Consider the following 123,848-nt stretch of genomic DNA (forward strand, 5'->3'; position numbering starts at 1 on the left):
GACCCTTTAATTGGGTCATAGTTGGATTTGCCAGAAGTTTGTGATTCCTTTTAATTTTTACCCACATCCAATGATCAAAAACTGTCATATATGTCTTCATTTTGACAGCTTATATCTGATAGTTTTCACTCGAAACAATAGGTGGTAAAGGCAAAAAACAACTACTTGAAACCATTTGGTGCAAACAAATGTTAGCTAACATCTAACACAACTTTTTAAAGATTTTTAGGCCCTTTAAAGATCAAATAAGTCTCTTGTTATCAAATTGTTGGGAGGGAAAGAAGAAAGAAGAAAGAAATTTTGAGAGAAGTGTAAGAACAAGCTTTGTTTGTTGCTTATTTGAATGCTTAAACAAAATAAGAAAATCTTATTTAAACCATATCATAAGCATCAATCATTTGATTCCATATCACTATTCTTATTCAAAACAATAATTGTTATCCTAAAGCTTATCCAATATCTACTACAAGGATAATGATGAGTTATTAAAAGATAACGAATCTAGTTAAAATAAAATAATATTAACAATATTTTAATCATTAAGTTCATATGGTAATAGATTAATTCAGATTCTCTTCTATGGGAGAAATGTAGGCATTAGTGGTTCGTTATGGGATTATCCCCTTTTTTTGCAGTAATAAAAGAGAAGAGTATCGAGTAAATATGTTCAAATGTCACACGCTTTCAAAGCAAAATATTGAATTTTGAAAGTCTAAAAGTCTAAACATACAGAATAATCATGGCTTCCCAAGAACAGATACAAGGATGGTAGTATGTATGATTTATGGCGTGAAAAATGAAATGCTAACCTGGTAAAACGTATCTGCATGTATCATTAGTAGTCTTTCCCAGCCATATGCTTTACTAATTACTGTTGCATATGTTGTTCAGATGACAGCGTCATTCTTCTGTGGAGCGCAGAGCAACGGTGCCTGGAGAGTTGTTTATGCGGAAAAGTTCACTTGATGAAATCAATAAATCAGTAAAAGTTTGCACCCTCTCATTTCTCTTTATTGGACTGAGAAAAGAGTTGTAGACAGACTTGGTTCCAAGAATAACTAGTTATAGCCCCCAACGTTAATTGCTTTTGGCAGTACAACTTATGCCATGTCTGCAGTATTTTAAGTTTAATATATATATATTAACTTGTTATTAATGCTTTTTTCCCCCCTTGAACTAATCCTACATCGGATGGAAATTTGAGTTTCTCATGGAGATGTCCCAACTCCCAAGCTTCCTCAGTGCCAGAGCGTAGTAGTTGAGAAGCCATGGTGCTGAGAAGGGTGTTGAAAGTTTCAATTGTGAGAAATGCAGACTCAACTTCATATCATCAAACTTCAACTGGTTTCCTTTTCTTTCAGTATCTAGCAATATTTTTCGTTTCTCTTCTTGCTGTAATTCTATAAATATGGTTTGGTAAAAGTTTCCCTTTTGTATGTAATGTTAGCAAAATAAAAAATATAAATTTAAAAACTAAAAAAAGAAAAAAAGAAAAAAAAAAGAGTGAGTATGGCTTTTATTATTTAATTTAATTGGCGGTCTTTGCTGAAACTGAGTGGGATTACAACTTTGGATCTCGTGCAATCCATTGCCATTCTTTGCTTACAATAGCTATCTAACGATGCGATAATGAAATAGAGATGAAAATAGTAAGAAGCTTCCTTCCTTGGGTTTTCTTCAATCAATCTCCAGAATCCAACCAACGGAAGTACCAACCTTGATGAACCTTCTTACCTACAAAAAGAAAACCCAAGTCCCCCATCCAAAGCCTCAACCTTTTTAATTAAAAACAAACAAACAAATAAAGCCTAAACCTTTCAGCTCTTTTCATCCGAAATTGCAATCATCTAGGAAGGAGGAAATGAGCGCTAAGAAAGTGTTAGTAGTGGGCGGCACCGGCTATTTGGGGCAACATCTCTTGCAAGGCTTTTCAGAGATCCAAGCAACTACCCCGTTTGCCTTGGCATTCACCTACAACTCCTTTCCTCCTCGGCCTCTGCTCCTTGCCTTTCCCACCTCTTTCGCTTTCCACGTTGATTTGAAAACTGGACTGGGTTTCGATTCCATTTCTCAACAATTTGGCCAGGTGATTCTTTCAAACCCACTCATTCTTTCAACTAAGCGCAAAATCCTAACCTGTTAAAAGCTTGCAATGGCAGCCTGATGTGGTTGTTAACTGCGCTGCCCTGTCGGTGCCTCGCGCTTGCGAGAATGACCCTGATGCCGCTATATCTATCAATGTGCCTAGTTCTCTTGTAAATTGGTTGTCAAGCTTTGCCCACAGTGACAATACTCTTCTTATTCATCTCTCGACAGATCAAGGTCAGGGATATTGTTGTTGATTTTAATGAATTCTAATTGATTGGTATAAGGTCTGAAATGCTTTAGTGTTTTTGAATTTGTGGGTTTTACTCATTAGTGTATGAAGGAGTAAAATCTTTTTACAAGGAGGAAGATGAAGCTCTTCCCGTTAATGTTTATGGAAAATCGAAAGTAGCAGCTGAGCAGTTCATCTCTGAGAAGTGGTCAAATTTTGCTATTCTAAGAAGTAGTATTATATTTGGGCCTCAAACTGTCTCACCTGTTCCTAAATCTCTTCCTATTCAGGTGCCAAAGCTGAATTCCATTTTGTTATATTTCTCTCTTTTCCACTTTTTTTTTTTTTTTTGGATAGAAACATAATTTCTCATTGTTTAGCATATGATGCTAATCGAAAATGCTGTAGAAAATAACAGGGCATTTGAGTCTTCCATTTTCCATCCAAATAAATTTAGGGGTTAAGTAGACATTGATTGGAAGGAAGAACATCCATTCTTATTTGCATAACAGTTGGCTTCATTTTGCTTCTTGTATGATGGAAATTCTTAGAAATTCTTATGAGTAGTTAAGCACGCAGATTGCGGTAGCAGTATATTATATAAGTTACCATTCAAGATTGTATTTTTACCGAACATGATGCAGTGGATTGATGGTGTCCTTTCTAAAGGAGATAAAGTGGAGTCCTTTTATGATGAGTACCGTTGTCCAATATATGTCAAGGATGTTGTGGCTATCATCCGGACTTCGATTGAAAAATGGCTATCAGGTATGAACCTATTATCGGTGCATCTTAGATAATTTTGATACTAGATTGTGAGATGCTCCTTTAGTCCTTTCGTGTCTCCTGTTTCAGAGTTTCAATTCTAAAGGAAGATTTTAATATGATAAAATCATTTACCATTGCTTTGTTTTCTTTTGGTGCATCTATTGTCTATTTTCCCGTTTTTAACTGGGGTTGCTCCCTTTTCCAAGTCATTGTGGTGCTTTTACTTCTGCAAAGAAATTTTCATCTGTACTTCTTTTTCTTATACATATGACTTAATTATTGTGATCTTATGTTGCTTGTCCAAGAGGGTAAGAAAATGCAGTTGCTACTGAATGTTGGTGGACCAGACAGGGTTTCCCGTGTTCAAATGGCTGAAGCTGTGGCACAAATTAGAGGATATGATTCCTCATTAATTAAACCAGTGTCTGCATCATCTGTAAGTATACATTACGAAAGCCGTAGAAAATAAAAATGTTATTCTACAGAAATTTGTTGAACTCTATAGTTTAATCCCTAATTTAAGGTCCGGTGATTCATCCTTCCTGCAAGGCTATCTAATTCTAGAGAGGTTTTCTCTGTACTCAATAGCAGACATCAGCGTGGTTCTGAAATCCTCACCATGCTCATTATACTCCATTAGAATGTTGGTTGATAAAAATATGCTCTCGTAATGGAGAAAACCTTTCCAGTTCCAAAATTCTACTCTCTTTTAATTTGGATGGATTTTCTTAGCCGGGTTGCAGTAACTGAAGTGCTGGTTTCTCAGGTTGACCGTGGTGTTAAGTCCCCAGCTGATATATCTATGGATATCACCAAGCTGGTTCAGAAGCTAAATATTTGTCCTACTCCATTTAAAGATGGTGTTAAACTGACACTTGCAGCTGAAGCAAGTTTGTGAGTTTAGTAAGATCGATAGTTTCCCCTTTTCTTGAACTACTCGGCATCTAAAAGTAGTATAAAATTGTGTCATGCTGGTATTTGTTGTTGATAATTAAAGAACACCAGTATAGCTGTCTTGAGGAACAAGTTTAAGCAAAAAACTTGTACCCAGAATGCCATACCGGTGGTAAGATAAGGTGGCTGTTGCACCTCAATTCATCCTCTCTCTATTTCTCTCTGTTCTAAAGCCAAAGAGCTCTTCATTTGTTCAGATACCTTCAAAGCTGTAATAAGAATTGAGGATGTTTACAGAGTTACATTTCTAACTATAGATATTTGTATTTGGAATTCATAGTTTAGCCGGTTGGTTCATTTGAGAGGTAGCATCTAACATGTTTAGCCAATTGGTTCGTGCCACCATTACCAAGCAAGAGGAACATCTAGCAGAGATCTAAAGTCGAATATACAATCTTTCTTCTATCTGTAGATTACAACCTCCTTTGTACCCAAAAATAGATGTTTGTATTCCTTGGTTAATAGATGTTTCATTGGAATAGAGATAGATACTCTTTCTTGTTTGATTTATTTTTAGCAAATGGATTATTTTCAATAAAAATATAATTTTGACATATACGATAATTTAGTTTTTGCTTCCAAAATTAGATAAATTGATCAATTTCAAAAGTAAACAAATAAAAGACAATTACTTAAAATTCAAATTATATAAGAAATTCATGTGTCAAATTTATACCCTAATTTCCACTTTAAAAAAATAAAAATAAAGAAATTAACTTAATTTAATAACAATATTTGTAATGACTTTTCCAAACAATATAAATCGTAATTCTATTTTGTGGCTTGACGCCATGAAAGATGCAATTAATTCTATGGTGGAAAATCAAGTTGGAGGCTTTGTAGACTTACCTACTAGTGCCAAGCCTATTGGCTGTAAATTAGTCTTTTTAAGGCTAAAAAATATTCATCGCCTAATATTGTTACTGCTCTTGTTTTAGTTAAATTTAAAAATAATTTTCTAGTTAAATTTTATTTATTTATTTTAATCAAACGCTGATTAGTTTAGATTATTTTATTATTATTTTACCTATAAATTTAGCTTATAAATAGGTTCTTTTACAACTTTAGAAAATAAACTCATCCATTAGATACATTTTGAGGGTTCTTTATTTTCGGGTTTTCGAGATTTAGTTTTTATTTCTATCTTTTGTACTCTTTGTTTTTTTGCCATTATAGTAAAATTATCTTTGTCCGTAGTTTTTTTATCTCTTAGGAAAGGATTTTTCCATGTTAAAATTGTGTGTTCAATTTCTTTTTATTTGTTGCTTAATCGAGTCGATCCTAACAAATACTGTCAAAGGATTTACTCATAGGGAAGTAATAGATTATAGGGAGTTTTTTTTTTCTTTTTCTATAGAAGATTCTTTCTCAATCATCACTACATTGCACATTTTGCTTTTGTATTACATTAAATAGATGCGAAAACAATCTTTCTCAATAAAAAAATGTGTTTATCTCAAATGCAAAGAATCATTAAGTTCACAAGTTTAAGAAGTCTATTTATGTACTTGTTGAAAACATTGTTAACTGACGTATATACTATAAGGTTAATAGGAGCAAGTTTATCTTTTCAATTTTATATGTAGATAACATTTTACTTACAGCTAATGATATGTGATCGTTAAATGATGTGAAACGATTTTTCTTTCCACATTTTGATATGGAAGATATAAGTGAGGCATTTTATGTCATTGACATAAAAATTTATAGAAATGTATTTAAAAAAATTATGTTTATCTTAATAAGCCTACATTAATAAGATTTTAGATGAAAAACAATATTAAAGGAACACATATTTAAAATTTTCCTCGTGCTTCAGTTGCTAGAAACTTAATGTATGCTCAGGTTTTTATAAGACTTGACATTATTTTGCGGTTGGAATATTGAGAGGATATCGAAGTGGCACTAGTTAATAACATTCAAGAGCTGTAAAAAATGGTCTAAAGATACCTGCAATGAAAGAGCTGTATCTACCATGGGAGCTGAGTCAGTTTCTTGTTCTATGTCTAACATCATAAGGTATTTGGTTGAAGAATGCCATCTGTGGGATAGGACTTAGGAGTGGTGGATTCTATCTCCTTATTGTGATAATTTCATCACAGGGTATTTATTGTAATAATATAAGAATTTCATCACAAGGTATTTACCATGGTAGATAATTGTTTTGGGGGAATAGTAACCCAAAAGGGTGTTGATTTTCCACATGGAAAAAAATCTCCTATTGAATTGGTCATCCCTTTTAGTAGAACTGTCCAAACATTTCAGTAGAACATAATCTATCAAAATTATTGAGATTACAAATCAATGATAAAATATTAGGTATTTAACGTTACTTGATTTATTTTTAATATAATTAATTTTTTTAATCTGAATTCATTTCCTTTGTAGTTCGGATGGTGTTAAATATTTTACGAATAAGGAATTTAAATATTTAAATTTATAATTTTTGTTTAAAAAATGATTTAATTAACTTGGAATAAATAAAACAAATTCAAGCTCAGGTATTCATATTCCAAATAAATGAGCTTTGGCTGTCCTACTCCTACCTAACCGCATTCTCTCCCAAACGCTCTCTCTTTTCCAACATTTCCGCTTCCACGTATTCTCTTGCGTCGCGGATAGAAGTATTGAGTGTATTGAGAAGATATTATTGAGAGAAATATAAAAAATAAATAAAATGTAGAAAATTATAGAAATCGATAAATCTTTATTAAAATTATATATTTAACTCAACACACGCTAAATACGAAACCACCCTTGTTTCATCTATTCTTTTTATCAGTGAGCTGTTTTTTTCTCCCTTTTTTGGTGAATTTGGATATTGAAATTGGAATGTGGAGTCTGACAAAGTTTGTGGCGTCGAGACTGAGCCGATCGAGGCGTTTCTTCTCGTCGGTGATTCCTCGTCCTTGTATAATTCAAAAGCGTGGAGCTGATATTCTTCATGATCCTTGGATCAATAAGGTTACTATAGCAATTTGTTTTTTCCTTTTTTTGCTATGGTCTCTGATGAAATTGTTATGTTCGCACTCGTTAAGTGTTTTTTTTTTCCTTTGCTTCTTGAAAGTGAACATTGCCTTTTGTTTTCTTATTGCTCTCGTTTTCTTGTTTAAGTTCAGGACACTGGCTTTCCATTGACGGAAAGGAACCGACTTGGGCTTCGTGGTCTCCTTCCGCCACGTGTGATATCATTTGAGCAGCAATATGCTCGTTTCAGTAAGTGTGATACCTAACCTTCTGATATGTTTAAATTTAATATTTGCAGAACATTCTTAGATATAAATTTGCAAGTGTTAATGTTTTCGAGTAAGTTTACCAAATGAAAGGCTAATATATGTTCTTATTTAGCTGGTTAATATTTATTTAGCTTTCGAAATTCATTTTTTTTGTATATTTTTCTTTTAGGAATTATTTTTCCCGCCTGCTTGATCTTGTCCACATTTCTAACAATGCCTTAATTTTGACGTTGTTTTTATTCGGTAGTGGAATCATACCGCTCCTTAGAGAAAAATACTGTGAGTGAATCAGATACTAGCCATGTTGCATTAGCAAAATGGAGGATCTTAAACAGATTGCATGACAGGAATGAGACACTGTATTTTAGAGTAAGTCTATTCCTCGTTCAGTTTGTAATATATTGATACAAACATTTAAGTTCTGAATATCATCTGAATATCATTTGAATATTGCTCCAGGTCCTTATTGACAACATCAAAGATTTTGCTCCAATAATTTACACCCCAACTGTTGGACTGGTATGCCAAAATTATTCTGGATTATTTAGACGCCCACGTGGAATGTATTTCAGTGCAAAGGATAAAGGAGAGATGATGTCTATGATATATAATTGGCCTGCTCAAAAGGTAAGTTTGTGCATGTTATGAATTATTGCTTACTGCACGAGGATCTAATATTTTTTTCAATTTGCTTTTGTTTTACAGGTTGATATGATAGTCTTGACAGATGGCAGTCGAATTCTTGGCCTTGGTGACCTTGGAGTTCACGGGATCGGAATACCAATAGGAAAACTTGATATGTATGTTGCAGCTGCTGGTCTCAACCCACAAAGAGTATGGTCTATCTTTGTTTTTCCTTTTGTGTTTTTGCATGCATGTGCATGCCTGCCACTTATAATTTTTCTTATACTTTTTTATTTGTACTTACACCAATTAGTTAGGCCTGTATCAACCATTTGCCACCATTTTCATACATGTGTTTTGGTGTTGACTGTATTTGACATATTTAACCATCAGTTGTAGTTCTCTCTTATATGCATGTGAACTTATATTTGTGGCTGAGTGGACAATTGTTATGAACTTGCACCTATATATGTGGAAGCACGGCGTTAAGGTAAGAGCTTAGGCCTTAAAGCTAGCTGCTCTGATGATGTTATAATTTCGGAGTTGATGATGCTTGAGCAAGAGAGAGGATCATAGGTGGCTATTATAGGTTTTATTAATTTAGGTGGTTTTTGGTGTTCTGGCGAAATTGATTTTAATAGATGGTATGCCTGAAGGGTTGGGGTTGGAGGCAGTTCTATTTATTTTAAGAATCTGGAGATGTTTAAAGGAGTTGATATGTTGTTGTTGCATGGATCAAAATCTTAGAATGTCGATAGCCATATGGTCTGAATTTTTTGGGTCAATGCTGATTCTTTTCCTTTGTTTTGCTGCATTGAATGTCTGATCAGGTGGTTTTTGCGAGCTTGAATATGAAGTTTTGTTTTGCATGATCATGTTATCTATCAGAGTGGTGGTGTTTAGGCATATGGCTGTATTATGTTTATTAATGCTCCATAGCTATAAAGTATGCTGCGAAGGCATGCTGGTTTGAGATTCTAGGTATTATTTGTAATCACTAATCTTTGTTGATGATATCAAGTTGAAGTCTTTGAGATGCTGATGGAGGATCTTGATTTTGATACCAACAGAATAGCTAATGCCAAGGCGATTTTTGGGATTTGATCTTGTTTGTATGTTTTATGCGTGGTGGTGATCTTTTGCTTGGTTCGCCTTTAGAGTTGTTGGTTTACTGGTGTTTTCCTATTTTTATAAGGGTGTTTTTGTTTTTTGTTGGTGTTTTATGTTGTTGTTTTGATGATGTAATCCCACTATTCTAGTGGTGGACTTAATTTTATTAAAATAATTTTTATGGCTGAGCAAAATGTGTGTATGTGTGTGGATTATATCTTGCTGAAAAAGTTTGCTCCATGTTATTATCGTATTTTACATTTTCAACATTTTCTTGTGATGGCACCTCTCTTGTCTTGTGTTAGAACTTTAATTATTAAATCAATATCTGTCTCTGACAGATACTCCCAGTTATGCTAGATGTTGGTACTAACAATCTAAAGCTAATTGAAGACCCACTTTGTGAGTAAAATATGTGCTTATTTACTTTTTTGTTCATAGAATGGAACATATGAAAGGCTTGGTGTTTCTTTGTTTTATTTACCGATTGTGGAGATTTCTTTTGACATGTTTTTCTTTTTTGGGGGTTTGGACAGATTTAGGACTAAGACAACCTAGGTTAGAAGGGGAAGAATATTTATCAATTATTGATGAGTTCATCGAAGCGGTTTTAACACGTTGGCCTAAGGCTATTGTACAGGTTTCTCTCTTTCAGAAGTGAGACTTTTGTTTTATGCTCATACCATGATGTTTATTTGATGGTTACCCCCTTCAGTTTGAGGATTTTCAAATGAAGTGGGCCTTTGAAACTCTGAAACGCTATCGGGAAAGGTTTTGCATGTTTAATGATGACATACAGGTGAGCACTTGGCCCAGCAAGTTGCTACTTTTATGGATAGGATTAGTTTCTAGTGTAACTTAGATTGCTGCAGCATCACTATGAATGCCACCAATATTAGAAAGTTGTGCTTACTTAATTCTCTTAGGGAACTGCTGGAGTTGCACTTGCTGGATTGTTAGGAACTGTAAGAGCACAAGGTCGATCTTTGGATGATTTTCCAAACCAAAAGATTGTTGTGGTGGGAGCTGGAAGGTATTTAGCTAACTTATAGATAAAGCTTGATCTTTCAATCTTTCACCATAATTTTTCTACGGCTCCTTGCATCCATTCCTTCACAGCTTTATTTCTCATAAAAACTTTTCTTTCTGGCTTCCAGTGCAGGGCTTGGTGTTCTTAGCATGGCTGTTCAAGCTGTTGTAAGGATGACAGGAAATGCAGAAACAGCTGCACAGAAATTCTTCCTACTTGATAAAGATGTACAATTTTGTACCTCCTTCCTAGGTTTTTTCATCCTATTTGTGCAAAGCCTTTTATGTTCTTTTAGATATGTAATGTCCTTTATGTTCTTTTAGATATGTAATGTCCTTTCTCTTGTGTAATGCAGATGTGGATTTTATGAACTAATCATGTAAAAATGTTTACTAGAAAAATCATCTGCGGATTTCTTTTTATGATATCTACTTCATTCATAGTTTTCTTTTTCTCTTTAGTTTCTTACTTCTACGAGAAAATCATTATGGTTTGACTCTAGGAATCTAAATTTTCTAATTTTTTCCATGTCAATTGACCCTTTGGTAAATTTTTATTGCATTCTTCATGTGGTGGGTACATACTTACTTGTCTATTGTTTGTTGTTGGTTAAGGGTCTCATCACTAAAGAAAGGAAAAACCTTGATCCAGCAGCAGTACCATTTGCAAAAGATCCTGGACTGATAGCGGGACTTAGAGATGGGGATTCTCTACTTGAAGTGGTAAGTTCAATGTTAGTGCTTGAGCAGCAGCAGCAGCAGCATGTATAATTGCGAGGCTGGTGTTATATGAACTTGTGTGTGAAGAAGAAAAGCAGACAGTGCTGAATTTGGAGTGATTGTGACAAAAAGTTGATTTATGCTACAGTTTTTATAAGTACAGTCTTCAACAAGTTATGGATGCTCTTTACCTATATGTATATATAATAACCTAATTGTCGTGAGCCAAATTTTATTCAGGTTAAAAAGGTCAAACCTGATGTGCTTCTTGGTTTGTCTGGAGTTGGTGGTGTGTTCAATGAAGAGGTGGAAATTCCTATTTTTCTATATTTCTCTTTTATATATAATCTTTATTTTGTTATTCGCATGTAATTTATGTTTATTTTCTTATAATTACTGCTTACGTTCTGCACTGTGTCGAGTTCCTCACCACTGTGTTGGCACAAAAACAGGTGCTTAAGGCTTTGCGTGAATCTGGTTCAAATAGACCTGCTATATTTGCTATGTCAAATCCCACAATGAACGGTTTGTTTTTCTTGTCCTGCCATGCAGTTTAGTTTTCCTTATAAAACTAGATATTTTGTCTTGACATCTATTTGCATTTCCATTGAATAGCTGAATGCACTGCTGTTGAAGCTTTTAAGCATGCTGGAGAAAACATAGTCTTTGCCAGTGGAAGCCCTTTTGAAAATGTCCAGCTTGGTATCTTTCATATCTTGTCTAAAAGATATACAAATTTACAAGCTTCTGGTGCTTTTTTCCTTAATAAGGGAGCATTTATTGGCTATGTTGTGGACATGATTCTGGTTTTTCCAGTAGTGGTTATTATTACATCTTAATTAGTCATTTGCTTGTTGGCAGGTAATGGCAAAGTGGGTTATGTAAATCAAGCAAATAACATGTACTTGTTCCCAGGGTAGGTGTTATCTTCTGCTTTATAGTTGTTTTATTCACCATACGATCTTAACTTTGGTTTCAAAATTGTTGCATTTGATCCAGGATCGGTTTGGGAGCTTTGCTCTCAGGTGCTTGTATTATAACCGATGATATGTTGCAAGCGGCTGCTGAATGGTATTGTATATGATTAATATGATATAGTTACTTCCATTCTTGTTCTTACACTCTCTTTTGATAATTGTTGAAGTCTAGAATTCATAATAATTAATGCTTGGATAACTATCCAATTTATCATTTGTAATATCACTTTGGCTGTTGTAGAACTTTTGCTAACTGCATGGGGACTTTAGTTTCTTAGTGATGCAAAATTAAAGCCCCCCAAAAACTGTCGGTATAGGCTTGTCTCTCCCCATGTCATTCTACATTCTTCAGATCTCTGTTTTATAAACTCTATTAGACAATACACTGATTAGACTAACCCTCTTGTACTTCAGCATGCGCAAACAGGTCATATTTCTTGATTTTAATAACTAAAAGCAGTGTCGGTGTGAACTTAACCACTCACCAGTGTAGGTTTTAAAATGTTCATTGATTACATAAGTCTACTATTCAGTTCTGCTTTTATCAAAATGAACTTTTTCTTTCTTTATTATGATTAAAAGACAGTCTTGTTCTGGAAGTAGTGAATAAGATGCTATCCTTGCAACGCAGCCTTGCATCTTATATGACCGACCAAGACATCGAAAAGGGCATCTTGTATCCATCTATCAATAGGTAACGTTTACTTGCTTTCACTGGTAATTTTTCCTTGTCGTTTAAGGTGGTAGAAATTATTTGTTATGTTCTTGGTTCATACACCCAAAATTTCAATGGACACCCGGTTTTTAAATGCTTAAGCTTTTATGATTTAGCAAGGTGAATGGTTTTGGGGTCCTTGTTTTGAAAATAACCCATACTAGCAGTTCTTTCTAATACATAGCTTCTCCATCGAGTTCATTCTACTCGTGTATAATTGCAGTATTCGAGATATCACAGCTAAGGTTGGGGCATCAGTTGTGCGAGCTGCTATTGCAGAGGAAGTGGCGGAAGGATATGGAAAGGTTGATCCTGAGGAACTGGCCTACATGTCAAAAGTACGGAATTTCTTTCTCCTTTTTACTTCGGTTCACCCCCCCGACCCCCAAGTAAACTTCTACTAGATTTTCATGGTAAAATAGCAAATATACGAAACTCAATGCCTTAAGAAGAATTATTCACTAAGCCTGGATTTGGGTTTCAGTATTTATAATTTATTCTTCAATATTAAGCTGCTATTTAAAAAAAGAAAAGAAGAGAAAATCAGCAAATTTACTGAACATGCACACTGATTTCAAGTCTATTCACAGTTGCACTAAGTTGTTTTTGGAAGATAGAAACAGAAATAATAGGTTTTTGTTATGTAATTTTATTTGTTTTTGCATTTTCACTCTGAATGGGTGCAGGAGGAGACGGTGGAATACGTACGTCGAAACATGTGGTACCCTAATTATAGCCCGCTCGTTCAAAAGAAGTAGTCTTTATTCCTTTTTGTCACAATTTTGATTTGGAGTTTTCGGGTTATTTCTTTGTGGACTCCGACCCCAAGTTCTGCGGCAGAAAAATATAATCATAAATCCACTTTATTTTTCTTTTATAAATTTGCATCATTTTTGAGAGTATTAAAAGCTTTAACCTTATTTCCAAAAAAAATTATTATCTTTAATTTATCTTTCTCTTTTAAAAACTTTAGTCTAATTCTGAATTTTGTTTTATAAAACTTAGATGGATTATATTATTAGATCTCATCATTAAATAATTAATCTAAAATTAGTATTTTAGTAATTTTATTTACCCATGAAATGATTTGATGGTTAAAGATATTTATTATCTTAGGTATAATCTGAATTTGAGTTGTACTAATCGCGTTAATTGTTCAAACTTTGTTCTATTATTATAATTCATCAAAATAATAAATTAAAATTTAATTAGCTTTTCAAATTTTATAAAATAGAACAATAAAATTCATAATTAAATCATCTTAAAAAATTGCTAGTGTGGTAATAAATATCTCAATTGGATATTATTGCCTCCTTCGATCAAGTTTTCTATTTAATGTGAGCAACTATGCTGTTATTAAATACTAATTTAATTAAAGAAGTGATAAAATTAAGTTAGTGTTGCCATAAATAAATATTTTTAAAAATATTCTCCCGTTTAGGTTGTCCATTCAAACACTATTTTTTAGATTTACAAATACCAAAAATCTTTGTACTCTTTCATACTTTAATTTTAACACATTGAGTTTTATACTTTTTATTTATTTAAAATTTCAATCCTTCCATCAGTTTTGTGATTAGAATTGTTGTAATTGTTATAAAATAAAATAAAATAAATCTTTTAAATCTCATGATTTATAGGTCAATTGGTCCAAACCCTTTAAAAGTACATAAATAATTACAAAAAATATTTTGAAAATTAATTTTTTAAATTTTCAATAAAAATAATAAAAATTGGAAATTGGAAAACTTTTTATAATTAAAAAATATTTTTAAAAATCATTTTAAATAACTTAAAAATATAAAATTTTCAAAAATTCAAAAGAAATGTTATTTACTAATTTACTCTATGAATGATAATAAGTTCTCTCCCAGCTTTGATTAATTTTAACTTTCTGTAATTCCTAGAATGATTTTTGCTTTCAAACTGGCATAAGTTTGATTATTAATTTTTATTTTTTTATGGATTGATTTTAAAATCTTTGAAGATATGAATATGATTTAGCCTGAAAAGAAATTGTTTTCAAGGAGATGCAAAGAGAAATACTCAATCCCATTTATCTTCTATTTATTGCATAGTATGCGAGGGTAAATCCAGAACAGGGGAAAGAGAGTTCAAGTTTCAACTTGAAATCTAATGCAATGCAATTTTTTATTGCTACACCAATGATTAGTTGAGTTGAATATAGTTTATATGACACAAATATAAATAAAATAATTAAAATATAATACTACATAAAATTAAAATAAATATTAACAGTCAAACTTTTTTAATGTCAATGTAGTGTTGAGATGAAAATGAAAATTTTAAGCTCATAAGTAGATGAATTAATTATGGTTTTAAGATAATTGTTTTTACTTTGGAATACCAGCTCCAACCTTGAACCTGCAAGTCAAATGCCAAATCACTTAACATTCAAGGACAAGAAAGACAGTTAACTATCTACCTAATTTTTTCCTAATATCAAAACTCATTCTAAACTAACCCATCAAGCTCTCACATTTCTGGTTTTCGAATAAGAATGGCAGAAGCCTCAACCTTTCTTGCTGCCAAAAGGTATCCTTCCCTTTCATGGTTTTTTCTTTCTCTATATGTATTTTTTGTCCTATTAATCTTTTACCTCCATCAAAAAAAATCTACCTCTTAGGGTAGCAGTTGTAACAGGAGCAAACAAGGGAATCGGTTTTGAACTATGCAGGAACCTCGCTTCAAAAGGGATCATGGTTGTTTTGACTTCTAGAGATGAGAAAAGGGGACTTGAAGCTTTTGCAAAATTGAAAGATTCTGGTTTGTCTCATCATTTAGTTTTCCATCAACTTGATGTGACGGTCCCTTCTAGCATTGCCTCCCTTGTTGATTATGTCAAATCTAAATTTGGAAAACTTGATCTCTTGGTAAATCAATGCCCACCCATTTCTTCAAAATGTCTGCTCTCCATTTAGATATGAAAAAAAAAAAAAAACTCTTGAAATTTGTATTCTCTCATATTTTCTACCAAGATGTTTAGTTTGGAACCACGTGCAGGTTAATAATGCTGGAACTTTTGGAGCTATTCTACATCAACAAGCTTTTGTCAAAGCTACTGAACTTGCTGGATACTTTGTAAGTATTCTGCATTTATGTTAATAATAATTAATTGATTGTCACTTTGATCTGGAATTAGCATATTCATTAGTGGTCTCTTATGATGCAGCCAAGTGAAGAGCAAGCCAGTGAGTATGAGATTGCAACTCAAACTTTTGAGTTGGCGCAAGAATGCTTAGAAACCAACTACTATGGTGCAAAAAGAATGGTTGAAGCATTTGTTCCCCTGCTTCACTTATCTGATTCCCCCAGGATTGTCAATGTTTCCTCCATTATGGGGTTATTGAAGGTACACTACAGAATCCTGGTTCCAGATAAATAACTCTAGTTTTTCAACTAACTGATGTACAAATTACTTTAAAGATGAAATGAATTGTTTTTTCCTAGTAAATCCTCTCAAGCTCCTATACAAAATTATGGTAATATTTTCATGTTGAAAATCAGCATGTGGCCGACAGCTCACTTTTCTTTTGGACCCATAGTATCATAAGCAGTAGTTGATAAAGTAAATAATTCTGTAAGGTATGCAAGCAGTTTTAACTATCATCTGTCATGTTTGTTCAGAATATACCCAGTCAATGGGCCAAGGAAGTGTTGAGTGATGCTGAAAGTGTTACAGAAGAGCAAGTGGATGAAGTCCTAAAACAGTTTCTTAAAGATTTTAAAGAGGGGTCACTAAAAGATCAAGGTTGGCCTATTTATTTCTCAGCATATACACTCTCCAAAGCAGCAATGAATGCCTACACAAGGATTGTAGCTAACAAGTACCCAAGTTTCCTTGTCAATTCCATTGGTCCAGGCTTTGTGAAAACTGATATAACTTGCAACACTGGGGTGTTAACTGCCGCTGAAGGTGCTGAAAATGTTGCAAGGCTAGCACTGCTGTCAAATGATGGCCCTTCAGGTCATTTTTTCCTTAGGAAGGAAGTCTCATCTTTTTGATCGAAGATTTTATCAACGAGTGTGTCATAAGATTAATTCTCAATGTTGAGTGATCTTAGAATCAATGATTAAAATTCCACTGGCAATGCAAATTTCCCACGATACTATTTTCTTCTTGCGGTGCAAAGCAAGGTTGCACTTGATATATTCAGTAAGAAGAATTGCCAAGCCGATGCTGGCTCATATATTTGTTTTATATGAATGATTGTGAAAGAAACTAATAATGGTTAGAGGGTTAATTTTAATGATTTCAATCAGCTAATAAAACAACAAGGAGAAGCCAATTAATAAAATGAGACCAAAACTTCTCGTAGAACCCTCAAAACTTCTTTTAAAAGGCGAAAGTGATTATCAATTTATCATGGTCCTGCTTAACAACTAACAAGACTTTGGACTTGGGTCTTTCCCTCTTTTGCCCAAATTACGCTTCATACAATTTACCCTGTAAACCTTACACCGATACCCATTCTTTCAATCCCAAGTTAATGGAGCCATCAATGGATGGTGAGGTAGAACCCCAAAAGCCTGGGTTTTTTGTAGCCGTCCATGTCGGCGCCGGATACCACGCCCCTTCCAATGAAAAAGCTTTAAGGTCGGCTATGAAACGCGCTTGCCTGGCTGCTGCTTCCGTTCTCCGTAAAGGTCCTGGTGGATCTGTTGATGCTGTTGCAGCGGCTATTCAAGTGCTGGAGGTAGAAACCCAATTTTTCTCTTTCTTTTTCGTTTTCATTTTTATAACTGTATGTTGGTCGTTGGGTAGGATCCTTTGAATTAAAAAGATGTTTTTTTGTTAAAAGGATGATCCCATCACAAATGCTGGCAGAGGCTCTAATTTAACTGAAGATGGTAATGTTGAATGTGATGCAAGTCTTATGGATGGTCAATCTGGAGCTTTTGGGGCTGTTGGAGCTGTGCCTGGTAAATTTTTATATTCCCTTGGATCAAGTTTTGTATTTTTCTTGAAGTTACTTAGTATCCATTTTGTTAAGTTTTAGACCAGGTGTTCCAAATGCTATTCAGATTGCCGCTTTGTTAGTGAAGGAACAAACGAAAGGGTCTTCTTTGTTGGGTCGAATACCCCCCATGTAATAAACAACTGTTTTCCTTGCTTTTATTTGCTATTTTTGAATGACTATAACATTTCTCTTTGTCAAGTTTTTATTTTTATTGTTGCTGCTATTTTTTCCCCCTAACTCTGGCCTTGTATATGATTTTCCAAGGTTCTTGGTTGGTGAAGGTGCACGCCTATGGGCAAAATCTAATGGTATTGCCTTACCTGCATCTATGGTTAAGGCCGATCAGGTTTGGGGTTCTTCTGCAGTGTTCTGTTCATTTTTCCATTTCAAAATAGTTCTTATTCAGTGTAAGATTTCTAATAGGTCATTCTTATCATTAGTAAAATTTTATTGTTTCTATTTCAAAATAGTGGTTGGTGACACCGAAGGCAAAAGCACAATGGAAACACTACAAAGCAATGCTTCTTGATGCCAAAGCTGAGATTGATATTTCTTCTGAAGGAAATTCTTGTAATGCGCAGCACAATGCATCAATACAAGTTATTTGATTGCATTCAGATATTAAAATTGATTCATTTTGTTCTTGTTTTTGCACCCATTTATATATTTTAAAAATTTTATTAAATCAATTCACAAATCTCAAACTAGTGTTATTTAATGGGTTATTTGATTGCTTAGTGTTTCAACAATCTTGGCTTCTGTACCAGCATTCATGATTTTCTCTTAGCAGTGAGGACTCTGTATATGTTTCTTTGAGTCTCTTCTGCATGTACTTATATTTGATCATTTTCATTTAAGATTTGCCCCCCCCCCCCAACATAATTTTGGAGATATATTTCATATCAATAAGCTTGGACAATATTTTTAACCGAAAGTATGCATCTGTATGTCAGGCTCGCATGCTCAAACTTGTGATACTTTGGAGGACAACAGTGGTGGTCAATCATGTATGCTCAGCCCATCAGCAGAGGACAATATCATGGACACTGTGGGAGTCATTTGTGTTGACACTGAAGGAAATATAGCATCAGGAGCCTCCAGCGGTGGTATTGCACTGAAGGTGATAATTACTGGATGAAACTGTATTTCTTAGTTCATTCCTCTCTGAGGCTATATAATTTATGAGACACTTTTTCCCACAATTGTGACAGGTCTCTGGTCGTGTGGGATTAGCAGCAATGTATGGTGCAGGCTGTTGGGCATCCTCAAAAGGACCCTTTGGGGCTCCTTTCATAGTTGGTTGTTGTGTTAGCGGTGCTGGAGAACACCTAATGAAAGGATTTGCAGCTCGGGAGTGCTGTGTCTCATCTTCACTGTAAGATTCTTTCGGATTTATATGCCTAACGGGAATTTGTTCCATTTACATAAAGAAAGTTTCAGTTATCCTAAATGGACCTTGTTGAGTTAGGTTGTCTCTGCTTGTATCTCTTTCTATTAATACAAAAGTAGTATAATAGGATACAATCTTTTGAAACATTAATTGTCTACTTGATTCCAAGCATGGGTGTTGAAATCGGTAACGGTCTATGCTTGGTGAGAACTAGAAGTGATGAATCATATAATAGAAGTTGAATTTGTTCGATCTTAAATTATTTGCTTAAATTCGAAGATTTATCATCTTTGATCCCATTTAGAATATTTAAGGTAAGCTAAAAAGAGAAATGAAGGACACAAGTAAATAATTTTGGCTGCCTTTGAAACATACATTAGATTCATTGCAATTTGCAATACTTGGGGTACTAATAAGGTCATTTTCATGCTTAGTTCACAGGCAGGTCCTGCCTCTGCTTGCATGAAAGTTCTTCGCTCTGTTGCTCAAGATAGTAATCAAGCTGATACTGATAAAAGTGCTGGGATTGTAATCGTGCAAGCGGATGCTCCTATCAGGGTGAGATCTCGATTAAACCACAATATATCTTTCGAAAAAAAAATTACATTTATTGGATTAGTTTTTATATGTGAATTTATTGGTTTAGGTTCCAGGAAATCCTCCAAAACTGAAAGCTATAGAAATTGCAGCTGCGTACTCATCTTTGTCTTTTGGGATAGGATATTTTGGAAGTGGCATGGAAAGGCCTAAGGTATGATGCTTGCAATTAAAACATGTTTTTGGAGTAGATGGTATATTCATTGATGTAGCAAATTATAAGGTGTGGTTAAGATACTGCATTATTAATGTATGGTTATGAAGTTCGATTTATTTCTGGCAATGCTTTGACAGCCATTAGAGATGAAAAGATTTATGTACTCTCCATCTGTTGTTTATGCTTGGTTTTTTTTTTTCTTGATTCAGGTTTCTATTCTTAGGAGAAGTAAACAGCAGAATAGAAGTGGAATCGATCATTTTGAAGCTCGAGTTGATGTTTCTACATGACTGATTTTTGTTTAACCTGTTTTTTCAAGGATAAATTATCATATCAAATCAAATCTCTCCAATTTACTTAGCTTCTTTGGGACTCTATGTAGTACTATAAAAGAAAGTAACCTGTCCCCCTTAGAGATTGCCATTTAATGGTTACTATTGATGAATAAAAGTTAAAGTGATCAATTCGATATGATCTTAACCTCACCAGTTCCATGGTATTACTATTGAGCCAGAGTCTATAAAATTTATTTTTATTACAGCAAAAGAAACAAGCAACCTTTATGATAGAAAACATATGATAATTATCTTAACACAGCAATATCTCACCCCTAAATGCTTCCCCAATCTGAATGGTTCCTCCAAAACGATAGTTAGCTCAACCAATACAAAGCTTTCATCATCATTATTGACGGTGAAATTAAATGCATTGTCTCTAATGTTTATGCCTTTTTCCAATGTAATGAATGGTGTTGATTAGTCACCCAACAATAAAGCTCCTATTGGGAACCAAGTTGAAAATTATTTTTTCTTTTCTAGAATATTTCAGTGTTTATTATTGGTCTTCTTTGAACACAAAATAACTAATCCCTAGAGTCAACCATATGCACTTCGATAATTAGGGCAAGTAATGATGGTTCTACATCATATCATTCCGAGCCAAGTTCAGGCTCAAACTCTGTCTCGCTTAGTCCTTCAACCAAGTCAAACGCATATACTGTATCATTACATAAAATCGCACTACAAAGAGAAATCCACTCATCTTGCATATAGTCATAATTGGTCCATTGTTTATGGTTGGAACAACAAAACATAACATGAGATTCCCTCATTAAAGATTTGCTTTTGAAAAACATTTTTCGTGTCAAAAGCATTTTTAGAGTCAATAATATTCTCGAATTGTATTTATATAGGTTTTAATGTTGAATAAAATAATAGAGATATTTTAAAAGTAATTTTTATTAAAAACTAAATCTCTTAAAGAAATTTAATAAATTGATGCTAAAAATTATTTTAGATATACACGATTTTTTTTTTTAGTGAGTTACAATTGACATTACATCTTAAAAGTACAAATGACATTAAAAAACACCAACTCGATTAAAAAATACCAAATCGAGTCACACAATCTTCAAACTTAAATTCCCACTTGTCTTTAGAAATTTCATAAAATGCAAAATTACAATTCATAACTCAGTCTTAATCAAACTTTTACTACTAGTCAATACAATATTGCACTAATCCCAATCACACAACAACAAAACCACAACCCACTTTGTAATAATTCCTAACAATCGACTATACCAAAAACAAGGTAAAAATCATAATAGAAAAGCACCAATATATCAATCATCAAGTAACATGTGTAATGAGATTTTCAACAATCAAAATCTTACCTCATATCACCAATACAGAAGTAGTCCTCTTGCCTGTCAAAAACCAAAGTTAAAGCAAGGAAAGAAAATGAAGTAAAACAAAAGAAACAAAATTAGAATAAGAGATAAAAGGAAATCACTATTTCCACCGTACCTTTTAACTAATCGGTCAAGTCGAAGTTTAACTTCCTCCACCTCCTCCTTTTGTTCTTCTTTTTCCCCGTAAAGTTGAATAAGCTCAAGAAAATGTCTAGTTTTCTCTTATATACAACACTAACCGCAATTAATTGCTCATGTAGTTTAAATTCTTAGCTAATGGATAATAGACTGCTAGTTGGATTTAAAAAAAAAAAAATCAATTAAATATTTTGTTGAGCATTTTTCTTTATCTCTCTTATATGATGGTGTTTGTCTATTTATATGATGTGGATATTGTTCATTAACATGACGTATTGGGTAGGTTCTATGTACATCAACACGTATCTTACCCTCTAACATGTGTTTATGCAGTCTCATGCGTGACTTTGTAGGAGAACATAGGTATCTATAAGGTTGATGTTCGAGCTCGGTTTGCAAACTCAGTCTACAAACTCGATTTGCAAGATCAATCTGTGAGGTCGATGTGTGAGTTTGATGGAAACCAGCCTATCCGACTCGAACACATTCGAATCTTGAGTTAATGATAACAAATATTATAACATATTTCTTTCAACTGAGAAGACATAATATAAAATTAAATAAATTTTAGGTTCATTGCTATTATTAATCAATCAAGAAGAGACTACTATAATACGCATTTACATTTCATTTGAATGGTACGAATCCTAAAAATTTAGAATCCAATGAAATATGAATTGTTGGTAACATTAGCACCACTGAGTCCAATAACCAAATAAAAATTAGGGTGGCTCTCATTTGAAGAGGTCAAAAGCTAAAAACCTTGTTTCTCTCCTGTCCAATGATATAGCATCCAAATTTAGTACATTTAACCTTCCAAAGTTTGAGGAGATCCAATCACGTGGGTGTCCAAGTCAAGTACATTATAAGTTGATATATAATAGTTTTTTATAAGATAGAGCAAAGAAATTGTTTTATTATCAGCTCTCATTTGTCAGACGTAAAACCCAGAAAAAGGGCAAGTTGCTTCTTTTTTCTTGTCCAATAGTTCCTTTGTTTGTTCAAAAACATATTCTTTTTTAAGGTTCAAACAAGTTTAAGCTTAAGGGAAAATGGCATTCACGGGAACTTTGGACAAATGCAAGGCTTGTGATAAGACTGTCCATGTGGTTGATATGATGACTCTTGAAGGAGTTCCTTACCATAAAACTTGTTTCAAATGCAGCCATTGCAAGGGAAACCTTGTGGTATGCTTCAATCTTTTTTCCTTACAAAACTTGCTTTTATTTTTTGACTTGTTAACAAATCCAACATCTTTCATTTGTACCTTTATAGATGAACACCTACTCCTCCATGGATGGAGTCCTGTATTGCAAGCCTCATTTTGAGCAACTATTTAAGGAATCTGGCAATTTCAGCAAGAATTTTCAAACAGGTGACATTTATAGGCATTTCTTTTGAATATATGAAATTTATTCATATCCCTTTTCATCTTTATCCTACATGGATGAGGCTAACAATTGGTGATGAATTTTGCAGCGAAGACCGAGAAGCAAAATGACACGGTATGTCCCCTTAAATTTTACTAGTGTTAAAATGGGAAAATATAAATGCTTAAGCTTTCTTTGGTATGTCACAGTCGAGGACTCCCAACAAACTCTCATCCTTATTCTCTGGAACCCAAGATAAATGTGCTGCTTGCGAGAAAACAGTGTACCCATTAGAAAAGGTTGAGCAATATTTATTAAACTTTACTGATTACCTTTTTTAAATTTGTGAGTAATTCAAGATCTGGTTAAAACAGATTACAATGGAAGGGGAATGCTTTCATAAAACATGCTTTAGATGCGCTCATGGAGGGTGCCCTTTGACACACTCATCCTATGCGGCTTTGAATGGTATCCTCTACTGCAAGCATCATTTCGCTCAACTTTTCATGGTGAAAGGGAACTACAACCATGTCCTCCAGGCTGCTACACATAGGAGGAACACCTCCACTGCATCATCCACGGACTTTGCTGAAAACCAAGCTGACCTCGAAACTGCAGCGGCTAATCAAGATGACAATGAAGAACAGTCATAATTTTAAAGAATATTGAAAACAATAAACTTTAGCAATTATCGATCCATTGGATGATTCACTGACTGGTTCTTCATAAAATTCCCTTATATGATCTCTTCTTAGAGCTTTTGCAATTGTACCAGTTTGATTGGCTTGCAGATCATGTCGAAATTAACATTAAATTCTTGTCTGATTGCTCACATTTGATTTTGTATTCGATAATTCATACAAATTGCATGCTTCATATAGACGTTGTATAACTCTTTCCAACTTTCTTTTCCCCAACCTATGTTCCTCAATTTTATGTTGTATTTAATGAATGTCATCCATTATAAATAAATAAAAATGGTTTAAAATATTTAATGCCTATATTACCATAAAATTTCTGTATCATGAAATAATTTTTTAAAATAAAATATAAAAAGCCATTTTTCTTTTGTTTTTTAAACTACAATTTCCTTTTAAAATCTACCATCCATTTATAATTTTTTTTTACATTCTTTTTGTAAATATATAATTTTAAATATTTTCCCTTTCACTGAGGTGCTATATAAAAGACAAATAATATTAGAGAGAAAGGATACACTTACATAAACATATTTTAAGATATATTTTCATAATTTTTCTATAATTATTATTCTAATAAAATAACAATAGGGTTTAGTCATAAAACTGTTACTTGTGGTACTGGTAAAATTTTGAACTCATCTAGTGTTTTTATTATATTAATTTAGGATATTGTTTTTAAAATATGTATTTAATAGTTAAATTTTTATTTTAAAATAAATTAATTTTTTAAATTTATTCCAACCTTACACAAATAAACATGAAAGATTTACAACAAACTTCAAATATCTATTCACAAATACAAACTAATTTAAATGTAATTTCTAATCCAAGATTTATCTGAATAAATTCTAATGATATATCATATTATATAAGGGAGGGTGTTCATAGTTTGGTTAAAATCGAATTAATCGACCGAACCAATTTAATTCTGTTAATTGGCCTATGGTCGAATTTAGTTAGATTGGAAGTCAATTAATGATTTTTAGAATTTTGGTTATCGATTAATTAACCGAATTAATCAATTAACTGTAATAAATAATATATATTATATATAATTGTTAACTTTTATTTGATTGTTAACTTTCAAGATTTATGTAGTGTTTCTAATGTTTTATTTATTATTTTTACCTCCATTTAAAAAATTTTAAACTATTAAAAAAGAAAGAAAATGAACATTAACAATGTATTTTTATATGTTTTATACTAATTTTAATTAAAAGATAAAAAACATAAATTTCAGTTAATTTTGTTAATAGATCGAATTAACCGAAATATTTCGATTCGATTAATATATTTTAAAAAAATTCAATTCGATAAATAATTAAAGATATTTACGTTTTAAATAATTCAGTTGGACTACAGCACTAATATTATACCTATATATGATGTTATTGATGAAGAGTTACAAAAATTATGAATTAGAATTGCATTATCGGTTATCTAGTTCTTTGTTCTCTCTTTTCAAAGAGTATGATTCTCTTAATGTTTCTTTGTTCATCCACCATATCTAGTGGCTCTTCCTGAATTTTCTTGGCTTTGCTTTAGAGATTTGACTCATCCAATTCTTCTCCAATGATTTGGCCAGTCAATTCTATCTCATTCTTGGGTTTCTCTTTTCTCCCATTTTTTTTTAATGATTCTAAGGTTTGCTTTTCCCATCCCATGCCATCTTGGTTTTTTTGTTGTTCTCTAGCTGCTGTTGGAGTGTGTGGGCATGAAGGAAGTTGCATTGTTTTCGCTCCAACTAGAAGTTTCGGCGAGGGACACTCTTTTGAGATCAAAGGTTTTTTCTTTCGCATCTGATTGGTATCTTTCTTCCACTATCATAGACTCCTTTTAGTTTTGACAAGGCAGTGTTAGTCTTTTTATCATTCATCATTGAACCACTCATTAGTGTCGGAAAAAGATCTCATTTGTTGATAATGGTAAGGATCAAAAAGAAATTAGTCCTAAGCCTCCTTTATCAATATAATCAATACTTGAATTTTAGGGTTACATCAAATAATCTTGTTATGTCATTACGAACACATCGAAAAATAAGTATTAGTAGATGAAGCCTTTTACAAATTTTGACAGAGGACATGGCTTAATCCTAAGATAAAGGAATTTTCTTTATTTGGTTCTCTCAACAACTATTGAGCCTTGATGAGTGAAATTTGATCTTCTGTTGATGCTTTCTTTTTTCTACTTCATGTAAGCCCACCATCGTTGTGTAATGATTTTGAAATTAAATGGAACTCTCTTTGGTCAAAATATATACATATAAAGGTAGTGATAACACAGTTTTTTTTTTTATTACTAGAATTGAGATGTGCAAGGGACCGTATGTTTCCTTATACTATTTTGGATTTATCAATATTTTGAAAATATTAAATATATTTATACAAAAATATTTAAAATATCATATGAATGATTAAATAATTTTAAATATAAAATGTTTATCAATTTTGTAAAATATTCGTAAATAAAATGTATAAATAAAAATTCTATCATTCAATAAATCCAAAATAAACAAAGAATAAGAGATCCTTCCATACATTAAACGACAATATTATTGACAACAAATCATCCTATACTAAGGGTGTGTTTACCATTGAGGTTGAAAAACACTTTTCAACCAAAATCATGGTTTCAAACTAAAAAAATTGGTAAATAGACATCTTTTCGAACCAAAATTTGATTTTAAATTTGAATTTTAAACCAATCTAATAAGTCATTAAGCTTTTGGCTTTTGCAAAAATTGATTTTCAATAAAATTATTTTTTTTATCCTCTCATTAAACCTTCTGTTTTACAGTATCGTGTCTAAAATAGACATTTTATCTTTCCATAAACACTTATGAACAGTAATAGTAAACACTATTAAATTTTCTTCACAACACTTTTCTGTTATACTTTTTCACATCACTTTTCAACATCAATTTTAAATTGGCCCTAAATGTATGTAATGAAAGTTACATAAAAACATACACATGAAGTTGAGTGAGAGTTTGTTGACCGTCTTCGAGTTGCATATCTAGTTGCAACCTACTTTACTAACATTGTAAGAGTAAAAGATGGACACATAAGTTTTGTTATACAATTCAGAAACTTCTTAAGCATGTAAAGGAGAGCTTTACCTAGAAAGTAATTCACTATAAATTTTCATATACAATGCATGATTTATGTACTATAATATGAAATATAAATATAATTTATATATTCAAATTAAACTTTACAAATAATTTAATTTTTATTTAAAAAGTATTTGAAATTTATATTTCAAATATCACAATATTAACAATGGGTTACCATAAATTGTTTTATTATATTTGTACTATAATATAAATTGAATATTTGTTAATATCAAAATAGTAATAAATTGGCCTTGTGGTAATAATAACACGTGAAAATAATGATACATAACATTTGAGTCAATTATAATTTAAGTTTATATATTGTATATATCATGATAGTAACTAATTTTAGTTTATATATTCCATAACATAATAGAAATTCAATTCCATCATTATTTGATTAATTCATACGATTCGATGAAGAATGAGAAAAGAATGGAATTTTTTTGAGAAATGGGAATTCAAAATGCTCGAGGATGAAAATGGGGAAATGTCTACAATACCTGGATTGAATCAGATACAATTTGAAGGATTTTGTAGGTTCATGGATCAGAACTTAACAGAAGAACTTTATAAATTTCCAAAAATTGAAGATACAGAGCAAGAAATTGAGTTTCAATTATTCTCATAATATTAACAAATTTAAATATCATTTAATATTAACAAACTTGTTATATTATTTTTAATACCTTTATTATAATTTAGGTTTATATATTCTATATATTTTAATATTAAAAATTTAAATATCAATTAAATACATATTTTTTTTACTTTATAACATAATGTCTAAAATAAACATTTTATTTTTTCAAAAGTTTTTTTGACAACAATAGTAAACATTGTTAATTAAAAAAAAAGTGATTTTCAACACTTTTTATTACAGTGATAAACTAGTTCTAAGACTTTCCCCTTAAAAGTTATGTCGCGATATAAATAATAAGAACAATTTGCATACAACAAGTATGCACTCAAATAAGTTCTTTATACAAACATGATAAGTGCTTTCACTCTCGTATATAAAAAAGATAACAAGTTTCTTTAAATAAACATACGCTAGCTTACAAAATCACAATAAATGTAAATTTCTATCTCCTTGAATTCAACTCAATAAAGCCTTCAACATGGAATAGAATTAACAAAGATTTTCTAGATGTAATCTTTTTGGAAATCAAATCTTTAAAAAAAAACTTTGATAAGTTAAGTTGTATTTTGATAATAATTAAAGTTTATTAAATTTTTTATTATTTATTACTATAAATGATAGATTTTTATTATATATTTTAATTTTATTCATGTACTGAACGTTATATTCGAAGGAGTTGATGTCAGGCCCAACCCTGGAGTCATCTGGAGGTGCGGCTGCCCATTGCCTAAGGCTAAAAGAAGTCCAAAATATTTGGTTTCTAGTTTTTAAGGGCCCAAAATTTTTTTTACCAACTTTTAAGGGACCTAAAATTTTTTCTCTAACTTTTAAAAAATCTGCCCCATTTTATTATTTTATCTAGATTCCAAAAATATAAAAAAGGGGGCATAATTGATGCAACAGCTCAATTTTTAGTGGTGTCGAAAATAGTGATTCGAGATCACTAAATCCGACGAGTGAGTTTGAAAATTTTATTATTTATTATTTATGAGTTAAATGTAATTTTAGAAAAAATTATAAATTAGTGAATTTTGCTTTAGAAAAATTTATTAGGTTAAGTGGTTCCGAAAACGAGGTATCAAGACCTCGATTTCATAAATCAAGTCGTAAATATTTTTAAATCTTGAAATTGGATGATTTGGGGGCAAAATGATCATTTGGGAAATTAATGTAAAAATAAAAACAATGACTAAATTGAAATTTAGCCATTTCTTCATCAATCTTCAGCCAAAAACACCATAGGAGAGTCTTTAAAGATGGTTTTTCATAGCTTTACTCCATGTGTGTTCAATTCTTGTTTATTTCTTGTAAATTTTATGTTTTTGAGACTTTTACAATTTAGTCCAACTATCTGTTTCATTAGTTTTTGATTTTATGGGTGGTTTTGAAAGTTACCATTGATAAGTGCTGAATGTTTATGATGAATTAACATGGAATCAAATATCTTAAGATTTAATCTCTTTCACAATTTGGTCCTAAAATCAAATTTTATTGAAATTACTTGATAAAATCATCATACAACAAAATTAAAGCTTCAATTCCATGTTAATTCATCATAAAAATCCAGCACTCATCAATTGTAACTTTCAAAACCACCCATAAAATCAAAAACTAATGAAATAGATAGTTGGACTAAATTGTAAAAGTCTCAAAAACATAAAATTTACTAGAAATAAACAAGAATTGAACTCACATGGAGTAAAACTATGAAAAACCAGCTTTAAAGACTCTCCCATGGTGTTTTTGGCTAAGGATTGATGAAGAAATGTCTAGATTTCAATTTAGTCATTGTTTTTATTTTTACTTTAATTTCCTAAATTACCATTTTGTCCCTAAATCATCAAATTTCAAGTTTTTTTTTTCCTCCACAGGCAGTTTCAGCCTTTTAATAAGTGTCTAATTTTCTTTTTGGTCCTCTATTATTCACCACTTAAGCTATTTAATCACTATTACTTTAATTAGCTAATTTTGCATCTTTTTCAAATTAGTCCTTTTTAATTAATTAACTATCAAAACGTTAAAATTTTCTAACGAAACTTTAATACTAACTCAATGACACTCCTTAAATATTTATAAAAATATTTATGGCTCGGTTTATAAAATCGAGGTCTCGATACCTCATTTTTTAAACCACTTAACCTAATAAAATTTTCTAAAACACAATTCACTAATTCCAAAATTTTCCTAAAATCACATTTAGCTCTTAAACACTAAAAATAACATATACGAGCTCACTTGTCAGTTTTGGTGGTCTCGAATCACTGTTTTCGACATCACTGAAAATTGGTTGTTACAACTTACAAAAGGTAATGAAATATTTGTAATTAGTCCATAAAGTCCGGTAATGCTCTATAACCCTATTTAGGTGATGGATAAAGGTTAGAGGTGTTATAATTGATATAATGGTTACATGAGAATTGACCATTTCAAATTTCTACATGTTGATATATATATCCAAAGCAAAATAAAGGAGAAAAAGTTTGTAGAATATATAAAAAGGGGATAACAATATGATATTCAATGGGCCTACAATGACAACTACCATTCCAGCAAAAGGCCTTCAATCATAAATGTTATAATTACTGGAAACTCCCTTAGGTTTTGATAAATAATGAATTAATAATTTCCCAAAAGAATAGATAATGCTGCTTTATGCTTTGAATTGAGCTCGCCAACGTTGCCCTGACCCACTCACTCCTGACTCACCAAGCACCTTCTCTCCTAAGTATTCTTATTTATTTATATAAAATCTATATGGATTATTAATTTATGTTACTTAATTCGCTTAATTTATGATTTCATCATTAAAATATATTTGTTTTTTCATTTTTTTTATTTCAATTTAGTACGTAGAGTACAATTAAAATTTTAATTTTGTATTTAAAATATACTTTCGTTATATTTTTAACCTACTTTCGAAAGACGTTACAAAAAATTATAGCCAATTACAAAGCGCCATATGACTTTTTTACGTAAAAAATAAATATTTTCTTTTTTGGTCAAAATTGGGGTGTCCATTACAAGTAATAGTGATAAATCCGTCATCATGGATACTCTCCAGAGAGGTAAATGGCTAGTTATGAAATGTGATTTATTTTGTTAGGTGAAATCGAACTCCCAACTTTATGGTTACAAATAATTTATTTTTATTAAATGTATATACACATTAAAAAGTATAATTTTTTTAAAAATACAGAGAAAAAAATTATAAAATAAAATTCACAAAAATATAATAAATTGAAAAGAAATTAGTTGAAATTAATAATATTATTACAATGAATATCAAAATGTAAAAATTAAAGATAAATCTTTTATAAAATTCTAAAATTCTAAGAAGATATTTAAATTTCTAAATTTTTAAATTTTATAATATTTTATTTTGACTTTTAAAATTTAAAATTATATATTTTAGAATTTTATAAAAAATATTTTAAATATTATACATGATTTTTTTTTATTTTTGAATCAATATAATATATATTAGTAAAAATAAAAGGACAAATGGCGTGTTTTAATAGCGCCATGTAAACGGTCAACACCGTCAGTCAATTTGATCAACGATCGATCAACACCGATCAATAGTTGGTTAATGATTGATCAAAATCAAAAGTGTTTTTTAATATTTAATATTTAATTTTTTATTTTAAATTTAGTATTTTTATTTTAAATAAACTTAATTGCCACGTAACACTTTTTCATTGGTCAAAATTGGCTAGAAATTTTTTCAACATACTTTACAAAATGGGCCGAAAATAGAAGAAATTGATACTTTAGATACCAGCTTAAGACAAAGAAAAATTCAAATACCAAAGTGAAAAAATAGATATTCTTTGATAACTAAATAGTAAGTTAAGCATATTTAATTTAAGTCCTTTTGTGTCCCGCTTTGGTGGGGGAATACTTGCAAGCCTCGTTAGATTGTCTTTATCTCTTCTAAAACATAAATAAAAAGAATTAATCGCATTTTTATTTTATTCAAATAAATATTGATAAAATTAAATTTAAATAATACTAATTTATAATAGTTTTTTCAGAGATTTTAGATTAAAATTTAATTATTTTATTAGCAAAATTAGTTTTATTTATTAAAATAAAATATAAAAAAATCTGTTTCATATCTTAATAAAAAAATTAAGATTCTCTTACAAAGTTAATTAGAAAAAAAGAAGTGGGTTAGTTGCTATGGGCAATATATGTAAATATAAAAACCAAGCGGGTTCATACATCAAAATCTAGAAAAGGACAAAAATGAATTATCCATCTGGATGCCCTAATTTTATTTTCATTGATTTTCGTCGCAGGCTCGGCTCAGGAACGACTGTGAACCAACCCGTTCTGTTTTCATTCTAAAATCTAACATCTTTTTTCTTTGCCACCAAAAACAAGCCATTTATAAAAACCTTTGCGCTCCCAAAACCCAAATCTTTTGATTTCTTCTCATTGAACAAAAAAAAAAAAAGTCATTTGATTTCTTGTCCAGGAATCGTTCATTTTTTTGAAAAAAAAACCCAGATCTGTGTAATAGCACCCTCGGTTTTCTCTCAAATTTATGATCTAACCTTCTTTTTTTTTTTCCCCTTGAGCTACCAGAGACTAGTTTCTTTCTTTTTGTTAGGACGACCCTAGGTTTTGCCACTATTTACGGCGTTACCCCTTTGTAAGAGACCCTAGCTTGCTTTTTTTTTTTTGTAGTTGTGTACAGATTTCGGTTTTCTAGGGTTTCGAATCTGGTTTTTCGGAGTTTAGGGTTGTGATATGAATAGTAGAGGGAGGTATCCACCGGGAATCGGTGTTGGCCGAGGGGGCGGAGTGAACGCGAACCCTAGCTTTCAGTCGAGGCCTTCGCAACAACACTACGTGCAGAGGAATTTGTTGCAGAATCACCAGCACTTTCAACAACAACAACAACAACAACACCAGCAACAACAACAGCATCAGCAACAGCTGTGGCTCAGACGAGACCAGTTGCCCGGCGGCAATGACTCCAGTGTGGTCGATGAGGTCGAGAAGACCGTACAATCTGAAGCCGTCGACTCTAGGTCCCTTTCGATTTCTTCTCCTTTTTTATTGTTATTTGTATTTACGAAGAATCTCCTTTTCCATTGTATTTTGTTGCATTGTCTCTCTATGGAAGACGATTTAACAGGTTTCGAGTATTCTAATCACCTTAAGTAGTCAATTTAGGGTTTGATTTGGTCGCGAGGAGGAACTCGATTGTACAGAGAAAGGACTTGATGAGGGATGGGCAATTTTAATTTATTTATTGCTTTTTTGGTTACCCTTTACTTTGCTTTTTAACTGTTAAAGTTTTATCTATGAGTTGTGTTCTCTCTTGTATATGCTATAGAGTGAAACTTAATATTTAGGTGATTTTATCAAATTGAATTTTCTGTTTGCTTTATTGTCTATGGTTTCAGTCTTATTTACCTCTTTCCTTACCTCCTCTTTTAGTTCGCAAGATTGGAAGGCAAGGCTGAACGTTCCGCCACCTGATACACGCTACAAAACAGAGGTATTTTTGTAAATGATATTTGGTTCTGGTGTTGAATTTACCATTTCTTTGCTAAGGAGATTGCACGCAAGAGAACTGTCATTTTAAAAATTGCTTGAAAGATTTTATATGTTTTACCATGATAATCATCATTTCATACCTTCATAAAATAAAATAAAAAAATTGGTTAAATTCTGTTATTAGTCCTTGTACTTTATGAAAGTTGTGGATTTAATCCCTGTACTTTAATTTGGTCATTTTTTAGTCCTTGTGCTTTTCAAAATTTAAAATTGCAGTCCTCACCGAACTGTAACTGTTATATTCATTAAATTAAGTTATGGTATTTCCAAAATTTTATGCATTAAACATATTATCATATATGTAATGTCATGGGGCAGCTTGTTATTTCCACATATTACTCACCAAAAATCCTGTTAATGGATTAATGACGGTCATTTGCATCAAAAATGAAATTTCAAAATTTGAAAAATTTAGGGACTTAGAATGATCCAATTGGAGAATATGGCCAAATCTACAATTGTACCATGGTACAGAACTCGTAATTGAATTTAACCAAATAGATTAACTGTCACTGTTTGTATCAGGGCTAAAATTTCAGATGTCGAAAAATACAGGGGCTAAACTTGACCAATTTGAAAAGTATAGGGACTAAAATTGATCAAATTAAAGTAAAAGGATTAAATTCACAACTTCTGCAAAGTATAGGGAGAATTGCAAAATTTAACCTAAAAAATTCTTCCCAGCTCTTTAGAATGGTATAGGACAAATTGCTGTCTTATGTTATTCTGGTGTTGCAAGTGATTATTCTTCTTTAATTCCTATTATCCTATGATATAAACTATAAATGCACTTTATAAAGTTTTTAACTTGGGACACTGATAACCTAGGGTTTTGATGTTGACCTGGTAGTGAAATTTTAGGCTTGTATTATTTCATCCTTGGTAGCATATCATTTTATTTTTGTGACATATATCTCATTACAAGACATGAGGGTAGTTCTTTGTACTTTGAGATATTTGAAAAAGTTTAATTGCATTTTTATGCACCGATCTGCCATTGAATTGCTGCCAGGATGTGACAGCTACCAAAGGAAATGAATTTGAGGACTATTTTCTGAAACGTGAACTTCTTATGGGAATATATGAGAAGGGTTTTGAAAGACCATCTCCTATTCAGGAAGAGAGTATTCCTATTGCTTTAACCGGAAGTGATATTCTTGCTAGAGCCAAAAATGGCACTGGGAAGACAGCAGCATTTTGTATTCCTGCCTTGGAAAAAATTGACCAAGATAACAATGTTATTCAAGGTTAGATAACTATCTACTTCTTCTTTTTTCAATTTTTTTGTTTACCTGTGTATCAGTTATAGGTCCAGTTAATTGGCAATTGGTACTTCATAGCTCTCTCATTTCTATTCTTCATTCTTCCTCTAGTTGCTTGATTTGCTTGTCAATCAGATATTGGCGAAGATGCATGAGTGCTGTTTGCTGCATTTACTATTAACTGAAATCTGAATAATGGGCATTTATATGTATCGGCATAGTCGAGTGAGGGTCAAACTTCTGTACCAGTTTGTGAAATGAGTGCATCAAGACTTCTTGCAAATAGGTGCAACTTTTTGCGTCAGTCCAGGCATAGATTTTGATTCTTCTTACTGAAACTTGCACAAATGAAGTTCTTCATTTGAAACTTTTTTGGCTTAAAATGAAATACCTATCAGTTCCCTCTCTGTTGTGTTACTTTTGGCACAAGAAAGTTATCATTGCCACTCTTGGGCTTTTTATTTTTCAATATCTGTTCAATTACTTCTTTTTACTGATGATGCATTTTTTTTTTCGCAGTTGTCATACTTGTTCCAACACGAGAACTGGCTCTTCAGACATCACAAGTGTGCAAGGAGCTCGGGAAGCATTTACAAATTCAAGTCATGGTCACAACTGGAGGTACGAGTCTCAAGGATGATATCATGCGACTGTATCAGCCAGTTCATTTGCTGGTTGGAACTCCTGGCAGAATTCTTGACCTTGCTAAAAAGGGTGTTTGCATTTTGAAAGATTGTTCAATGCTTATTATGGACGAGGTAATAATTTGGTAGTTTCTCTGTATTTTTCTTTCAGTTTGATTTTCTTTTTGCCTTTCAAGTTTAACATGAGAGAATTTGATGAAGTTATCTGGGAATCTTGGCAAACGGTGTTTTATGGGTTTATGCCTTTTTGATTGGGTGGGATGAGGATAGGTTTTGGTCGCCTCATGTTTACAGCTTGGAAATATTTGTGGCAATTGAATTGGCAGAGACAATATGAATTCTCTTCATTTTGTTCTTACAGATTCTTGAAACTATTTTGGCTGCATCATTTGTTCGATTTTCTGCTTAAAGATTTTAAACGTAATTACAAGTACTTACTGTAAGTTGAGGCTGTAGCTAGCTGCATTCTCTTTGTGCTTACTCTCTTCATTAGGTCCATGAGTCCCGATATCTGTTGTCTGTAAAGATTGAGATCTTCTTTCCTCATTTACCACTGATTTTTTTTTTCAATTTCTTATCTTTATATAATTGCTTGGTTGGAGCTAGATCTCAAGTGTGAGTCAATAATGCATTATAAGTTTCTGTAAAAAGGAAGCAATACAGTTTTTGGATGGAGAAAATATTTGATTATTTTCCTTACCTTGTTTATGCCCGACTTTTTTTAACATTGTACATGCACAATACCATGTTCTCCTTTTTGGTTTCTTTCAGGCAGATAAACTTCTGTCTCCAGAGTTTCAACCTTCTATAGAGCAGTTGATACGATTTCTTCCAGCAAATCGTCAAATTTTGATGTTTTCAGCCACATTTCCTGTTACTGTTAAGGACTTCAAAGACAGATACCTAAAAAAACCTTATATTATTAATCTAATGGATGAGCTTACTCTGAAGGGTATTACACAATATTATGCTTTTGTGGAAGAAAGACAGAAAGTCCATTGCCTGAATACCCTTTTCTCTAAGGTTTGATGTTATAAAAAACTTTATTTAGTTTTCTCTCTTTACCTTTGTTTGGATGAGTGATGGTATTTATTTATCTCCAGCTGCAAATAAACCAATCAATCATTTTCTGCAACTCGGTCAATCGGGTGGAGCTGTTGGCCAAGAAAATTACGGAACTTGGCTATTCTTGCTTTTATATTCATGCGAAAATGCTTCAAGACCATCGTAACAGAGTATTTCATGATTTCCGCAACGGTGCATGCAGGAACCTTGTTTGTACTGGTATGTTATGCCATGGGAGATGAGCTAATCTTCATCTGCAGTTTGATTCTTTACAAGTAAATCAGTGTTGTATAGCTAATAGTTCAAAGTACTTTCTTTTACTGTGTTTTCTGTATCAGGCTATTGTTTTCTTTTCATCTTCTATTGCTTTTTCTTTTGTTTTGCTAGAAAATAACTACTTATTTGAACTCATGGCTGCTGGCTTTAATTATTTATTTCAAGCAATGTACTTCACATGTTAGTTTCGTTAGAATTGAATTGTGATGCATGTGCAGAAAAAGGTTTTATTCTTCATAAGCATTCTATGATAGTCATCATGTAAACAATAATCTCCTAATGATGCATTTATATATTCTGCAGATCTTTTTACAAGGGGTATAGATATCCAAGCTGTGAATGTTGTTATTAACTTCGACTTCCCCAAGAACTCAGAAACATACCTTCATAGAGTATGTTGGTTAAGATATTTTCTCTTGCAAATTGCAACATTTGTACCATTTATTTTGTAATCCTCATGGAATTTTTTTTAATGAGCAGGTTGGTCGATCAGGAAGGTTTGGTCATCTTGGATTGGCTGTGAATTTGATCACTTATGAGGACCGCTTTAACTTGTAAATCATGACTGTTAACCTTTCTGAAGCTATAGTAATATATGCGTTGAGTTTCTCCTGATTCATTGAAAATTTACCTGGTCTTTTGTAACAGGTATAGGATTGAACAAGAACTTGGGACTGAAATTAAGCAAATTCCTCCACACATCGATCAGGCAATTTACTGCCGATGATATATGCAGGATATTTCCTGCTTTGCCTATGGTGGTGAACAACGGTGAGCAACCATCCTTGTCTCCAGTCTTAGATTACATGCATGGAGTAATTTCTTTGTTGTTTGTACTCGCGATTTACATGCTACAAATATTGATGATGTACAATGGTTTGCATGTTTATTAGGGTCAGTGGAGCTGATCTATCAAGGTGTTTGCCCTGGCAAATGGGTGTGCGTTCAAAAAAGTTTGGTGGTGTTGGTGCTGTATGCACGTGTAAGCCCTCAATGCTACTAGCAATTTCTCAAAATTCAGTAGTCCTGAAACGTTGACAGGATAGTAGGAGAGAATATAGAAAGTTGTGCTTTTGATTTTGTTAACATATGGTTTGGTACTTCCTACTCTTATGCTAGTCGGATCATGATGGAACTGTTTCAAGGGTTGTAGCTTTGTGCAAGAAATTTATTTTTTGATTATGCTGGCTCATCTTTTGTCATATGAATAAATAAAGGCATCTGACATTTAAAAAGAAATGACTTGTGTATGCTTGCCATCCATTTTAAATTTGTTTAAGACATTGCTAGTTGCTACTCTTGTAATTCATTTGGAGTGTGCAGAAGAACCAATATTCAGACTTTGAGATCCGTCCCTGCGATTGCTGATCAAAGTTTGGCTGGATTTGTGTTGTAAAATTCAGTTATCATCAATGTAACGCCAGGAAACTTGCTAATGGCACATCCAAACCCTGGTCTTGGTTGGATTGGAAATTAATTGTATGCTTCAATGATTAGCCCAACTTGAATAATATTAGGAACGTGATCTACCGAATTACAGCACTTATCTTTTATTCCACTTTTCTTCAAGAAAAAGCATTTCCAAATAAGCTAAGAGGGAAACAGAGAACGAAGCATTCAATAATTTTGCATGTTGATGAACTGAAAGCTCCTCCCCACCGCCGAAAGCCAACAGTGTATTTCTTTCCTTAAAGAGAATCCAAGCACGGGCATGAATGGAATCAGCCTTTCTTTCTTCTCCATAACAGATAAACGATACATCTTAAAGCAAAGTGAAAGGTGTATATGCTTTAATCAATTTTGAAAGGTGTATATGCTTTAATCAATTTAATAAGTCCAGATGGAAAACCTCCCAACTTGTGTCTAAAAGAACCAAAACGAAAACTATATCAATCGACAAATACGATGGTAGATTAAATATTTGTGATGTTACTGTTTACACACAAAACAAACATAGAAACCAAGAGATATACAGATGAAAAACGGGAAGCTTCAAACAACACCAGTCAAAATTCACATTTGCTTCAACCTCAGACCCCAAGCTTTTGAACTTCAGAAACACCCAAGGACCTTTTTTGGAGTTTGTCCGGTTGCACGGTATTTTGCAGCCATTTCCTCCGCCTTGAGAACCTCTTCTCCTTGTTTGGCTTCAACCATTGCCCTCTTTTCTTCTGCTTCCTTGTGAAGCAAAGCTACCTTGTTTTTCATTTTCTCTGCATATTCTGCTTTCTTCTTTTCCAATTGTTCCTACCAATATTTGCAGCTCGTTAGAATTAAAACCAATTGATAACAGATCCCCTAAGTAAAATTGATTTAAATCATAAAATGCAAAGCATGGATGCACACACACACACACAAAAAAAAAAAAAAAAGGCAATAGAGAGCCAGTTACCTCAATTTTTTTCAGTTTTGCTTCCAGAGATGCTTTCTTGCTGTTTTCCCATGCTACAATAGCAGAGAGCTTTTTCTGGGACCTGCTCATCGATTTTAAGTCAATAGATTATTTAACAGTTAAAATCCTCATAGATGGTCATGAGAACCATAAAGATAACTTTCATAGTGATAGAATACTTAGCAATAAATCTCCTCATAGAAGATCATGGAAATTGTAAACTATAAAGAAAATTTTGTATATAGCTACAACGAGTGGAGAACACAACTATTTCATAAGCTTCAGTCTTTTGCGAAAAGATGGCAGAGGGTTTTTGGCCTTACTTATTCTCTGCTTTGGTCTTTTCACTTTCTTCCCATGCCTTGATGAATGACAACCTTTTTGCCTTTTCAACCTCTGCAAGGGCAATATCTGAAAAAATAGAAGCAGTAGATCTTAAACCTCCTCCTTTCATGGATCTTAAATACATTCATCAAATCACCAAGTAGTATCTAATGATAATAAAGCGATAGTATCACTTCATACTTACCTCTATCATGTGATCCACCTGAGATTTTCTTTGGTTCAGGCTCTGGAGCCTCTGTCAAAATGAAAATAATGTTAAAACCACCAGAATAATTTTTAGCAATGACTAATGATGACAAACGTCATTAGCCCATGTAAAATATTAAAGTTACTACATAAACAAATAAAATTACGCAAATGGATTCTTTAAGTACATTGATAAGATTCAGGGGTAGTAAGACTTGCTCAAAAACTAGCACCGAATTGAGGATTACCTGGAATTTCTATCAATACAGAAGAATATGACACTAATTCTTCATAAAAAAAGATATACCATAATTGAAGCTTCTTTTTCATTCTTAAAAGCTAGTTAATAAGACAAGATATAGCAACAGTACAAGTCCTGTTGTCAAAGCAACTTTAATCTTTCACCTAAAAATAATGAAAAAAAAGGGGTCCATAATCATATTATTAGATGCCCACGACAATAATTGATGGGCAATATCTACAAATAGTGTTAAGCTAATCGACAATAGGACCTTCAAAAAAAAAAAAAAAGAAATCACCAATAGCAACTTGCCAACCTAACCATATTCTTGTAGAATCTTCAGTGTCAAATCGGATAATATATTCGTCACAATATAAAACGTATCATCACATCAGAGTAAAGCTATGTTTCAAATTTGATAAACAGAGAAAAGTATAGGAATGGTATGGCTCAGAAAGGAAAAAGGTCCCACGGAAAACCAGTACAGTTTAACTCTTTATTTTCCTGTAATTTTCCGTGTTTAACATATATTTTCAGATACGAAAAAGAAATTAAAATACATCAGCATAGACATATGGTCATTTTTAAAGAGAGTTCAATTATTTCATTCAAAAAGTTTAGTCTTTCTCAATAGGGTTCGGAGTTGAAACTCTACTCAGTCCAACAAAGCGATCAAGTAAGTGTTCAGTGTTCATTTAATAAAGGGTAAACAAAAGAAAGACATAGAAAACTCGCACAGAGAAATCTTGAAATGGAAATTTAACTGTTCTTTTTATTTATCTTCCCACTTTTGTGTTAAATTTGATCGTATTCTAAAAGAACATAGCACTAAAACAGCAATTAAAGGTAAAGTTTTATACTAATTGTCTTGAGCTCTGTTTTCCTTAGATCAGTTGATTTAAGAGATTCTAGAAACTAGCTTTATATGAATTTTAACTGAAAAAAAGGATGGAAACTCGAAATCGAAGTTTTGATTATATGAAACTTATCAATATTTTCTTATACAAATTTGAGAGAGAATTTCAGCAAACCATAAATGACAAGTTACTTCACCGAAGAACAAAAAAGAGAGAGATAAATCCATCTGGAGTGAGGAAAAAAATCTGAACAAAATGATTAATCGAAAAAATTTATTCTCAGACTAGTGTTAATTTCCAGTAAATGCTTAAAGCATATAAATTTTCATGATTTAAATGTTGAAAGTTGAGACTATATATGTAAAACAAGCGCGAAATGAGGTAACAGCCAAGCTTACTCTCAACTACAACAAGAGCTTTGGACTCTTCAGGTTTCTCCTCTGCTGGCGGTGGAGATACAGTTTTTTCCTCAGATTCAGCTTTTGGGACCTCCACTGCCGGCGGTGGAGCCGCCGTCGTTTCAGCTTCAGCCTGCTTCTTCACTTCCTCCGCCATAACTTAGATAATTTTATGGGTTTGTGAAAAAAAACTCGATAATTTCGTTAGGAATTAACTGATACTCAAGGTTTTGCTGAAATCAAATTATATAGCCAGACAATCAGAATAAATCCACTCTGGATTTTGATATCCTACGCTAAGTTCACGCGTAAACACTGTTGATTTTGGATATTATTTTATTATCGTTTGATCCAACGGTTCCCATCTTTTAAACTAGACGATTGAGAGTAGGATGCGGACTCTTTCATGCCGACAGGTAAAACGGTTAAAATGTGTGTGACGTATATCGGCTAGTACGAAACGACGACGTACAGTAGTTAAAACATATGATTATTGCACCACTTGATTGCTTTGACTAATTGATGTGAAAGTAAAAACTGGGGAAAAAGCAAAGGAAATGGGAAATGACAAATAAGATGAGGGTAGGTCTAGGCTGGTGGCCAACTAAGCTAAGCATACAATTAGGGATTGCATTTCAGTTATTTGTGTGAATGATTTGGTACACCGCTGTGCTGCGCTGTTGGTGATTTGAGTGGCCGAATTGCCTTTTGATTATAAACTACTAAACTTTTAATTAAAGTCATGGACTTTAGACATTGCAAGCTTTTTAATCAACATAATTTAATATGAAATGAAAATACAGCATGGGTCGGGGGGGGGGGGATGCTTCAATTAATACAAGGATGGGCCTGGTCCGTCAGCCTAATATATCCGGATTGTGATCCAATGGCCTTGTTATATGTAAGGCACCTTCTTGCTAACAGGCTTTTCTAAATTCTCAAATTTCCTACTACTACAAACCATATTTCACATCTCTTCTTAATCAGAGCCCATTAGACTGCCTGCCGGTAAATTCATATTTACGCTTGAAAAATGGGCTTAGGCATAAAAATAAGATATATTTAGAAAATAGGTCGAGCCTTGAGTAAGATTTTTTTTAGCTTGAGCCTAGCCCAAATATGTAAAAAAAAAAACGTCGCTTTGTTGTTGTTTTTATTGTTTTGTTGCTATTTTCTTGTTTTTTTTCAATATTTTGTTACTATTTCACTATTATATTGTAATTATTTTGTTGTTATTGTTTGAATATTATATAACTCTTGTTTATTGTTAATTTTGTTACTATTTTAGAAGCATTAGTGTTATATATATATATATATATATATATATTAATTTACTTTAAATTTGTTGAGAGATATTTATTTTAATATTTTTAGTATTTTTGATGTATTATATATATTTTAAAAATTATATAAAAATTAATACAAGTGGGCCGAGTTTTAGCATTTTTATCCAGACCGGGCTTAGGAAAAATTCTATACTATTTTTCGAGCTGGGCTTAACAAACGGGTCTAAACTTTTGGTTGGACCCGACCTGGCCAATGAACACCTTTAATCTAGAGGCAATCATGGACTGGACCAGGTTCAACAGAATTTTAGGTCTATTTTCTAGGTTCAAGTCTAACCCGAATAAATGGGCCTAAAATTTTGTCTAAGCTTGGTTTCGACCCATCTGTATTACAAATTTTTATATTATTATTTTTATATAAAAATAAATTTAAAATATATAATACATTAAATACACTAAAAACATTAAAATAAATGTTTCCCAACAAATTAAAAATAAATAAAAAAATATTTCTATTTAAATAACACTAAGATATATGTAACTTAACAGCAAATACCTTTAAAATAATAGTAAAATTAACAATAAAACAAACGTTATACAATATCCAAATAATAACAATAAAACAGTAATAAATAGTGAAATAATAGCAAAACAACAACAGATTTATTTTTTTGCAAATTCGGATTGGCCAAGCTCGGGCAAAAAAAAACTTACCTGGGGCCCTACCCTTTTAGAAAACGAGCCTTATTTTTTTGTCTAAGCCTATTTTTCGGACCTATATTTTTTACCTAAACCCTCCCACTTTTCAGGTAGGTCGAACAGTTCAGCCATGATCAAGTCTAACACCGTCATAATATGAATGAAAAAAAATTATACCAGAATATATTTTCTAAAAATTATTTTCAATTAAATCAAGTGAGGCTTTGTTTGGTTGAAATAGCAAAATTAAAGCTATAGCTTTTTCGATATTTTAGGTTCAATTCTTACCATCTGTGGATTTATTTTGACTTTATAGATTTAATAAAGTAAAACTGAAGATGAGGAGAATAATAAAATTTATGTAAAAGTTTTGAAATTCTCAAAATTAAGATTTTAAAATATTCATTTTACTTAAAATTTCAATTTAAATTATACAATATAAAATTTAATGTGTTATTTAACAATTAAATTAATGATTTTAATAACATAAAGACGCAATTATTTCCTTAATAGTTTGGGGGTGTTTAACAACTAAATTAATGATATAACCTTAATAGTTTGGGGATGTTAAGGATTTAAAGTTTAAAGATTAATTTAGAATGAGGGTCATAATCTGGGGATGTTTACTACAATTAACTCATTATTTTACTCTCTCAAATTTTTTTTCCTATAATTATCTTTTCCTTGTCCCCTCTCTTTTCTTCTTTCTTTGCTTTCTTCTTTCTCATCAACTCCAGATGAAGATTCTATGGTTATTTGGTTAATAGGAATTAATATTGACTTCATTTTTTTATGTTGGGGAGAAAGTTTTTAAGTTGCAGTAATCATTTTGTCATTCATCAAGCTTCTGCCTTATGCACCCTAATATCCAGAAATGGCTCCTTTGATTTCCAAATATTGCTAGCAATACAGCTTCTAGGAAGTTAAAAAGTAGCTTGTGCGATCTTGTTATTTGGCAGTTGTTATGTTTATATTGTTTTGATTTTGGATTCTGTATTGTGTTATTTCGCTAAACATACTTCACTTTGTTTCACACTGATGTGGCTCTCTTTCTCTTCATTTCCATCTATTTACTTTCTTTTTTCCAGAATGTTTATGCATTAAGCATTAGAAGAATCTTACTTTGTTTGAGGCAGCAAAATGGAATTCACATGTTATATGCTCTTTCTTAGTCTAGAAATATTAAAATTCTATTTCATAATTGTATTATTGTTGATCCTTGAAGTGCTGATGGTAGCCATAATTGATTCCAGTACAAGATAATTGTAAACTAAAGATGGAATCTGTATTCGTAGTTGTTTGCTTTACCTATGGTGGTAGAGTATCTCAAGTGGTCAAGACTAAGAACGTCAATCAAACCAGTGATTGAGAATTCTCTTCCACAATTAATGGAGAAGAAGAAAGAAAGGAGAGAAGAATAGAGGGGGGAAAAAGGGAAAAAAATGTAAAAACACGAAAATGAAATGTGAAAATAAATATTTTAAAGTTTATATAGTCAAAATTTCTTTCAACAAATATAACGCTTGGCTACCAATTCTAATAAAAAAAAAAAATTAAGTACCAATAATAAATTACTATTATCATAATGAAACTCTGTGATTGGCCTGGCCATGTCTCGTAGTCATGCAACGATGCAATCCCTTCAAAAAGCCGTCTTGTGAGATTTTTTCAATAAAAACTTCGATTAATGAAGCTATACAAATTACGGAATTTCATAAGTGTTAACATTAATGGAAGACAATTAATAATGGTTGCCATTAACATTAATGGGAGACAATAAAAAATGACAACCACCAACTTTGGAAAAGTGGCATGGGATAATTTTTTTTGGTCCTTGAGATAATGGGCTATTTATAGTTTGGTCCTTGAACCTCAACTATAAATAGGCCTTCTCATTTCTCATTTCATCATCCCAACCAATCTTTCTCTCTTAGTTTTCTCTCTTCTCCCATTTGAGAATTCTTAAGGAATTCTATTTGTTTGTAATATTTTGAAGATAGTAAAGTTATCATCTGGTGTTAGTGCCCGAGGACGTAGGTATAATTTACTGAACCTCGTTAAAACTCTTGTGTTCTTTTTGTCCTATTTTTCTTTCAATATTTAAGGGTATAATAGTAGTATTTAATTGTGCTATTAAATTACGTTAGAAGGAATATTCTGACTAAGGAAAGACTTGGTATTTAAGAGATCCTTGTGATCCACCTCTCTTCCCTGGGAATTGAACTTTGTGTGATTTTTTAGTACAATAATTTACACGCTTCCGACCCTATTGGAACAACAATAAGTTCATTCGGGATACAATATTGTCATGAAAGGAGGCAACAGCCACTGATACTTTTCTTTGCTATTCAATCAATAACTTTTTTCTCGGTGCCAGCAACATGTTGGAAACAACTAGAACCAATGTTAGACGTATGGAAAACAATGTCCCTAATGATAGTTGAGACCTCCCACAATATTCTCATCTTTTCGCGGATCATTTTAATGGTTTTGAAGCTGTCAGATTCGATAATGACATTTTGCCATCTGTTGCGATATATCAACAAGAAACCTGACCTTATTGCCAAGGTTTCAGTCACAAACACATTTAACGACCTCGCTTGTGCTTTGGTTCCATCGATAACATCACCGTTGCTACTCCTCGCAATAGCCACATTGGAAACACCCATAAAGGAGGCATCACAATTGATCTTAATAGTGTTAAAAGGAGGAGGAGGAGACCAAAAAACATATTGGTTCCTAGTCCTAATATCAGTCCGGTTAAAGGAATTAGCAGCCTTCGAAAACTCAAGAAAGCTGTCCATGGGTTCATTTCATAACTGACTCGGGTTGACAGATATAGTTGGCATGCCATAGGATTGGAAGTGTTCAGGGATACTTCGACTTCGAGTCGATGAGACACTGGGTGTCAAACTATTACTTCGAATAATTTCCATGAGGTACTGGATACCAACTTACTTCGGCATGGCCGATAAGACACCGTGTGTCAATCTATTACTTCGAATTATCCGATGAGGCACTGGGTGCCAAACTGGTGTGTTTTGGTTGGATCCGTGTATCCGCTAAAGTCCGAGTCGTGTTAGTAGGGGTATATAATAAATTGGCAAATTGATCGATACTGAATGATATTGTTAGTGAATTGGAATTGAAATTGAATAGTGAAATTGTAATAACCCGAAATTCACGGGCACCGAAAAAGTGAGTTATAGGGCCTCCGTCTCAGTGAAATAAGTTGGAAAATAATTATTAAAAATATTTATGAGCCTAGTGGTGTGTCTAATTAGGATCTAATTAGGTGAATTTAGTTTAATTTAGAGTAAGTAATAAAAGGATTAAATTGAATAAAGGGTAAAAGTTTAATTATAAAGCAATAGAAAATAAAAGGATTAAAATGGCAATTAAGCCATTGACTACAAATGAGGCGGCATATTGGTGAAATAAAATCAAAGATTTTTTTAGGTTTTATATATTATAATGATTATTATTATGGTTTTATATTAAATTATTATAATTATTAATTAACATTATGGTTTTATATTAGATTATTATTATTAGCATTATTATTAAATAAATTAAATAGTGGATAATTGTATGGTAATAAAAATATAAATGTGTAAAATTATATTGGTACATTTGTAATTTAAATACTTAATTACTTATAATTTAAGTAAAAGATATTTGTTAATTAAATAATTAAATTATTAAATTATGAGATTTTTGTTTGAGAAACAAATTAAATATTGACAAATGTAATAAAATTATTGGTAAAATGTAGAATTAAATATGTGTACAATTGTAAAATATGTAAATGATGTTAAAATAGATATTTAAAATAAATATATTATAATATATGCTAATTAAATAAGTAAAACAAATAAATATAAAAGAGAAATAAAGAAACAAAAGGGAATAGAAACAGAATTGAAAACGGGAAGCAGGGGAGAAAAAGAGAAAGAAAAAGGGAAAGAAAAATAAAAGAGAAAACTAAGGATTTGAAGCTTGGAGTTAATTTAGTAAGTCAATTAAGTCCTTTTTAGTTAATTTTGATGTTTTAGAAGCTTTAAAACAAGATTTTGATGAAATTAAGTTGATAGTTCAAGAGTTCATATGTTTCCAAATATGGTTCATGTTGGATAAATTATGGAATTAGGGATTTAATTGAATGAATTCTAAGTTAGAATTGATTAAGGGATTAAATTGTAAACTAGGCTATAAGTTTTATGTTGAAGGGACTAAATTGAAGAAATTTCGAAATTAGGGAAATATGATGGAAATTTTATAGTTAAATATAAGTTTAGACAAAATTTGAATAGAAAAGAGAGTGAATTGGATTAAGAAAATAATTAAGTTTAGTTAGGATTAAATTGGGAATAAGGTAAGAATTGTTTAGAAATTTAATTATTTATTATAATTAATGCTGTAAATAATAATATAAATTACTATTATTTTCAGAGCCAACAAAGAACCTGAAACGTCAGCATCGAAAGGAAAGGAGAAAGTCATCGAGGACTAAAACGGGAGAATTACGGTGTGTATTACTATAATTCAAATTTTAATTATTATTGATTGCTGAAATTTTAATTGTTATGTATGGTAAGTAAGACTTGAGGTAAGTATGTGATTATTTGAAAAGTGTATTGATTGAAAAATACATAAATGGTGACAATTGTATGGTGTTGATGGTATACACTTGTGTGAAAATTAATTTGTATATGAATTAAGATAATAGATATTTGAATTGAATGAGTATTGAAAATTTTTGTGTAAATGAAATTGAAATTAGAAAAAGTAAAATAATACCCTATTAACTTGTCGGACTAGATTTGATACAAATGGCATGCCATTGGATTTGTGATGTGATGAGGAGATTGTAGTTCGGCCGAGAAGATGTTTCTGTTATTATATACTTCGATTTATCCGAAGAGGCACTTAATGCCTTACTGGTGTGTTATGGAGGATTTAAAATATTCTGGGTGTGTTTGGGTTGGACATTCTGGTGTGTTTGGGTGAAAATCCGCGTATCTGTCATAGTCCGAGTTTTGTTAATAGGGTAAATAATTGAAATGAAATTTTGAAAATGAGATTATTTGTTTTAGCACTATTGAAAAGTATGAGAAAGAATGTATGAACTAAATTATGAATTGAGTTAGTATGAGAAAAATGAATTATGAATTTAAGATTTATGAAGTAAAATAATTATATATAAAAGTAGTTTAAATAATTATAAAATTTATGGTTGATGTTTGTAATTTATTAATGTTAAATAGTCTTGATTTATAGTAATACCACTGAGTATATCCATACTCAACGTCATTGTTGTTTCCGTGCAGTTAGTAGAAGTCAAGTGTCCGGCTCAAGATCCGAACAATCCCGACTCAACACAAACTTGATGATGTATATTTTTCTTTTGGGTAAAGGTGGCATGTACATAGGTGTTGTTTAATCACTTGAATATGTATTTTACTTTGAGTAATGAATGATGAATTATAAGATTTAGATGGTTAAATGAAATGGTAAGGAAAGTACATGATATTTTGATACATGAACATTAAGTTGTTAAATGAATGAAGTTTATAATCAATTTTGAATGATGCTATGATAGTTATTAAGTTAAAATTATGTTAATGATATAAATATTAGTTATATGAATGTGAAACATTGGTGTTGGTGATTTTGGTTTGAATTTGCAGGAGGTTTAGGTAAAAATAAGCAGAAATGCTACCGAAATTTTTTATTAAAAAAAAATTTGGAATACTCGAACAAGTCCCGTTCTACTTTTAATACGTGTTTGAGCTTCGAGAGTCCAAGATAGGGACTTAATTATTATATTATACTATGAAAGTTATATTAATTGTAAATTATTCGTAAGTTGTCTGATATGTCCGGTAATGCCTCATAACCTCATTCCGACGACGGTTTGGGGTTAGGGAGTGTTACAGAAATGATTTATGCAAATGATATACATGAACCATGGGTTCATGAATGGAAATTCTTATAGTTGAATAATGTATGACCATAAGGAGAAAAGCTATTTTAGATAGATATTGATGTGAAATAAGTTGTATAAATGATTTATTGAATGATTAATGCTTATGTTAAGTTAAATATGCATGTTATATTATGATATTTTCTTTAAAGTATTTGGATTATAGAAATACCACTGAGTTTATACTTAGTGTACGGCTTGTTTTCCGTGCGCAGGTTAGGTTAAAGTCGAATTGCCGAATCAGCATTTAAAACCGATCCCGAACTCAAAACATAGTGATGTATGTTTCTTTTTGGTGATGGCATGTACCTAGGATGTTATGCATGTTATTTTGGAAAAGTAAGTGTAATAATGTTAAATGATGATAATGGTTCCTTTTATATACAATTATATGTGTTATGATGTCGTTTAATGTGGTAAGTTAAAGTTAATGCATAAATAGTTATGAAATGGGCAAAATTAGGGTTAAATGGTATGAAAATTTGAATTAGTTTAAAAGGTGTTTTAATGAATTATTTGGACAATATATGTGAAACACTTATGAGAGTATATTAGTTAGGTCCTTAGATTAATAGTTTTGACATGTTTTAAAGGTGTTTGATTGTGTTTTGGATTGGTTGAGCAATTATTTATTGAGTTGCTCGTGGTTTAAGTTTGCAGGGTTCGTAAACTTGTTGTTTAAGGTTCATTTTGATTCCACAAGGCTAGATGCACGGGCGTGTGACTGGACCATGTGAGACACACGGCTATCACATGGGCGTGTGGTTAGACCGTGTGTCCCTTGCAACTTTAAATTTTCAAAACAGGATGCTCAGGTATTACCACACGGGCAAAGACATAAGCGTATGTCTCAGTCGTATGAGGAACACGGCCTAGTACACGGGCATGTGCCCTGGCCATGTGAAAACTGCACCTAATTTTTTAAAAATAAATTTACCACACGACCTAGCACACGGGCGTGTAACTTGGCCGTGTGAGATAAGTCAGGGAGTTACACAGGGTAGAACACGGTTTGAAACACGGATATGTCACATAGGCGTGTCCCTTGGTCACATGGGCGTGTGTGTCTGCACTTAAAAAAAATTAAAATTAAAAAAAAATCTCAGAGAACTCGAATTAATCCCGATTTGTTTTAAATTCGTATTTAGGGTCTCGAAGGACTATAAAAGGGACAATAATATTAATTTATGATGCGTATGTTTATTGAATTGTTTAATATTGTAATTGTTCTGAAAAGTCTGGTAATGCTCTGTAACCTTGTTTCGACGATGGATAAAGGTTAGGGGGTGTTACATGGTGTCTTTGAACTAAGTTTTCATTGGAGGCTAAGGCATTGTGACGAGTCATCCAAATCAATGTTTTTATCTTTTGTGGAGTCTTGAGATTCCAAATAGTCCTCCAATCGAATCCCTGAAAATGATGGCTCGAACTAGAGCCAATTGGTGGAGGATTTCCAACATTGTATATTCCATGAGAAGAATGGTGCCAAATAAGTTAATCTTCTTGATCAACTCCTCCAATCAGGATCATGGAAATGGCCTTTCGTTCATCTTTGTTGAAACAAGCTCGAAGTAATTGAAAGTTCCATTGTTTACCATAAGGTGAAACAAAATGTTTAACAAGCATGGGTCCCTCTCCCTCTGATTGTGGTGTGGAAAGCATGAAGTTTGTTGTTGTTGGGATCCATTTCTCCTCCCAAATTAGAATACTTTCCCCATTGCCAATATTCCACCTCAACCCTTTTTCAAGAAAAACCAACCCTTTGTAAATGCTATTCCACGTCCATGAGTAGCCTCTACCTTTTCAAGTTTTAGCATACGATAAATTCAAAAAATAAACGGCTTTAAGAATCTCAGTCCATCTAGCCTTTGGTTCTTGTAACATTCTCCAAGCTTGTTTTGCAATAAGTATTGCATTAAAGGCTTGGAAATCTCTAAACCCATCTCGCCTTTCTTCTTTTGAGTTACAAGTTTGTCCTATGACATCCACCGTATTGAGTTTTTCATGGCATCTAATCCAATCCACCAAAATTTATTAAGCAATACGTTCAGTTCATTACAAAGTAACGGGGACTTTGAAACATTGCATTATGTACATAGCTGACACCACCGATTTGATGAGAACTTGGTATCTCTTTCCTACTACCAATTTTCCTAAAGGGAAGTGAGAGCCTCTTCCCCCCCTCCCCAAATGGAAGGCAAACCTAATTAATTGGAATCTTCTAACATTCGATACATATTTTGAGTTCCACAGGTTGAACCGATAGTATCCGAATAAGTGTTAGGGGAGAAGAAAAATGGATGATTTGTCCTGACTCACCATTTGCCCCGTGGCATTTTGGAAAAGAGAAACAATCATGTATGGTTACAACATTGGTACAATTTGCCTTGCAGAATAATAAACAATCATCCGCAAAGAGGAGATGAGTAATTGGCAGACATCAGGGTGTGATTTGTAGCTTTAGTAATTATAGTTGAGAATCAGTTTGCAATTAAATTGAATAAGCTTGGCAATAGCGAATCTCCCTGGCATATTCCTCTCCTTGGAATAAAAGCTCCAATTTCCTCTCCATCAACCTTAATCGAAAAGGATGTAAATATGACACACATCATAACTCTCTATATCCAAAAGTTACAGAATCGGTTTTAATCTAGTTGCGAGGATGTGAGCAATGATCTTGTAAATTAAGTTGTAACAACCTATAGGTCGGAAATCACTAACATATTCTAGGTTTGTAACTTTCGAAACTAAAACGAGATTGGTAGCATTAACACCTTGTGGAACAGTGTTATGAATAAAGAAATCTCGAACCAAAATACAAACCTCAACTTTGATAACATCTCAATATCATTAAAAAAATATATTGGTAAATTTAAGGGTGTTCAAATTTCGGTTAAAACCAAATTAACCGATCGAATCGACCTAATTCGGTTAATCGGTTGTGGCCAAACTTAGTTCCAGAGGCGAATTTAGGGGGGTGGCATGGCCTCAACCCCCCTAAAATAGAAAATTATTATTTTGGCCCTCTAAGTTTTTTAAAATTTTAAATTAATAAAGGTAAAATTGCACTTTAGCCCCCCTAAAATTATAAAAATTCGATTTAATTCTTTAAAAATTATAAAGATATAGACTATAAAAAATAAAAATTTCATTCAGCCCCCTAAAAAATTGTTCTGGCTTCGCCCCTACTTAGTTCGGTCGGAGGTAAGTTAATAATTTTTTAAAATTTTAATTATCTATTAATTGGGTTCGAAATCGGATAAACAATCGAATTAACTAAACTTAATAATTAATATTATGTGTTAATTTCAAAATTTATGTAGTATTTTAATATATAAATTTTCGATTAATTCAATCAACTTTCAAGAAAAAATATATATTAGTGAAAGCTTGATTTCCTTTTCAGTCACGTTGCCCTGTAGATTTTCATTCATTTCACTCGTGACTACAGTATCTATTCGCAAGTAACTCTTCCACTGTAGATTTTCATTCATTTAACTCGTGAATATAGTATCTATTCAAAATAGTAAGAAATGGCATGTTTGGTTTGGTTTACAACTGGTAAATGGAAATTGGAAATAACTTTATGATAGAATGGGAATCCCTATCACAAAGCAGCCACAAAGGCTTCTTTTCCTTTTTGAAATTAAAGCTTATTCAATGGGGGCGGGGCCCTTGTGCAAAGCCGCCAAGTGTGAAATCCTTGTTCAACGCGGCTAGTGGTAATTGAGCCTATGTCCCTTGTTTGCGGAAATTTTTAGATTCCATTATAATAAAGAGTATGACAAATTGTTATCTTCATAAGGGCAAAAGTTTTCACCACTAAAAACTATCACATATGACTTACAACTAGCACTTTTTGGGGTGTATTTGTATTTTCTCTCATGATGTCAAAATTGTTTTAGCACTCATTTTGACTAAATTGAAATTATTTAGATTGTAATAACAAACTGAAATACACAAAAATTTTGGATCAGGATGCATAAACTTAGTCTCGTCTATTGATTGATTATGTAAAACTAAATTTAGGGTGTATTTAGATTTAAATTTATTTTTAATACAGTGTGTTTAATTTTTTTTTTACACTATAGTATCATTATAATATTTAATTTTATTATTATCATTTTTTTACACTAATTTTAAACACACACCGTCGATTCAAAAAGTTCTTAATTTTAAGATAATATCCCTATCCTTAAGCGATATATATATATTTATATATAACATCCTATTTCGTTATTCTCTTGATAGGCCTAAAAATTAATAATTTGAGATAGACCCATATATATATATATATATTCTTCAAGTTGCCCCTCCATATGTTTTCAAAGAAAAGTCTTGGTTACTAATTCATCATCATCTTTTTCCCCTATTCGAGAAAAACAAAAAACTTATGGGTTGCTTCAGTGATAAAAATCAAATCTTAACAAACTCAACTCAAGTTGAACCAAAAAAAAAAAAAAAATCTCAAGTAAAGAATCAATTTAGTAGTTTCTAAAATGATAAAAAAAAATTAACCCCATATTTTCTTCTCAAACGCACGACTTAATGACTATTTCTTGACCCAAAATCCATTTAGCTTAAAATCTCTTCCTTTCCACAATATCAACAACACTTCTGCTTAATTTTGATCTTTGTTTTTCCAAGTTTTTACCAGCTACTCTTCATCTCAGTTTTGCAGCTCCATCTCCAGGAATCCGACGCCCCCACTTTATACGCCTCAATTACTGTACTTTGTGCGTGAGCTCGCGAATACATTTTCCATGGCGGAGCATGTTAAACATGTTCTTGGTGATCAAATAATTCATGGTTGCTTCCCAAAGGTTGGTGTTGCACGCCTCAAGGGATTCGTCTCTACAACTACTATCTTCATATTCTGCTTCTTCCTCCTTGCTATTGCAGCTCTGCTTAATTGGATGGATATTGTAAGTCTCCCTCCAAACCTGTTGCTTACTCCCTCATGTTTAGTGAATTTATATATATTTATATCAAAGGCATTAGATTTCCATATCTTAATAGAAGATTTTTTTTTCCCTTTTTGGTATACTTGCTTCTCAGCCTATCATACAGGGTCTTCCACTTGGGCAGGCACGAAGTTCTGAAATTCATCATGAGAGCGTTGAATTTCCTTTCAACTGCTCTAATTTAGTTAATTATCCGTCGGTGTTTGAGCCCAAAGAATCATCGACTAATGGAACTTGCCCAGACTACTTCCGGTGGATCCACCAAGATTTAAAGCAATGGAAGAGTACGGGGATTACAGAAGACATGATTGAAAGGGGAAAACCCAGTGCGGATTTCAGGCTCGTCATTGTCAACGGAACGGCTTATGTGGAGAGGTACAGAATGTCATATCAAACCAGAGATGTATTTACAATATGGGGCATTTTGCAGCTTCTAAGGTTGTACCCTGGAAAAGTACCCGACTTGGACCTTTTGTTCTTTTGTGGAGACGATACTGTGATCAAGAAAAGAAACTACAAAGGACGCTATGCTGTATTAGCACCGCCGGTGTTTCATTATTGTGGAGAGAAGGCAGCACTGGACATTGTGTTCCCTGACTGGACCTTCTGGGGATGGTATAGTATTACTGTTAGATTCTTTGCCCATTTTATTTACATACCCTGTTCATGTTTCTAACTCGTATTACCACAACAGATTTCTAATGCAGAAAAAAAAAAGGGCAAATGTTTAATTTTTTTCACCTGCAATTAGCTAGCTAATCATATTTGCTTTGCTTTGTTGTGGCAGGGGAGAGGTTAATATAAAGCCATGGGAGGAGACGTTGAGAGCAATAAAGAAAGGGAATGAGAGGATCAAGTGGGAAAAGAGGGAGCCTTATGCCTACTGGAAGGGTAATCCACTAGTTTCTAGAGATAGGAGGCTAAGTTTTATGAAATGCAACCTTTCAGCTAAACACGACTGGAATGTTCGGCTTTATAAGCAGGTTCTTCCTGAAATATTATGTTTGTTTTTTTTTTCTTATGCCAAGACAAATGGTTAGCTCTGTAACTGACTTGTTAATTCAGGATTGGGGTCAAGAAATCCAAGGAGGTTTCAAGCATTCTAAATTGGAAGATCAATGCACCCATAGGTATATAAGAAACCCTTTTTTCTTCTCATTTCAGTTTTAAACAACTTTGACTCTAATGAGATTTTGAACTTTGCTGTGTGCAATCGATATCAAGATATAAAATTTATATAGAAGGAGTGACATGGTCTGTAAGTGAGAAGTACATACTGGCATGCGACAGCATGACCTTGATGATACAGCCTAAATACTATGATTTCTTCTCGAGAAGCATGGTGCCGATGCAGCATTTCTGGCCTATTCGTCGCAAAAACAGATGCAAACATCTTAAGTTTGCAGTTGAATGGGGCAATAATCACCCTCACGAGGTACTATATGATTCCCAGCAAATGAAAACTTGGATTCCAATGAATTCAATCATTTAGTTCTCATAAGAAATATAGACCCTTGCCTTGATTTCATTCCATAAATTTGCAGGCAGAGGCCATAGGGAAAGCAGGAAGCAAATTTATCGAAGAGGCTTTGACAATGCGAAACGTGTATGATTACATGTTCCATTTGTTGAACGAATACTCTAAACTCTTGAAGTTTAAACCAACAACACCTCCAAATGCCCAAAAGCTCTGCTCCGAAACCACGGAGCAAGGTTTATGGAAGGAATTCATGGTGCAGTCAATTGTGAAGTCTCCTAGTGATAAACCTCCATGTGCATTGCCTCCCCCATTTGAACCTCAAGCCATTCAAGCTTCTCTGGACGTAAAAGAGAATAAAACTAGGCAAACGGAGACGTGGGAAACCGAGTATTGGAAAAAACTAAAACATAAGAAGCATTAGATGGTTAGAAACCAAACCTCTTTAATTAGTTTAGCCAATTAAGAAAATATCAGTATATTCCAGGCTACAGCAGCTAAAACTTGGTGTTTATATGTTACACATAACAGTCTCAAAGTTCGAAGAGCTATGGGATCATATTAGTGAGTTGAAATCTAGTAGCGAGAGGAGAGGACGGGCAGTTCATAGTTTAATTCTGGAACCTCTGATTTTAATGATTGTATTGATCACTGTGAACCGTTGGATTGGGCAAAAGATTCTCCTGATTTGGTGGATGGCGTCAACCATTTGGAGTGTATGATTAACGAGAAATAAAGCTTTGGAAGGTAGAAGAAATTATTCATTTGGCAATACGTAGAGCTTTCCACTGGATGGGGTGATCTTAGCTGGAACTTGGTGGTGGCAGAGTGTGTAAGGGTTAACTCGATGGGGAGGAGCTCCTCAGTTTGGCTGCTAGAAATTTAAGGTGGATGCGTCGGAGTCATGGAACTAGTTTGTGCAAGGGTAAAAGGTGTACTCCGTCCGTGATCATGTTGTGTGGTTGGCACACTAGAATTTTTTGGTGATTAGCTCCATGTTTATGGTATTTTTCACTGTTTCTTATCTCTTGTTCAGTTTTCATTTTGCTTGTATAGTTAATAGGTATTCTTTTCAAAGGTTAAAATATAAAATTTTATTGTTTAGTTTACAGAACGTAAAAGGAATGAAAAAAAGTTGTTAAATTTTACTGAGTTAACTATAGAAAAATAATTAAGAAAAATAATAATATATTAAGTATTAAATTTTGTGAACTAATAAATAGTTAATAATTAAAATTCACTTATAATAATTAATTAGATAAATCGATATGTTTTAAATTATGTTTTTGTCAATAAACTCTAAAATATTATGATATGGTCACAAACATTATCAATTTGTTATATTTTAAGCATTGAATTATATTAGTGTAACGGAAGGTTGACATGATACATCACCATTTTATACGAAAATTTTAAGTTAAATTGCACAATTAGTCTCTACTTTTAATTTTTAAAAATATTCATATTTGATAATAATAATTGTGACATATATTTGGGTATAAGAAATTAGTAAAAATATTTTGAAAGCATATTTGTACTCTCATGTAACATAAATTATTATTTTTCACTAAAGTTACTGCGTATTATAATTTTCTAGTAATGGAAAAAAGAGAAGAGGAAAACTTCATTTAAGAAAGCCAAGCACCATAGCAAACTCCTCTTAACCCACACCATCTTACGTTAACTACATTTTCTGTGAATACAAGATGCCTGTTTCATACAATATAACCAGCGATGGAAGTCTATATTAGTAGGTCATGTCGAGGTCCACTGGAAACTCGCACCTGTTCTTGCAGACATTATGAAACTGAGTACATCACTAAATATTTCTATTGAGCAACCTTCACACCACCTCACTCATACAGTACACAGATGATGAGGCAAGTGATCACAGCCACGGGACAACTTGCTAAGGATTGGGAAGCCTAATTACCTAATGTACTACTGTTTGCTAAATTTGCTTCTACCAGAAAAAAAGGAAAGAAGGCCAAGCACCATGCGTTACATATATAAATAAACTCTATCTAATAATAATAATTGTTATATGATTATTATAAAAATAACTTAATTCAAAATTCAACCTTTATTATATAATAAAATTCTACAAATATCTTAAAAGAAGATCGAATTTTTCTTCTTTATTACTAGACCAAAATTTCTTCTATCACGATTATATAATAAGATTTTATAGACATCTCAAAAGGAATTAATTTTTTCTTCTTTATTACTAGATGAGAATCTCCTCTACTACGATTCATTGATACAATGTATTAACAATAATAATAATAATATAGAAGAGAAAAAAGGGACAACAAAAACGATAGTAGAGCATGAGTCATCATCACCACGAAAAGAAAAGTCCTACATGGTCTAGTACTTACGGGGGAAAATTAACATGAGAAAATGGTAATTAATTAATTGATTGGGGACAAATGGCTTGTTATTGGTGATTAAACAAAAATGCAGTTTTCGTCATCCTTCTTCTAGCAGTCTAATCAACGAATAAAAAAAAAGTGCAGTCATATCCTCTGCTTTTTTATAAAAATGTTCTAAAACTTTTATTATTTATAAAAATAATTTATTTTAAAAATTATGTAAGTAAATGACTCATTTTGAATAGTAAATATTGGTAATATCATTTTTATTCGCGTCACCACCTCAAACTTAGAAAAACAACAATTTTTTTGGATGATGCCATTGCCATTGACCATACCGAAGTGAAGTATAATTTTAAAAAAAATTAGGCGCGTGATGAGATAATATGAAAATACAGTGGCTCCATCCTCAAAATTAAATTAAATTAAAATAACCTTTAAAAATATAAAATAATAAAAATAAACTCTTTTTTAAATTTTATTATTTTTACAAACAATAATCTTAAAAATTATATAAAATTAAATTACCTAAATATATCCTAAAAATTTTCTAAAAAAAGAAAAGAATTTAAAGCTTGAGAAAGATATATTTAGGTAATTTAAATAAAAATTTTATATAATTTTTAAGTTTATTGTTGTTTCTTTTCTTCCTCACATGTCTCTGCTTTTTCGTCTAACCAAATCCTTTGACTTTTCCCTTCTAAGAAAAGCTTATTCAACTGTGCAAGTGGCGGTGAGAGTTGTAATTGTAGGTTCACAAAATTTGGGATGAGGATGCATAGTCCCTTCTCGTCCAGTGATTATGCAAAACCAAGTTTGACTGTTAGATAATATCCTATCTCAATTTTCTCTTCATAGGCCTAAAATTAATAATAGCTGAAATTTTAGGTTCATAAAAATTGGGATCATTATGCATAGTCCCTTCTTGTCCAGTGGTTATATGAAAACCAAATTTGACTATTAGATAATATCCTATCTCAATCTTCTCCTCATAGGCCTAAAATTAATAATTGAGACTCCAAAACTATAATAAAATAATTACAAAAGTTTTATAATTAAGTAATATTTTATATAATTTGTATTACATAAAATATGAGACATTTATTTTTTAATTTAATATTATTACGAATATTATAATAATTTATATAATTGAGTAACGTTTTATCTAATTTTTATTCAATAATATTTTTACAATTAAATAATGTCTTGTGTAAGTACTAAAGAATTATAATAATTTGTATAATTGGACCTCCTAAAATCTCACCCTCTAAATTTTCTTCCTTATAATTAAAAACTCGACCTAAAAAGCCAACCCTCTAATTCATCATCCTCATTGCCCTTAAAAAATATAAAATTTAGATTTTTTAAGAAATAAAATTTAGATTTAAATATGATAAAAATGTTTAAAATTATAATTTTTAATTTTGAAATATCTAAGTCTCTATTCTTGTAATGATTTATTAATCTTGATCTAATTATTGATGACACCATCTAAATTTGTAGTTAATAACACTAAAACAGTAACTATAGAAAAGACAAAATAATCTTTTTAGTCTTCAGCATTTCAATTTTTTTAAAATTTGTTTCTTACATTTTAATATAAGAAATTAAAACTAAAAAGTTTTAAAAGTTCCATTTTAAAAAAATTATATTTTATAATTTTTTAATTTTTAAAAAATTCATGATTTTGGAGATATAAAAAATTATGGAAGATTCTTTTAAAAATTAAAGATTTAAAAACAAGAATTTTCAACAAGTTTTCCATATTTTAAAAATCCTTAAAAAGTATAATTTTCCAAAACTTATGAAAAATTTTAAAATATAAATAAAATATAAATACATATATTTTTTAAAAATCAAGAAATTAAAAATATATAATAAATTTAAAAATATTTTTAAAATTTTAATTTTAAGATAAAAATTGAGTGCCAAGAAGTTATTTTTACTTTTTATAATTGCCACATGGATAATGAAGTTTTTGGTTGGTGTATTAATGAGACCAAAATTATTAAATCGTTAAAATAATTAAACATTTTAAAATTTTATAAATTATATATTTTATAAAAAATAAAAATAAAATAAAAATAATTAAACATTTTAGAAATTTAAAATATATAAATTTTAAAAATAAAAATTATAAAAAATAGTTAATCTTTTAGAAAAGTTGGTTAAACTTTAGAAAATTCAAAAACATTGAAAAGACCACATATATATTCTAAAAAATTTAAAAATAAATTAAAAATAACTGAGATTGAAAGTTATTCAACATTGACTCATATTGACTAAATGTTGATCGACAATAAATGGTTGTCGATCAAAGTCTAGTAAATATTCAATCAACATCAATCAATTGGTCAAATGCTCGATAAAATTTTAATTTATTTTAAATTTTAATTTATTTTGAATGTATTAGATTTTTAGAATTTATATATCTATTTTTGTAATTTTCTAAAATTATTAGTACTTTTGAAGTATATATATATATAGGATTTTAGAATTTTTATTAATATTTAAAAAATTACATTTTAAATCATTCTCAAAATTATAATTTTTATTTATGTGTATATATATCAAATTATAGAATTTTTTTAAAAAACACACATTTTGAAGTATTTTAGTCCATGTGGATGTGATGTACTGATGTTATTATGTTGACATAGACCCCCCCAAAAAAAAAACACACGGCATGCTTTGATAGGCGGGCATGACCTTTGAGGGTTTTTTAATAACGCCGTTAACTGGAGGAATGAAAGAAGTGTAGTTGGAAGGCGAAATCATGGGGAAGACCTAAAAATAAAGCAAAAAAAAAAAAATGTTAAATGTGATTAGATTAGAAGCATATTTAAACCTTGTTAAAGTCTCTGTCAATGTTTCATCAAACTTCCAGACACCTCAAAAAGTCATTAGTTATGTCTTCGGAATAGAATTTTCATGTTAACCATCACAAGTCATGAATTACATCTAATATTTTTCAAATGAATTTAAGCCCATATTTTCCCCTCAAGGCACGTTGTAATGGAAACCTTCCCTTTCTACAATATCAAAAACACTGCTGCTTTGCCTACTTTTGACCTTGTGTTCTTTTTTTCCCCAAGTTTTTACCAGCTGATCATCTACCCCAGTTTTTGAGCTCCATCTCAAGGAATCCAACAGTTTCCATGGCGGAGTATGTTCATGCTGATCATGCGATTCATGGTTGTTTCTCCAAGGTTGATGTTGGACGCCTCAAGGGATTCGTCTCTACAACTACCATCTTCGTCTTCTTCTTCTTCCTCCTTGCTATTGCTGCTCTGCTTAATTGGATGAATTTTGTAAGTCTCCCCTAAAACTGTTGCGTACTCCATTACTTTAATCATTTTTAATGAATATAATCCCAGGAAAAACAATCAAGCATTATCATAGACTTTTTTTTTTTTTTTGGTACATGTATATAATTATAATTAAACAGATTATTTCTAAAATTTATAATATGACCAATTTTTTTATAATTTATAAAAAGCCTAATTTGATAATTAAATTGAACTTTAAGAATTCAAATTACAATTTACATCCATCCATCGTCTTTCTCGACATGTGTATTAGACGTATGTTTAACGTAATTTGTTCGTATAATTATTTTTAGAAATACCATAAAAAATATTTACTATACATATTTATAGTTAAGAAAATGATTTGATCTACTGAATGATGTTTTGTGATTTCACAAATAAGGTATATCCCTTTAGAGTGGAACAAAAAATAAGAATAAAATTTTTAACCGAAACTGAAATTTTACAATATCAGACTATCAAATACTAAGCAGCATCAAATTTTCATGAAAATTAATTCAAAGATTTTCTTTTTTTTTTTTGGGGGGGGCTGGGATCAACTTGTTTCTCAGCCTATCATTGGGGGCACTCCACCACCACCACCACCACCACCACTAAGCTCTGAAATTCGTCATGAGAGGGCTGAATTTCCTCTCAACTGTTCTAATTTAGTTAACCATACGTTGGTGTTTGAGCCCAAAGAATCATCCACTAATAAAACTTGCCCAGACTATTTCCGGTGGATCCACCGAGACTTAAAGCAATGGAAAAGTTCGGGAATTACAAAAGACATGATTGAAAGGGGAAAACCCATTGCGGATTTCAGACTCGTCATTGTCAATGGAGAGGCTTATGTGGAGAGGTACATCAGGTCATTTCAAACCAGGGATCTGTTTACAATATGGGGTATTTTGCAGCTTCTAAGGTTGTACCCTGGAAAAATACCAGATTTAGACCTTCTCTTTTATTGTGGGGACAACACTGTAATCATGAAAAGTGACTACAAAGGACGCTATGCTGCATTAGCACCGCCGGTGTTTCATTACTGTGGAGAGGAGGCAGCACTGGATATTGTGTTCCCTGATTGGTCCTTTTGGGGATGGTAATTTCTGCTACATCATTAACGACTTACACTATAGTATTAGAGTTGGATTGATCTACAAACCCTGTTATTCGATAATAATAAAAAGATTCACATGCCCCAACTTATAGTAATGATATTTAGTTTGCTTTGTTGTGGCAGGGTAGAGGTTAATATAAAGCCATGGGAGGAGCAATTGAGGGCAATAAAGAAAGAGAGGGAGAGGATCAAGTGGGAAAAGAGGGAACCTTATGCCTACTGGAAGGGTAACCCAACTTCTCCAGATAGGGGAGATCTTTTGAACTGCAACGTTTCAGATAAACACGACTGGAATGCTCGGCTTTATGTGCAGGTAATTCCTCAAAAATTATGTTTCTTCTTTGATGGGGGCAGAGCCAAGCCAAATGGGTAACTCTTGTTATTAATTCAGGATTGGGCTAAAGAAATCCAAGAAGGTTTCAAGCATTCTAAATTGGAAGATCAATGCACCCATAGGTATATACGATCACCTTTTTCTTCCCATTCTTATGGAAGTAAATTTCGACTTTAAACAACTTTCACCCTAATGACATTTTTAACTTTGTTGCGGTACAATCAATATCAAAGATATAAAATTTATATAGAAGGAAGGACGTGGTCCGTAAGTGAGAAATACATACTGGCATGCGATAGCATGACCTTGCTGGTAAACCCTAAATACTATGATTTCTTCTCGAGAAGCATGATGCCGATGCAGCATTTCTGGCCTATCCGCAACGAAAACAAATGCAGAGATCTTAAGTTTGCAGTTGAATGGGGCAATAATCACACTCAAAAGGTGCTAATTCTCAGCAAATGAAAACATGGATTGCAACGAATTCAATCATTTAGTTATCATAAGAAATATATATACTCTTGCCTGAATTTCATTCCATAAATTTGCAGGCAGAGGCCATAGGGAAAGCAGGAAGCAAATTTATTGAAGAGGCTTTGACAATGCAAAACGTGTATGATTACATGTTCCATTTGTTGAACGAATACTCTAAACTCTTGAAGTTTAAACCGACAATACCTCCAAATGCCCGAAGGCTCTGTTCCGAAACCACAGAGCAAGGCCTATTGAAGGAGTTCATGGTGCAGTCGATGGTGAAGTCTCCTAGTGATAAACTTCCATGTGCATTGCGTCCCCCATTTAAACCTCAAGCCATTAAAGCTTCTGTCAAGGCAAAAGAAAAAATAGCTAGACAAGTGGAGACGTGGGAGACTGAATATTGGAAAAAACTAAAAGCATAAGCAGCATTAGATAGCTAGAAACCAAACCTCTCTTCCTCGTTTAGTTTTCATAAACTTCTTCAATTAGTTTAGCCAATTAAAAAAATATTCTTGTATTCCACACTACAGTTTGGTGCTTGTTAGCCAAAGTAACTTCCACCTTTTTCTTTTTAAAACTACAAGCAGTTAGTCTACATAAATACCTATTTTTTGAATAGTTTTTACTTAGGGATAAAATTCCCATAAACTTTGAATATTATTTTAAAATATCTGTTAAGGTAGAGCTCACGTAAATTTTGAACTCACCTATTTGTTTGTATTTATATTTGAGGTTGCATGTATTTATAACATAGAATCAAATCTTATTATTATTTTCATTATGTGTATATAATTTTCTATTTTTATCAAATTATAGATAGATATAAACACTTTCAAAATAATATTTATGTAATTGTAAACAAAATTAAAATTTAATTGACGGATCATATTAACTCAATCTTACACATAATTTAATATGAAATGGAAGTAGAATGCTTCGGTGGGGGGAATACTTCAATTTGATACAAGGATGGGCCTGATCCGTCAGCCCAATACATATTTCTGGAATGTGATCCAATGACTTTATTTTATATATAAGGCCTTTGTTTGTATGACTTCTTAATCAAGGACATTGTGCCATTGTGGTGTTGGGCACTACAGAAAACAGCAAGTGTTGCGGTGGAATTGGGTAACCCACCCTTATCCCACTAACAAGTTTGGTTTTCTAAATTCTCAAATTTAGATAGCATTTTCCATCACCAGCCACAGGAATGGCTGTCCGCAAATTCATACAAAAGCGATCTATTAATGTAATGTATATGATTACATGTGATCCGCTTATCAAATGAGGAGTAATGGCATGCTCGCAACCTTGTAAATGGAAAAAGAAATTATGATACATGTCCCGTGGTGATTGGACTTTCCATTATTAATCTAAATTTTAAACTCCAAAAACAAATACAAAAAAAAGTACTACATGTTGATTGAATTTCAGCCTGGTTGATATGGGTTTGAATGCACTGAAGCGCATTATCTTCCATTTTATGAGTTGGGGGAGGCTATGGGTAGTTATATGTATTGTGTCAAAAAGAGCAGATATGATTAAAACTTATACTGAGATTATTCAAAAAAATAATAATAAAATAAAAGTACAACATATGCCATAAATAGAGGTTGGCCCGAGTTTAAGTTTAGCCTATGCAAGGTATTTAGATCAAATTTTCAAGTCTGAGTTTAACTCTTGAAAAATGGGCTTTTTTTTTTGCCCAAGTCCAACCTAATTTAAGAAAGGTAAACTTAAGTCTGGCCCAATCTACTCATATTTGATTTTTAGATTAGTTTTTATTTAAAAGTAATTTTTTAAATATATATATATAATGCACTAAAAAAAGGCTAAAATAATTTTTTTACACATTAAAAATTTTTTATATTAAAAGACACTACCATAAATATAATAAATATTTTATTGTATTAGATATAAAATTTAAAACTTTATATTTTGGATTGGGTTATTTAGTTGGATAAATTTTATTTTTTAGGTTTTGGACAATGAATTTAATTGCTATTAGGTTAATAATTTAATATAAATATAAAATATATATAATTATTATTTAATATATATAATTAATATAATATTTTTATAACATAATATATTCGGATCGGGTAAGACTCAAGTTAAAAAAATAAGTGCCCAAGGGTTGACCTTTTACAAAAAAAATGGACCTTAGATTTTACCAAAATCTATTTTTTGGGCATCATATTTTGTTTAAACTATTTTTTTTTCTGACGGACCTTCAAGTTTAGACGGGTGATCCGACTTATATACAAGTCTAATCACAAATAGTTTACTTTATTTAAATTTTTAATTATAGCAAATAATTTCCATTTGGATAATATAATCTCTTAATTTTTTTTATTGATAGACTTAAAAATTAGGATAATTATTTAATACTGGACCTATTTATTTTTAATGCTTAAATATAGCTGACAAAAACTCAAACCCTTCCAGGGGCGAAGATAGGGGGCTGGCATGGGCCCCGGCCCCACTAAAATATAAAATTATTTTTTAAACCTTTAAATTTCTTTTAAAATTTTTAAATTAATAAATGTAAAATTATATTTTGACCCTCCTAAAACTATAAAAATTTGATTTAAACTTTTATAAATTATAAAGATATAAACTAGAAAAAATTAAAATTTCATCCAGCCCCTAAAATTTTTTTTTGACATCACCCCTAACCCCTTCTAAAATTACAAAATTCCATCGCACAAAATAATTATTCAAAAAAGTTAAATCAGTATTTCATTATCTTTGTCCCCTCCTCTTGCCTGAGAAAATCAATAGCTTATGGTTTACGGAATTTAATTTGAGCGATGAAAGTCAAATCGTAACACTGCTGCTTGATTTTGACCTTGTTTATTTTTCCAAGCTTTCACTACCTGATCATCTCAGTTTTGCAGCTCCATCTCCACTTTATACGCTTGACTTACAGGTATATTATGATCTTCGTTTTTTTTTTTCTATTTCTGTATATGATTAATGATTACTGTCATACAACAAGATCAGACTATGTTTTACATGCACGATCAAGATTTTCAATTCTTTATGAATTTAGAGATTGTTCTTTGATTTGTTTTCCTTGTGAATATGTATGATAAAAGTCTCCTTCCAAACGTGTTGAATCATAAATATTTCTTAAGTCTTTTAATAACGTTAACATATATTGGTTTTGCAGAAACATTAATTTCTATGGTTTAATAATAGTAGTGGTTTCAAATATAATAAAAAAGCTAGGACTGTATCCACGTCAACTGAAGTCTCTCCAAGCAAAAGTTAACCCTCCAAATTGAATCGGGTTGAATATGTATGCCAACTTATTAATTAGTCAAAATAAATATTTAAGGCAATTTATAATGTCTTGCCTTATAGGGAGGATATGCATTTATATATATACACCAAGGCATTGAAGCAGGAATAGGGCTGTGCGGGAGCTTGGGAAATACTGTTTCTATGGCGGAGCATGTTAAAATATTTCAAGGGATTAGGGCTTACGGTGATGAAGTCATTCATGGCTGCTTTTCAAAGGTTGGTGTTGGACGCCTCAAGGGATTGGTCTCAACAACTACTACCTTCATATTCTTCTTCTTCCTCCTCCTTATTGCTGCTCTGCTTAACTGGATGGATATTGTAAGTCTCCCTCAAAACCTGTTGCTTTCCTTTCATCTTTTCACATTTTTTTTAAATCATTTTTTAATAGGATGAAAATACTAAAAAAACCTATCAACCTTTAATCCAAAAATAATAATCAATTGGGCTCTTTGAATTGTCATTTTTGTTGAGCCCACGACAAATCGACATGGTGGGTGATGTGATGGCTAAACTTGGAAGGCTTAATTTTTTTTAGGAGAGTTTAATTGATTTTTAATTATTTTAAGAGGGTTTAATTGATTTTAGGAATTATATAAAAAATTTCAACAAATTATATTTAAATATTTAAATATTATAGAATTATAGAAAATTATATAAATATAATTAAAATGATAAAAATATATATGAAATAAATAAAAACTTATTGAAAGTATAAAAATTGTAAAAAATAAAAAATATATATGTATAAGAAAATTATAGTTTTTTTAAAGGTTTGGATTAGATTTTAATGGAAGAGCTTGAAGTGTAATGATAATTTGATTTGGATGGGGTCTAAGTAAAGGATCTTAGAAATAATGGATTTAGTATTTGGTGGTTTAAAGTGAGTGATGAGTTTTGGTTGAGGATAGGTGATCAATGCACCTTGATAAGGATGGGGTAGCATGTGTGAAAAAAAACAAAAAATGAGTAGTAATTTTTATTAAAAAGTTTTAAAAATTAGTAGAAATTACTAAAAAAATCAATTAAGCTCTCAATGTTATTGTTTTTCCATGTAATCCGCCATGCCAGCACTTAGTGGTCTGTCAGGGGTCTTAATAGAAATGACAATTCAGAGGACCCAATTGATTGTTATTTTTGAATTAATATTCTAATTGATTACACTTTTCAACTAGGGGTCCAATTGATTTTCGAGGAGTTTTTTCAGTACTTTAACTTTTCAATAAATAAAATTTTGAGGAAAAAACGAACTTAATAATTAAATTAATTGTCAATTGATAAATTTCATCTTTTAATTTTACTGAAATAAAGAAATTAAACTCTTTAGTTTTTTATTTTAAATTGTCAAATTTCCATCTTTTACTTTATGAAAATTAAAATTTGAGCTATTTATTAATAAACATGTGAACTTGATTGGCTGATTTTTAATTAAGAGTTGAATGTTTTGTGTTTTTTTTTTACATAAAATTGTTTCAACTACTAATTTTAAGTTAACAACAATGTTTAATTTTTAATTAGGATAAGGTCTCACTTTTTATAAAGTATTAAGGATCAAATTTTCACCAATTATACTAAAAGAATTAACTTATTTATTTTTATAAAATAAAGGGTAAAATTCATAATTAAATTTTAAAACACAAATTTGCAATGATAATTAGTAGGGTAGAGTAATCGATTTAATCGGTTGGTTCGATCAATTTTTTCGAATCGACTTAACTAATTTTAATATGAGATAATTGATCCGATCAACTTTAATTGAGCAAACCAGTCAAACCAAACCAACATTGATTTGGTCAGTTCAGTCGAATTTTTAGTTAACAAATTCAATTTTTTTTAATTGGGTTTAAAATTATTGAGTTGAGTTTATATGATAAAATATTTATTATATATTACATAAAATAAATATAGTTTAAATAATTAGAAAATAATATAAAATAAGTCCCTACCCAACCAAATCAAAATAAAAATAATTTGTTGTGTTAATTTTTCGATTTTTCAATTAAAACTGAGTATTACTCCCTAGTAATTACCACATATATATTTATTGAAATAATTAATTTTTAAAAAGTTACATATTTGAATTTTCAGAAAATATATTCATTAGTAAATTTTGTAGAATATATTAAGTGACTAATTGAGTTAGGTCTCAGTTATAAAATTATCAAATTAACTAATAATTTTACAAAGTAATAAATGTGGTGTGAGGGCTTTTTTTTCCTTTTTTTTTTGTGATAAATAAGATAATAAAGAAACAAAATTACATAACACAATTCAAACCCTCTAGCAGGGAAATTTCAAAAATTTGCAACCCTTGCTTATTTATGTGAGTCAACTTTGTCAGTCCGTCAACTTTTTGATTCTTTTCTCTTGGGCCAATACTGAGTCTATGATAGCAACAGAAGAATTCTCCTAATCAAAGTCGTAGTGAATCCATTTGATGTAGTCTTTTTTATGACACTAACTACTTCAATAAAAAACATTTTACATAAAATTCATAATTTTTCATTTTAGTGAATTATTTTATATAAGGTTTTAGCAAATATATTTATTAAATAAATTTTTGACGGTATATATTGTAATTATGTTGTACAACTTTACAAATAAAATTGAGTTTGTACCATGGGTCTATAACTCGTATTTAAAATTTTAAAAATAAATAAATTTAATGTGTAGCAAAATCTCACTGAGTTCAAAATATGTATACTATTATATTTCCATATTTCGAATTTTGTTAATAAAAGATTAATGCAGATTTTTTGATCTACTTGTTTCTCAGCGGGGCACTTCAATTGGGCAGTCGATTTTTTACTCACGAACTTCTAAAACTTATCATGAGAGGATTGAATTTCCTCTAAATTGCTCTAATTCAGTTAATTTACCCCAAACATGCCCGGAAAATTACCCGTCGGTGTTCCAGCCCCAAGAATCATCGGCTAGAACTTGCCCAGATTACTTCCGGTGGATCCACCAAGATTTAAAGCAATGGAAGAGTTCGGGGATTACAGAAGACATGATCGAAAGGGGAAAACCCAGTGCGGATTTCAGGCTCGTCATTGTCAACGGAAAGGCCTATGTGGAGAAGTACAAGAAGCCATATCAAACCAGAGATGTATTTACAATATGGGGCATTTTGCAGCTTCTAAGGTTGTACCCTGGAAAGGTACCAGACTTGGACCTTTTGTTCTATAGTGGAGACAAGACTATGATCATGAAAAGAGACTACAAAGGACTCAATGCTACATCACCACCGCCGGTTTTTCATTACTGTGGAGAGAAAGCAGCACTGGACATTGTGTTCCCTGATTGGACCTTCTGGGGATGGTAAATTCTGCAACATATTGCCTAAATTCACACGTTGGTAACGGAGAAAAAAATGCCAAGTGTTTATAAAACTTTTTACTGCAATTAGCTAGTTAATCATATTTAGTTTGCTTTGTCCTGGCAGGGCGGAGGTGAATATAAAGCCATGGGAGGAGACGTTGAGGGCAATAAAGAAAGGGAGGGAGAGGATAAAGTGGGAAAAGAGAGAACCTTATGCCTACTGGAAGGGTAACCCATACGTTGCTAAAGATCGGGTAGAACTTTTGAAATGCAACCTTTCAGATAAAAACGACTGGAATGTTCGGCTTTATAAGCAGGTACTTCCTGAATTATTATGTTTCTTCTTTGTGTCATTGATGGGCAGGGCTTTTATAAATTGATTGAAATCATAAGAAACTTAGGCAACGCCAAGCCAACTGGGTAATTCTGTGTTTGTAACCCTAATTGGTTATTAATTCAGGATTGGGGCAAAGAAAGTCAACAAGGGTTCAAGCATTCGAAATTGGAAGATCAATGTAGCCATAGGTATATATATGCAAAACCCTTTTTTTCTCCTCCTTATGGAAGGTTTTTAAAATTTCAATTTTAAACAGCTTTCAGTCTAATGAGATTTTTCAACTTTGCTGCGGTACAATCTATATAAAGATATAAAATCTATATAGAGGGAGCAACTTGGTCTGTAAGTGAGAAATACATACTGGCATGTGATAGCATGACGTTGTTGATAAAGCCTAAATACTATGATTTCTTCTCGAGAAGTATGGTGTCGATGCAGCATTACTGGCCTATCCGTCGCAAAAACAAATGCAGGGATCTTAAGTTTGCAGTTGAATGGGGCAATAATCACCCTCAAGAGGTACATATCCTCAACAAATGAAAACATGGATTGCAATGAATTCAATCATGTATATCTATATCTTAAGAAAATATATAATGTACCTTTAATTTCGCTTTATAAACTTGCAGGCACAGGCCATGGGGAAAGCAGGAAGCAAATTTATCGAAGAGATTCTGACAATGCGAAATGTGTATGACTACATGTTTCATTTGTTGAACGAATACTCCAAACTCTTGAAGTTTAAACCAACAATACCTTCAAAAGCCCACAGGGTCTGCGCCGAATCCGTAGCATGCTTGCAGAAAGGTTTATGGAAGGATTTCATGGTGCAGTCAATGGTGAAGTCTCCTAGTCATAAACTTCCATGTGCATTGCCTCCCCCATTTGAACCTCAAGCCATTCAAGCTTCTCTCGACAGAGAAGACAAAATAACAAGGCAAGTGGAGACGTGGGAGACAGAATATTGGAAAAAAACTAAACCATAAGAATCAGTAGAAAGCTAGAAACCTCTCTTTCTCCTTTTTTTCTTTCATCAACATCTGTAATTAGTGTTGCCAAATTAAGAAAAGCTTAGTCTATTTCAGATCATTCTTGCACTGATCATATGGAAGAATTTGTAATTGTAATCAAATACAGGACTGATTTCAAAATAGCATTAAGAAACAGAGGAATTCCTAACTTTATATCACCATTTAGACTACAAGGGGTTACTTGGGATATTAGAGGTTATGATGTTTTCAGAGGAAATACCCCATTTATGTTAAGTACCTTCTTTATGTTAAAATTCTGCTCTAGAATATATATTATATGATTTAGTATAATTACCAAAAGTTATGTGAAAACTTTGCTATAGAATATATATTATATTATATGATTTTACATCAATAAATATTATTAGGGAACATATCAGTCCACTGAAACAGTGGTAATAATACAAAAGACCTTAAGACCACAGCAGCACAGACAAATAGAATATCTAAAACATCTTCAAAGTAAGCTCCAGAAAACAAAAGCTACAGCAACATAATTCCATAGTCAGCTCCAAAGACAGTGCAGAAAATGCCAAAGCCAATGAGCTAAACTCCCTTGATACATGTCACCGCAGCTCTTAAATGGAGACACAACGTGTTGAAAAATATTATATGATTTAGTAGGTAAAAAAAATCACTCTACTCCCCCTTAAATTTGAAATTGAGTAAATTTATCCCTCTCAAAATTGAGCAAGTGAGAACAATAAATAACAACAATGACATTTTCCGTCCAAAAATCCTATGCGACAAAAAGTAAAGATAAAGTTTTATTTCCAGGTGTTGAGTTCTTATTCGACCATGTAATTTAAATTGAACACTTCATTTCCAATCTAAGAACAAAAAATTAAATTTCTAACCCAGTGCCAGTAGCCCATTTACCCACCACCCAATCCTATTTAATCAAAACCTCAACAAAAGAAATGGTAGAAAGTAAAACTCAATCTTAGGCGATTGCCTAACATTTTCGAAACATGTTTTTTGGATTGCATTATTTATTATTGTTATTTGTTGATTTTCGAAATTAACAAAAATGAATTTATCCTTAATTTTTGAGAGGAATTACTTTCTTCAATTTCGAATTTAAGATGGAAAGACCTTTTTTACTAATTTAGCATAATTATCATAAGTAAACAATTATTAAATATCGTAGTTAATATTAATGTCGTAAAATAAGTCAAATTTTGATTTACTCGCAGTAAAAGTTAAAGTAAGATATTAGGTAATTAAATAATTATAATTATTGTCAACTGTAATTTTATTCAATGTTTCCGTAAATTTAATTTATTAGGAGAAAATAATTAATATATTATATTATATTTGCAATAACAATATTTTAATTATTAAAATTAGATTTACTTGACAATAATATAAACGTAGAAGTATACAATATAATAAAATGTTTAAGTAATTATAATTATAATACTATATTATATTTAAAATAATATTTAAAATTACTTAGTTATTCATAAATTTAATTCTAAATTTTATAATATATGTAATTAAAATTAAAGTATGTAATTAAACTTAAAGTTAACTTTTATAAATTAAAATTCTTTTAACATTTAAGATTGTTTTAATTAAAGTTAAAAAAATTGCATGTTAAAGTATGTATATTAAAAAATGTACACTTGGCACAATAAAAAAACTAAGCAAATTAAGTAAACTTTTCTTATTTGCGAGAATACCTTGCCATATAAATGTATGGCAGATTTGGTTTTAAATCAGGAATAGAGTTGTGGGAAATACGGTTTCCATGGCGGAGCATGTTAAAGTACTTCAAGAGGATAGGGCTTACGGTGATGAAGTGATTCATGGTTGCTTTTCAAAGGTTTGGTGTTGGACGCCTCAAGGGATTGGTCTCAACAACTAACATCTTCATATTCTTCTTCTTCCTCTTTCTTCTTCTAGCTCTCCTAAATTAGATGGATATTGTAAGAGTTTATTTTGCAGTACTTAAAAAAAATACTTCTGATTTAAAAAGTACTTTTGGAAGAAAAACTATATGAAATAAGTTGTTTTTGACTGAAATTTTTAGTTATTCTGAAAAGGAGAAACAAAAATTTTTAGCTTTTCCTCTCCTAAAAGCACTTTTAGTGCTTAATTATTTTTTCACCCTTTCAATAACATAGTACTTTCCTTTTTTTCTTGGTGTTTAATTACAAATATGTTAAAATCATTACTTAAAAATAAAAAAGTTTTTAAATTTTTTAAAATACTAATTACAAATATTTAATAGTTATATTTAAATATTTAAAATATAGTTTATATATTCTAATTAAATTTTATAAATAATTAATATTTATTGCTTAAAATATTTAAAATTTATATTTCATATATTAAAATATTAACAACAAGTTATAATAAAATTTTTATATTCTTACTAAAATATAATAATATTAACTAATTTAAATATTAATTAAATACATATTTATTACTTGATAATAATATGTCTAAAATAGACATTTTATGTACTTTTTGACAAAGAATGGTAATCACTCAAATTTTAAACCAAACTTTTCAAAAGCATTTCTCAAAAATACTTTTTTCACATCACTTTTCAAAAGCATTTCTCAAAAGTATTACTAAATTAGCCCTAAGTCTCCCCCAAATCGAAACTTGTTGCTTTCCTTCATCTTTATACATTTTTAATCATTTTTAATAAATAAATTTTCAGAAAAAAACAATATCTGATTTTTATTATGTCCACTTATATTATGATAATAATAATTGAGAATAAATTATATTAAGATTTTCCTAAAAATATTTTTTAAGCACAAATAAAATAGTATCACGTCATTAAATTTTAAAGATAACAAAATATTATTATACACTCATCTATATCTAATATATTCTCCAACTTAATTTAACTTTAATTAAATTACTTAAAATAATTAATTTTTTAATTATAATTTTTTCTTCTTTTACAATTTTAATCATTTTTTCATAAGTTAATATTTTTATTTTTGTGCAACCAATTTGAAAAAAAGTAGTAATTTTTGTGCAATTTTTTTCATGTCATTAATATATAATTTTGGTACCCTAAACCCTGAACCTTAAACTTTAACCCCGAGATTCAAAGTTTGATTTCAATATTTAAGGTTCAATGTTCAAGTTTAAGGGTTTGAAGTTATGGGTTACAAGTTCAAGGTTCTAAGTTTGGGGTTTTAAGTTTTGGGTTTAGAGTAAAAAAAAAAATATCAAAATTATATATCAATAACATAGAAAAAAATTGTTGAAATGTATTAAATAATTGAAAATTGACCATGAATAATGTTGTGGGAATGGTTCATAAAATAATTTCTCTATGGATTGAGTGTATAATAATAATTTCATGTTTTTAAAATTTGATGATGCGGCAAAAATTTATTGATGGTTAAAACCTTAGTTTTAGGATCATCCTAATACAAGTTATTACCGTAATAATTATAAAAACAATAATAAAAATGTTTTTTTTAATTTTAAAAGATTAATTCATTCAATCTTTTGCTTTTTATGAAAATTAAAAATTAATCTATTTATTAATAAACATGTGAACTTTATATGAAAATTAAAAATTTAATCTATTTACTAGTAAACATGTTAATTTAAATTGTTGGTTTTAATTAAGTGTTGCTTATTCCTTATATAAAATTGCTTGAATTACTTATTATAGGTTAATGTTTTAACAACAATGTTTAATTGTTAATTGGGCTAATCTCTCAGCTTTCTATAAAGTACGGTTGATCAAAATTTTATCTATACCAATAAGTGGTTGGATATAATGGTAAGATACATTGCACTCTTAAAAAGAGGATTCAAGTTTGAACCTTGGGATGACATTGTTGGGAGGGGTAGTCACGAATCCATGACTGTAAAATGAATATGAAGTATATAAAAAAAAATCACCAATTATAATTTGAGAAAATTGACCTGACTAACATTAATTGAGAAAATCAACCAAACTAAACCAACTTTGACTTGATTGGTTCAGTTAATTTTTTTAATTGACTTTTTTTTTAAATTGGGTTATGATTATTAAATTGAGTTTATATGATAATATATTTATTATATATTATATAAAATAAATATATTTGAAATAACTAGAAAATAATATAAAATAACTCTAAACTGAAATTGAAATAACTATTGTGTTAAAATTTTCAGTTAAAATCAAGTATATATTTGTTCAAATAATTAGTTTTTAGAAAGTTATTTAAGTGTTAGATTTTAAGTGGTTGAGTGAATTTGTATTATTCGTCACTTAAATTTCGATTTAATTATAAAAGTATCAAATACTTAATTATTTTACATAATAACAAATATACTATTAGAGTTTCTGTTTTTTATATTTTTACATAAAATTTACAAAACATAATTATGATAGGACTTTATCAAAATTTTATTTTTGTCCTTTTAACCAATGCTTTATTTGTTTTATTTAAATTTTTAATAAATATATTTATTGGATAAAAATTTTCAACCATTTTGTGTCATAATATACTATATATTATAATTATTTTGTAAATTAACGGTTAAAAATTTTAATTCGATAAATAGGATTAAATTTCTCTAATGCATCTTGAATTATATTTTAATAAATTAAAATAAATAAATTAAATGTATAGATAGAATTCTATTTACCAAATAATTACTCTTTTATATATTTCCAATCATGTATACTATATTTCCATATTTCGAATTTTGTTAATAAAAGATTAATGCAGATTTTTTGATCTACTTGTTTCCCAGCGGGGCATTCCAAATGGGCAGTCGATTTTTACATCACGAACTTCTAAAACTCATCACGAGAGGATTGAATTTCCTCTAAACTGCTCTAATTCAGTTAATTTACCCCAAATATGCCCGGAAAATTACCCGTCTGTGTTCCAGCCCCAGGAATCATCGGCTAGAACTTGCCCAGATTACTTCTGGTAGATCCACCAACATTTAAAGCAATGGAAGAGTTCGGGGATTACAGAAGACATGATCGAAAGGGGAAAACGCAGTGCGGATTTCAGGCTCGTCATTGTCAACAGAAAGGCCTATGTGGAGAAGTACAAGAAGCCATATCAAACTAGGGATGTATTTACAATATGGGGCATTTTGCAGCTTCTAAGGTTGTACCCTGGAAAAGTACCAGACTTGGACCTTTTGTTCTTTTGAGGAGACGATACCGTGATCAAGAGAAGAAACTACAAAGGACGCTATGCTGCACTAGACCGCCGGTGTTTCATTATTGTGGAGAAAAAGCAGCACTGGACATTGTGTTCCCTGACTGGACCTTCTGGGGATGGTAAATTCTGCTACATATTGCCAAAAGTCACACGTTCTTAATGATATATCAATTTTTTAATTCTGATTACCGCAACAAATTTCTAATGGAGAGAAAATGTCAAGTGTTAAATAACTTTTTATTGCAATTAGCAAGCTAATCATATTTAGTTTACTTTGTCCTGGCAGGGCAGAGGTGAATATAAAGCCATGGGAGGAGACGTTGAAGGCAATAAAGAAAGGGAGGGAGAGGATCAAGTGGACAAAGAGGGAGCCTTATGCCTACTGGAAGGGTAACCCATACGTTGCTAAAGATCGGGTAGATCTTTTGAAATGCAACCTTTCAGATAAAAACAACTGGAATGGTCGGATTTATAAGCAGGTACTTCCTGAATTATTATGTTTCTTCTTTGTGTCATTGATGGGCAGGGCTTCTATAAATTGATTGAAATCATAAGAAACTTAGGCAACGCCAAGCCAAATGGATAACTCTGTGTCTGTAACTCTAATTTGTTATTAATTCAGGATTGGGGTAAAGAAAGTCAATGTAATGGCCCATTTTCAGTAAAAATCAGAATAATTGTTTCGTAACCATAAATCTGATCTAGAAAAAAAATTTATTTTAATATTGTGGCATAGTCTATATTACGATAGGAATACTGCATGAAAATTTTGATAGGAAAATTTTATTGATTATATAGTTAAATTGTTAAAAAGAAAAAAAAAAGAAAGAAAAAAATGCATTCTCGGGACTCCGTTCCGATAAGTCGGATTCGTAAATATTTATTACAAATATTTACGAAGTTAGTTGTGTGTCTAATTAGGTTTTGATTAGGTGAATTTGACTTAATTAGAAGTAATTAGGAAAAAATTAGATTAAAATAAGTGTGAAAGTTTAATTATAGATTAAAGAAAATAAAAAGAACTAAATAGGTAAATATGCCCTTATTATTAAATGAGTCGGTTTAATGTTGAAAGGAAAAAAATCTAAGATATTTTTATATAAAAATATATATTATATATTATATTAACTTAATATTTAAGTGTTAATATATAGTATATTATATTATTATATTATATTATATATATAAAACATAAGAAAAGTAAAGAAACAGAATAGAAAAAAGAAACAAACAGAATCGCAGGGACGAAATAGAGGAAAAGGAGAAAGAAAAAGAAAAAAGAAAATTTGAGATTTCAAGGGTTTAAATTCAATTTGGTAAGTCAATTTAATTCATTTTCTTGTAATTATTGAGTTTTTATGATCCTAGAACAAAATACTATTAGGTATATGTTGAAATTTTGAGAGTTATTAGATTTTTTATATATAGTTATTGTTGAATTTATGGATAAATTAGAGATTGAACTTATGAAAATTCAAATTAGAATTGAGAAAAAAAAGATTGAATTGTGAAATAGATTGCAATAAGGAGTAAATTATAAGAAGTTTGAAATTGGGGTTTATTAGTGAAAATTTGGGAGTTAAACTAAGTTATAAGTAGAATTTAAATAAAAATAAAGCATAGATTATAATAGAAATGGAAATAATTTTAGTTATGGAATAAATTGAAATGTAAGTTAATGTAAAAATGATAAATTTATTATATCATACATGTTTATTTTTTAATAGCATAGGAAAGTCATTTAATTATTTTCTCTAACATATAAATGTTATATGTTTTATATGAAATTGAAGAGAAAGAAAAGAAAGGAGAGGACCTAATTGAAGAAAAGGAAAAGGGAAGGCTAAGGAGTGAAGGAAGACATCATCTCAATCTTTTTGTTGTAAGTACTACAAGATTTTTTAAAATTAATTTTATTTAGATGTTTATATTGTAGTATAGAATTATTTAGAAATAAAATGTAATATATATGTGTATATTTAAATTTATAAGTAAATAAATAATAATAATAATAATAATAGATTATGGAATTATGAAATTTGAAGAGAAAATTATAATTGGAGAATATAAGAAATTATATTGTTTGAACATTAAGTAATAATGTTGTGACAAAAGTATATGTGTGAAAAGATGTGATATTTGTGAATTGTGTAATATGTACTAAATTGTAATGATGAAGAAATGAAAAATCTTTTTCGAGATATTTATGTAAAGTATTTAAATGTATGAAATTCAGTTTTAATGCCCAAGTAGATGAATCTAGAACTACTTGGATATTAGTGGCATGCCATTAAGGAACTTTAGCGCGCTCTCTGATTATTAGCACATTAGTGCTCTCTGTACTATTATTAGCACGTTAAGTGCTCTCTGTTTAGCACATCTGTGCTCTCTGTTCGTTTGTGCATAATAATGCACTTCTGTATTTGTTCCGTATATCCAGTGTGTTCTATTAAGTCTACTTTGGGCTAAAGTTATAAGTTGTGAATCAAAGCGAATTATCAATGTACTAAGGTAAGTTTTATAACTTATTAATAATAAATTAAATTTTGTTATTATAAGATACAACTAAAGAAACTTATATGCATATAAATGTATATTGATAAAAATGGATTATAATATTTTAAATGAGATTTATTTGCCTATTTATTCTTGTAGTGCTTACTAAGCCTTCACCGGCTTAACGCGTTTAATTTTAACGCGTAGGTACAGTTAGACTCGAAGAGGTAGCGTCGACTAGAAGATCTCTCATCTCATCACATCCTCAAGAGCTTCATAAGTAGGTACCATATTTTGAATTAAAAGTGGCATGTACAAAGGTGTTATTTTGATCACATCAGAACGTTACAAGACTTTTGTTGTAAATGGTAATTAGTATTTTTAATGTTTATACTAATGAAATGGTACAAAAGTTTATATAGTATATATGGTATTGGTTGTTTTTGGTTTGAACTTGCAGGGGGTTTTATACAAAATAAGTAGAAATGCTGCTGAAATTTTGAAAAAAAAAAAATTGTTCCACTCCTAATACGTATTTTGGGCCTCGAGGGTCTATTATAAAGACTTAAAAGTTAAACTATGCTATGAATGTTATTTATTTATGAATTATTTCTAAGTTGTCCAATATGTCCGATAATGCTCCATAACCCTGATCTGATGATGGTTTAGGGTTAAGGGGTGTTACAGTCAACAAAATTTCAAGCATTCTAAATTGGAAGATCAATGTTCCCATAGGTATATATATGCAAAACCCTTTTTCTTCTCCTCCTTATGGAAGGTTTTTAAAATTTCAATTTTAAACAACTTTCAGTCTAATGAGATTTTTCAACTTCGCTGCGGTACAATCCATATAAAGATATAAAATCTATATAGGAGTGACATGGCCTGTAAGTGAGAAATACATATTGGCATTTGATAGCATGACGTTGTTGATAAAGCCTAAATACTATGATTTCTTCTCGAGAAGTATGGTGCCGATGCAACATTACTGGCCTACCCGTCGCTAAAACAAATGTAGGGATCTTAAGTTTGCAGTTGAATGGGGCAATAATCACCCTCAAGAGGTACATATTCTCAGCAAATGAAAACATGGATTGCAATGAATTCAATCATGTATATCTCTCTTGAGAAAATATATAATGTACCTTTAATTTCACTTTATAAACTTGCAGGCACAGGCCATGGGGAAAGCAGGAAGCAAATTTATCGAAGAGACTCTGACAATTCAAAATGTGTACGACTACATGTTTCATTTGTTGAACGAATACTCCAAACTCTTGAAGTTTAAACCAACAATACCTTCAAAAGCCCACAGGGTCTGCGCCGAATCCGCAGCATGCTTGCAGAAAGGTTTATGGAAGGATTTGATGGTGCAGTCAATGGTGAAGTCTCCTAGTCATAAACTTCCATGTGCATTACCTCCCCCATATGAACCTCAAGCCATTCAAGCTTCTCTCGACACAAAATACAAAATAACAAGGCAAGTGGAGACGCGGGAGACAGAATATTGGAAAAAAACTAAACCATAAGAATCAATTATTACAGATACTGAAATAGCATTGAGAAACAGAGGAACTCCGACCTTTAGACTACAAGGGTTTACTTGGGATGTTATAGGATATGATGTTAAGTTTTCTGATGTCGCTTAGATACAGAGAAACTAAAAACGGGAAATACCCCACAAATTAATAGAGATTATTGAAAAAGGAAATGCCTTGAATGGAGTTTTGAGTTATATAGGAAGGAATTAAAGAGCTCGTGCTTTGATGATGTCCAAGGTCATCTCACTTGGATCTGTTGCCTGCAACTCCGCTTGAATCCCATCCAACTGTCTCTTGAATTTGTCCTTGGAGCTTGCATAAAGCATCTTACTCCTCACCCTTGAGCCATCAGGTGACCTATACATATATTATACACCACCACAAAGGAACAATATTATCGTAACAATCAGTTTGAGTTATTGGCAAGGGAGCAATGTGTTTGTCTTGGTACCATGCAAAGAAGAAAATCTTGCTTTTCTGACAATTCTCATCTGTGGTAAAATCATAGTCGAAGACAGCATAGCGGCATTCATGCTCAGGCAAGGAGTTGGTGAAATCTTCGTAAGTTTCTTGGGGACCTCCCAACTTGTCTACAATCACCTGTTGTGTCTGCTCGTCGATCTTGTACACGATGAAACGATAATTTCGCTTTGCTTTTAGTTCCAAAAACTTCAGCTTGCAATCATCGTTCACATACATTCCAGATGATGAATTTGCCTATTTATAGCACCACATATGTATTAACACCACTTAATAATAAATAACATGCAATGTTAAAACCATCGTCATTATTTGTTACGGATCCGCATAAAGATCATACTAACTTTTTTTCATAATTAATTTGAATGCTTAATTAATGGAAATAGGATATACAATTGCCACATGGAAAAATATGTGGTCCATTGAAATCAATATCTCTAAGCTTCCTTCATCTTTCATTTTCATTCTTCTTCTTTTTTTTTTCATAATTAATAATAAATATTACAAAGTTATATAGCAACCAACAATAATAATAAAAGAAAGATTTGGGAAGCATACCATTTTGTTCTTGAAATGAAGCTCTGGTAAACCTTTTGGCAATGGTCAGCAAGGGAAATAAAATCTGTCTGAGAAAATAATAAAGAGAAGAGAAAAGAAATTGGATATCTGCTTGTGAATTCTGAATTATTTTAACTAGGGAAAACAGAAAATAAGAAATGCGAGGGAGGGGATGAGAGATATTTTAGGGTGGGAATAAAGGGTGGATTAATCAGAATTCATTTGCCTTAATTGCCATTATTTGTGGTAGATCTGTTCTTAGATCAGATTAAATTGTGGTTCAAAAATTTTTTTTTCAGAAAAACAAAAATATTGACATTTATTAATTAACTATATTATAGCTATATATATATATATATATTTACATTCTTTTAATTGAGTTTCACATTATTGAGGAAAAATTAAAAGTTATTAAATTAATTAAATTTTGATTGTGACTTATCAAAGAAAAAAAAAGGAAAATTGTATTAATTATTAAATTATTTTATATTAGCATTTATTTTATCTAAAATTAATTAAATTTAAATTGAATTTAAAATTAATTAAATTTAAATTGATTAAACGTTAGACTTAATCTATAGTGATGCCTAATAAGGGTATATAATAAATTTACCACTTGATTGCATTTGTGACTCAACTCGCTATAATATTTTAGTTATTATTATAATTATAAGTTGTACCCTGATTAAAAATATATTTAACATGACTAATGGTTTAAAAAGTCTTTAAAATTTTCGATAAATTTAATTAAATTCTTGTAACTTTTTATACTCAACTGAGTTTTTAAATTAATAAAATTGTTCAGATACACCATTTGACTAATTTAATCGTTACTGTTCATTTAAAAGTTAAGTCTATAATGAATTTGGACATAGAATTGTCCATATTCAACGTAAATTTAGACAGTTGTATGTCCATATTAATTCAAAATGATTTTTTAAATATATAAAGTTTAAAAATATTAAAATTTAATTTTCTTTAAAACTGATATGTGTATAAATTTTAATTTTATTGGTGCCTTTTAGGATGTATAAAAATATTTATAAAATAAATATAAATACTTTTAATTTTATTAATTATATATGTAAAGATTTTTAAAATATATATGAATATATCCGATTTAAAAGTGTATCAATTATAGTCTATAGAGTGCATCAATTATTTTATAGCTTAAAATTTTAAATAATTAGACATATTCATACATTTAAAAAAACTTTACACACGGTTAATAAAATTAAAATTATTTATATTTATTTTATAAATATTTTCTATACCTCTTAAGACACATCAATAGAACTAAAAATTATATGAAAATTAAATTTTATTATTTTTAAATTTTATATAATTTAGAAAATAGTTCAAAATGAATCTGAACATACAGTTGTCCAGATTCATTTTGGACTTAACTTTAAATAGACTTTTTAAATTTTAAACTTTATTTAATATTTTATAAATTTTAATAATATTTAAAATTTATAAAAAATTTAAAATAATTTTTTATTTTTGTCACTTAAGAATTGTTACTTACATGAAGCGCCGGATCAGCCTCGTTAATGGTCACGTCACCACTACAACAGTCATCATTAATCAAAAATCTATTTGACCAATTTTATTAGTTCAAGCATTCAATTCGATAAAAAAATCACAAAAACTTAATTTATTTTTTTGAAAACTTTTAAACAATTAAACTTATTTAATATTAATTGAAAAGAACAAAAATAAATAAATATAGCAAAGTAGAGTTGATGTCATGGTCCACAAGAATTGTATATACCACTGAAATTTCCAGTAACTTCAGGCTTTTCATCATCATCATATATATAAATAATTATTAACCAATCAGTTTAAAACGTGTGGGAACTTCAGAGTAAGACATCTGAATTTTCTTTTCTATCGCAATCTTGAGAGGATAAGCTCAATATAAGTTAGGTAAGTAGCATAAATAATTCATATTTAATTAATAATCAATTTATAGATTAATTATATGCTCATGAAGTTGACTTGATGAGAAGAAGGATACCTATTCAATCAAGTAAAATATTTTTAATTTTTTTTATATTTAAATTTTTAAAATGTTTTTCCGGTCAATAAAAATCAAGTCAATTGGATATATTATATTATTATATTTCCTATCTTGATTATGTGTAATCTTAATCTAGCAATTATACGACCAACCATGATCTTTAGATTAGACTAAAATGTTTTTGCTTTATAAAAGAGGGAAAAAATATGCATGATTGCATGGATTGGTTTTCTTTTATCTCTAATTTATCATACATTTTTAACTAATATTAATTAGAAATTTAATATATTATTTTATGAATTCAAGAAAAAATATTAACTAAATGTTTTTATTATTATGATTATTATTTCGATTAAGGTTATTAGGAGGTAGTTGTGTTTTAGGAACTAGATTAAATTAATTCTTTTATTATTAAATTGATAAATTTAGTCTCTATATTATTAAAAAGAATAAAATAAGTTCAAAATCTAATTGAGTTAACATTTACGTGTAAGAAATGTTTTGTTTCAATAGCACTTCAATTCTAAACAAAAGATTTCATTTACATAACCATAAAAATTTTAAAAATATAAACTCTATTAAACGATAAATGATATTTTTTAAAACAATAAATGTTAGCCCTATTTTAATTTGATATTATTTGATTCTTTTAATAATACAAGAACTAAATTGATTCATATAATAATCGAGAGACTAATTTGATCAGATCTCTATAATAGAGAGACCTCTCAAATACATTTATCTTATTTTTCATACCACAGAGATAAAATGATATTTCAAATTGTATTTATGATGATATGTAATAAGATTTTGTTTTGATTTATAAATTAATACAATTTAAATATTCAATATTTTTAATAAATTAATACTTGATTTTTTTTATTAACATGTTGGATAAAAACTTTGAGGTTGAACACGTTGGAGGACTTAACCACAGTTTTAAGAACTTTTCAATGATGCAAAATGCAGCTAATTCATAATATTCACTGCCTTTTCTTTGTAAAAAATACCTCGTACAGAAAAAGGCATCTTATTCAGATAATTTCTTTATATTGAAATTTAAACTTTAAACTTCTAATTTATACAAAAAATATTTTTTAACCTGTACTTGCATAAATTTATAATTGCAGTTTTTGTTTATGCAAATAAAACCAAAAAACCCAATATTTATAATATTTAAGAAAACTAAAATTTCAAAACAAAAGGTACAATAGTAATTCCGCACGTTAAGTGAAACGTGTGGAGAAAATGAAGCGAGTATACTAATCGCAAAACATTCAGAGGAGTGTTGAAAGGGTGAAACAATATTAACTACGGTATAGTTGTCGTTACAATTCTTCATCGGTCGGGCCCTACACCGGTTGATCCGGGTTTAACTCGATCCAAAAAAAAAAAAAAATTTGGGTTTAAATTTTTTATTTAAGTTTAGTTTAAATAAAATATTAAAATTTGAGTCTTCCTGTATTAATTTTTTAAAATTTATTTTTATTTAAAATAATTTAAAATATAATATATTAAATACACTAATAATATTAAAATAAATATTTTTAAAATTAAAAATAAATTAAAAAATTATATAACACTAATATAAGTACAACTTAACAAGTAAATATCTTTAAAATAATAACAAAATGTTATACAATATCTAAATATTAACAACAAAATAATAATAATATGATGATAAAAAGAGCAAAAATAATAACAAAATATGACATGTAAAATTTTTCATTGCAAATTTAAAACAAGCCTAAGGTCAAAAACTTTACTCGAAATCCAACTTATTTTGTAAACGAATTTTGCTTTTTATTCTATCCCAATTTTCAAACTTATATTTTGGCTAAAAAAAACTTTTTTTGGACGGCCTACTGTGACATGTAGAACTCAAATTATCGTGAAATGTCACGATTACGATGGCCAAACAACAATACAAAACGGAGATTGATAATTAAATAATAAACTATAGACCCGCCCTTTCCCTCTCTCCTTCCTCTTTGTTTTTTATTCCGGTTTTGGTCACTACATAAGACACCAACCATTTATCTCTCAGACTCAGTCACCTCTTCCCTTTTTGTTTTCCAGAAATATAGTTGTTAGTTCGTTTATATTCGATCATCTTCTCGGCTAAGTTTCTGAGATGCTGGTCATAAGTCTTCAAGCTCTCTTTGACTTTCCTAACAGAAGATTTCAGTCTTAATATCAAAGGTCAGTTTCTGTCTTTCTTATTTTCTTTAACTTGGATATCTTCTTTTTATTCTTTTTTCTGTTGCAATGTTCATTTAAGGTTTTTGCAACTCTTGATTATTTTTCATTTAAGGTTTTTGCAACTCTTGATTATCTGATGGTTGAGTTTTCTTTGATTTGGACCATAAACTTACACAATTACTTCTGACTGTTTCCCGTTCTGACATGGAATTTCAATTTGTCACATATATGCATTTCAGTTTCTTGAATGAAGTTCATCTGTTTTAAATTCATCCATGCATAGAGATTGATGCTTCTTGTCGATTTCCTTATATGATGCACATTTCATCATTGTTGAACTCTTAGTTTTCTTCCTTTTTCTCAGGTGTTATCGTATCGGCCGCCGATTATCTATAGCACTGCAGTGTATTCCTTTCCTGTTTTAATTAAGATAAACCATGAGTAGTTTCAAGTTAGGGGTTGAGGTCGTGGGGGCTCATGACCTTGTAGCCAAAGACGGGCAAGGTTCGTCCAATCCATTCGTGGAGCTTCATTTTGATGACCAGAGATTCCGCACCACTACTAAAGAAAACGATCTCAATCCAGTCTGGAATGAGAGTTTCTATTTCAACATCTCTGATCCTAACAACTTAATCAAGCTCCCTCTTGAAGCCTATGTTTACAGCCATAACAAAGCAAACAACACCAAAACCTGTCTTGGGAAGCTTCGTCTCACCGGCACGTCTTTCGTTCCCTACTCTGATGCGGTTGTTATGCACTACCCTCTGGAAAAACGAGCCATTTTCTCCCATGCACAAGGAGAGCTCGGTTTGAAGGTATTTTTAACTGATGACCCTTCAATCAAATTATCAAATCCACTTCCAGCAATGGAATCTTTTCTGGATACAGACGTAGGCTCAGGTTATGCACAAACTCCAAACTTCCCGAGTTCTCTTCCTAAAGAGAAAACTGATAAAAGGCATACATTTCATCATCTTCCAAATGCAAATCACTCGCAACAAAAGCAAAATTTTACCCCAATGCCACCCCAACAACAAATGAATTATGGAGTACGTGAGATGAAATCCGAACCACAGGCAGCGAAAGTTGTTCACATGTTCTCAGGTTCATCATCACATTCACAACCATCTGATTATGCTCTTAAAGAGACGAGCCCATTCCTTGGAGGAGGACGAATTATTGGAGGCCGAGTCATACGAGGAGACAGGCCAACAAGCACTTATGACCTTGTTGAACAGATGAGATACCTTTTTGTGCGAGTGGTAAAAGCCCGAGATCTTCCTTCAAAAGATTTGACAGGCAGCCTTGATCCATATGTTGAAGTAAAAGTTGGAAACTACAAAGGAATCACAAAGCATTATGAGAGGAACCAAAATCCCGAGTGGAATCAAGTGTTCGCCTTTGCCAGGGAAACAATGCAGTCAACTGTGTTGGAAGTTGTTCTCAAGGATAAGGATTTAGTGAAAGATGACTTTGTTGGGATTGTGCGCTTTGATCTCCATGAGGTTCCGATGAGAGTTCCACCGGACAGTCCATTGGCTCCAGAATGGTATCGGCTACAAGACAAGAAAGGAGAGAAAAAGAAAGGAGAACTGATGCTTGCAGTTTGGTATGGCACGCAGGCTGACGAGACTTTTCCGGATGCCTGGCACTCAGATGCTTTTGCTCCCGGTGATAGCACTTCCATTGCCTCCCCATATATCCGTTCAAAAGTTTATCACTCTCCAAGACTATGGTATGTCCGAGTTAATGTTATCGAGGCACAAGACCTTGTTCCATCAGACAAGAACAGGTTTCCTGATGTATATGTTAAGGTTCAGATTGGTAACCAGATTTTAAAGACAAAAACAGTTCAACCTCGAAATTTGAATCCAATCTGGAACGAGGAGTTTATGTTTGTTACTTCAGAACCCTTTGAAGATCATCTAATATTTTCAGTTGAAGATCGTGTGGGATCTAATAAGGATGAGACCATGGGAAAGGCCGTTGTACCATTGAACTCTGTTGAAAAGCGTGCGGATGACCGAGTTGTCCGTACTCGGTGGTACAACTTGGAGAAATCTTTATCAGATGCCATGGATGGGGATCGTGCAAAGAAAGATAAGTTTCATAGTAGGCTCCATGTTTGTGTCTGTCTTGATGGAGGATACCATGTGCTTGATGAGTCAACCCAGTATAGCAGTGATCTGCGGCCAACAGCAAAGCAGCTCTGGAAATCATCAATCGGTGTTCTGGAACTTGGAATTTTGAATGCCGATCGGCTCCAACCGATGAAAACAAAGGATGGGAAAGGTACATCAGATACGTATTGTGTGGCAAAGTACGGCCACAAATGGGTTCGAACTCGAACCATAGTAAATAGCCTGAACCCAAAATATAATGAGCAGTACACATGGGAAGTTTATGATCCAGCGACAGTTCTCACTGTGGGGGTCTTTGATAATTGTCAGATAAGTGATTCCAATGGAAACAAGGATATTAAAATTGGAAAGGTCCGGATTCGCATATCTACTCTAGAAACTGGTCGAGTTTACACACACAGTTATCCACTGCTGGTTCTTCATCCATCTGGTGTCAAGAAAATGGGTGAATTGCATTTGGCAATACGATTTTCATCGACATCAATGCTTAGTATGATGTTTCAATACTCTCGACCCCTTTTGCCAAAGATGCACTACAAAAGGCCATTGAGTGTGATACAACAAGACATGCTGCGATACCAGGCTGTGAATATCGTGGCAGCTCGGCTTGGTCGGGCTGAACCACCTCTCAGGAGAGAAGTAATTGAATACATGTCTGATGCAAATGCTCATCTTTGGAGCATGAGGCGCAGCAAGGCAAACTTTTTGCGCCTGACATCGGTTTTCTCAGGATTATTTGAAGTTGGAAAATGGTTTGGTGAAGTTTGCAAGTGGAAGAACCCAATGACAACAGTTCTGTTGCATTTCCTATTTGTGATGCTGGTTTGTTTCCCAGAGCTGATTTTATCAACAGTTTTCCTATACATGTTTCTGATAGGGGTATGGAAGTATCGTTATCGGCCAAGGTACCCTCCCCACATGGACACAAGCCTCTCTTGCGCAGATGCAGTTTCTCCTGACGAACTAGATGAAGAATTTGAGTCCTTTCCTGCATCAAGGAGCTCGGATCTAGTTCGGATGAGGTATGATCGTTTAAGGAGTGTGGCAGGAAGAGTTCAGAGTGTTGTGAGTGACATAGCCAATCAAGGCGAGCGTCTTCAGGCACTCTTAAGCTGGCGGGATCCTCGAGCCACTACCATATTTGTGATATTCTGTCTTGCAGCAGCCATTGTATTGTATGTGACACCTTTCCAAGTGTTTGCTCTTATAGCTGGATTTTACTGTATGAGGCATCCCAGGTTTCGCCACAAGATACCCGCGGCACCAATTAACTTCTTCCGACGTTTGCCCGCCAGGACAGATAGTATGTTGTAAATAAGGTTATGGGAGATTTTCATGCAATTATCAGTTTTAGATTCTGGTTGTCCGGCCATGCTTTTAATGCCTGATTTCTTGCCAGTAGTTGTTTTTTGGTGAATGCTGATATAAAACTTTATGCATTCAGTGTTAGCCAACTAAATGGAAAGAATCAGATATGTTGTTAGCCAACTAAATGGAAAGAATCAGATATGTGATGCCTTTGACTTAACTGCAAGAAATTGTCCCCATTGTCTGGTATCCAATCTGATCCATTGACTTAGGACACTCCCAAGGCATGTCAAGTCAAACTATTGTAGTCATAATTACAATTAGAGAATTTTTAATCATTCCCTTGGAGCTGTTGTATTGGCAATACAACAAAGTAAATGGAGAAGGAAAAACTAAAACGCAAACTGAATCATGGGACCCAAAAGGAGTTATTAATGGGGAGTTTGATTTCAGGCCTCAAGATAAAAGCCGAATCTTTCTTATGCTATCTAATATCCTTATTCTCTTTGCTTAAATCAATCATGCATCTGACCAGTAATTGTCCATCCACCCCGTTGGTCAGTAGGCACTCCCAAGGCCTCCCAGACCGTGTCAGAGGCATCGATGATGTTATTAACGCATGGAGGTTGGTAACTATGTCCACCATCACAGCCCATTGTGGAGTCACATTCATTGACTACTTTAGCTTTAACAGTTTGTCCGTTCCCATGTATGTTAATATACTTTGAGACACATTTTTTTTCCTTGTTGAACCATCCTGTTGAAAATGTCACCACAAGTTCTTTGTTGGAGTGGTACTTGTTATCACATTCAGGTGGTCCGCGGCCATCCTCACCATCATCAAACCGTACGTTGAGAGTCTGGGTTGCCTTCGTATGGTTTGAAACTTGTGGGGAACACTTGTAAATGTCATAAAGCTTGCCTTCTTTGCAGCAATTGGAGTCATGTTTTGTATTACGTTCCTTAGGAGGCTTTTTCCCTCTTATCTTACCATTTGGCTTGCAAGTCTTTGGATCTGCTTCAACTGTCTAACAGTCTGAAACAATCAAAGAGAAAACAGATGAGAAGAACGAATGCAGAACAAGCCTTGTTCTTCATTTGAACTGAACTCTATTGTTACTTATTATATGGTTGGTGAGGGAAACATGAAAATGGTGGTGGGTTTATATACAAATGAGCATTGCATGCTTCTTAAGACAACTACCATTGTTACTTATTGATGCCATGATATGCGAATGTGATGTATATCATATAAGAAATTTTCAGACCTCGAAATCTCATGGATATGTTAAGCTATAAATAAAGGGACTAAAATTAAACAAGCTAAACACATTTTTTTAATAAAGTTATCCAATTACAATTTTAAATATTTATAGAGTTTGAGAATCTGAAATTAAGTTTTGAGATAAATAAAATAAATTGAGAGTTTAAATCAAAAGTTAAAATTTGAGTAGTGGTTCCCATTAATCTTAAAAATCTAAGTATCTTCATTTAGAACTTTCTAAGACAATACATCAAGTCTAAAAATGTCAATCCCCAAATATCCCACGCACACAACCAAAAATTGAACTTGTAAGATAGTAAAAGAGAGAGCGAGTACAAACTACTCAATAAGTAACCGATATTCCATTTGGTTGGGTTAAGCAATAATAAAAGTATTTAGGTCAAAATGATTTATTAAAGGCGTGCATGAGAACATCTCCAGAAATTCATTAAAAGTCGAATTTCATGACATGAACATGTATAAGCCAAAATAAAAATTCTAAGTGTATACCCAATTAAGGGTGTTCAAATGGTCGGTTCAGTTATTAACCGAATTGAATTACTATTAACTGAATTACCCGAAATGTAAAAATATCTAACCATTAATCGAACCGAATTTGTAATGGCGTAAATTCAATGTTATCGGAACAGTGGTTTCGTAACCACAAATCCGATTTAAAGAGAAATTTATTTCAATATTTTTGCTTGAAAATTTATATGATAGGAAAATTGTATGAAAATATTGATAGGAAAATTTTATCAATTTAGTGATTAGTTAGAAAAAGAAATTATTGAAGAAATTGGGTAAAATAAGGTATCAGGACCTCTATCTCGTAAAACCGAGTCAAAAATAATTTTATAAATATTTATGAAATGTTATTAATGTGGTATTAAAATTTCGTTAGAAAATTTTAATGTTTGGGTAGTCAATTAAATGAAAAGGACTGAATTGTAATAGGTGTAAAAGTTGCTAGAGTGATTAAATAGCTTATTAGTCTAATGAGAAAGGATATAAAAGGCAATTAGACCCAAAAGTTATTTGGGCTGGACGGCAAGGGTATGAAATCAGCAGAAAAATTGATAAATTAAGGGTAAAATTGAAATATTGCAAAATTAACTAAATAAAACTAGGACTAAATAGGAAATATCTAGATTTCTCTTCATTTCTCTTCAATTCCAGCAGCTAAAAATGCCATAGGAGGGTTCTCTAAGCTGGTATTTCATAATTTTTGCACCAAGTGAGTTAATCCTTTCCTTTTCTTGTAATTTTGTGTTTCTAAGACTTTTACAACTAGATCCTACTATTAAATTCATTAGTTTTTGATTTCATGGATGAAATTTAAAGTCACCATGGTTGAGTGCTGTAATTTTATGATGAAATAGAATGAAATTAAAGCTTTAATTTGTTTATGAGATGATTTTATTAGGCAATTTCAATGGAAATTGATTTTGGGACCTAATTGTGAAAATGTTTGGAATTAAAGTCTATTGCTGAAATTCTGATTCCTAAAGGTTGTAAACTAGTTTAAGGTGATAGAATAAAATGTTAATTGAGAAAAATCAGCTCAATTGAGAGGCTAATTGAGTAGGGACGAAATTATCATTTATTAAAAGCTTAGGGAAAAATGGTAATAAACAGCTTGCATTAAAACAGTTTGGACAGCAGCAGTAGACTAACTTTGAAAAATCACCAAAATTGTAGGAATCAAATTAGAAGATGAAAAAATATTGAATTAAAGCTTATTGAGTCTGGTTTTTATAGAAGAAATATTGTAAGCAATGGATCTGTAAATTTTGATATATAATGAATTTTGTGAGACAAGGTCAGAATGAATTCGGGTTCCCTGTTCTGACTTTGAAAAATTATAAAAATTGAATAAAAATAATTATGGACTTAAATTTATATGTCTAGAATTCTGAACGAGTCTATTTTTAATAGAAACAAACAACAACATCATTTGAATTCTGTATAAAGAGATAATTTATTTTTAGTGAAGAAGGGTCAGAACTGTTAGACAACAGAATAGGGGTGACTTTGAAGAATAAACTGTACTGATTGGCTAAACCAAAAATTCTGAAAATTTTATAGTAAAAATATATATGAGTCTAGTTTCAGGGAAAATTAACGGATCTTAATTTTGAGTTCCGTAGCTCAAGTTATAAATAATTTAGTGACTATGACTCAAGTAGACAGCTTTGAATGAACTATAAATAATAGTTGAATTATAGAGAATGTTGCATATGAACATGAAATGTATTAAATTGATAATTAAATTTATTTATTTAGATCCAGAAGATTCAAATACGAAGCTAGATCGAGGAAAGGAAAAAGTTCAGGATTAATAGATTTTTACTGTTTACAAACAAGTATCAAGGTAAGTTCATGTAACTTGAATTATATTCTTAAATGCTTGAGATTGTATGTTATTGATGTGAATATGATTTGAGTGTTCATTGTATGAAAATTAATGAAACATTGATATATTTGATAAAATGGGAAGAAATCTCGGTTGAATGAAAGGAAAATTCGATGGATCTCTGAAAAGGAATCGACGGTAAAAAGGATCTAGCCCGGACGGGTGATCCTATCTTGATATAGCCCTCCCGAAGAATATGTGTAAAATGGATTTAGCCCGAACGGGTAATCCGAATTAGGGTCTGAATTTAGCCTGGACTGGTAATTCAGATCCAAGCTCATTAGAGTAATTGTCGTTTGAGGATTTAGCCTGGTGGTAATCCCGACAATACTCTATGAGTTTATATTGCAGGGGATTTAGCCTGGACTGGTAATCCCGCTGTAAGGTTGAGGTTCGTGGGAGTGTGCTCTCTGAAATGGATATATGCGCACATGAATATGAATTGACAGACCCGGAATTGTACACTAAAAGTGTACCTCTGAAAATCCATCGAAATTTCGATAAATTCAACGGGATAAATATGAAAAATAATAAGGGAATGAAAATCATGGTATTGATGAGTACATCAATCATGGTATATATATATATTATTGATACATGGAAATTATTGTACTAACTTGAATGTTGAGTTTGTGCATGTTAGGGTAATAATGCATTGAATGGATATATGAATGTTTATTATATTGTATTGAAAATATTAGGTAAGTATAATTCTTGTTACATGAGCTTACTAAGCACAAAGTGCTTACCCCATTTCCTTTTTCCCTGTTTTGTAGTGTTAAGAGCTCGGAGGTCGGATTTGGTGGGAGACACATCACCTTCGTCAACCTCGTGGATTTCGGTATATAAAGAAACTTTATTTTGGAAATCAATGGCATGTATAAGCTAACAAAGTAAATGTTAACGTGAAATGAATGTAAAGTTAGCCATTAGTATGGTTAACAAACACAGTTATAGATATGTGATGACGTTATCTTATATAAATGCATGAATCTATCATGAAAATATGTTGAATTGATTTGGTTGATGTGGATTGGTCTCGATTTAATATTACAGGGAAGGTTAGATATTTATAAAAGGGCTATATTGAATATAAAAAAAAAATTAATTAGTAAACTCCGGTAATGCCTCGTACCCTATTCCGGCAATGAATACGGGTAGGGGTATTACAGAATTTTTTTCAAACACATTAATTGAACCTAAATATTTCGTTAATTTAATCGGCTAACCGAATTAACCGAAATTTATATGTTTTTGTCTTTTGGTTAAAATAAGTATAAAACGTATAAACAAAAATACATTGCTAATGTTTATTTTTTTAATAGTTCAAATATATATATATTATATATAATATATATTATTTATTTCTATTAATATAAAAATAATTGTTCAAAACATACATTGATAATATAAAAATATCTTATATATAATATATTATTTATTTCGATTAATTCAGTTAATTACTCAATTTCAAGCGAATTAACTAATGATCGAAATTTTAAAAATCATTAACCGACCTCCGACAGAACTAAATTCGACCACCGATCGATTAACCGAATTAGATCGGTTTGGTCGGTTAATTCGACTTTAACCGAACTATGAACACCCTTATAGTTTATTGAGTCTTAGCTCGATTAATATTAAATTAATATCTCATATTAATATTAATAAAATACTATCTAGATAAATATTAAATTAAATTTAATATTAAATTCATTAAAACAATATTATGTTTGGAAAAGTTAATTTGAAATCAAGTTACCCGGTAGAGTCCCACTAGGAGTCTAATTTTTTCACTCCTCTACCATCGAAGAACCACCGTCGCAGACCATCCGTTGGCTGCCAGATCGTCACCGTCACAGTTGCCATGCCCAACTATGCCATTACTGACGTGACTCCCCTAGCTCCCCGAATTGTCACTGTTCTGCTCGAATGGGCTTGGTCGGTTCAACTGCTGCCGGTTCAATCTGGGCTAATGACGACTCGACCAGTTCGGTCCAACCACCAGTTGGATCGTCTACCCAGCTTCATACACAAGGCCACATTCAATCATTTTTTGGATTTTAGTCTCGGGTTCAATTTTCAACCTCAAGTCCAATTTTCAAGTTCAATTACTTATCAAACCAAATGTCTGACTTGAAAATTAATTTTTAAAAATATCATATCTATTTTAATTAATTTGATTAATTTAATTTTACTTGATTAAACTTGATTTTCTCAAAAATCACTGAGATTTTTCAAATTAATTTTTCTAGAAAATTCTTCAATCAAATTCTCTAATTGAACAATTCACAAGATCACCTAATTTAATTCCACTCGAATAAATTGACTCAATTAAATTATGTCCAAAGTCGTAGAATCTTTTTCTGATTCAAATGCAGTTCGATCAAGCTTTTGTTGAGCTAGTGGAAGGACCAATCGGATATATACCGTAGGCTTAAGCAATTACAATTATGTCTAGAAGCATCGTCCCGATATTTCGTAATTTATTTAATTATGGAGTCAGTCCATAAAAAGTATCATGATTAAAAACTCCTTATTGTATACACTTTATCCACCTACTTTGTCCAATGATCTCGCCATGTGTGTATGTTATCCTTATATGATATCGTTGATTTCTTTGAGTTAAATCCGTTCACTCAATACAATCATATTTTATCTCATTGTCACCATTGTATCTTCTTAATGATTAATATGATCACTGTCAACTAATGACTGTGATAAATTGCTTATTCGAGAACAAGCAACCTGTAGCCACATTCCATATTTACCAATACACACAATGCCAATGAGAAGATATCGTTAACTCTTTAATTGAGTCATGAATTTCATTGCTGCTAGTAAAGCCATGTCATACACAAGTCATATACCCAACGTACTGGCTATTGGCTCGGTCATCTTTAGAGCATAAGCTTCCAATTATATCAAAGCACATGAGTTACATACGCATGGTCAGTGATTAACTCGAGATTTAGGAAAGTCACACTATGAATATCACAAGTGAATTAATTCACAAACGGATTCAAAATTAATTATACTTGGGTCAAGTCTAGTGTATCATTCTTCCAATGAGTATATTTTTGTCTCTACTCGTGGAGTCAACTGCTCTGATAGCCAAGACTAGCCATCTCCCTAATTGGAATTGTAGACGACATAATAATCCTTCTATATATTTGAATTAAATATTCACATTGATTTTTTTACGGGATTACAAAATCGTTTAGATTATCTACTGAAGTAAGTTATCTTTTTCGCAATGTAAACATTCTTATCGTGCGACTTATCATCAGCTTGAACTTAGACAATCAATGAGCTAATATTTATTTGTCACAATTTCGCTATGTATGCAAAACATAAAATACAGAAACAAAAAAGATATAATAGTGAAATGCGAAATTAACTTTATTTAGTTATGCATCATTAAAATACATAGAAAATAGTTACATGTTTACTACAATATTGACACATTTCCCAACAATCTCCCACTTTTTTCCAGTGAAGTAAATGTGTCATGTTTCGCATTTTCATATCCACAATGTGTTTGTTAAAACTCTTAGTTAGAAGAGTCTTAGTAAATAGATCTGCAATGTTATCTTCAGAAGATACTTTCACCATATTTACTATCCCTTTGACTATTGTCTCTCGTATCAAGTGATACTTCCAGCCAATGTGTTTGGTCCTCTTGTGACTTCTAATTTCCTTGGTATTAGCTATTGCAGCACTGTTATCACAATACAGTGTTACACCATTTTCCATACCAAGAATGACTTCAAGATCAGTTAAGAACTTTTGAAGTCAAATTGCTTCTTTTGTTGCCTCAAAAACAACCATATATTTAGCCTCCATAGTAAAGTTGACAGTGCAAGTTTGTTGAATAATTGTGAAGATCATATCTGGGTTGAGATAAGATTGTGGATTATATCTGACCCATCAGTGAATATCATATCACCTGCAGAAACATATTTGGAGAATAGGATCATGTCTATCTAATTCCTTGGCTCTAGAAAGTTGGATCAATTTGGAAAGTTAAAGTGTTTGCTGCCAATAGTCCTTTTTTTACCTTGATTATTGTTATATTGTATTCAGCTAGTTTAGTTGTTGTTTAATGGAGATTGTGATAGATCTTCGTTATGTTAGAAGTCTCGAAAAACTCTATATAATTGATAAACTTGTATAGGTTGAGATACTAATTTTTTTAGAGCATTTAATCTGTTCAAGTGAGAAACATTATTTGTGTGACTACATTTGATTGTAAAACCTATCTTATGGTTTTACAAGCTAAGTTCTCAGGGGAGAATTTAGTGGCAAGAATTCTAGTCTTCTAAGTACAAGAGTGAGAAAATTATCACAAAACTATCATTAATGGATCAAATATGGTCAACTCAGTAGTAAGAATGTATGAATCTCCTGTTAAATTAATTATAATAAACAAATTAGTAATAAAATAGTTGAGGATGACTCTTAAAGTTTGCTTATTATCATGATATCGTCAAATGATGGAGTTTCTATAATTGTAGAGACATAGGAGTTTATCATATATACCTAGGATTGTTTGGTTGCAATATTCAATTTTCAACTATTAAAAGTTGATGATGAGAATCATATTATTTGAACCCATGATATATTTGGTTTTTATTTTAACTAAAGTCATATTCGGGTTTTATTTTACTTTATTTAAATTTTTACATATTTTTTTCACTCACATCGTGAGTGTGCCATAATATAGTCTATATATAGGATGTGATAATATATTTAAATAAAAGATATAGATGATACCAATTAATACGTTTTCTTATGGGATATAATATAAAGTGAACTCTTTTTGTTCTAATCACAATAAAGTGGCAAAATAAAGACCCAGAATTAGGCAACCTTAGAATGATCTCTAAAATCTTGTAAAGAGAAAATCTATGATGAAAAAAGATGTGCCTCCGTTTGATATTTTTACATGCTAAGAGAACATTATAATGTTCTTTTGCTTGTTTAAGTTTCTGCGATAATTGATTTCTCCAATTTAATTTGTTAGAGTATATGATCTTTAATATCTCAATGCAGTAGTGAAAGGAACACCAACTAGTGACAACCAATTCTCTTTGCTCAAAAGGAATGATTGGATAGTAAATTGCATGGCAGTCACCCTATCGATCTTGTGGTAACCCTTCTAATTAACCCTTGCATTGAGGTTAGCACCAGGGCCACGATTTTTGTACTCAGCATAGTAAAGAGTTTCTTCATAATTGACTTTGTCAAGTCCTTCAAAAAGCATCCACCCTTCAGGCTTAATGAAGTCACCTAATGTAGATTCCATGATAATAGTTGTAGAAAATTTCTTCCACGGCCTACCCAAGTATGTTGCTATTTTGAACCTGTCATTGAAGAGCTTTTGCTCAGGGACGATCTTGCAGTTTTGGATTATAGTACCAGTGTTCTCATCAATGAAGTCCTTGCCTTGTGCTGTCACTGTGTTGAATTGATTATCCATTGGCCTCCTTACAATGATCAATGAGTTCTGGATAACAGTAGGAGAGTCACCGAAGATGAAGTCAATGGTTCCAGAGATGACACAATTGCAAAAGAACTGACGATTTGCTTGATTGTACAAGGTGTCTTGGTAGGCATCTATCCTGCAATTGAAGAAGGCTGACTTATCTAATTGAATGCGAAGAGCCACTGCCTGGTGCTTTTCAGGACCAGCGGTGTTCTGGAATCCCATGGATTTGGCAATGAACCCGTTCCCAATAGCAGCTGCACCATTAAAATTATGAAATTATTTTATTGTAAAATACCATCATGGGTAATAATTATGATGGATTAAGTAGCTCGAGTTGTCTTCTACAAGATTATGAAACTATATAGGTTATTTTATAATTATATGTTACCTATGTTATATTAGTTGATATAGGGGATCTTTTCTATTAATCAAATTATTATCCTGATTGACTAGAAAAAAATAGAATGGTTAAAGTTCTTAGAAACTTACAAAAAGTGGCAGTTTGCCAAGTGGTAATTCCGCCACCATTTTTGACACCCTTGCAACTAGTGACAATAGTTTTTCTTGGACCATCACCATACATCATGATGTTGGTGTATTGTTTGTCTACGGTGGTATACTCATCATAGATTCCAGCCTTGATATAAATCACATGTTGAATGTTGGAGTTCTTTGGAGCAGCAGCTAAGGCTGCACCAATGGTTTTGAATTGGCCATTGCCATCCTTAGCCACAACAACATTTGGCTTTAAGTTGCTATTATCAATCCTAGCCAAAAGGTGGTGGTCTTTAGCTGAGAACCGTGAGGGATATACATTCTTCTCAACGGAATGAAGTCTACGAGAGTTAGTATTATTTAATTGGATGCCAAATTTGGAAAGAATATCCGACAACTTTGTCACTATTTTCAAGGCATTACCTGTGAGTTCATGAGCATCGATAATACCCTTTTGCATGGTTTCTTTCATGTTGTTATCGTATTCGAAACCATCCAAGCATGATTGTTGGTATGATATAACAACATTCAACCAAGTTCTAAGATCATTTTTGTGATCATTAATGTTGCGCAATTCACTATCACCAACGTCAGAGTACGATGGTTGAAGTGAATCAATGGCATAGTCCATCATATCCTTACAATCATTTAAGGCCATCTTTGTAAGGTTGTTATTCTTAACTTGAACTATTAGGGAATCAGAATAGTTGAAAAACTTCTTGACTGCTTCCTCAGCTGCCAATATAGCCTTTGAAATGAACTCTTTAGGATCAGTGCTATTAACAGAGCTGAGAGTCTTATGGTAAGATTCTCGATAATGAGTAAATGAGAAAAAGTTAGACACTGCCTTCATTTGTGGAGATAATGTTTCATTATCATTGTGGTTTCGATGAACTGTAGACACAACACCAATGGCGACTCCCACCACAAGAATGATTGAAACCTCGACAATCATCTCTTTTCTCAACATCTTTGTTTTTTTAGTGAAGATATTATATCTTTGTTGCCGTTTAGTGATGACAAAAAACCATATAGTAGAAAAAGTATATGATTCCTACCAACCAAAATAAATAAGGAGAAACCTTTATTGAGAAATAAAGCTTCCCTTCCTTTTGTTTTTGCTTTTGTTGTTTGACGAAATTCATTATACACGATTAGTTGATTTTATAGCAAGTGGGAGCCTTTAAAATTAGGACTTTTTGCATGTAAAACGAAAATGATGCCTTAACAAATTACTGTGAACAGGTTAGAATGTATTAGTTTTAGACAATGTATTTAACTGATCAACGGTTGTCATCTTTAAATTTAGAAAAATAAAGTACGAAAGCTTTTTGTTGGAGTCTTAGCTATATGTTTAAGTTGTTTTGGATGGTTTTATTTATTAAGATCTTAAGGCCTAAAATGTAAAAAATAAAAATAAAAATTCAAGAATTCAAACTTAATGAAAAGATGTACAAAAATTATGAATTTTTATCCTCTTGGTCGTGTAAGAAATATTTAGGCTTAATATGCATTTGCCTCCTAGGAAAACTATTTATTAGCTACTTAAAGTTGTATAATCATAAAATGAAAAATCTCAAATTATAATAACACAAAAGTTGTAATTTTTTAAAAACCATAAAATTATTTAAATATACTCTATAAACATCATACAATTATTGAAGAATAAAATAAATATATATTTTTTAAAATTTAAATATTAATATATTTTTTAAAAATAACAAAAATATTTTGAAATTATAATCACGATACAATCAGTGGCGGAGACACTAAGAGACCTAGAGGGGCCATAGCCCTCACTAAAATGGTAGATTTTTAATTTAAGCCCTTTATAATTTATAAAATTTTAAATTAGTAATGGTAAAATTACACTTTGGCCCCCAAAATGATAAAAATTTGATTTAACATTTTAAAAATTATAAAGATATAGACTATTAAAATGATGAAATTGTATTTTTACTGTCGTAAAAATATACAATTTAATTTTGACCCTAAAAGAATTTTCTAACTCGCCACTAGATACAATGGTAAATTGCTTGTTTTGAAAAAATTACATAATCGTTGAAATTTTTAAAAGTTGTGCAAATTTTTAAAATTAAAAAATAAAAAAATCTTTGAAATTTAATATTATAATAATACAAAAATATATTTTTTTAAATTTCACAATTTTATATTTTTTAAAAATAATAAAAATCTGAAAATTAGAAAAATGGAATTATTTAAATCTTGTTTGTTTAGTTTTTGTTACAGGAGAGAGGAATGGGTTTTTAGTTTATTTTATTTTATTTCTTATTTTATAGCTTCAATAATCATGACAAACAATTTATTATTTCATTTTTAACAATTTTTAAAATTTTTAAATTTATTCTATTTAGTTAATTAAAATTTATTTCTGTTTATTTAAGGTATTTGTTAAATTTGGTGTCACAAGTTGAATGAAACCGTCAATAAAAGTATAAAGTTCGTTTTTTTTATTTAGGAAAATTAAGAAATAAAAAGTGTAAATGCGATTTAACATTAAATTATAAATAAATTTATTAATTATGTTAAAATTATAATTAATTAATTCATACTAGAAATTCTATCTGAAGCATATGTACATGAAAATCACATGTTTAGAACACAATTATGTTTAAAAATAATAATACACAATAAATAACGAAACATTTGATTTGAAACTAATTAATAATAACACATTAAATTTGTAATATATTAAAATAAAAAAATCTAAATTAATTTATAACACCAATTGAATCAACAACACTATTAATATAAATATAGTTGTCGAAGATAATAAAATGAATGAAATATATTAAAATTAAGCTTTGTTGGAGTGGTAAATTAAGGTTTTATTAATGTAATTGGCATGGGTTCAAATTTCATCATATGTTTATTTTATTTTTTTAAATCAAAAGATTAAATTACCTCAAACAATATAACTTATTTTAATTACGAAAAATAATTTCGTAATTTTCCTAATAGAGTTGGTGCTCGGTTGACTCTTGACTCCAACTCAGTCAAGAGTTTAAATAATAATATAGAAATATACAACTTGTGATGGTAGCAAAATCTGCATATTAAAATTAAAATGTATAAAAATATTATCAACATAAAACTTGGTTGAACTTTAAATTTAAAATTTTACTAATATGATTTCCTTGGGTTCAAATTTTACCATATGCATAATTCTATTGTTTTTAAAAAATAAAAGACTAAAGTATCCATAAATAATATAATTTATTTTAAATGTGAAAAGATATGAAAGTAATTTCCTAATTAAATTAGTATATTTTTGTATATATTTTTATTTATATATTTCATTTAATTTTATATATATTTTTATGTCTTGTTATTATTACTTTTCAACTTTCAGTTTTATTACTTATTATATATTTATTTTAAAACCACACTTATATTTTAAATATGTAATTTCTACACAAATATGCGTGACAAAATTTTATAGATTAAATAAAAATGTTGACTGCCTGTGATGTCTGTCATACCAGATTTTACGAATAATCGAATAAACATGTAATTTATATGTAATAATGATTGCATAAATATATTTAAATAATTTAAAAGTAGGAATGGTCCGATTCCAAAAGTTGCACCATAATCTAATAAACCTAAGAAGGCTTTATTCCAATATTAAAGTAGATGAGATATTTATTTAATATGGTAAGATTGATCAACTAGGCATCGGACCAGGTAATGTCTAGTTCTCCTTGTTCGCTTTCAGGCACTCCCAAAGCGGTCCAAACAGCTTTTGAGGCATCAACAATATTATTGCGGCACGGGGGCTGATAAGCATGCTCATCATCACACCCTACTTGAGAGTCACATTCATCCACTACCAAAACCCTCACACTCTTTCCATTGCCATTGATGTTAATAAATTTATTGCAACGGCTGCTCTGGCTAAACCACCCTGTTGAGAGTGCCACCACGGGTTCATTATCTGAGTGATATTGGTTGTCACATTTTGATGCGCCACCACCATCTCCACCTTCCTGGAAGCTGTTAATAGTTAGGGTTGCCGGTGTATTGTCAGACACCGGCGGTGAACACGTGTATGTTGTGTAAACTTCGCCTTCTACACAACAATCAGCGTTATTGTCTTGGTTACATTGCCCTGGTGGTGGCGTTGTGCCTGGTATGGTGCCGCTAGGATCGCATGTCTGAGCTTCAATACCTAGACTGAAGAAAAGAAAATGAAAACAAAGAAAGATGATAAACTCAAAAACACTAAATAAAATTTGCTTCTTCATTTTTTTTCTCCTACTGCTATTTTTCTTTTTATGAAAATTTGCAACTGCATCGAGCTATATATAATGACCCAAAATCCAAAAAGAAAAAAAAGAAAGAAAGTAGGAAGATGACTAGGGAAAGGTTATGGGTCAATTTCATCTAATAACGGGTCTGAGGGGGCATTTGATTTAACTGAAAAGTCACAAGCAGGACTTTTACTACCACATATTAATTTGAAGTAAAAAAGTCTTCAGATTGTTTGAGGGGTTGAAGGGCTGGGGAAGTTTCCTGATAAAGAAAAAGCTTGGACAATATTCATATATGTCATATACGTGAAGGGTTAATGTGTTGTTTAAAAGTTTTTTTTAGTTATTTTGTATGTTGTTTTGCATTTTGTTATTTTAGTTTGTATTTTTGTAATAATACAGTTTGTTTATATTGATGTGGATTAATAGATAATCTAGCGGTGATAAATGACAGCTTCACAGTATGCTACGTGATAAAGGTAAATTAAAAATTAATAATTTGTAAAATATATAAATTAATTAAAAATATATAAAATTTTCATACCAACAACAATGAAATTGGACAAATGCATTATATATAAATTAATTTATATATTTTTAATTTTAATTTTTATATATTTTAATTTTAAAATAATTATATAAATAACCTTATATTTTATAAAATAAAAACATATAAACTTACTAAAAATGCATTTGAAATAAATCTAGACATATGGGTGTTCAAATTTAAATGTATCTGGACAACCATTTGTGCAGGTTCATTCTTGTGCAAAAATTATACATTTTTTATTAGTTTATATATTTCAAGTTTTTTTAAAAATTTATGTCTGTCGTGTAACATACCGAGAGGTTGCCACGTGTCACCACTAAATTGACTAGTAGTGCCACATCAGCATAAATTAATGGTCTTAGTGCAGTGGTACTAACTTAGGTGACAAAATACAAGTTTAGGTACCAATTAGGTCAAGAAAAAAGTTTGGGTACCAACTAGATAATTTTGTACAAGTTCAGGGGACAAGCTACATATTAACCCTTTTTTAATAAACATGAATAGAAAAAAAAAGTAAATAATTAAGATTTAGGACATAATTGTATTGCTTAAAATATAGAAAAATAAAATATGTACAACTTTTACTTAAATAGTAATATGTATAAACATTATATTAAAACACACAAGATATCTTTGTTTTAATATATAATATTATAATCTAAAGAGATTAATTAATATCAAACCAATAGATATTCATTTTGTCCTAATCACTTTCGGGTACTCCTAGAGCTTTCCAAACTACTTTTAACATGTTGACAATGTTATTCGGACAAGGAGGTTGATAATCATGATCAAAATTGCACCTTATCGTAGAATTATATTCATCCACGACCTTAGCCTTCATAGTGTTTCCATTGCCATGATGTTGATATACTTCAAGCAGCTTTTTTTTTTGTGGTTAAACCATTCGGTTGACAGTGCCACCACAAGGTCATTATCTGAGTGGTACTAATTTTCACATTCTAATGGTGTACCACTATCACCTCCTGGTTCAAAGTTATTAAGCATCAACGTTGGTTTTGTGTAACTTGACACAGGTGGTGAACATTCATAAGTGGTGTACCCCTTGCCATTTTTACAACAATCAAAGTTATTTTCTGTGTTACATTGCCCTAGTGGAGAGGTTTTTTCCTCTTACCTTACCACTAGGGTTGCATGTTTGAGCTTCAACACTTAAAACATAAAAAAGAATGTGAAGGAGATTAAAACACTTGGACAAACTTGTTTCATATTCCTTTTCAAAAATCTTTTTTAAGTCACTTATGTTTTGATGTTTTAGATGAGAAATTAAAAAACGAGTGAAAAGTAATATATAAATATTACCCTTAAGTAATTCAAAATATCAGTCTTATTAGGACAAATTTGAGGCCATATGGTTTTTCAACAATAAGTTTTGTTTTCTAGAAATATTATTGTAGAGATTAATAAGGTATATGGAATATAATATCTAAGTGAACTCTTTTTGTTCTAATCATAGTAAAGTGGCAAAATAAAAATCTAGAGTCAAGAAACCTTAGAAAGATCTCTAATTAGAAGCTTACAAAAAGAAAATTTGTGATGAAATATTGCCTCCATTTGCTATTTATACATGCTAAAAGAACGTTATAACATTCTTTTGTTTGTTTAAATTTCTTCTATATTTTATAATCGATCTCTCCTATTTAATTTGAACTATATGATCTTTAATATCTTAACGCAGTAGTGGAAGGAATGTCAATCAATAGCAACCAATTCTCTTTGTTTAAAAGGAATGATTGGATAGTGAATTTCATGGTAGTCGCCCTATCGATCTTGTAGTAACCCTTCTAATTAACCCTCGCATTGAGGTTAGCACCAAGGCTACAATTGTTACACTTAGCATAGTAGAGGGTTTTTTCATAATTGATGTAACATCCCTTACCCGTACCTGAGACTGGGATCAAGTACGAGGCGTTACCAGACATGTACTCGAACATTTTCGGGAAATACAAGTTATTAAATTTCATTCCAATTTGAACCCAATCAAACAACATCTTAGTGTCCTTATTATGGGTCTACGGGGCCCAAAACATAAATTGAGAAAGGTTAGAGACTAAACCGAGGACCTGAGAGAGTTCTTGAAAAATTTTCTAAGTTAAGCCTCACACGCCAGTGTAGAGGCAATGCACACGCCCGTGTACTTTGGGACACGCTCGTGTCCCCTACCCGTGTGGAATTAATTAAATTTATTTTCTATTTCGAACCTACAGGGGTTTTCACACGGCCAAGCACACGCCCGTGTCCCTTGCCCGTGTCCTTCACACGGCCTAGACACACCCGTGTGGTCACCCTTGTCTAAAAACTCGAGCATTTTGTTTATGACGTCAGAATGCATTTAGGGGCACATGGCTAAGACATACGCCCATGTGCTAGGCCGTGCCCTCCACGCGGTTGAGACACACGGCCGTGTCTCTACCTGTGTGTTTACTACCATACATTCTGACTTAATATTTTTAGATGCAGGGGACACACGGCCATTTCACACATCCATGGGTGCAGTCCGTGTGTCACACACGGCCAAGACACACGCTCGTGTGTCCACCCGTGTGGACCTTATTAGGCTATTTTCCAAGCCTTAGTCACCCTCTAAAAACCATACCCACTTATAGTTTTCAATAACACTTAACATGGTCTAATTATACTCTTAAATGACCTTAAAATACCTCATTGCATGTAAACCTCATCTCATCAGTTTTTATACATGCTAGGTTGTCCCCTTTATCTTAAGGATTTCCATGACTTGTGACTCAATTAAGATTGGCTCTTTATCTTAACTCATTGCCAAAATTATGGCCTAACCACCGCATGTGATTTGGTCATGATACATATGACTAATTGTAATACACCATATTTAATCATCACAAGAACATTGGAACATAACATGCACAATTTGGTAGGTCATAACCTACACCAACATGAGCCAATTTCCATGTCCATATACAAGTGAATATGTATACTTTTATAAGCCTTCCTATTGGCTTATCAAATGACACATATAACAAAATAACAAAAGGCCTATACATGCTTTTGAACAAAATAAGAGTATCTATATACCAAAGCTAGACAAGATGATAGTGTGTTGACTCTCCAACCGTCTCTCAATCTTCACGAGCCCACGAGCTCTGTAAGACAGGGAAAAGAGAAGGGTAAGCATTTACATGCTTAGTAAGCCTGAATAACATGAAAATAAACTTACCGATTAATAAGCATGCATCCATATTAGGCAATAAAACCAACAAGCATGAAATAGTTTCCCTATCACATGCACTCAATCAACAAATTAGTCTCATAACAATGCACCATAATTTGTCTTAAATGAGCTCATTATTCAACATTTTCATTTTTATATCTCATGTTAATCCCGTTGAGTTTCTCGAAAGTCTCGATGGATTATCCATTTACCGTCAAGTCATAAGAGCGATCATCTCAAGTATGCACTCCCGCGAACCTCACATCATACGGTGGGATTACCAGTCCAGGCTAAATCCCCCGTAATATAAACTCATAGGGTGATGTCGGGATTACAAGTCTAGGATAAATCCCTTGCAACAACAAACACCCGTAATAAGCTCGGATCTGAATTACCAATCCAAGCTAAATTCAGACCCTAGTCGAATTACCCGTCCGGGCTAAATCCATAATGCACACATATTCTTCGAGAGGCTCGATCACTCAAGGAACACCCATCTGCGCTAGATCCTTTCTATATTTGAGATCAACGGATTACCCGTCCTTGCTAAATCCTTTTTTGCAACACATGTAAGATCTTAAATCATGTAAGCCATAGTTTATCCATCGAATTTCCCTTTTTTACTTCAACCAGGATATTTATTATCATTTCATTATTATTAACATACTTCATGGATTTTCATGCCATCATTATAACCAATTATCATATATTCTTAACACATGTAACTAGGCATATTAATAGTTTACTTAAAGTTATTCTAACTTACCTGGTATTCGTTTCGGTTTTGCGTCTCGATTATTCCTAAACCTTTCGTTTTCCTTGATCGACCTCCGGAATTTGTTCCTCGGGATCTATAACAATAAAAATGAATCATTAATACCTTACATTATTCTTTTCAAGTCTAAATTTCACTCCCGGACAAAACGACCGTTTTGCCACTAGCCTTTCACATTATTTACGATTTAGTCCCTAGGCTTGTATGATGAAATGCATGAATTTTCTACATTACCCAAGCCTAGCCGAATGTTCTTTCCTCTTATGGAAGCCCAAAATTTTCCATTATTTTACATTTCTACCACATATTTTACACCTTTTGCAAAAAGGTCCTTTTAGGGGTTTTTCATGAAAATCAAATAGAAAAAGGTGTTTAACACACATCCAACTTTCATATTTCTCCAAAAATCATCAAAGAGTAAACATGTCACACATAGGTCACTTTACATATATGAACCCTAATTCAAAATATGGGTAGAAATGGAGAGAGTAAGTTACTAGGATTTCAAAAATACGAAGAATATTAAAAACAAGGCTTGGGAGCACTTACTATTGAGCTTGAAAAGTGAAAAAACTATAGCTATGGTGGTTCTCAAATTTCGGCAGCAAGGTGGAGAAGATGAGCTAAGTTTTGGCTTATTTTCCCATTTTATTTCATTAATTAGCCAAATAACCAAAATGCCCTTAAGCCCTTTCTTTCAAATTTTATCCATCTAATGCCCATTTTTGTCCAAAAAATTAGAAATTGGGAAATTTCTCTTTAAGGAATTCTAATTAATAATCTAAAACAATTTCATACAAATTGCTTTTAGAATCCAAGTTTTGCACTTTATTCGATTTGGTCCTAAATTTCCAAATAGACACCTTACTCATAGAATTTCTTCATGAAACTTTAGCACATGCATATAATCATATTCTAGACCTTATAATAATCATAAAATAAATATTTTAATTTCGAATTTGTGGTCCCGAAACCACTGTTCCGACTAGACCCTATTTTGGGATGTTACAACTGACATCGTCAATTCCTTCAAAAAGTATCCACCCTTCAAGATTAATGAAGTCACCCAATTTGGGTTCCATGAGAATATTTTTAGAGAATTGTTGCGATTTTGAACCTGTCATTGAAGAGCTCTTGCTTAGGGATAATCTTGTAATTTTGGATCATAGTGTCGGTGTTCACATCAATGAAGCCCTTGCCTTGTGTTGACACTCTGTTGAATTGATTATCCATTATCCTCCTTACAATGATCAATGAGTTCTAGATAACACTAAGGGAGTCACTAAAGATAAAGTAGTTCCAAAGATGACACAATTGCGAAAGAACTAACGATTTGCTTGATTGTACAAAGTAACTTGGTAGGCATCTATTTTACAATTGAAGAAGGTTTAGTTATTTGATTGAATGCAAAGAGCCACTGCCTGGTGCCTTTCAGGACCAGTAGTGCTCTAAAATCCCATGGATTTGGCAATGAACCCATTCCCAATAGCAACTGCACCATTAAAATTATGAAATTATTTTATTATAATAAAAAAAACTATCATGGGTGATAATTATAATGGATTAATTGGCATGGGTTGTCTTCTGTGAAATTATGAAACTATATAGGTTTCTCTATAATTATATGCTAATTATCTTTTTTTTTTCTTGAGAGCAAGGACCACAAGCTAAGTAAAATATTATTAATAAACAACATCATTAATAACAAGCGAATGGATCGAACGAGGGTAGCACTTATATGCTACTTATGTTATTGGCTGATATAAATTACCTTTTCTATTAATCAAATCATTATCCTAATGGCCAAAAAAAAATGATTAGAGTTCTTAGTACTTTACAGAATGTTGCAATTTGCCAAGTGGTAATTCCACCACCATTATCTATACCCTTGCAACCAGTGACGACAATTTTCCTTGGGCCATCACCATACATACTGATGTTGGTGTATTGTGTGCCCATGGTGATGTATTCATTGTATATTCCACTCTTGATATAAATCACAATATCACATGTCGAATATTGGAGTTTTTTAGAGTAGCAACCAAGGCTACACCAATGGTCTTGAATTGGTCGCTGCCATCCTTGGCCACAACAACATTTTGTTTTAAGTTGCTATTATCAATCCTAGCCAAAATATGGTGATCTTTAGCTAAGAACCATGAGAGGTACTCATTCTTCTCAACAAAATTAAATCTATGGGAGATGGTAATATTTAACTGAATGTCGAATTCAGAAAGAATGTCTGACAACTTTGTTAGTATTGTCAATGCATTACTTGTGTGTTCACTAGCACCGAAATACCCTTTTGCATGGTTTCTTTCATGTTGTTATCCTGTTCAAAACCAACCAAGCATGACTGCTGGTATGATATAACAGAGCTCAATCAAGTTCTAAGCTCATTTTTGTGGTCATTAATGTTGCGCAATTCACTATCACCAATGTCAGAGTATAATATTTGAAGTTGAATAAACAACATAGTTCATCATATCCTTACAATCATCTAAAGCCATCTTTGTGATGTTGTTGTTCTTAACTTGAACAACTTCTTGATTGCTTCATCAACTCAAGATAGCCGTTGCAATGAACTCTTTAGGATCAATGCTATTAATAGAGCTAAGAGTCTTTTGGTAAAATTCTTGATAATGAGTAAATGAACAAAAGTTAGACACCGCCTTTTACTTGAGGAGATAATATTTCATTATTATTGTGATTCTAATAAAATTTAGACACAACGCGAATGATGACTCCGAAAATCATCATTTTTCTCGACATTTTTATTTTTTTAGTGAAGATATTATCTCTATCACAGTTTAATTGTGACAAAAAACCATATAGTAAGAAAACTATAAGATCTCTAACCAACCAGAATAAGTAAGGAGAAACATTTATTGAAAAATGAAGTTTCTCTTTCTTTTGTCTTTGCTTTTGCTATTTGATGAAATTCATTATACACGTTGAATGGGTTTTATATAAAGTGAGAGCATTTAAAATTAGGGTTTCTTAGTTGGAAAAGAAAAATAATGCCTTATTGGATTATGGTGGATAGACTACAATGTATCAGTTTTTAGACAAAGTATGTAATAGATTAATGATTATCATCTTTAAATTTAGAAAAGGAAAAGTTTGGAATTGCTGTTTGTTGGAGTGGGAAAATTGTTTGTCTTAGCTTTAGATTTAATTTATTTTGGATGGTTGGGCGCCTGATGTGTAAAACAATACTTTTCAAGAATTCAATCTTAATGAAAAAATGTAAAAGAATTATGAATCTTATCTTCCTGATCATATAAGAAATATTTAAGCTTAATATGTATTTTCCTCTTATACAATACCAAATTTATCTATTTCCTACTTAAAAGTTGTATAATTATAAGCATATCTCAAATTAAACTAAGTACTTTTTTATAAAAAAAATCATAAAATTATTTTAAAATGCTCTAAAAACTCGTTGAATTATTGAAAATAGAATAAAAGAAAATTCCAAAAAAATCTCTCAAAATTAGGATAGTAATACAATTGTAAATTGCTTGTTTTGAAATTTTTACAAAATTATCTAAATATAAACTCTTTACAATTAAAAATTCCCAAAAAAATCCGAAATTTATATATTTTTGTCTTTGAAATCTAATACTATAATAATGCAAACAAATTGCAATTGAAGTTTTGAAGTTTCATAAAACTATAAACGAGATCATCTTACAATGCGTTAAATGAACAGTTCATAATTTATTCTTTTGTAGCATGAAACGACCAATAAATTCACAATTTTCTGACTTTTAATTTTAATTTTAATTTTATTTGATTTCTTCATGGAGAGGCCCAACTCACTGGATGAGAAATACAGAATGGGGAGCCCAAATCTGGAAAGTTGTTCAATTTTCTTAATAAATATTTAATCTTAAAAAAGAAAACATCCAATCCTCCATACGAAACCAAGCTTGCTATATATTTGCCCATAAATTATAAAACACTTGAAAATTACGGAGGAAAACAAAACGCTAAAGCCATGGCTGTCTACAAAGAGAAGAGAAGCATATCTTATTTGGTTCAAGCAGGAGAAATGAAATGCAAGTCTAGGATCAGTTGAAACCACGACCTACTAAAATATTTAACTAACGGGTCATCAAAGCTACAAATATCAGAGCAACTCCCATTCCGTCATTGTAATGGGTAGTAGATATGGATGTGAGAATATCATCAAAGCCAAAAATCAGGCTCTGCCCTCCCCTTCTCAACACTTCCCACAATAACACTTTCAAATTACAATCCGCTGGCCCTTCAACACCAAACTATATACATTTCTCCCCAAACTATTACCAGGAAACAGTCATCATCCGCGCATTAGATCAATGTCGACATGGCTATTGTTACGCATATCCATTGATCTCGACCCAGGCCACACCCCTGCCGGTGCACTTGGAGTCATATTTTGACTTGGTGATATGCCTGGAGGAGCTACTAGATTGTCAACCATCTGATCATCTGAATCTTTTATCCCTTCTTGCCCTCCTTTTTTGTTCTTTGCCTTCGATCCACCCCATATAAAACTCCCCACAATCACCTGCTCATGATATATAATTAAATTCCCAGTAAAGCATATGGTAAGTTTAAATGATTTAAACTTTGAAATGGTATTACTATGATGGCTTCCTGCTTTTTCAAACTTGCAATGAAGCAGGCTAACTTAATTTTTAGTTGAAAAAATAGACAGCTAGACTGCCACCAACATTCCTAACAATGTTGAAACCACCTACTCTCATCTAACCCTTATTACTTAAGGCCGGCAGCAAGGCATGCATATGAAGACAGTATTTAACCCGTAGACCAATATACTGACTAGAAATTAGAATTGCAAATAACCCCATAGATCTCAATACCTGCACGGGGCTTGCTGCAATAAGCATCCCTCCAACACCTCCCCCAATGACACGGCCATCAGGACTGGCAAGAGAAACACTAAGACCACCAGTTCGATTGCGAGAGCCAGTATTGCTTGTCAGCAGGTACGAGCCTGACAGACATAATATCTCAAATCGTCCCTACAGAAGTCAAAACGGACAAAAAAGTGTGTTTCAATAAAAATATGCATTGAATCAAGAGAATCTCTGAGAAAGAGTAAAGAAAAGTTAATATATCAGAAATGAAAAGTTTGTGCAATGGCATTACTAAAAGCTAGACCAATTCAACAATATTGGACAACAAAAACATGTGATTTATATGCAATCTTGTGTTCTGTTACTTTCACAAGGAACGAGTTAGTAATAGGCAAACCTAAATCCATTCAATATAACTCAGCAAAAACATCTGAGCTTGCCTAAACATATCCTTCACAAAACAATATAAGGGTCAGGTTATTGAGTGCCAAACCTCGTACGTAACAGTGCCACCCGACGATGACGGCTTTCGAAGAGTTACGGTAGAGACGGCACCATTGGCTGACAAAATGCATACTTCTCTTGGTCCTTGCTGTGAAAATGACATTAATTTTGTTGCAATGTCCTGCAGGGAAAGTACAAAGTAATTCTCAAGGGGAAAAAAAAAGAAATTTCTTCCATTACAAGATAACCTACCTCAAAAAGTATGCTTCAAGACAGAATATCTACTTTTTGTTAGAGAAACAATGAAAAACCTAAACAAAACTTAACGCCTTCATGCATAGCACAACTGAAAGAAGTGATCTACTATATATATATATATATATATATATATATATATTAAAAAGACTCAAAATACAACAAAATCAACAACAGTGTTTTTTTACATAGAAAACCATGAAGAATAATAGCAAGGACAACTAAGCTAGAGAACCCTAATTCTTGTATATTTAATTTTGAGGGTAGAGTCCGAGGCCTAATTAATAAAAGAAAATTGCGTACTTCTCCTATTGCAATGGTGATGACATGCGGAGTAAAACCCATCCCAGCAGAACCAGAAAGCAATTCACCTAGCAAAACAAATGGACAATTGCAGCATCATTCACATTGCATGAATAAAACATGTTAGAATTAAGCACCACGAAACAGAGTAAACTACAAGCACTGATATGATATAACATGTTAATTCACTAAGGAGAATGGAATGTCAGCTTTTAGGAATTAATGAATTATTAGCTTTGAAGACTTCCACATTTGAACGTCTATGTCACTCATAGTTATTTAATGTCTGAAACTTTCATCAATTCTCGGCATATTCCTATACATAAAGGCTGAGCATAAATTTTATAATAGTAGCCAAACATAAAGATAATGTCATTCATCTCATGGCAACTCTTGAAATTTTCTCCTATTTTCATTTTGCATTCATACCCTTTCTTGGGATAAGCTCTAAGTTCTGTCCTCTCATTTTATGTTGCCTCTAATTTTGTTCTTTTAAATTTCCACTGCTTTATATTTTATTGCTTCCATTCAGACTGAAAATTGACAAAATTCCACATATTATAGACAGGACACTAAGTTGTTTATTATTTTATTGAGAGCGAATATATTATTCAATTATCAAGGAAGCAGCTTGTGACCCCACCCCACCTTAAAAAATCACAATGTGCCAGCAATTTAAATGAGCTATAAAGAAGAATGTTGGCGATATTAAATAGTCATCGCAGCATTGACATAAGCCTGATTAAACTATAGGAACACAACAAAACCCTTTTATCCTAATCAACAAGAAAAATATGTGCAACATAGCTTATTTCCGCAAGGTTAAGCTACATGTTACATTCTGCATAATCAGGCTCTAAACAATACAAACAGATACGAAAAATATTTTACCAAGGGAAGATAACTGTTGCTTCCTTCCAGTACCCGGCGGCCGCCCTCTTCCCCGTTTTTGGATTGGAGTTATTGTTCCAGGATGAGTAGCTGATGCAGGAGTCAGTGCTAAGGAAACAGTTCCATCAGGTCCATATTTCCGAGGTCTTCCTCTTTTACGTTTCACGGTCTCACCAGGTTGCACGGCTGGAGGTGTGCCTACATTGACATTATGAGGGGTAATTCCTGACAAAGGCTCTACAGGTAAGGTTGCTCCCATAGTAGTGGCACTAATGCTTGATTGATATTGCACATTTGGACTAGATAATGGATGAATGCCAGGTGATCCATGTACCCCGGACTGTGTTCCAGACCCTGACCCAGTTATTCCTCGTTGTTGCATATAGTAAGATGCAGACCCCGATAACGCCATAGCATCCCTTCGATCCATGCATTTACCTCAAATAACCTATACTTGAATTTGCCTTCATATCAACTTACAAGCCAATTTTAAGAAACCAAAAAGAAAGATAGCTCTATTTCACATGAATCTCCAAATTGTGACCACTAAACAGTTAAAAACATACGAATCTTGGAAACAAAATGAAGAGGTAGAAAAAGAACAATCTATATGAAGGATTACAACAAGTCAATGAAGAACTTGTTTCCCGGTTCATATTCCCACGAATCAAATTTCACTCATGCATGGCTCTGGAAATTGAGCCACAACTAAAAGCAAAGAAATGCATTTAGGGTTATAGAGGAAACCCTTCAAATCTATAAATGAAGGAAAAGAAAATGAAACGCCATGTGCTCGCAATAGCGCTAAATTTCGAAGAGAGAACAGTAAAACACCGCTGGTAAAACTACAAGCCTATGAGCGGAAAAAAGCAAAATAATCTACAAGCAACCAACAGGGAGAAACAAAAAAAAAATAAAGAAAAAAGGAAAAATAGTTGAAATATCAAACTCATGACTTGAGAGGAAAAGACAAAAATGCGAGCTATTTCACAGCTTACCAAACAGTAGGAAACAAAGAAAGAGGCTTCATGTTAAAGAAACAGAAGAAGCAGAAGGAAACTAAAAACCAGGTCACAACCTCACCAACCCATCATATACCTTTAACACCAAGCATGTTCCACAGAACCCCCCCCCCCTCCCAGAGCTTAAGACACCACAAAATCACAATCCCAAGAAACGATTTATTCACATAATTAAGAAATAAAAAGAAGCAGACAAAAGCTAAAAGCCAATGCCATAAAAGGAAGTTAAACCAAGTTGAAAGCACAAATACAACTTCCTTCGGAAACTAAGCACACACGGGTAAAAAATTTAGCTTCCCTCCATGAAAAAAAAAAAAAAGAAACCCAGAATGAGAAAGTAACTTACATTAGTGAACAGGGGTCAAACTGTTAAAAGGTCCAGCCTTTTGAAAGTAAGAAGCTTTGAAGAATATGGGTCCTTTATTTTTTTTCTGTTGGGAAAACAAAGAGTCTGAAGTAGAGTATTGATGAAAGGAATTAAAAGCAAAGTGAGAAACAGAGAAAATAGGCCATTTTTGCTGTGAGGAGTAAAGGATGGAAAAGAAAGCGTTTTTTATTACTTGCTACGAAAAGCTCCTTTGCATACAGCAGTCCTTATCGGGATTCATATTTTCTAGGGCAGAGCTTTCTCTCTCTTTCTCTATAGTAAAAGCTGTTTATCTTTTTTCTTTTTTTTTCGTCTTTTCTCTCTCTCTTGTTATCTAAAAAGGTATTGTCATGTTTATCTTTTAGTTTCTCTCTCCCCCTTCTTCTCAACTCTTTGAACTATACGAGTGATCGTGCTTGGGCTTATTGAGTGACCAATGCTGGTTTAAGACATAGTAATTGAAAATTATTAATTTCTTAAATTTTTATAAATTTTTTAAAGGTTATTATTCAATCCACTTTCGAATTTCAGTGAAGTTTCTTAACATCACAATCAATATTAAATATATTTATTTGCTGCTAACATATGTAAATTTTGCGGACAAGAAGACAAATAAATTTTGTATATTTTAAAAGTAATTATAAGGTGTAAGCATAGGTGAAATGCAGTTGAAAACCTTAATCTAAAACAGGGAAAGTGAGGTAAAAGACGAGGAAACAAAGGGACAAAGAAAAGTTCAACAGAAAACAAAGCGTTTAGTTCAAGGATAAATCCTCTTTCCTTAACTTATATTTATTTCTTTGTTTGAAGTTGGAATTTGAATATTAAATGCTATGTCAAGAAAAACCTGTCTGGTCCCACCTCCCACGCGCGCCTTTTTTACTTGTGCTATTTCTCTAGTACGTATATTTCATATTTTAATTTGAAGTTCAAGTTGTACGTACCTACATCTAAGTTTATTCGCCTAACATTTTCATTAACGTGTGTCAAGGTTATTATTCCATTAAAAAAAACCCTTATAAAACGTTTGGTTAATTAGATATAAAGTTATCTTTAGTAATAAGAGTATCAAAATATAACATTATCTGACACCAAGCGTTAAGGAATTTGCTCGATTCTTGATGTTATAGCGTCTCTTAATTATGATCGATATTTGATTTTTTCGTCGTTTGTTGAGCAAAATAAAAAATAAGTTTTTTTTTGTTTTTCTCAAAGAGTGTTTGAGCAAACGTATTTACAGTTGGAAGAATAAATTTCTTTCTATTGCAGGCAAGGAAATTATGCTTAAAACAGTTGCTCGACCTATTTCTGTTTATAATATAAGTGTGCTTTTACTCTCTTACAATGCGTGTAATGACTTGCAAAAAAAGATGAACTCCTTTTGGTGGGGTTTTGATCATGATGAGTGAAATATACACTAAGCTTCTTGGGATAAGCTTTGTGTACCTAAACAGTATGGTAGGATGGGCCTTCGTAACTTGTATTGTTTTAATCTAACATTCCTCGAAAAGTAAGGTTGGCGTTTCCTTTCTACGCCCAAGTCTCTTTCTAGTAGAAATTACAGAGCTAGATATTTCCTATATTGTGGATTCCTTGATGCATCTAGAGGTACTTCACCTTCTTCTATTTTAAAAAGTATTCATAATGCTGCTATTACGATGCTTTCTAAAGAGGTTAAATAGAGAGTTGGTGATAGGAGGGCGATAGAGGTCTTCAATGATCCTTGTGTTTGCAACGATGATAATTTCTTTATTAATTTCATTCCCATTGAGGGTATGAACATTTGAAGGTCAACAATTTAATACATACAAATGGTAGAGCTTGGGATACGGACATGATTAAGGGACTTCTTACCTTACATGATGTAGAATAAGTGTTTTGTGTGTTAGTTGGTCTTTATGCGTCAATCGGCTAGTTTGGCATTGATGGTTTCTTGAAGAAATTGGTATAAATTGTTAGATTTTAGGCTTCGAATTGAAAAAGGACTAGATTGTAAAGTTTAATTACTAGTTTTTGAACTAGGGACTGAAGTGTATAGATTTTGAATTTGATGTAAATTTTCTGTAATTATTGATAGTATAAGGTCCTAAAAAGATTATTTGATTGAGAATAGTTGAATGAATTGTTTTAACATGTGTTTTGGATGTTTGGTGAAGGTAAAGTTGTGCATTTGTGCACAGAATAAGTAAGTTTGGGTGGAAGCTCGAAATAGGTACCAAATGTGTAACACCCATTACCCAGCCCAGACGTTATGGCCGGATCCGACATGCCACATCGAAGCTTTCAAAATATTTCCGATCCAGAAAGAAAACTTACTGAGTGTTTTAAAAGATGATTTTATTATAGGTTAAAGTGAATGGAAGCTGTGCACCAGGTAGGAAACCGGAAAAGATGAGGTGAGTCCATCGGACTGCTTAAGTACCAAACTCCCTTCGGATCCAATCCTAGACATGCAAACCGCCATTGCCATACCTTAACGTCATGTATATTTCTAGGAAACCGATTTGATTAAGTCCTTTTTAGGAAAAGTGATTAATTTTGGAAAATATCTTCATTGCAGAAGCTTTGCCTGTTTTCGTGTAATTTTGAAATCAATTACTATTTTTGAAAACACGCCCTAAAGCTATCCAATTTCAACAGTTAAATATAAATATTACTTATCTTAATAAAACATATAAAAACCATCAAAAATAAATAAGCGGCCTTATTACATTTAAAAGCCCAAAACCTCAAACGTAATTAAAAGGATGTCCAGTTCACGGAAGAAAATCAAACTTTCGAATGGGTGGCCACTCCGAATTCCCTCACGACTCAAGCCCACTATGGTTGGGGATTACTGCGTGGATGAAAATAAAAGGGTGAGTTTGGGAAACTCGGTGTGTAAAATAACCCAACCATAGTCTAAATCACTCAACCCACGAAGCAGAATAAGTTGGCCTTAGCCCGAGCGAAATTCGAATAAAGCCCATAGGCCCATAATGAGCGTAACAGATATTGCATGTTTATGCAGAAATCCAGCCCAGATTCATCCATAACACCCCCGTACCAGCTTTACACCATGTGGGGAGACTATTCAACCCACCCAACCGCTACACACCACAGAAATCGCAGCGAGGCTGCCAGATATTGTGACGAAGTCACCAGATACAAATATTATGGCAGAGCCACCAAATCAGATAATCGTGGCATAGCCACCAGAACAGATATATGTGGCAGAGCCACCAGATCAGATAATTGTGGCATAGCCACCAGGACGCTTCCTCCATAATATAACCCATGTCCCCATGCAACAGATATATAATCATGGCATACATCATACAGAATCAGATCGTCATGCTTTTCAGTCAAAATTAACCCTAGGGGTATAACAGTAATTTTGCACCTAGGGGTATAACTGTAATTTTCATACATAGGGGTATTATAGTAATTTAGCTACTTTTAGGGTTTTCATGCATATCCTAACTATTTACGTACTATTAGAACACTTACCGCGCATACTTACCGAATTAGACCTGTTGGCCCATGAACCCGATCTTTGGCCCATTAAGCCCAAGTTATCAAAATGTACGAAATCGCGCGTACTGCAGTTTATAACTTTAGATTACCAAATATACAAACCCAACTATCTTACGAGTATTCGCACACTCGCAAATTCCCAAAATACTGACTTTTCGACTTTTCGCTTTTGCCAATCTAGTCTATGAGAGGTGTCGATTACACACATTTGCTTATGACGATATCTTGACGAGATCCATACACGAACGCCTACAATTGGATTACTAACACGTTAATCTAACTATTCAAATACGAACTACGTATTAACCCCTTACAAATATTCGGCCAACCACACCTACAGATCATAGTAAGCTTATAAGAAATCAATAAGCAACTCATTAACAATTTTTTTGTCAATGTTTACTACATAATCAAAATTTCACTGCAAGCTGTCTTCCTGAGCAACAGTCACTAAATCATTTATAACTGGAGCTACGAAACTCCAAATCAAGTACCGTTAATTTTCTCTGAAAATATACTCATATATCTTCTATCCATAAAATTTTCAGAATTTTTGGTTTATCCAATCAATACTAGATTTTTCTCAAAATTTCCAATGTTTCACTGTTTGACTAATCTGACCACTCTTCATTACGAATCAAATTTCTCATTGTACAGAATTCAAAATATGTTCTCGTTTATTCCATTTGAAACTAGACTCATTAAGCTTTAATTACATAATTTATGTAGCTTCTAACTCATCTCTCACAATTTATGGTGATTTTCCAAAGTCTCGTTACTGTTGCTGTCCCAAGCAGATTTATTACCAAATCACTCTTTCACACCTAACTTGCATGCTTGTTATTTAAACATGTATATCACCAATCAATCATCACATATCTATGATTTTACTTAAGTATAATCTCCATTTCATCATTTTAAAGCACAACATGTTAGCCGATTTTTCCCCTTAGCATCTAAGGCACATGCATGCTCATTTGTTTGGCTCAACTTCACCTATCTTCTATTTTTCATCAAAAGAACATGAAACAACAACCATTTCCTTCATTTTAATTCATGACTAAATGCTCACAACACAACTAAAAACCAAAATATGCTTCAAGAGTTAAGGTAGAATCAAGAAGAACTCATGAACATCAAGATAGAAGCAAACTACCATGAACTTACCTTCAATTTTCTTCCCAAGTGACCGAACATTCAAGAGCTTTCTCCTCTCCTTTCTCTTCTCTAACTTTTCGCTATGATGAACAAAGATGGACAAAACTTTGTTCTTTTCACCCTTTTTCTTTTAATAAAATTTCATATTTCATTCATTTAATTCTTTAATACAAAAGACATGAAATGCCCATCATGGAACATTTACCTAAACCATTATCATGGAACATTTACCTAACCCATTATCATGGAATATTTACCTAATCCATTATCATGGAACATTTACCTAACCCATTATCAATTTGTACCATGAATTATGGATATCAAGTGCTCATATTGTCTACAACAACATGATGGCTGGCCACTTCATGTAAAATGGGAGGTTTGACATGCAAATCCTCCTATTTTGCACTACTATTTATTTGGCCACTACAAATTAGCTTATAGCATTTTCAAACATTTTCACATAGGTCCTATTTCATAATTTCACTCACAAATGACAAAATCAAAGCATGAAATTTTGCCAACATTCACAGAATTCCCGAAAATTGGGGCGTTACAAAATGGTTCAAATTTTTCCAAAAAATAGAGTCTTCGCCTTGATGACCATACTTCCTCGTCGCAATGCTAGGCAACAGTATGTGATGTCATGACGTTGAGTGGCTTGACATTGTGACATGATAAACTGTTTGGCAATGTCACAACATGGAAGTGATGATGTCACGATGTCGATCCTGAAGTTTTGAAACTTTACAATTTAGTCTTTTTTCGTGCTCGGGTCAACAAAAGAGTTTTCATAAGCTCGATTAAGGCTCGAATTTAATTGTTTAATATAATATAAATGTGTTTAAAATATAGTTGCTTGTTTGAATTATTATTTTTTATAAATGTAACGTTGGTTATTTTGGGAAGGAATGTAGCATTCCGTAGCTTGAACTTGACGGCCAGGTCGGGCGAGGGGTGTTATGGTTATTCTCATGCAAAAGTTGTTTAGGATCTTTTGGGCATTAATTCCCAATCAGGTTCTATAGTAGATTTTATTAGCATGGCTCTTGTTGATCAGCGGATTGAGCGTAGAAGGAAGCTTTTATGTTCTATTTTGAGTATCTGGCACCATTATAATATTGCCTTTTGGAAACAACAAATATCGACATTGGAGTTTGTTGTGCATTAGGCGCTATCTTTTTTTGCATAGGTGGTGGCTGCTCACTTGGTGTTAGAATCACAATTGGTGCTTAGGGTGTTGTTTGAGAGTGGTGACATTCACTAGTGCTATTCGCCGGTAGGTAAATTTAAATGTAATTTTGATGGCTCTATTTTCACTGGTTGTGATTCCATGGGTTGGCCACTGGTGTTATGAAACGATATGGGAGGCTTTGTACGTTGTAGTAAAGATTTTGTTAGAAGCAATTTGGACCTTTTTATGGTTGAAGTCCTTACTACACGCGATGCCCATTTTAGGTTAAAATCATTGCAAGTGGATGATATTGTGTTGGAAATTAATTGTCAACAACTTTGGTATGCTTTTTCTAATAATTGTTTGGATATGTTGGATTTAGGGTTGTTGATAAATGATTGTTCTCATATTAGTTCCAATTTTCGGTCTTTCCTTATCCGTAGGATTCGCAGGAGCACTAATAGAGCTGCTCACACTTTGGCGCGAGTGACTTTATATTATACGGCCTGCTCTGAATTTGTTACTTGTTCTTTTACTATCTAGGATGTTTAAGTTGTTGATTGTTCTATTGTTCTATGAAAGAATGAGAGGAGCTAGGATTGGGTGCATTGGATAAGGTTGATTGCTTAAGTATAGTTGCTCTCCAAATTTCTCATTGTTTTTGGTTTTTGGGAAAATGAAATTCTATTTTCCTATAAAAAAAGAGAAAAGGTTATCTAACACATTATCTAATATGTTACATGAATTATTTGATTTATTTGACTAAAATGTAAAGTTTTATTTTATAATTGAAGGAATATAATATTGTCTAAAAGCATATTTTGTTAAATTGTTGTATTTATTGTACAATTTGTTTATTTTTAACATCTATAAGCAAAGATGTCAAAACAATTTTAGACAACATTAGCATACCAATAATCGTGTTTGATAAAATTGGTGCTTATTGATTAATATTCAACATTTTATTTAAAAATAATAATTTTAATACTGAATTTAAGTATATATTTTTAGATCCTTATATTATCATAATATTCAATGTCAATAGTTTTATTCTTTAACACTTTTTTTAAACATAGGTATAAACTATATGGATGAAAGAAAAATATGGTATTAAAATTATATTTATAAATAATCAATAAATGAATTATAGGTCTAAGCATAATCCTATTCGAGTAGTATTTATGTAAAAATTTTTCAATAATATTGACTCTATTATTGAACATTGACCAAATAGTAAAATTGTCATAACATTTCATAAAATTGTATATTACCTAAGGAAGACTGGTGTTAAAATTATCTTATATTATCAAATTTAATATTATTAAAAATGTAATATTACTGTCTCTAAGATGATTTTTAAATTTTTTAAAAATATTATTTCAAAATTTTACATTTTCAGTAATATATTAAACCAATACACCTTAAGTAACTAACTAAAGATGTTGAAAACTATTTGGTAACTCACTAGAAACTTGGAAAGATAGTAAGGAATTATTTAAAATTTTACATTTTAATTATTTAATTAAATAAATACCATTTCATTTACCACAATTAATACAGATTCCTTAATAAATTGCAGGTATAAATGTTGTCAACGTTGACTAGGAGCGCGTGGTTAAGAGGCAAGCAATAGTTGAAAGTGGGGAGAAGAAGGGCAAAGCCTTGTTTACTTTGCATCGCATGTGACCTTTCTCTGTTTACCACTAATATTGCTCTGTGTGTAGACAGACCATCAGTCTCAAAATATCTTTCTCGAAGCACTGATAACATCACCCGCCCCCCCCCCCCCCCTCCTCTTCCCTCTTCTCCCCTCGCCTTCTATAATCTAACCAAAAAAAAAATATAAATATCTTATATAAAATAAATCAGAAGGAACACAATTTTTGGAACAATCTTAAATAAAAGAAAATATTTTGGTAAAAAAGAGAGGAGGATTCTCTTGTCAATTGATAAGGGGATTGTATTATAGCATCAATCTTTATTGATTATAAAAAAAATTGACAATTCTTTTTATTAGATTCCTTTCCATTTATAGTATATAATAATTCTATAAATACGATAGGGATACTTGATTGAGCTAGGTATAATTATTTCCCTTTTAAAGACTAACTCATTTCGCTCAACCGCTCCAGATATGGAATTCAATTTGCTATTCTGTGTGATTTTTTTGTATCAAATAAATGCAGTGCGGGGAGAGAAAAAGGTGTGTTTCCACCTCCACGGTTTTGCTTATCCTCTTCCCAATAACAAACTAAAACAAATCTAGGCTATTTAATATAATAATTCCGATGATAATTTTTTATTCTCATCGGTCAAGGTTGACTTTTATAGATGTTGGGAAATAAAAATTAAAAATGAGTTGATATCATAAACTGTTTTGCAGGATTAGTTTAATGCAACCCCTTGTTTGTTGTAGGTATAAATTTAAGATATAATATCCTTTTCTTTTATATAATTAATTATTATATCAATTTGGATAAAGCTTCCAACATAAATAAATAAATAAAGACGTTTAAAGCACCTGGAACTGTGATGTTTATATCAATTCTATCACTATTTGGTTTAATTCATGATTTGATCTTTTGAAGTATATATATATATTTTTTAATATCTAAACTTTTTTTTATCCTAATTTGGCACCTTCAATTTAAAAATGTGCCGCATCTCTCCTTTCTCACGATTAAACTCTCTTGTTCTCCTTAGGCTTCCTCTCCAACGTTGTCTGCTACCCGCATTGTTCCTGCTTCTAATCAAAAACTATCAGAAAAAGTGAAAAAGTCTAATTTCATCAAACCGTGTCCCTAACTAGGAATAAGAATAGGATTATTAACCACCACTCATTTTCATGACCAATATATTTAACTTGTTAGAGCTTAAACAATAAAATTTCATTAATTACAAGAATATGTATACATGTTTATATACATATAACAAATGATGATACCCGAAATAGATAGTCATAGATACAAAGAAATGAC

General features: G+C 31.7%; 15 protein-coding genes and 3 pseudogenes across 26 annotated transcripts; 11 read left to right on the forward strand and 7 right to left on the reverse strand.

Moving 5' to 3' along the window:
* The first annotated feature begins 527 nt into the window (after positions 1-527).
* On the forward strand, positions 528-4,522 carry LOC108470500 (uncharacterized). 2 transcript variants are annotated; one of them, XM_017771837.2, is made up of 7 exons: positions 528-812; positions 892-2,086; positions 2,160-2,322; positions 2,420-2,607; positions 2,962-3,085; positions 3,391-3,521; positions 3,852-4,522. In XM_017771837.2, exons 2-7 carry the CDS (start codon positions 1,862-1,864, stop codon positions 3,981-3,983), a joined length of 963 nt encoding a protein of 320 aa, XP_017627326.1. In that variant the 5' UTR covers positions 528-812; positions 892-1,861; the 3' UTR covers positions 3,984-4,522. The 2 variants fall into 2 exon arrangements, with proteins under 2 accessions (XP_017627326.1, XP_052878174.1); XM_053022214.1 differs by having other exon boundaries at positions 528-775.
* Positions 4,523-6,570: 2,048 nt separating this feature from the next.
* LOC108473639 (NAD-dependent malic enzyme 2, mitochondrial-like) lies at positions 6,571-13,331 on the forward strand. Of its 3 annotated transcripts, none has more exons than XM_017775317.2 (19): positions 6,572-7,003; positions 7,159-7,255; positions 7,523-7,644; positions 7,735-7,902; positions 7,981-8,109; positions 9,351-9,411; positions 9,546-9,649; positions 9,725-9,808; positions 9,936-10,042; positions 10,167-10,266; positions 10,654-10,761; positions 10,999-11,064; positions 11,211-11,283; positions 11,374-11,460; positions 11,620-11,674; positions 11,758-11,829; positions 12,367-12,429; positions 12,674-12,788; positions 13,137-13,331. In XM_017775317.2, the coding sequence occupies exons 1-19, from the start codon at positions 6,872-6,874 to the stop codon at positions 13,206-13,208; spliced, it is 1,815 nt and encodes a 604-aa protein (XP_017630806.1). In that variant the 5' UTR covers positions 6,572-6,871; the 3' UTR covers positions 13,209-13,331. The 3 variants fall into 3 exon arrangements, 2 of the variants coding, with proteins under 2 accessions (XP_017630806.1, XP_052877042.1); XM_053021082.1 differs by having other exon boundaries at positions 6,882-7,003; positions 7,154-7,255; XR_008274098.1 differs by lacking the exon at positions 13,137-13,331 and having other exon boundaries at positions 6,571-7,003; positions 12,318-12,429; positions 12,674-12,756.
* Positions 13,332-14,860: 1,529 nt separating this feature from the next.
* On the forward strand, positions 14,861-16,578 carry LOC108473641 ((+)-neomenthol dehydrogenase-like). Its single transcript, XM_017775319.2, has 5 exons — positions 14,861-15,006; positions 15,098-15,344; positions 15,475-15,552; positions 15,644-15,823; positions 16,099-16,578. The coding sequence occupies exons 1-5, from the start codon at positions 14,972-14,974 to the stop codon at positions 16,474-16,476; spliced, it is 918 nt and encodes a 305-aa protein (XP_017630808.1). The 5' UTR covers positions 14,861-14,971; the 3' UTR covers positions 16,477-16,578.
* A 138-nt stretch (positions 16,579-16,716) lies between these two features.
* LOC108473640 (putative threonine aspartase) lies at positions 16,717-20,061 on the forward strand. Of its 2 annotated transcripts, none has more exons than XM_053021083.1 (10): positions 16,717-17,168; positions 17,274-17,394; positions 17,477-17,561; positions 17,697-17,778; positions 17,903-18,017; positions 18,362-18,552; positions 18,644-18,807; positions 19,257-19,380; positions 19,469-19,573; positions 19,786-20,061. In XM_053021083.1, exons 1-10 carry the CDS (start codon positions 16,962-16,964, stop codon positions 19,864-19,866), a joined length of 1,275 nt encoding a protein of 424 aa, XP_052877043.1. In that variant the 5' UTR covers positions 16,717-16,961; the 3' UTR covers positions 19,867-20,061. The 2 variants fall into 2 exon arrangements, with proteins under 2 accessions (XP_052877043.1, XP_017630807.1); XM_017775318.2 differs by having other exon boundaries at positions 17,903-18,002; positions 18,386-18,552.
* A 2,214-nt stretch (positions 20,062-22,275) lies between these two features.
* Positions 22,276-23,767, forward strand: LOC108473116 (LIM domain-containing protein PLIM2c-like). The gene is made up of 5 exons (XM_017774674.2): positions 22,276-22,594; positions 22,683-22,782; positions 22,887-22,912; positions 22,987-23,076; positions 23,152-23,767. The coding sequence occupies exons 1-5, from the start codon at positions 22,460-22,462 to the stop codon at positions 23,428-23,430; spliced, it is 630 nt and encodes a 209-aa protein (XP_017630163.1). The 5' UTR covers positions 22,276-22,459; the 3' UTR covers positions 23,431-23,767.
* A 7,679-nt stretch (positions 23,768-31,446) lies between these two features.
* LOC108473420 (DEAD-box ATP-dependent RNA helicase 8) lies at positions 31,447-37,293 on the forward strand. The gene is made up of 10 exons (XM_017774964.2): positions 31,447-32,275; positions 32,688-32,748; positions 33,820-34,054; positions 34,589-34,827; positions 35,485-35,736; positions 35,817-35,997; positions 36,358-36,446; positions 36,535-36,608; positions 36,703-36,825; positions 36,948-37,293. The coding sequence occupies exons 1-9, from the start codon at positions 31,992-31,994 to the stop codon at positions 36,779-36,781; spliced, it is 1,494 nt and encodes a 497-aa protein (XP_017630453.1). The 5' UTR covers positions 31,447-31,991; the 3' UTR covers positions 36,782-36,825; positions 36,948-37,293.
* A 646-nt stretch (positions 37,294-37,939) lies between these two features.
* On the reverse strand, positions 37,940-40,859 carry LOC108473421 (remorin-like). 2 transcript variants are annotated; one of them, XM_017774965.2, is made up of 5 exons: positions 40,474-40,859; positions 38,976-39,026; positions 38,770-38,857; positions 38,447-38,528; positions 37,940-38,301 (listed from the first exon to the last, which is right to left on the reverse strand). In XM_017774965.2, the coding sequence occupies exons 1-5, from the start codon at positions 40,628-40,630 to the stop codon at positions 38,107-38,109; spliced, it is 573 nt and encodes a 190-aa protein (XP_017630454.1). In that variant the 5' UTR covers positions 40,631-40,859; the 3' UTR covers positions 37,940-38,106. The 2 variants fall into 2 exon arrangements, with proteins under 2 accessions (XP_017630454.1, XP_052878140.1); XM_053022180.1 differs by lacking the exon at positions 40,474-40,859 and adding an exon at positions 39,226-39,363.
* An 11,663-nt stretch (positions 40,860-52,522) lies between these two features.
* LOC108471174 (uncharacterized) lies at positions 52,523-56,006 on the forward strand. 2 transcript variants are annotated; one of them, XM_017772780.2, is made up of 6 exons: positions 52,523-53,369; positions 53,503-54,023; positions 54,196-54,391; positions 54,474-54,538; positions 54,633-54,843; positions 54,953-56,006. In XM_017772780.2, the coding sequence occupies exons 1-6, from the start codon at positions 53,208-53,210 to the stop codon at positions 55,307-55,309; spliced, it is 1,512 nt and encodes a 503-aa protein (XP_017628269.1). In that variant the 5' UTR covers positions 52,523-53,207; the 3' UTR covers positions 55,310-56,006. The 2 variants fall into 2 exon arrangements, with proteins under 2 accessions (XP_017628269.1, XP_052878364.1); XM_053022404.1 differs by having other exon boundaries at positions 54,957-54,994.
* A 3,981-nt stretch (positions 56,007-59,987) lies between these two features.
* LOC108471245 (uncharacterized) lies at positions 59,988-63,291 on the forward strand. Of its 4 annotated transcripts, XM_053021961.1 has the most exons (7): positions 60,454-60,571; positions 61,298-61,430; positions 61,517-61,670; positions 61,812-62,001; positions 62,080-62,144; positions 62,256-62,466; positions 62,574-63,291. In XM_053021961.1, the coding sequence occupies exons 2-7, from the start codon at positions 61,409-61,411 to the stop codon at positions 62,919-62,921; spliced, it is 990 nt and encodes a 329-aa protein (XP_052877921.1). In that variant the 5' UTR covers positions 60,454-60,571; positions 61,298-61,408; the 3' UTR covers positions 62,922-63,291. The 4 variants fall into 4 exon arrangements, with proteins under 4 accessions (XP_017628364.1, XP_052877921.1, XP_052877919.1 ...); XM_017772875.2 differs by having other exon boundaries at positions 59,988-60,571; positions 61,141-61,670; XM_053021959.1 differs by having other exon boundaries at positions 61,298-61,670.
* Positions 63,292-65,216: 1,925 nt separating this feature from the next.
* Positions 65,217-70,748, forward strand: LOC108472858 (uncharacterized). Its single transcript, XM_017774417.2, has 7 exons — positions 65,217-65,431; positions 65,869-66,126; positions 68,582-69,126; positions 69,251-69,443; positions 69,587-69,651; positions 69,772-69,982; positions 70,093-70,748. Exons 2-7 carry the CDS (start codon positions 65,950-65,952, stop codon positions 70,447-70,449), a joined length of 1,548 nt encoding a protein of 515 aa, XP_017629906.2. The 5' UTR covers positions 65,217-65,431; positions 65,869-65,949; the 3' UTR covers positions 70,450-70,748.
* Positions 70,749-75,196: 4,448 nt separating this feature from the next.
* Positions 75,197-79,834, forward strand: LOC108472774 (uncharacterized; annotated as a pseudogene).
* LOC108472775 (actin-depolymerizing factor 10-like) lies at positions 79,651-80,970 on the reverse strand. The gene is made up of 3 exons (XM_017774330.2): positions 80,723-80,970; positions 80,136-80,401; positions 79,651-80,041 (listed from the first exon to the last, which is right to left on the reverse strand). The coding sequence occupies exons 1-3, from the start codon at positions 80,723-80,725 to the stop codon at positions 79,891-79,893; spliced, it is 420 nt and encodes a 139-aa protein (XP_017629819.1). The 5' UTR covers positions 80,726-80,970; the 3' UTR covers positions 79,651-79,890.
* Positions 80,971-84,610: 3,640 nt separating this feature from the next.
* LOC108471313 (FT-interacting protein 3-like) lies at positions 84,611-88,626 on the forward strand. The gene is made up of 2 exons (XM_017772951.2): positions 84,611-84,947; positions 85,312-88,626. Exon 2 carries the CDS (start codon positions 85,385-85,387, stop codon positions 88,400-88,402), a length of 3,018 nt encoding a protein of 1,005 aa, XP_017628440.1. The 5' UTR covers positions 84,611-84,947; positions 85,312-85,384; the 3' UTR covers positions 88,403-88,626.
* A 285-nt stretch (positions 88,627-88,911) lies between these two features.
* On the reverse strand, positions 88,912-89,494 carry LOC108471314 (putative ripening-related protein 1; annotated as a pseudogene).
* A 7,743-nt stretch (positions 89,495-97,237) lies between these two features.
* Positions 97,238-99,032, reverse strand: LOC108471455 (pectinesterase-like). Its single transcript, XM_017773071.1, has 2 exons — positions 98,057-99,032; positions 97,238-97,821 (listed from the first exon to the last, which is right to left on the reverse strand). Exons 1-2 carry the CDS (start codon positions 99,030-99,032, stop codon positions 97,238-97,240), a joined length of 1,560 nt encoding a protein of 519 aa, XP_017628560.1.
* Positions 99,033-101,597: 2,565 nt separating this feature from the next.
* On the reverse strand, positions 101,598-102,384 carry LOC108473071 (putative ripening-related protein 1). Its single transcript, XM_017774631.2, has one exon. It carries the CDS (start codon positions 102,328-102,330, stop codon positions 101,755-101,757), a length of 576 nt encoding a protein of 191 aa, XP_017630120.1. The 5' UTR covers positions 102,331-102,384; the 3' UTR covers positions 101,598-101,754.
* A 1,205-nt stretch (positions 102,385-103,589) lies between these two features.
* LOC108471454 (kiwellin-1-like) lies at positions 103,590-108,102 on the reverse strand (annotated as a pseudogene).
* Positions 108,103-110,734: 2,632 nt separating this feature from the next.
* Positions 110,735-115,441, reverse strand: LOC108473808 (AT-hook motif nuclear-localized protein 9-like). Of its 3 annotated transcripts, none has more exons than XM_017775573.2 (6): positions 115,002-115,441; positions 113,634-114,081; positions 112,743-112,810; positions 112,234-112,365; positions 111,744-111,905; positions 110,735-111,427 (listed from the first exon to the last, which is right to left on the reverse strand). In XM_017775573.2, the coding sequence occupies exons 2-6, from the start codon at positions 114,061-114,063 to the stop codon at positions 111,197-111,199; spliced, it is 1,023 nt and encodes a 340-aa protein (XP_017631062.1). In that variant the 5' UTR covers positions 114,064-114,081; positions 115,002-115,441; the 3' UTR covers positions 110,735-111,196. The 3 variants fall into 3 exon arrangements, with proteins under 3 accessions (XP_017631062.1, XP_017631063.1, XP_052877635.1); XM_017775574.2 differs by having other exon boundaries at positions 113,634-114,086; positions 115,002-115,435; XM_053021675.1 differs by lacking the exon at positions 115,002-115,441 and adding an exon at positions 114,732-114,919.
* Between the last annotated feature and the right edge of the window lie 8,407 nt (positions 115,442-123,848).

The sequence above is a fragment of the Gossypium arboreum genome, chromosome 11 (assembly GCF_025698485.1).
Source record: "Gossypium arboreum isolate Shixiya-1 chromosome 11, ASM2569848v2, whole genome shotgun sequence".
Taxonomy (NCBI): Eukaryota; Viridiplantae; Streptophyta; class Magnoliopsida; order Malvales; family Malvaceae; genus Gossypium; species Gossypium arboreum.

Coding starts and splice junctions, on each gene's coding strand:
- LOC108472858 (XM_017774417.2), top strand. CDS start 65,950: ATGGCGGAGCATGTTAAAATATTTCAAGGGATTAGGGCTTACGGTGAT. Junction 66,127..68,581: donor TGCTTAACTGGATGGATATT/GTAAGTCTCCCT, acceptor CTTGTTTCTCAG/CGGGGCACTTCAATTGGGCA. Junction 69,127..69,250: donor GATTGGACCTTCTGGGGATG/GTAAATTCTGCA, acceptor TTGTCCTGGCAG/GGCGGAGGTGAATATAAAGC.
- LOC108471455 (XM_017773071.1), bottom strand. CDS start 99,032: ATGTTGAGAAAAGAGATGATTGTCGAGGTTTCAATCATTCTTGTGGTG. Junction 97,822..98,056: donor TTGGCAAACTGCCACTTTTT/GTAAGTTTCTAA, acceptor TTAATGGTGCAG/CTGCTATTGGGAACGGGTTC.
- LOC108473116 (XM_017774674.2), top strand. CDS start 22,460: ATGGCATTCACGGGAACTTTGGACAAATGCAAGGCTTGTGATAAGACT. Junction 22,595..22,682: donor ATTGCAAGGGAAACCTTGTG/GTATGCTTCAAT, acceptor GTACCTTTATAG/ATGAACACCTACTCCTCCAT. Junction 23,077..23,151: donor CAGTGTACCCATTAGAAAAG/GTTGAGCAATAT, acceptor TGGTTAAAACAG/ATTACAATGGAAGGGGAATG.
- LOC108473808 (XM_017775573.2), bottom strand. CDS start 114,063: ATGGATCGAAGGGATGCTATGGCGTTATCGGGGTCTGCATCTTACTAT. Junction 112,366..112,742: donor TCACCATTGCAATAGGAGAA/GTACGCAATTTT, acceptor CTTTCCCTGCAG/GACATTGCAACAAAATTAAT. Junction 111,428..111,743: donor TTGCAGCAAGCCCCGTGCAG/GTATTGAGATCT, acceptor TATCATGAGCAG/GTGATTGTGGGGAGTTTTAT.
- LOC108470500 (XM_017771837.2), top strand. CDS start 1,862: ATGAGCGCTAAGAAAGTGTTAGTAGTGGGCGGCACCGGCTATTTGGGG. Junction 2,323..2,419: donor TCATCTCTCGACAGATCAAG/GTCAGGGATATT, acceptor TTTACTCATTAG/TGTATGAAGGAGTAAAATCT. Junction 3,522..3,851: donor AACCAGTGTCTGCATCATCT/GTAAGTATACAT, acceptor CTGGTTTCTCAG/GTTGACCGTGGTGTTAAGTC.
- LOC108472775 (XM_017774330.2), bottom strand. Junction 80,042..80,135: donor AAGATTTTCTTCTTTGCATG/GTACCAAGACAA, acceptor ATATATGTATAG/GTCACCTGATGGCTCAAGGG.
- LOC108473640 (XM_053021083.1), top strand. CDS start 16,962: ATGGAGCCATCAATGGATGGTGAGGTAGAACCCCAAAAGCCTGGGTTT. Junction 19,381..19,468: donor AAGCGGATGCTCCTATCAGG/GTGAGATCTCGA, acceptor TTATTGGTTTAG/GTTCCAGGAAATCCTCCAAA. Junction 19,574..19,785: donor GTGGCATGGAAAGGCCTAAG/GTATGATGCTTG, acceptor TTCTTGATTCAG/GTTTCTATTCTTAGGAGAAG.
- LOC108473641 (XM_017775319.2), top strand. CDS start 14,972: ATGGCAGAAGCCTCAACCTTTCTTGCTGCCAAAAG. Junction 15,553..15,643: donor CTGAACTTGCTGGATACTTT/GTAAGTATTCTG, acceptor CTTATGATGCAG/CCAAGTGAAGAGCAAGCCAG. Junction 15,824..16,098: donor CCATTATGGGGTTATTGAAG/GTACACTACAGA, acceptor ATGTTTGTTCAG/AATATACCCAGTCAATGGGC.
- LOC108473420 (XM_017774964.2), top strand. CDS start 31,992: ATGAATAGTAGAGGGAGGTATCCACCGGGAATCGGTGTTGGCCGAGGG. Junction 34,055..34,588: donor AGATAACAATGTTATTCAAG/GTTAGATAACTA, acceptor TTTTTTTCGCAG/TTGTCATACTTGTTCCAACA. Junction 35,998..36,357: donor CAGGAACCTTGTTTGTACTG/GTATGTTATGCC, acceptor TATATTCTGCAG/ATCTTTTTACAAGGGGTATA.
- LOC108471313 (XM_017772951.2), top strand. CDS start 85,385: ATGAGTAGTTTCAAGTTAGGGGTTGAGGTCGTGGGGGCTCATGACCTT.
- LOC108473071 (XM_017774631.2), bottom strand. CDS start 102,330: ATGAAGAAGCAAATTTTATTTAGTGTTTTTGAGTTTATCATCTTTCTT.
- LOC108473421 (XM_017774965.2), bottom strand. CDS start 40,630: ATGGCGGAGGAAGTGAAGAAGCAGGCTGAAGCTGAAACGACGGCGGCT. Junction 39,027..40,473: donor AGCTCTTGTTGTAGTTGAGA/GTAAGCTTGGCT, acceptor TCATTTTGACAG/AGGCTCCAGAGCCTGAACCA. Junction 38,302..38,446: donor CAAAACTGAAAAAAATTGAG/GTAACTGGCTCT, acceptor AAATATTGGTAG/GAACAATTGGAAAAGAAGAA.
- LOC108471245 (XM_017772875.2), top strand. CDS start 60,419: ATGGCGGAGTATGTTCATGCTGATCATGCGATTCATGGTTGTTTCTCC. Junction 62,002..62,079: donor ATGCTCGGCTTTATGTGCAG/GTAATTCCTCAA, acceptor TTATTAATTCAG/GATTGGGCTAAAGAAATCCA. Junction 62,145..62,255: donor GAAGATCAATGCACCCATAG/GTATATACGATC, acceptor TCAATATCAAAG/ATATAAAATTTATATAGAAG.
- LOC108471174 (XM_017772780.2), top strand. CDS start 53,208: ATGGCGGAGCATGTTAAACATGTTCTTGGTGATCAAATAATTCATGGT. Junction 53,370..53,502: donor TGCTTAATTGGATGGATATT/GTAAGTCTCCCT, acceptor CTTGCTTCTCAG/CCTATCATACAGGGTCTTCC. Junction 54,539..54,632: donor GAAGATCAATGCACCCATAG/GTATATAAGAAA, acceptor ATCGATATCAAG/ATATAAAATTTATATAGAAG.
- LOC108473639 (XM_017775317.2), top strand. CDS start 6,872: ATGTGGAGTCTGACAAAGTTTGTGGCGTCGAGACTGAGCCGATCGAGG. Junction 9,650..9,724: donor GGCCTAAGGCTATTGTACAG/GTTTCTCTCTTT, acceptor TACCCCCTTCAG/TTTGAGGATTTTCAAATGAA. Junction 10,043..10,166: donor GTTGTGGTGGGAGCTGGAAG/GTATTTAGCTAA, acceptor TCTGGCTTCCAG/TGCAGGGCTTGGTGTTCTTA.